This window comes from Brienomyrus brachyistius, chromosome 22 (genome assembly GCF_023856365.1).
Source record: "Brienomyrus brachyistius isolate T26 chromosome 22, BBRACH_0.4, whole genome shotgun sequence".
Taxonomy (NCBI): Eukaryota; Metazoa; Chordata; class Actinopteri; order Osteoglossiformes; family Mormyridae; genus Brienomyrus; species Brienomyrus brachyistius.
This window is the reverse complement of record NC_064554.1, coordinates 6,555,356-6,656,826: the sequence shown is the minus strand read 5'-3', so window position 1 is coordinate 6,656,826 and position 101,471 is coordinate 6,555,356. Positions and strand designations below refer to the sequence as shown.

General features: G+C 44.2%; 3 protein-coding genes and 1 long non-coding RNA gene across 8 annotated transcripts; 2 read left to right on the top strand and 2 right to left on the bottom strand.

Moving 5' to 3' along the window:
* The first annotated feature begins 2,173 nt into the window (after nt 1-2,173).
* LOC125718398 (uncharacterized) lies at nt 2,174-90,784 on the top strand. The gene is made up of 2 exons (XR_007384824.1): nt 2,174-2,240; nt 90,000-90,784. It is a non-coding gene; the product is annotated as an uncharacterized LOC125718398 (long non-coding RNA).
* Nucleotides 45,145-62,266, bottom strand: parn (poly(A)-specific ribonuclease (deadenylation nuclease)). Of its 2 annotated transcripts, none has more exons than XM_048992236.1 (26): nt 62,171-62,266; nt 61,895-61,972; nt 61,707-61,786; nt 61,485-61,552; nt 61,324-61,405; nt 61,181-61,241; nt 60,642-60,801; nt 60,431-60,493; nt 60,289-60,327; nt 60,067-60,109; nt 59,710-59,790; nt 59,244-59,300; nt 58,248-58,325; nt 58,045-58,088; nt 57,897-57,939; nt 57,078-57,153; nt 56,852-56,962; nt 56,693-56,762; nt 56,018-56,073; nt 55,834-55,920; nt 55,304-55,378; nt 48,990-49,158; nt 47,914-48,044; nt 47,566-47,680; nt 46,991-47,163; nt 45,145-45,407 (listed from the first exon to the last, which is right to left on the bottom strand). In XM_048992236.1, exons 1-26 carry the CDS (start codon nt 62,187-62,189, stop codon nt 45,349-45,351), a joined length of 2,118 nt encoding a protein of 705 aa, XP_048848193.1. In that variant the 5' UTR covers nt 62,190-62,266; the 3' UTR covers nt 45,145-45,348. The 2 variants fall into 2 exon arrangements, with proteins under 2 accessions (XP_048848193.1, XP_048848194.1); XM_048992237.1 differs by having other exon boundaries at nt 47,599-47,680.
* On the bottom strand, nt 63,867-69,578 carry pla2g10 (phospholipase A2 group X). The gene is made up of 4 exons (XM_048992238.1): nt 69,283-69,578; nt 66,774-66,942; nt 64,962-65,068; nt 63,867-64,466 (listed from the first exon to the last, which is right to left on the bottom strand). Exons 1-4 carry the CDS (start codon nt 69,317-69,319, stop codon nt 64,318-64,320), a joined length of 462 nt encoding a protein of 153 aa, XP_048848195.1. The 5' UTR covers nt 69,320-69,578; the 3' UTR covers nt 63,867-64,317.
* zc3h7a (zinc finger CCCH-type containing 7A) lies at nt 70,267-85,703 on the top strand. 4 transcript variants are annotated; one of them, XM_048992232.1, is made up of 25 exons: nt 70,267-70,523; nt 71,436-71,525; nt 71,710-71,749; nt 71,837-72,034; nt 74,482-74,640; nt 74,920-75,000; nt 75,132-75,185; nt 75,652-75,691; nt 75,779-76,056; nt 76,470-76,689; nt 77,034-77,329; nt 78,471-78,687; nt 79,573-79,604; nt 79,736-79,889; nt 79,979-80,137; nt 80,233-80,438; nt 80,599-80,699; nt 81,024-81,232; nt 82,029-82,093; nt 82,442-82,575; nt 83,042-83,147; nt 83,267-83,375; nt 83,470-83,603; nt 84,257-84,420; nt 84,524-85,703. In XM_048992232.1, exons 2-25 carry the CDS (start codon nt 71,458-71,460, stop codon nt 84,711-84,713), a joined length of 3,414 nt encoding a protein of 1,137 aa, XP_048848189.1. In that variant the 5' UTR covers nt 70,267-70,523; nt 71,436-71,457; the 3' UTR covers nt 84,714-85,703. The 4 variants fall into 4 exon arrangements, with proteins under 4 accessions (XP_048848189.1, XP_048848192.1, XP_048848190.1 ...); XM_048992233.1 differs by lacking the exon at nt 70,267-70,523 and adding an exon at nt 70,543-70,702; XM_048992234.1 differs by lacking the exon at nt 70,267-70,523 and adding an exon at nt 70,836-70,859.
* Nucleotides 90,785-101,471: the final 10,687 nt, after the last annotated feature.

Genomic DNA, 101,471 nt, shown 5'->3' with positions numbered 1-101,471 from the left:
CAACCTTAGTGTCTAACTTCCACACTGGAATTTGATTTCCAGCCAAGGTCAGTAAAAAGCACAAGTAATGCCGGTTTTGCCCAGACTAGAAAAACGACATTAGAAATGCAGTTAAACCTCTACATTTTCTGCTGAATGAAACATTGTTATGGACAAAAATAATTCATTTATACTTACTCTACAATGCTTCAATGACTAAGCCATGTAATTATACAGAGTTATATAATCTAAAGGATATAGGTGTGGATGCTTGAATGTCGGTGTTCTTCAAATACATAACTAATATTGCAGATTTCAAATAATGTTGCACAATGACATAGATGCTACAGCAAGTTTTTTTCAAATTATTTTTGTCATGATATTAATAAAACTTTTACCTAATTTGATTTTCAGTAAATATTATACTTCATCTATTTCACTGTTATTCATATTATGATGTTTTGGTTCATGTGCCCTGCCTGGGTTGTTCCCTGCCTCGTGCCCATAGCTGCTGGGATAGGCTCCGGACCCCCCGCGACTCAGAAGGATAAGCAGTTTGGAAGATGGATGGATGGATGGAAAATCCTTCCACCTTACATGCAAGGACCTGGAACCTATTTCAGAAGCTATGGGTCCAAATCAGTAGATAACCCATTGGGTGCCAACCCATCGCAGGGCACAAGCACCATTCACACCTACAGGCAACCTGGCAACTCCAGTTCACCTCAGGCTGTTTTCAGACACTGGGGTTGAAGCCAGAGAACCCATGACGGCACGTGGAGAACATGCAACCTCCACACACATAGGGCCTGGGCGGAGTCTCGAACCCGGGTCTCTAAGGGTGTGAGGCAACTATGTATTATATGAATATATAATATCCATAAATTCAAAAGTGGCCAAGATTGGAAAACTATAGAGTGCCTTCAGATTCAGAAAAGGAAGTTCATAATTTTGCTTTCATAGTTTTATCTCTAAATATCTGGTATCATTTTCATAGAGGGGCACAGGTAACTTAGTAACTCAGTTACTCATGTACAAATCATGAACAAATGAAATAATGAACTGTTGTGGTTAATGATGAACGAACATGGGATCAGTAGTTAACTAACACTTAGTTTCTGCTTAATTAATACATACATTGTGCCCCCTCAAGTAAAGTATTATCAAATATCTTGTTCATGCTCATTTATTTTAAATTGTTTTAGTATTCTTGACTGTTGTTATATTGATGTTATACAATTTTTATTTATTTTTCTCCAACAATATATTATTACAACTCTTACGGGTAAGTTCACCTGCTTTATACATGTCCATACCATGGCTCTGGCAAATTCTTAAATCTGACTGGTCAGAAAGGTTGATAAATTTTCTATGACTATTCACAGAGTGGCAGCCTAGCTAATTACAATAGAACATTAATGTGCTATTATAATTTTTAATTCTATGTAACGGCACTTAATATTCCACACATAGAACACAATTTTAAATTGAACAAAAGTATCAAAACAAAGGAATTGCTAAAAAAAAAGGAACCAACACTAAATGGAGGATTTTTTAATTCTAATTCGCATTAACAATCATGGAACAAAACACCTTTGAAGAATGGGCTAAGGCCAATTTAGACAGTGCTGTAAGACATTCGACAAGAGAAAGAGGCCAGGTAGCAGTAAATATTATTATAATACGTTGGCTAGCTAGCTAGACAGTTATCGCTAATACTTTTCGCTGTACGCTTAGCCAGTATCGACAAACTGAGATGGTTAGCATTAGCCTACACACCTGTCTTCATGTTCCCTTTAAAAATGTCTGTTGAAAAGTTGCATTTACATGTTTGTACATTTTATTACCTTGTAAATGGTGTGCAGGGTTTGCAAACTACCACAATACTTTTGATATAGTAAATTTAGGTTTATAATGGAATCATGTAAATTTCCCATAAGATTGCTTGTGTGAGTAGTAGAGTGTACAATGATCTGAATTACCTAAACAAAAAAGATGTTTGTCTTTATGACGGTCTACCTGCCTAGAAATGCATTTCTCTTCTCTCATTTGATTCTATCACAAACTGCTGTTTGCAACCAATACTTTTAACAAACTACATTACTGAATTTCATAAATGCAATATCAATACAGCACACTGGGGGTTTGCTGGCCCTGATGCTAGGGACCTGTCCAAGCAATCGGAAGGTTGAACAAGGCCCTTAACCTGCAATTGCTTCATCCTGGGTATGATGTTAATCTACATCCAGCTCTGTAAGGAGGTCCTCCAACTTACAGGGAAATTTGGGGGTTGGTGACAGGATTGGCTCTTCAGCCACTGGGAAAAACCTCACACTGGTCCATTTGGACTAGTGTGATGCTGAGGTATCACCCGCTGCATGGCTGCACTTGGCTTCTCATCCCTGAGGTGGTTTGTTGTGTGGTGGGTGCAGCAATGTGCTGTAATCAGTGTACAATCCTTATCTCTCTTACTTGTATCACATTTCAGAAACTCACTCAGTAACTGTTATTAATACCTTTCGGAATTCGCTCTGTTGATGGATGTTGGTCCGATATGTGGATTTATGAAAAGCATTTTTATGACAAGATCAGCTGACAGGAAGATGCGGGGAATGGGGGGTGTACTCCTTTCAAATATGCCTACACTGAAATTGAATCTATGAAGCTTGCTCAGATAACTTTAGGTCCACTGTGTGTATTATCAAAAAAAATCATGATACGATAACCTGAATGAAAGATCCTGAGAGGATGCATTTTATAGCACAGTACCTGCCAGGAAATACACCCCCTTTAAATTCTGGCTCTGCTGGTGCTATGTAAACAGTGTTTATCTTCTATATCTCCTTCTTACAGTGAGCATTACCTCAGAGCATGCTGACTATCAACTAATCAATTCACAGTCCCAGATAATACATTTTCCTTCCATGTTGTGCGACGAACTTCTCAGCCTTGTCAGGGTCCCCTGGAGTCTGTCTAGGCTGGGAGCAGGAAGGGATCTGATGCCAATCCGTCAAATGGTGTCCATATTATGTAAGCAGTTCCAGTTAGCCTAACTTCATGTCTTTGGATTGCCACAGGGAAAGTTTCACACATGCTTTCAAACTTACAGATATTAGGCTGCACATTAAGACCAAAAATATATTATGCGAGAGATCTTCTCAGGAGTCGCGGGTGTGGACGGGCCGGAAGGAGGCAGGGAATGACGAAGCAGGCAGGCGGAGTACGGGGAAAACTGGGGATTTATTAAGGGAGACGGCTACGGGGAGAACAATACGATACTAACATCAATGACGGACAACAAGCAGGGCAAGACATGGACTGATATAGAACAAAAGACAGGGCAAAACAACAGGATACAGCTGGGCAAGATCGGGGAAGCACACGTGGATAATCAGGGGGCGTGGCACACACGAGGATCGGACGAGCCGGGCGTGACAGATCTAACTTAGCCCTGCTGTAAAAGATTTTAAAGTAACAGTAGAAGTCTAAACCTTAAATTATGCATTGAAAATACCACAGTAGCAGTTCCAAGCAAATGTTTCCACGGGAGTATTACTGTACGTGGTCAATAACTGCAAATTAAGCAATTAGAATCAATGTAATTAGATCAATGTAATTAACTACTCTACTGCTACTGCAACAGTTAAGTTAATGAATTTTAGGGTCCTACTGCAATGCACCACAGAAACAGCAATAAGTTCAAATGAAATTATGTAACAATTACTTCCCATTACAAGATGTAAACTGTTTGATAAACTTCTCACCAGAAATCTTTGCTGTAGTACTTTTGAGGAAGGCTTAACCTGAACTGCTCCAGTAAAATATACAGTTGCAAAGATAAAGGTAAAATATTCAGTCCCTTTCTCTCAAGTGTAGGTTCTATGTAACTCTGAATGAATGTGAAAATGGTGGCAGAGAATAGATCTTCAGATGGTCACCTGGTTCATCTTCTGCTGTTGGAAATGCTTCTTTCTATTACATGGACAGGGATCCATATCCTGAAGGCAATTCGTGTCTAATTTGTACACCCTCTCATTTCACATAGACTGATGAACCTGTGTCTATCCCCCTATTTCGCACTGATCTGTGTTTTGCACTTGAAGTATTACAAAAGCCTCCCCTTGTCACTTCCATGGTCCTGGGGGAACATTACTACATTACTGAACAGGTACCGCATTATTGAATATTACTGCATTACTCAACATTACTACACTGTATATCTGTACATGGATAGTTGGCTTGATGTGACCTCTTCAAGGAGCCTCTACTCACTGGACCTCCTTTGACATTGTTGTCGACCCCATATCTGCACGTGTCAGAGGATTCAGGCCAGGAACCTTACATTCTGCAAGTAAATAAGAGCTAATTAATTAACCAAACTGCTCCTTATAACGACCTCAATTAACAATATTTTGCTCCACGCATTCACTTGGAGTTCACCTTCAAAAGCAGATTTAGCACTGTAGCAGTCTTCTTGGACCAACTTTTACAACTGAAAACTCTATAACCCTGTCAGTCTTTTTGGAGAATATGCATCGACACGACCTGTCAGCCATCACCGTCTGCAGTGCCTAAGAGCCAAATCCTCACAGGCTCCAGCCTGGGGTATCTGCTCATCTGGCTTTACAGCTCCAGGCGGCTCCAGCCCAAGGGGCCAATCTTGGTGTGGCCACCCCAGGGAAGCCTTTGAATCTCCAAACGGCCGGTTAACGGTTGTCCGCAGCAGAGGAGGGCCACCCCGGGGCTGGGGAACAGGAGCCGTCCTTTCCAGTTCACTGCCACCAGGAGCGCTGGCCACAGCAGAAAATGAGCACTTGTTTTTGTGGCAGTGATCTGTAATTACCCAGGAATAATTTACGACCAGCTTTACAGTCCCTCGATTTCTAATTCAAAACTGACAAATTACTGACTTGCAGTATGAACTTTTTTTATTTGTCAGTCCCCAGGCTCTCACTTCTCCACCCTGATCCTGCTGCCTCTCGATGCGTCATACAGTGCTTCTGTTATTTCCTTCTCCTGCCGGGATCATCCAGGTATCTTATACTAATTTTGAAGATGATCACATGGGTTGAATAAAGGTTTTCAGAATGTCTTTTTTCCTACTGCATGCTGCCGCCTGATCACTGGAAAAATACCGTGCCATTTATAAACCTACACAAAGTAAAACCTTGAACAACAACATGACATCTTTGTGCCTCCAGTGGGCAATACTAATTTTGAAGATGATCACATGGGTTGAATAAAGGTTTTCAGAATCCCAGGGAAATGGTGCATCTGTACTTGCCTGCCACAGAAAGTTAGAGATGTAAAATCTTCAACCCCCTTTTTTTGTTCATTGTTGGGCTTTGGGCCTCTTAGATCCGTAAAGCAAAAGTCTGGAGGTGTGATGCTGGCAGTGTAGGCTGAGGTTTGGCACGGGAGTCTCCAAAGTTGGTGCACATGACTTACAACAAAGCAGAGGTATTTTGGTTTTATTGCCTTGTATGCAAAGATGACCACCTCAGCATCTGCGCTTATGAGGGTTTGCTGTCAAGAAGGCAGACAGCAGCTGAAGAAGTGGGAAGATTTTAGTCTGCCCAAAACAACAATGCTGGTTTTCTACTCCTAAGACGAATCTTACCTTTATTATGAATTCAATACTATACATATAAATTGTGGATTATATATGTCATATTAAATGTTGTGTGTATGCTTAATAACATTGAATTTAATTCTATTTTATGACATATTATAAAATTTATTTAAACAGAATCTTAAAATGCAAACCATATTAACTGCTGTGTTCCGATGACATCGATATCAAGGAATACTGAAATCACAAACAACAGTTTGAGACTGCAAAATATTTCCAACATGTGGTTCTTTTGCACTCAGTACCTCTTTCCAAAACTGCTTTTTTTTTTTTTTTACTAAAGCAATACCTTTTCTTCCCACAGCAATTCCTGCTATCGCTTCCCCGACTGATAATAAACTCCCAACTGTTATATGGCCCGTGGAACATAATATGAGAAATGAAAGACACAGGAAAGATAAAGTTCAAAGTTCAGGAAGTCATTTGTAGAGAGGAATTCAGAAGTTTATAGAGTACGCCGTTCATAAGTTCCTGGCACAGAGAGTTAACAGAGGAATCATTTCCTTCTCCTGAGCAAAATTGTATAGGCTTTAAAAAATGCAAGAATTCCAGAATGTTCTGCCTCATGCAATATATCACTAATAGTCTTCCTTTTCAGAAAAAGTTGAAGGTATGTCTTTTTTCCTACTGCATGCTGCCGCCTGATCACTGGAAAAATACCGTGCCATTTATAAACCTACACAAAGTAAAACCTTGAACAACAACATGACATCTTTGTGCCTCCAGTGGGTTTTAATGAAGTTTGTGCTCAACCACTTCTCCTTTGGACATCATGTACGCTTTCAGAAATAGACTATGCCTTCGCCACAGTGCTCCTCTGAAAAGCATCGCATTTTCTTCTTCCTCTTGACCTGAGTGAGACTCTTGGAGAACTCTGTAAACACCACGCTCTTTGTTTATACGCGGAGGAATTATAACACACAGTTCAAATAAGCTAAATACATCGTTCAGCGACTAGTGAGGCAATAGCTTGATGTGAGGCAGGGGATCAAGTTCAGAGCTTCATACACAGTGTAGCTGAATTCGAATGAAACCTTAATGTATTTGTGTGTATAAATACGTTTTCCTGTCTACACAACTCATTGCCCATTTGCTCAGCTGGATATTTTGTTAACAACTTTTTATTGTATTTTGAGATCTCTGTCTCAGTATGTTGTATCACATTGTCAGTGCTTACATGTCTTTCATGTCCATAATTATATTCTATATGTTGCTGTTTCTTGTACTATGAAGAATGAAATCATAATTTAATCTCAGCTTGTGACTCATGGATCATACAGTAGAAGATGACAGTAAAGATATTTTGACGTATAAATAAATTTAAGGCTAGTTCACGTAAGTGACATCAGACGTGTCTTGTGGAGGAGTACAAACTTCAACGCTCATAAGGTTATTTATTTAATAGACTTGCAAGGTGTCACACCGTAGGCGTGAATATGCATGTAGATTTGTAAAGCCGAGCATACAGCTGAAAGCTGCATCACAATTACTGCATTCAGAGCAGCATAACACCACACAGAGGGACGTCGGCGTCCTGCGAGTCTCTTTTCACGTGGCGCTGCTCGCATGGCGAGGACCGTCCCTGTTCACGAAAGGCCAAGTTCACGTTTTGAGAAGGATTACATCCGGCAAGAACAGGCAGCTGATCTTATCCACAGAAGACGAAGACCCTGATGGCCACTCCCGATGGCTATTTAACCATTACTTTTGTTTAGTTCGCTGTGTGTAACTTCATTCGATGCATGGTCTCGATGACAGCAGCCCAGCTCTCCCAGAGTACCCACTGTAGGGCAAAAAAGACAGGCCTCCATCCCACTGAGCGTAACAAGCTGGGTGACTTGTAATCAAACTGTAAATTGTTGACAACACTTAGGGATTGGATATTTTAAAAAATGATCTTAGATCTAAAAACCCACTATGTACTGAATTGTTTTCTGCACTAAAAACGTTTCATTTATCAAGTGTATTTATGCCATACTGCTAGGATTTGTAAAGTTAAGGTAAGAGAAGGCTATTAGCTCTTGGCTGAATTAGCTATTATTAGTTTTTTACGTTGTACAAGACAATAATTGTTTTTATATTTGGGTGAAAGACGTAATCATTTTCAGTTATGGAACATCAAAATTTTGAACTGAAATCCAACACGACAATAATTTTAACTTTTCGTCCGTGTCTCAGAAATCTCTTTCGTAATGAGGGTGTAACTGATACAGATCTAGTCCCAGGAAGCACAGAAAGTAGGAAATAAAGCCGATGTGATGCCAAGACATATATTCATAGTCTAAAAACAACTACATTTAGGAATTTAATAAGAAACTTTGCTGTGGAAAAGTATATAAAATATGCAACCAAAAAAGTGCTGTTCCTGAGAGGTAATCATGTGATGTAATCATGTGATGTAATCATGTGATGTAACTGGCTGATGTAACAGTCATGTGTTTACGTCTGCCCAATGAATGGTGGACAAACAAACACATTTGAAAGCACTTACATCATCAAGCCTCCACAGGTCTCTGTGACACATATCTTTCTAATGAACCGGGATTAAGAAAATAGGATTATTGTAAATAACAATTCTAACAATTATGACAGTCTGTGTAATTTCGTAAGGTTTTCAGCCTTTTCAGATGGCTAATGCACACCATAAGAGCCAAGAATCCACATTGACAATGAATATATTTCTTTTTCGGATTGCTACTCTCTTTGTGTATACATTTTAGATTAACATTAGGGCCATATATTTTTGGTTTAATTGAATATAAAAGACAGTTTTGTTGCATATTTTTAATTATCAAACCATTGAATTAGACAGAAAATCGGAGCATAATTAATGTTCTCCTTAATAGTAAATCTCCTCATTACATATACAAAAATATAAATATACACAGGTATAAATAAAGTTCCTTGCTACGTGTCACTGCTGTCTCATTAAATATAATATTGGCCTTCTTACACATTTAATAGGTTAAATTACACTATGGTCCTGCAAATGTAACTAAGTATTAGTGTCTTCTGAAGTATTTACAGACTACTGCCAAGTGTTCTGGCCAACAGGAGCGTTCATCCCATAAAAACACACTCGATCAACTCTCAGCTGTGACCTTAATGAAATGTCATTACTTAGCAGCTAAAATATAATTGCACATTGTTTTGCCAAAGTGGCAGAACGTCTGGGGAAAACTCAAAATTGAGGAAACGAGAGTGAGAAATCCATTAACAAAGTTCTTGTGACATTTAAATGATGGATGGTCATCCTCATAATCCCATCCATCCATTTTCCAAACCGCTTATCCTACTGGGCCGTCATAATATTACACAATAAAAATCTGATTTTATAACAACCAGCACAGCAAAGCATCTGTAAATGTTGCCCATAATGTGATAACATGCCAAAGTTTTTACTGGTTTCTGTCAAACTTTGAGTAAATCCCAGTACTATGTAAGTGCTCCAGAGCTGTATGTTAATTTAATTAAGCTTTAAACATCTAGGGATATAAAGATCGTTTCCCCCACCTGAACTCCTCCAAGTTTAAGGTTTCGGCTCAGGAATGAACAGCAGTGTTTAATATCTGTACACATCTGAGATTCCTTCCCAAATGTTCCAGACTTTCTGGAACACTAGACTACGGAACACTAATTCTGAGAAACATTCGTATGCTCCTCACACATGTAGCTGTAGCTAATCCGAATCCAGACTCAGATCTCGCAAGACTTTATTGTGGCTGGTGCGAAAACATTAAATGCAGGACAATACAATAATAATGCAACAACAATGAGACACAATAAATTACAGTCAATAATTTATGGGCAACAACAATAGCAGCCAATTACAATGTAAAACAGTGGATTACAAACATCAGCACAGACAAAGAACTATGTGGTGATAGCAATTTACGGGACAAATAAAAGTGCCAATTAGACCAACGTGCAAATGGAATCAGTTTTGTTAGCTGGTTAGAGGCGCAGGGGAGGATGCATGTAAGTCCATTTGTTGAGCAGCTAGATGGCTACAGGAAGCTGCAGAGATAGCGATTGCTGTGGTGGGTATGGTTAGCTGTGATCTTGCCCACTCTATTGGTTTGCCCTGGAGATGAATGAGATGTTCATTGATGGTGAGGGGCGCTTTAACGCCCGGTCTTACCCAGCTGAAGCCTCCACTAAAGAAGGGCCTCAACCACTTTTACAACATTCACTGTCAATAGCATTGTGATCCAGGATGTTAAAAGCACACAGCCCCTCTATTCAGCAGCAGATTTGTCGATGCTGGAAGTGAATCCCACTATGACTGTGTCCTCTGCAAGCTTAAGGATTTTGATGGATTTATCTGCGGAGGCATGCCCTGATTTTGACAATGGATGGGCTCGCGTTTCACTTCTTTAACCAATCACAGTCTTCATTATATGACATCACCACATTTTCTGTTAAGTGGCAAGGTGTGAAGTACCCGTTTTATTGTGTATTCCTTTTGTTAAGGGACACTGCAATTAAAATTGCAGTTTTAATGTTTTCCATATGTTTTCATGTTTAAAAAGACCCCAAATGAATACTGTAAGCAGACTACTTGATTACTATAAGCGAATTGTTTAAACAGGAATGATTCTGTCCCAAGTTTTTTGATCCATATTAGTGGTTATCCCTATAACCATGATCATTATAAGTGGTTTCTACTGTATGTAACTGCTCCCCCATAATTTTTCATTTGATATGATACATTTGCTAAATCATAAACAATTATTCTGCACTTTTTTGATTGGGGACAGTGAAGAACCAGAACCACTGATCAAGGTCGCAATCCAACCAGCTCTTCCAAACCAGTAACATGTTTTCCGACCAATATAACAGGTCTCACTCTTCAGGCAGCCTAATATCTCAGCGGAAGGTTGCTCGTTCGAATCCCATGACTGGCAGTGTGATGTCACTTCTGGGCGTTTGACCCTCAATTGCTCCTGGGATTGGCTGATCTGCTAAATGACATCATATTTTGTTGTTGATGATGAAATTAATATTTTTTTGTTGGTGTCTTATCTTCTGAGTATATACAAAGAATTAGACATATGTATTTAGCAGTTTTTAAAGAGAGCAGTGAGCATGAAGGCTGGCGAGCAGAGCGCCTTGGGAAGACCGCGGTCCCAGGGTGACTAAGTCGCGCAGAGAGCTGCACCGCGCGAGGGTCTGCTCTCTGCAGCGGCCCTTACAAGGTCCTGTGTGACAGCAGCGACGCCTCATGTTTACACTGGCGGGATGAGAGGGACTGTCCCCAGCGTGCCGGCCAGGGCCACCAAAGCGGGAAGAAGAGGCACCATGCAGCTTTCCAGCCCCTTGTTTGCCATCAGTCTTAGAAGGTCGCAGCTGGGAAAAATCGCATCGCCTTGCGTTCTGGGCTTAGGGCGAGCACTAACTAAAAAGTGCCCTATAATGTAAGGGGAAAAAGCTCCACAACACAGATCAGTCCTGTGCGGTCTTCATCGTCACCATATTTCCACCAACTGCAGTTTTGTTTAGCATGCTTCATGTAACTGTTGACTGAGCGCCAATTTAATTTCTCGCAATCCTTTCAAAAGAAGTAACGGTAAGTGGTTCCTTTTCGCAATTTACAATTTCAGTCCATAAGTAAAAGCATGATTGCTTATTATAATATAGAATTCAGTGATTTATTTTATGTAATTTAAAAAAAATTGTTTCAATTAGCAAAACTAATTTCACAAAACTGCATCATCAAAGTTATATAGGACTGGTTAAGCAGACAGAAACAGGGACATTATAATTACGACGATTAAAGAGGGTTGCAAAATAAGATTATGAATAAACTTAAAAAAATCTGAGCAGTGTCTGGGAGGCCCTGGCAAGGGGGGCCACTTCCTGCCTCCAGGAAACTCACAAGCCCCCCCTCTTAGAAGCCGAGGGCACAGTCAGTTTTCCTGTATATGTGTCTTCTCCGCGCACCACAATAAAAAAGCACCGTGACAATCAGATGGCAGGGAAGGAACTCGTCAGAGAAACAGGGCGAGCTTTTCCTGTTAGGGTTTGGGCCGCTCAGTAATGACTCGCTCTTATGTAAATGTTTAGATTTTCGAAATGTTTAGATGTTTTAGTAACACCACCCGCACCCCTGCACTGTCATCCTTTGGTTCTTACTTTGTTCTTTTTTTAGTACCTAATTATGGCAGCTTGATTCAGTTTCGGAGGACAAAATGTGGGGATTGCACTCCTCTGGAAGAAATGCAAATGAGCCGTTCCTTCCTGTGTGCCCCCCACCTCCCCCCCCCATTCCGCCAGGGCCGGTCCAGAGAGTGCTCATCCATCTCGGTTTCGTCTAAGGTCTACCGTAGAAGGAGAAGGTATTCTCAGCATGATGCAATCGAGCTCGACGTTCATCTGCAGAAAAGGCCAATTCCTGCGCACAGAGTCAGAGCGAAACATACACGTAAATGAAGGTCTGCACGCGAGCTCGACCTCGGGTCAGCGAAGAGCATGTAGGCATAATACAAATCGCATGCTGACGGACGTTTGCGGACATGCCAGGCATATGGAATCTGAATCATTCTGCCATCAGGGGAAGAGTTCTGACTGCCATCTGTTGCCGGTGCTAAATCCAGCAATAGTGGGGGAGCATCCATTGGTCTTCCATAGCCTTTATCCAGTACAGAGTCTTCTGGAGTCAAGCCCAGGAAGCTGGTGACTCAAGGAAGGAGATTCCCAGTGTGGAATGCCAGGTTATCACAGGCTCTTGCTACCATCAGCATATATGTGAACATACACTTTAAGTAGTAGTAGATATGGAAACCTACACAGCATGATCATCGAGTCCCTCTTTCCCAGGCTGATGGGATTCACACGCAGACACAGACTCACAAAGTCAGCAGCCTGCTGATTTTCCAGCAGACTGTCGACTAGCTGCAAAGACGCCCCGGTTCCTCAAGAACGGAGGAAGCCAACATGGTGGACCGGCCTCGAGAGAGAGAGAGAGAGAAGACGAGACTGAAGTGTGAATGAAATGGAGACCATATTGTACACTTGGTTTGCGAGGATCATGACATCGCAAACCCAAGAGACTGTCGTGGAGGGGACAGGGACTGTGGATGTTTGCCGGGAAATGGAAATGAAGGGAATCGCTTCAATTAAAGAGGGACAAAAACAAAGTCTGTGCTGAGTGTCAGGACCACCTAGGGATATGCACACTGACAACAAGGTGATTAAAGGCACCTGTCAGTGCGACAAGGGCACGGGGAGAGAGAGCGGGAGACAGCCCCTGAGCTCTGCTCTCCCCCGCCAGGAAGTGACACTCCCACAAGGAAAAATTCGACGGCTGGGCTGACGGCAGACACAGATCAAGGATGCTTAAAGCGCGCAGGTGTGCAAATGTACAGTAAGGAAAACAGGTCATTAAATTCAAAACAGGAAGCCTCACATCTCGGCGTCACCTCCTTGGTCTTGGCGGCCCTCCGTTGGGCTTATAATTGCGGGTGATGAAATTAAACTGACCTGAGCAGTTTGTCAAAAAATGAACCTGGAGCTGCGCATGCAATACGGTTTCTTAACCAATACAGTATATAGCAGTGGTGGAGTGATTTCAGGTGAAACATTTCCCACATTAAAATGTACTGCAATAGCATGAAAACATGGGTTAAACTAGGAGCAAGGCCTGACAATTATAAGGGAGGCTCCGGTCTTAATATGAAGACTGAGTCCTTGCTCCGATTCTTCTGCTATTTGAAAGGCGACCTGATTGGCTTAAACGTGCCGCACAGCTGTCACAGATGTGCCGCCTCGTGTCTCGTATGCCGGATTTTTGCCATTAATTATTCTACACCCAGCAACAGCTGCTGGCTAATTTCCCGTGACTCACGTCAATCTATTTCAGCCCAGCCGGATTACTGACCGGGTGTGATGTGGCAGAGTTTGTTGCAATGGACAAAAAGCTGATCATCACGGCTGATTTTGATGCCTTTGCACTAACAAATGTGCGGTATGCTGTACAGGCTCCGCGGCAGCCGCCCTAAATAAGAATATCTCCTTTGAAGGAGACTTTTTCCCCAAGATGTCACCCTCCTCCGGTAGTTTAGTTCTGAGACTTATTTCCACACTGAACGCCAGTGCTTCCTAAGCCCCTTAAACAGGGCAGGTCCCAAAAAAATCAGCAGTGTGTATTCATGCAGAAATGAAGCTTAGATTAAAAAAAAAAAAAAACAAAATAACAGGACTCTGTACTTTGTGATTTATCCTGGGCTGAAACCAAATCTCACAGCAATTACTGTATACTATACCGCGTGTACCTGAATCTGAGATTGTTCCGGCATCTCACAGGGGAGGGATACGAACCTTCTTCCTGTTATTAGTCTACAGAGAAACAGGAGCTGCTTCTGCTGCCTAGAGCTGAGGCCTGACAGTAAGAAACCTTGCAAGACCATCGAGTGTGAAGCTCAGCAAGTATTTCAGAGCATGGCTTTCAATTAGGAGCCCCAAAGTCGCGTCGGCTCCTTTATCTTTCCCGCTCGGCGGTGTTCGCATTGTAGAATCTCTCTCTGCGGCATTTGCTAATGTTCGAATCAGTGACACGGTGATCTTAACCTGTATCCTTTACCCACGCCGCGTCGTAATTTATTATGCCGGCTGTGAACGAAATTGTCGCGTTTTTAATTTTGAGAATGTAGCGTGAAAATGGAAAATTTCACCACAATTCTCATAAAAGAAAAAGCAGGTTTTTTTTTCTTACTGAAGTACTGTACAGTCTAGCTGCTGAAACTGTACAGTCCTGCTGAGGGCTTCCGAAACCCGAAATGTTTTTGAAGCTTCTGGCCTGCCACTTCTGCGATTTTTCTCTACCGTGACACTCTGCGTTACTTTCACACCGGTGTCGTTTTTAGATGATGCCGTGAAGTGTGCCTTTTAAGCGCAGGACAGTGGGGGAATAGAGCGCGTATGAGACCAACTCGCTTTCGGTTCAAACGAAGCGATTAGCTGTGAGCGATAATTAGCGTAGGTGGTGAATCACTTAGCGCTGTGGTAACTTTCCACCTTTACGAAAACCCTGATCTTTCTTCCCTTCTAAAGAACCGTTCTTCGCTGCCACCCATCAAGATTTCCGTGGATGTTTTGAATTGGATGTTGTTTTTTGTTGTTGCTGCTGCAGATAAGTCTGACGCATTTAAGCATGACAGCTAGCAGGGCAGAGGAAGGCAGAAGAAAATGGATCATGTCTCTGAATACGGAATACTGGGTTACTATTCCCTCTGGCCTATGGTGTCCGGGGCGTCTAATGAGAGCGAGGAACGAAAAGGCAGACATTCTTCCGTCTGATCAGTGCATGCACACGCCTCGTCCTTGATGCTGCCCGCTCCTCGTGCCAGGAACGAGCCTCGCTTTCGTGTTGCGGTGAGATAAAACACACAAAAGGCACAATCGAGCATGCCCGACGCCATTCATTAATGGGACAATGACAGGAAGACCGGGGGCCGCCTCGTGTAATTGCCAAACAGCCATACGCGCCACAGAATTCCAGAGGTTTTTCCGCTTGTTGCTGTTGACACTGTTAATCTCCCATCTTCGGACCCGTGAAAAGCACGGCTTTGCACGTCGTTACCTGGGTGCGGATCTGGAGGCATTAGTTACGAGGACAAGTCTGTCTTCATTGAACCTTGTAGTCCCCCCCCCCCCCCCCGTTCTCCTCCCCGTGCTGTGAGAATAGCTCTGGAAAGGCAGGGCAACAGTAATACATGAAAATGAGGAGTAACTATGGGGGGGGGGGTGCAGATTGGCAACAGAATATCACCAGGATTTTTTTTTTTAAAGACAGATTTATGACAAAATCTTTCAAGTGAAATGAAGCCGTTTCAATGAGGCCCGACTTGCCCAAGGCGTGTTGCTCCTTCTGGCAGCTTCTTCCCCATCTCTCTGCAGCCTCCCATTTAATTAGGGCTAAAAAACAAGAGGAACAGGAGCCTGACACCTTAAAATAAACTAATGCCGGCATTTCGCCTGTTATCTTACTATGTATTTCTTTTCGTTATACAGAATAGCACAATCAAGACCAGGAGAAAGAGGTAAAAAGTCAAAATGGATTGAAGCGCATCAGTTGACTGCGACTGCATGCTTGAAATTATACCAACAGCATCTGTTGTGCAAGTAATAAAAGATACAAATCAGAGAGACAATGGTGGTAACCGGGACAACCAATTAAGAAGCAATGCTGTTGATTTTACAAAGGAAATCGTGCCTAATATCTTTCATATCTTGGTTTACATGCATGTAAATGCATGGACTGTATTTGATCGTTTGAGTGTGGGCCTGTACGTGTTCTATATGGGCAAACACAGGACATGCAGCAAAATATTTCTGAATCCCAATTTTTGTGTCCAAGGGTGTAAGTTTGCAGACGCCTCGAACCCGTTTCCAGAATTAATATCATTTCAGTTCAATCCATACAGGCATGTTTTCATTCTATAATGCATAGCAAGCTTATATATTACTTCTGCTAAGCCGGGGAAAACACTGTAAATATTGCATTCATGATAAGCAGGAGAGAGCCGGGGACTTTACATTCACGTACCCTTTGAGCATGAGGGCGGCTGAGATGCTGCTCGGACTTGAAATGAGAAAAGATCGCTCTCCCCGCATCAGCATCTTCAAGAAGCAAGATCCCTCCCTTATAGTCAAATTTAAAATAAACAAACTCCTGGGGGGTTTTTTGAGGGCACCTCGGCTCCATACCCACCCTATAAAGTAGATTCCGTATTCAGATGCATGGTGAAGCAACACAACCAACGTGCCCCATAGCTGGTGCACAGTTCCTGAGCTCTGGTGATTAATAACCACATGCTGTACACATGCCACTAAGCACCCGCTGGTTAGTAACCAGAAATATATGGTTCACTGAGCACCTGTGATTTGATAAACAGCCATTTACATCCCACTGAACAGGTGCTGGTTAGTACGCATTAATACTCAGGTCACTAATCACCTAGTGATTAATAACCAATTACAGAATCCACCCACTTCACCCACTGGTTAATAAGCAGTAATACTCAAGTCACTGACTACCTAGTGGTTAGTAACCAGTAACAGAGAGCACCCTGTTCACTTACTGGTTAGCTGAGCAGTCATACTCAGGTCACTGAACACCTGTGGGTTGATAACCAGTTACAGAGAGCACCCTGTTTAACTACTAATTAATAACCCATGTCAGAGAGCCTCTGTTCACCTACTGGTTAATCTGCAGTAATAGTCAGGTCACTGAACATCAGTTCACTGCATACAGTGCACTTTTAAGCAACATCCTTTTCATCAAAAAAGTTCATTCTCCTTTTAAGGAGGATAAGCAGCTAAAAAGGAAGTTTGAAGCGTCCTGCCGCTTTCAGGTTGCTCCTTTGAGGGCTGCTTTGCTTTTTGAAGGACTTCCCTCTTTGAGGTGCTGATGAACAGACGGGGAACCGGGTCAAGGTTCTGCTCACCACATCGGCACTGACTCATTCCCATTGGTAATGAGCTTTCCTTTCTTTTGAAAGCCTTTGAAACGACCTTAGGCGATCTTACGAACGAGAAAAGCCCTCTGGCTGCTACTCCTTTCAGTGGATTCGGAGAGGGAGGCTCTGAGAGTTTCACGCATCTTCATGCATCTTTTATCCCAGGCTAAATAATGAAACGGCTCCAAGTTACACACTATATTTTTCATAAGGAGGTAAAACAACATATTTCGTTGCTTTTTTTCTACACATATATATATATATTAAGGCATTTGGAGAAGTACACTGTGGCCCAGTACTGGAAAAGAGATATGGATGGATGGATGGATGGATGGATGGATGGATGGATGGATGGATGGATGGATGGATGGATGGAAATGAAGAAGAGCAAGATACACATCAGACAAAGACAAATGATTACTTAGATACTCAATGAATACTGAAAAATAACACATATAAAGGCTTTGTGTAGTTGTTCGGTGTTGCTTTAAACACTGTTAAGCGACAAAGTCTGCTTTTCCCGTCGCTGCCGCAAGGCCTCTGGCCATTTTCACATCTCCCCGAGGTGCTTGTTTATTTGACCCTGCAGGCCGAAGCACAGACACAGGACACAAGGCCCTCCCCATGGAAGAAAAGCAGAAATGGTGCTGGCAGGTTAAGGTGTTCTTAGATAGCCTGCGGCCTTTCCTTCTTTATTAGCTGTACACGCCAAGTTGATGAGTAATGAGTCAATGAAAGTAATTAAATACCTTGTGCAAGAAACAGAGGAAGGAGTTCCTTTGTCTGACTAAGGAAAAGTCACACCGCAGTGTGAATGAAAGTGAGGGAAAAATAGGTTCAAGGAAAACTATACCCTCCATACATCATCGTGCAAGAAAGTCAGAACTGAAAGACAGGGGTATTGCTGTTGTACACACGCAACAGTCAGAGCTGCAAGGTACTGTAGGGCTGCAGAGTTAATCGATTCATCGCCATATTAGCAGTAATGAAGAATGACGGACCTGACGTCGAATGAGTCATAGGCAACACAGAATAAGAGAACGGTATTATTATACACCTGAAGGTGGCTAGAGATATGGTCAACTGTCTTTGCCAATGCAAGACTGCTCTGTATTAGTAGCAGGGCAGTAGCAAGGTTATTTTCATAACCTTGCATTATTTATCAATGCGTGTCTTACATTCTGCAGCAGACGAGACTAACCACAATCCATAAAATCCTTCATGTCACATCAATACGACACACAGTCTGGCTAATATTTGAGAAGTCCCTTGGAATGTATCGTATTATATGTAATGGTGTATTTTATCGTGAGTTATGATGTGCGCAGCAACGTCCTCGTGTGTAAGGCTGCGCCTCTGTGTTTCAGTGCACGCCAGCTGCAGGTGCTGCATAGCTATGCAGCGGCGTGCAGATAACAGCAAACCTCATACTCTATGAAACGCAGGTGCCCGCGCTTGGCAGTCCTCAGCAGAACTGTGCCAACGTGAGCATAATTAGGGCACAAGATACTGTCTCGATATCACAGCCCCACAATTACAACTTAGCTTCATTTGCAACCTTGGTACGTTAGAGGTAGTTGTTCATTGTCCCCAAATAGAATCGAAGAAACACCTTAAATTAGCTGCGAGAAAGAAAAAAAAAATGTTAAAAACAGCAGAACTGCTGATAACCTTGCAGACTCGGAAATTATTATATTCAGAACTTACGGAAGAATGAAAACGGTGCAATTAATTGTGTTGGCAGTAGGCTCAATTAAACGATTTAATTGAGTATACACAATGTTTGGGGGCAAGTAAATATATATTAGCAGTCATAAGTGACATTATTTTTCTTTGAAAAAAAAACATTTTCCTGTTCCAGACTCCTAATCCACTCTGGCGAGCCGAAAAGCCCATGGCTTTGATTACTCACTGTATACCCTGCAATGTTGGGGTCTATGGAGATAGACAATGGATACAAAAATCAATACCAGCACTGATAGCATCTCCTGGGCTGCTTGGATTGTGAGAAAACAAAACACACCGGAGCTGTAAAGCGCTGATAAACATGCAATTACCGAGCGCGCTCGCAACACAAGCACATCGGAGGAGGCCGGAATTTATCACGCTAGAATATGAACTCTTACGAAGCTAAACTTCCCATGCACACGTATGTGGTAGTTATCAGCGAACAGGGCCTGGACCGTAGATGCCGCTGCGTTGCATGTTTTGCCGTACAGACGCATTTCGACTGAGGGACGGTGGGAATACCTCATTTATTTTCCTGTCATCCAAATTCAGATATTCATCATCACTGTGCGTTAATAGCATACTGGCATCTCAAAAGAAATCAAATCAGTACTTATGATATACAGTGTTATGTTGCATTCATTTATTTTGCCTTGCCACTAATTAAATCATCGTAATTTAGCGTTTGGTACTGATTAAGTAGAAACTTTTCGAAACAGGGAGAGTTTTGGGGAATTTGAAAGGTATGGGGCGGGCTCTTTTGGGTGCACTAACCTTGCATCACATCCAGTTTGAGTTTTAGCCCTAACAACTGCCCTAGATGTGAATTTGTGATCCTTGCTGCAAACTCTCAGATGGTGCAGTTAATGTAGCCAGTAGAATCGCAGGCTGAAGGCCATGACATCTCCGGAGAGTCGAGAGAGTGCAGGGTCAAAACTCAGACACCCGCTATACTTTTCTAGTGGATGTAATGGTGAGAAGAATTCAGTGACGTAAGCCTTGTTTGCTACATGCAGTGCACATTACAGAGCTCTATCTGTCTGATTACAAATAATATAGCTCCCTAACCCTCCTCCATCCTCTGCAGTTTTATAATAGACAATCTAATTAATCTAACTGATTAATCCCATTTAATCCATTAAGCCTGTAATTAATTTAATCTGGTGTTCTGGGGGGTAGCAACTGAATGGAATGGTGCTCGAGAAGCGGTTTGGGCATCCCTGATGTACAGGAAAGTATGTAACTATTTACGGGCATCGTTTTTTGGGGGGGTGCCTTGGTGGCTCAGCAGGTGGTGCTGTTGTCTCACTCCCCCAGGCGTGTGGGTTGAGCTCCCGCAGTAACTACTTGGGACTGCTGAATGTTGAGGAAGCCGTGGATTTAGCTGGTCAGATGCAAGGTCATCGATATATCAGTATCACCTGAACTCAGGGTGAATGTAAAACAAATTGTACTTATAAACCGGTTCAATTTAAAGGGCTTCTGTATGTGAGACAGCCTTGTGATGTGTACATTTAATCAGTTAATGCACAAATTCACTCAACTGACGGTGCTGCTGACTGGATAAGTGGCCTGACTGAACAATGCAGCTTAGTTTGGTCCTCTTTGGCATGACACTCTGTTTGGAGCTGGTCAATCACTGCACTTAGTCCTTGACCTTTTTCTCCATCGGTGCCCTTTTGACCTTGGTGAGTGTTTCTCGGTCTCTGTCCTCCTGACCCTCATTTGATGCCAATTCCCAATTCCTGGCTTGGCCGTCCGGCTTTGCGACTCCAGAAATTGGTCCGGTTCTGCACAGCCCATCCGTATCTAAATGGTCCCAACGTTCATCCATAACCTCAACCAACGGGGAAGATCTCGCTCACGGAGCACCCACAGCCCTACCTGGGGTGCCTGTGATCACCATGTCCTTTAGGATGCAAAATACATCAACAAAAATACAATAAAATGTCACGTTCCAGGTGAATTTTCTTACTTTGAGTTATTATAATTGATAAACAAGCATTATTAGGAAATTGACCTGGGATTTTTTTAAGTAACATTATTACAGTATTTTGCTGCAGAATCTGTTCACGTCTCTCATAACGTTAATTCATATTTGTTAGCAAAATGATCACATTATATAATTATTATCTTTATTAGTATTATTACTACATATATAAAATGATACAATGAATAAGGCCGCATCCAAACGTTGCAAGGAAACTTTGCTCTGAACTAAACTTAAAGTGTAAATGGTTGCCAATTAGGTTGAGAATCGCTCCGCCGCTTTTTCGTTCAACTATAGTTTGATAACTTTGCAAACTTTTCTTTTCGCGTGAGCAACTTTTTCCCCTCCGCTGCGCTGCCATATTGTTGACTGCTCTTGTCATATTTAACGTCCGCGTGGTAAAATGATAGCTGACGGCAGGCATGTTGAGATAATGAGCATACAGTTTGCACGGCCGAGGATGTTTTTTTGCACGATCGCTGCCGCTCCAGCCCCATCTGCGACTCACTGCATGTTTGTTTGGTCAGGGTAATTGCCACTACTTTCAATACAACCCCCCCCCCCGTGCGCGAAACTGCTAAATCATTAACCGTTCGGTCCCAGGATATGGCTTCTTGACACGAACCAGGTGACATTACCATGCATGTGTGCCTAGAATGATTGAGGAGAGACAATGGGTCGGTATGGCCCTAATGGAATTATTGTGCGAGATCGAGGTCAAGCAAGTCAAACCCTAAACACTTGTATGATTATTGTACCATACAGTAGAGTAATAATGTCAATTTATTTTCTACAGGTTGTCAGCCCAGAGTCGACTCATTAACGTCATTGTTTGGATGGAAAATGTAAACTGCCTGCCAAAGCTGAGTTATACCTGGCAACAGCCAGGTGATGCCACTTTAATTAACCAATTAAATGTCAGTTAAGTGAATTCTGTGGCCGTCGCAGGACAAATTTGGACACCAGTTCAACAGAACAAAGGGAAGTAAAGTGAGTTGATGATGATGAACCATCACATTTCGACAAATATCTCACTGAAAAGTTTGCAGAAACAAATGGCCATCCCATATTTATTAGCAGAAAGTAAAGTACCAAAGTTTGCCTCATTACCGAAAATGAATCTTGAACGAAAACTAAATCACATTACGTCGTAAAAATATTTACGCAAGATATTTGGGAGTTTGTGAAAGACTTTAAAATCTGCATGGCAACAAAAATACAGTCGCACTATTGGCATCAGCTTAGGATTTCGCTACTTCATTGGATCGAAATAGATTTTAAACGGATTTACGTGAGTTCTGATGGTTCTCATGTTCCTTGAGCTTGACCTTGTCAGAGATCCTGCAGCCATAATGCAGCATAACAGGAGAATATATAGGATAGCGTAGCGACAGAGCATATAGCATCGCACCTCGGTCTCCTTCATTATCCTGTACATGTATCCCACAGACACATCACTGTACCGATCGGAGTCCGTATCACGGAATGTCCGATCTCGGGTTTCTAAAACGCCCTGCACACTCTAGGCCTCCGCATCAGCTTACAGCACCTTATGAAGCGAGCTAGGTACATGCCCTGCGCGTCTACAGCAGTTCCTGTTTATTAAATAAACAGGGCCGCATCGGCATGGCCTAAGAGCACCCCCCCTGCCCCGTTGGAATTCTCCGCACGACCTCGCAGGCGGTGCCGGCGCCGAGTCTGGGGAGGTGCTGCTAGCGTCCGCGCCTCACGGACGGGGCATGCGGAACAGCCTCCTGCCGCGGTGATTAGCCCTAATGAGGACAGGGAGCGGCTCTCTCCTGGTGAGATGCGGGATGCAGGCTTGACCCGGCGGACCGGAGGGGGTGGGGGGGCACATTAGGCAAAGCTGAACACCTCGCAGGCAGGCCCAAGCAGGGGCCTGGCGGGTCTTAATTAGAGAGCGGGACTGACATCCTGTGACTCTGCATGGGAAACCCAGAGCCACGTTGCGTCATGCCAGGACGGACAGAACAGAAAAGGGACACACACACACACACACACACACAGCTGCACACACACACACCTACTTAAAATTATTGAAAGTGTCTATTTATGATGAATTCTCTGTGTTGCTGTGTCCAGCCCCAGGTTAAATACCTTAGGGTGGGGTCTCCCAGAAGAGGAATATGTTTTAATTGCAATATTGGGATTTGGGGTTAAGCCATGGGGATCCGTGCTAATGGGCTAAATGGAATTGTCCGGAATTATCGCAGGTATGAGAAACGGACAGCGAGACGAAGCATTCTGGTTTGCGTGTCATGCAGACGTCTTTCTGCATGTTATTGGTTAACGTCTGTGATGTTTTAATGACTAGAAACAAACCGGAGTCAGTGTATACCGCTAAGATTATCCGACACTAGCTGTCCTTTCTTGTTAAGCACGTTATTTTGATACAGTATGTATGCGTGTGTGTATTTATAATTACATTCATTATAAATACACACACGCATGTGTGTTTTCTTCTGTCTTCACTGGGTGATTTGATTGGTTTTGATATGTGTGTGCATATGTATGAGTGAGCGAGTGTGGGGGAGGGGGGGGCTGTAGGGAGGATTAATGGACACACATAACGGAGTATTAAGATGGGCTTATAATTATGGTACCAGCCTCATTTCCCGTATTCCTCCCGAAGATGTGCCCACATGTAGGGGGAATAGCGGGAATTACTCAGAGACTGCAGTTCTACGAATTTTACGCAAAGACATTAGAAAGTACCTATGAATACCGAATTCACATCGTCTAAATGAAAGCAATTCAGCCACCTTTTTGGAAATATGAGGGAAAATCACTCGTCTTCTGTTACTAAATTTGAATTAAACCTCTAATGTAATTTCTTCATTAACAATTATTTCTAAACCTATTTTTAAACTTATGGGCGTAAGTGCTGTCTGATATTTCAGAGTTTATATACGATTGCTAAGTGCTGTAAATAGATAAAGTACTATATTTCCATGGCGACCGTTAAATGAAGAGACTCCACATTCAGCCCCAGACCCCGGCTTAAGTGGAGATAAAGGCCTTTATTGGGTTCTGTTGGCTGTGTCATTATGCCAATGTAGCTAAAAATGTCGACTATTTTATATCACAGCTTTCTCCTACTTTTCTCTTACTTCTTATGCCAAATGATGAGTAATTACCCTGAAGTCCATTGTGGGTATGAATATTTACTAAATATAAACCTTATTATTAATATTCCAATGAATAAACACACATCCACTGTTACTGTATAAAATTAGGTTTTGTGTGACTATAACCTTCAGTCTGTCCGGTTCACTTGTTGTCTGACTGTTATGCATAATGTATTAAATCTGGTCTCGCTCGGGCGAATTTCTCTGGTACCTCATTTTCCTGTCAACGGCGAAAGATTTATTTTTATATTCCGTAAGGTCATAGACTGCCATCTGTAGACAGCTTGCTGGAATAGCAGCACAATAAATTTCAGCGCTTATGTCAGTACACGTAGAGCCAGCTGAATGAATTTGGGCATAGGTGAAGGGATTTGATGCGTGTTTATAGAAAATGTTCTGTTTTTCTTTTTCGTTGTTTTTATAATAATACCCTTTGTTAGCTTGAACCCTGGTTTGCTGATTGCTACTTACCTCTGGGCCACTTCATGCCCTCCTACAATTTGTTTATCTAAATACACTACGATTTTCTTCACCTGGTTACGGTGACGCTGGTTTTGCTGAAATTTCAATATGCCTAAAAGTAAACTGAAATCTGTCAGCGGAGGATCTATGGCGCCCTCTGGTGGTTTTGTGAAGCATTATCAGTAATCAGAATTGGCTTTATTTTGCGCGAGCATGCGCAATTTGTTCTGGTGTGTCAGGTTATACGTATTTCACGCATTAAAACACATATTGCACAGTAAGTTATAATAAGGAGCGAGGCTTGGCTGGCTCCTCTTCCTTTATAAAGGCACATCAGCTATGATCTGTAATTTGGAGATAATGTTTTGAAATGATTTCTTTGCATCGTATCCACACAGCTGACACAGTAGACTTCACTGTATTCCTCCTCTCCCACAAAGTCACTGCAGGATGGCAGATGTTTTGTAATGTTACAGTACTACACAGTTCAGTGTGAATATGGCAGCTAACTGATCTCCTGCCACAATTCTGGTTAAATGCTTTCCTTAGTGTAAAAGCATTCGAAGGTCCCCTTCTCTATGAGATCAGCCATTGATTCGCCACCTCCTAGCCCATGTCACATACATACCATACATAGTCATTATGGATCTGTGATTAAAAAAAACTCCATTCAAGTCTTGTATTTGTTCGATAATGACAAGTTCTGTAGGTTCGTTCCAAGGAACCTTGTAGCCTTCCCGCAACCTACAACTGTGTAGCGTCAGTCAGGTCAGATTCTATAAACATCACTCAGGGCACCCCACCCCCCCCCCCCCCCCCCCGAAGAAGCTTGCCTGGCAGGGTTGGATAAAACTTATGGGCTGGTATCATAATATAAACAGCGAACATAAACACAAGATTGTTTATTCAAAGCCAGGACCACTGCATTAGACCTTGATGCAACAACGTGATAATATGGGACTAGTTCGCTTATTTACTATCACACAGTGTAAATATGTCAGTAATGTACAGGAAATTTTTTACCTGTCCCTGTGAATATTTCCAAAGCCTGTCTTGTGGCTGGCTGGTTTCCTCCAGAAGAGATTACATATTCTACTTTAAAGTTATTAATTATTCATTTTCCTTGATTTTTAGTCACGTGAATGAAGGAATCATTGATCTTAGTGAAATAAAAAAGCTATGCTTTGTGAAATGTCTATATCATCACCATCAATAATAATAATAATAATCATAGGGTCACTGTGTGAAAATGTCTAATCTATCCTAAATAAAAAATATGGAAAATTAGCATGAAGAATACGGTTCTATTTAGACCAATATAGGCCCCTAGTTAAGAACGCCTGACTTACGCACACCTCGTACTCGCGAACACACTGCCGGAAAGCCTATTACATTAAAAATTCAGTTTAAATGCAGTGGTTTGTAATAACGAACGCGACCACTAATTTGTGACACTCGTGAAAACATTGCACGACTTCAGCGGTTCATCGGCTTAAATTACAGTACAGTGCACTTTCTTATTACTCTATAATTACTGTTATTATGTACTGTGTTATTGTTTTTCCCTATTACCTACAAATTTGACTTAAAGACAGACTTAGGGAACGGAACGCGTTCGTAAGCAGGGGACTGTCTGTACTTTACGTCTATATGTCGCGCAGGGCAGCCGAGTGGTTCAGCAAATAGCGCAGTTGTCTCGAGGGGTTTGTAGGTTTGGGATTACAACTATCAACCTTTGGTTCTCTGTGTGCTTATATCCATGGTGTTTTACGTTCTCTTAGTGTTTATGTGGGTTTCCTCCCATAGTCCAAAAACATGTAATTATGTGAAGTGTTGACTTAAAATGACTGGTATTGTGTGTCTGCCCTGCAATAAACAGACATCGCGTTATCTCATTATCACAGTCCTGCACCTAAGTGTTTATGCAAGATGGGCGGAGTTAGTTGGGCCTGCTAGACTATTTCACTAGTTTTTGCAGTTCAGTTTCATCCAGCTAATTATGTATCAAGGTCCTGATAAGGAATAGGCAACCCTTGGCTTCAGCACAGCTTCAGTCTTTCTTGGAATGTTATTATTGTTTTTAACTATGGTTAGAAACATATTTTTAAGACCCTTTTTTTTTAAAAAAAAAAGCCTCGAGTTCTTCAAGGGATAATGGAAGTCTACTTTGCACGCAGCATTCCAGAATTTTCCATAAGGGTCCTATGTTTGGGTATGATCATTGGGTGAGTCATGGAAGACACCATTCTTGAATTCATTTAGCAGTTTGTATGAGGGCATTATTATCATGGAAAATGGGCATGTTATGAGGGAACAGTGTTTACACCACAGGGTGTAAATGATCCAGGAAATTGTCTTCATATTCCTTAGCTGCTATATGACCATGCAGAGCAATCACTGGACCTAATGACTCAATCCAATTCAATTTACTTTCATATAGCGCATTTCACAATAGAGTGGCCCCAAGGTGCTTAGTGTGTTGTAATACATTCCTACATCGTTTATACAGAATAAAACAAAAACAGGGAAAAGGGTGTCACGCCCGGCTCGTCCGCTCCTCCTGTGTGCCACGCCCCCTGCTTACCCACGTGTGTTTCCCGAATTGTACCCAGCTGTTTCCGTTTGCTGTCATTCAGTCTGGGGTATTTAAGTCCTGGTCTCCCCAGTTTGCTTTGTCTGTCATTGATGTTAGTGGCGTTACATGTCTCCTGCTCCCCGTTACCTCATTAAACCCTCGTTTTCCCGTTATCCCGCTTGCCTGCCTGCTCCTTCCACGCCCTACCGCACGATCGCCGCTTACCTCCGCGACCGGTCGTGACAGAATGACAGACCGGAAAAGGAGGAAGCAGAGGAGAGGGAAGCCCCTGCCTGAGCCCATCCGACTGGGCACATGCTCCCTCGCCGACTCCTGGTCTCTCGCTGAGGACGAGAGAGAGGGGCTCGTCCAGGGCTCCGTCCCTGACCCGCTCCATAGGGGAGTCCACTTCCTGGTGAGAGTCGGGGCTTCCAGCAGCGACGAGGAGGACATTCCTTTCTCGTATCCCGAGCTGGAGCCGTTCGCTCCGGATGAACTACCGCCCCTGTACCGGTATAATCACCGGCCCGAACACCTGGCTAATTGGGGAGGTATTAGGGCCGTAAGGGACTCGATACCCCGGGTCCCGAAGAGGACCGCGCCCGTCTCCCCCTCCCAGGACGTGCCAGTTCTGCCTGCGCTAACAGCGCAGCGCCAGCCTCTGCAACCTGCGCAGCCGGAGCAGCCATCGCCGCTGTCCTTTAGATCTGCGCAGCTTCCTCCACCTGCGGCTTGCGCTCCCGTGCAGCCGCCATTGCCGGCGGACCCCGCTCCCGTGCAGCCCCCATTGCCGGCGGACCCCGCTCCCGTGCAGCCGCCCCCATTGCCGGCGGACCCCGCTCCCGTGCAGCCGCCCCCATTGCCGGCGGACCCCGCTCCCGTGCAGCCGCCCCCATTGCCGGCGGACCCCGCTCCCGTGCAGCCGCCCCCATTGCCGGCGGACCCCGCTCCCGTGCAGCCGCCCCCATTGCCGCCACCTGCAGCTCCCGGGCCGGCGCCCCCACTGCAGCCACCTGCAGCTCCCGGGCCGGCGCCCCCACTGCAGCCACCTGCAGCTCCCGGGCCGGCGCCCCCACTGCCGCCACCTGCAGCTCCCGGGCCGGCGCCCCCACTGCAGCCACCTGCAGCTCCCGGGCCGGCGCCCCCACTGCAGCCACCTGCAGCTCCCGGGCCGGCGCCCCCACTGCAGCCACCTGCAGCTCCCGGGCCGGCGCCCCCACTGCAGCCACCTCCTGTTCCTGACCGCGCTCCAGTTCCTGCAGAGGCGCCCCCTCTGCAGCCGCCTGCTGCAGCTCCCGGGCAGGCGCCCCCACTGCAGCCAGCTCCTGTTCCTGACCGCGCTCCTGTTCCTGTCCAGGCGCCCCCACTGCAGCAACCTGCAGCTCCCGGGCCGGCGCCCCCACAGCCTGACCATGTTCCTGTCCAGGCGCCCCACCTGCAGCTCCCGGGCAGGCGCCCCCACTGCAGCCAGCTCCTGTTCCTGACCGCGCTCCTGTTCCTGTCCAGGCGCCCCCACTGCAGCCACCTGCAGCTCCTGACCGCGCTCCTGTCCCTTCTCCCCCTGTGACAGTTTCTCCCTCGCCCCGGCGAACTCGACCCCGACCTGGGGTCATGTCTGTGTCACGTAAAGGGAGGGGACACAGACGCAGGGCTGGGGTCCCGCCCGCCCTGCCCCCTGGCTCGCCCTGCCTCGCCTGCGCTGGGGCTCGGTTGGCGCCTGCGGGTCCTGGCCCTCCGGGTCGGCTGTCGCCTGCGGGTCCCTCTCCGGTGCCTCGTCGCCCTGCCTCGCTCCCCTCTCCGGGTCCTGGTCGGTCGCCTGGGGGTTCCCCGACGGCGGCTCCTCGGTCGCCTGCGGGGCCCCTACCTCCGGCCCTCCCCCGGACATCGCCGCCTGCTGCGGCTCCCCCCTCCTCCGGGCCTTCGCCGTGGGCCCCTCCTGCTCCCTCGTCCCCTTCCCTGGTGCTCCCTCCTGCTCCCTCCCTGGCCCCTCCGCGGGTCCCTCGCCCTGTCTCCTCTGCCCCTCCGTGGTCCCCTCCGGCTCCGGCCTCCCGGCCGCCTGCGGCCCCTCCGGCTGCCTCCCGTCGCCCGCTGGGGCTCCCACGGGCTCCCCTTTGTTCCCCCGCCTTCTCTCCCTTCTTTCCTGTCTCTGTCCCGCCTGTCTTTGTTCCTTCTCCTGCCTTTGTCCCGCCGTCCTCTGTTCCTGGTCCTTTTGTTCCGCCCCGCTCTGTTCCTGGTTTCCCGTCGTTCCCTCCCGTCACTCCCGCTCCTTTTGTTCCGCCTGTTCCCTCTGTTTCTCCCTTTCTGATCTGTCTCTCCGCTTTCCCGGCCCTTTGTCAGCTCCTGTCCTATGTTCTGTCTCTTGCCTTGTTTTGTGCTTCGGTCCTGTTCCCCGTCGTGCGTTGATTCTGTTCTTGTTTTTCAGGTTTTGGTTCCCTGGTCTCGTCCCGTCCTTCGCCTCCTCCTGGGCGCGCCCGGTGTAGCGCGCCTTTGGGGGGGGGTTCTGTCACGCCCGGCTCGTCTGCTCCTCCTGTGTGCCACGCCCCCTGCTTACCCACATGTGTTTCCCGAATTGTACCCAGCTGTTTCCGTTTGCTGTCATTCAGTCTGGGGTATTTAAGTCCTGGTCTCCCCAGTTTGCTTTGTCTGTCATTGATGTTAGTGGCGTTACATGTCTCCTGCTCCCCGTTACCTCATTAAACCCTCGTTTTCCCGTTATCCCACTTGCCTGCCTGCTCCTTCCACGCCCTACCGCACGATCGCCGCTTACCTCCACGACCGGTCGTGACAAAGGGCAGAGAAAGAAAGAAAGCCAGATGACAACGGAGGAATGGAACCAAAAGACACCTCTGGGGGTCTGAGGTTAAATGGCTGCCCAATCCCCCCCGCCCAGGCATGCTAACATTAAGGAAGAAGAAGTGGGTTTGCTGAAAGCAAGGTGTACTCTGTGATGAAGGACAATCAATGAGTCAGTTCTCGGTCTGTGTAGGGTGGCAGATTGACCAACGATGTTACAGTTCGTCAGTCACATCCACAATGTCATCCCTCCATGGGACTGAACCAGGACTGCAGCTCAGATGCTGCCCACCCAGGGCTTCACCCGGACACGTGGGAAGGAGGCAGAGAACATGGATGGTCAGAACATGCATAGACACATTAATGGACAAGTATAGTAGATAAAATTGGCATGTACAGCAGCAACAGCAGCCATGGTTACAGCGTGTTATGCATTAGGTTGCAGGTAAGCAGGACCAGGTCTACAGTCAAGATTTAAAGACTAATTCAGCAACGCAAACATGAGCTGGCAAACTGTTGCACAGTACAGGGTTCTCCCATGAGATGACTGTACATACCATCAGAAATTGGGATCTGAGGACATCATAAGGCAGCTTATGCATCTGGCCTTGGATGCAAATGTTTTACAAATGGTGACCCTCAGTGAAGCTCATGACATACGGATTTTGTTGAGTCCAGGCCCCAGAGGTGCAGCTTCAGTTCTGTGGGTGTTTCGGAGCTCCTCTCTTCTTTAGCAGCTGACCTGTTGTGGCTGCCTGTCCCTCTTGCTGAGCTTTGACTTGTGACCACTGTCCTACTTTGTCAGTTCAGTTTGTTTACGTTTGATTTTTTTTGAGGCTGTTCCCCTCAACACATTAAATAACTTTGCAGTTTTGGCAATCGATGCACCTGTAAGTCATTCTCTGACTATCTCATCTCTTTTGACCTCTATTAGTTGCCACATGATGTTGTGAAAACTCACATTTCAAAGTACAGATTATCCAGGTTCTTTTACAACTGACACATACTGGCATTTAAACTCAGTAAATCTCACTTCTGTAGCTACATAAGTAACTGCGATTGTGTCGCAGTGTCTGTAAGTTAGTCCATATATCTGCATTTTTGTTCCTGTTCATACAAGTTACTAAAACACTTATGGTTTAACGTTTTCATTTTTGGTTAATTTATTCATCGAGAATTCTCAAAACAGGATGTTAAAATATCATAACCCCCTTTAGAGTTCACAAGGTGTCAGAGCAAAGCTTAGGAAACTGTCAGTAGGAGCAGAATCATATTTATTAATTACTTATAATATTTTTGCTATTGTAATAATACACTCAAATCCTAATTCTCAAAGACACAGGTTGGAATACAGGTCAGGTGAAGGACCATCCAATGAGATGATGCTTGGTTGATGGCTTTGTGTAGTTTTATGGGTAATTGGGGACCTGCATTCTGGTGCTTTTGTACCCTGCTTGATCTCACAGCACGGTCATTGTTACCTATGTAGTACATCTAGCACCATAAATCCACATACAATAACTCATGATTGAGTAAAGTTTAAAAGTGCTGCTTTTCCATAGGGTTCGGGCTCCACCAACCCCCTCACCCATCTGCATCTCATTTCCTCCTCAGTTTCTGGGTTCAGCTGAGGTAACGCTTTAAGAAACAAACCGCTGTGATTTCCTTGTGGAGTTTCTCCTCTGGACGGCGCTTTTCTAACACATTTGAGGATCACTGAACCGCTCCCAATGCCACAGATAGTGGGATCACATTTACGGTGCTTTGCTAAGCCTTGTGGGCCGTTCCGGAGAACAATGGTCTGAGGTTACTGCGTCAGCATAATGAGGCTCAATACATTAGCACATGTAGCAAAGATAATATGCAACAAACAACCTCGGAAAAATGTTATATGTATAAAGTCACACATTGCGCTAGGATTAGACTGTTTTGAGGTTACTAAAGATTATAATCTTTACTGGAGTGACTGGAGTGTATTGAGAAGATTAGAAGCCTTATCCACAGCCCCAGTCTGGGGGGTCACTTAATTTTTGCACTCATTAAATTATTAATCTACTGTAGACTTGCCATCAGCCAGCTCACGTTGCCTTTACCCTCCTCTCTCGTCTTATTTCAGCCCATTCAGACATATTTCTTGAAGTCTGCATTTTTCAAAGTGATGTTAGACATATGAATACCAAATGAGAGATAAGAAAATGTAAGTAAAATGTAGTAAAAAAAAAAAAAGGCACAGCCATTAATTCAGGGAGCTCAGATCATAGTACTGATTGTGTAGTCAAGCAATCAGCAAGCATAACCACTTGCATTTACTCTGCCGAAATCGAGCAGCAAATTCATGGTGTAAAAGGAACACCTGTCAATGTACAGCAATATTGCATTTCTGCCCGGTGCTCAATACTCCGTTGGTGTATTTCTGAACTCTGGTTATATTTATTGTCTGTCTTAGGCTCAGTTGAGAAATTTCTGAAATAGTCTTCCTCTTAAGCATCCCAAATTTAGATGTTAAGATGAATCGTTTAGCAGGTGCTTCAAAACGTTCTACATTTAGTTCTTAGAAAAGGACTGTAAAGGGTTTTCAGTGAGCCAGTGGGAGACTTAAAGGCGCAGAAACACCGGCTGTTGCTGCAAAGCAGGTAAACCATGGCTTTATGTCACTGTTCCGGCTAACAAGCCTTGCCGGACCACTCAGCTGACCACAGTGAGGCTGACTGTCATTGTTACGAACCCCAAGATGGATTGGCTTTATAACCATGTGGGCCACGCTTACATTTTAAGGGGCTGCATCTTCACGCATCCCAGAATGGGATGACATCCACTTGTCAAGAGAACTTCTCCCCGAAGAGCAGAGGGCTCCTTCTCATTGAGAAGTCATCCGCGTGCTCTGCAAGGCGCGCTGGAGCATCTCGCCGGCATACCGCATCAGTCAGAGCTTTCAGGAGAAGCTTAAAATTCAATCGCCAACCACTTCGGTCCTGAAGGGGGGGAGGGGGACACTCTGGATTTTGAAATCAGAAGATGTGTTTGATTAGAGTAGAATGCATATTAAAATATTTTAAATCCAGCTAATAAAGTAAGACACAAGAGACACATAGGAAATAAATAAAGGTATTTATTGTAATTCCACATTAATTGTCATTCTCGATTCAGTTCCCAAATTTTAATAATCAATTATTTGACTATCTATCTGACATAAGCCCTGATATAAGCTTTTTTTTTTTTTCTTCAAATGATGTCACCTATGCAGGATGATTAAACCTGTGTAATTGCCCTTAGATCAAACGCAGTCTGTTTCTAAATAAATACGGCCCTGTGTGAAAGTATGAAGAATAAGAATAAGAGAATAATCTCTTTTGACCCGCGTTAGTTGTGAAAACTCGGATTGTCCAGGATCCTTTACAGCAAAAGAAAGACTGAGCCCACTGGCTAAAAGCAGGTGCAAACTGTGGTCAAGGTCTGTGTCTGAATAACAGCCACGTGTTTATCACTTAACAAAACGTGTTTATGACAAACTCAAAAACCATCGGCTAGCAGCATGTGAACCTGCATTTCAGAAGTTTTGGAACATACGTTAGCTGCCATGACTGCATCCAAACATTGGTGGGGTACAGATCAACCGCTCACACCTTCTTTGTTCTTCTTACTGACTGGACTGTTCTAGCTGGCCCATATGTTTTTCTTACAAGAACAGCCCTCTTTGGGTCTTTCCTCAGCATTTCTCTTTAGCTGAGGTCTAGATTTTATCGTGGAAATTGCAAAGCATGACATTTTTAGCTCTCACTTCACAGTAGACCTTTCCTGATTATTTAGTATTACTGTCAAGCTGAATTCATCCATCAGTCGGTGATTGTTGGCCACTTGTAATCGCGCTTGGGAATAGTTGCTCATGACTTTAGCATGGAAGAGGGGATTGAATGATCCACAGACCTATGTTGTCTGTAGCTTGAGCTCTTTGTAGGGCCTACCTTGGCCAACAGGTCTATGAGGAGAAACCAGACATCCAACAATGCATCAAGGGCCCCTGATGGTGCTAAAAGGGACTAGTGAACCTTGGCAAGAATATAGCTAGGATGACCTAGACCTGGGGCCAGACCTTGGGGTGGCCGGACCACCAACATAACGCAGCTGGGCTCTGCCACTGGGTAGCATGTTATGAACAGAAAGGGCCCTAATGGATTAGCCCTTGAATGTTACCTCTCTGGTGGGTAAGGAATCGAAGCCAGTATGGGAGATAGTCACTGGCTAGATATAACTGGCCTTACCTCCATGCACAGTATGGCCTCTGGAACTGGGGTAGAGTCTCTGCTATTTGGGGGAGGGTGGGCTCCGTGGTGTAAAAGCTCAGGAGACTGTGGGGCACTCGTCAGTCCCAAGGTCAAGAGAGTTACCTCTACGCATGTGCAAGACACAGAGAGGGAGACTCTGACTGTTGTTTGTGTATATTGTTGTTTACAGACTGCACCCCGACTGACCACTAGGTCCTGATCTGACAGACAGACCGCTTGTATGTAGAAATGGATGTACTGCATGTCGGAATTAGTATATACAGTACAGTGTACTAACTTCTAACAAAAAACAGACTCCCAAGTTTCAAAAAAGGTCACTAGCCTGCTCTGTTGTCATTTATATTGCTACTTACCTTTCTCCTTAAACCCCCCCAACCCATATTTTTGCCTGGAACTGCATATAACAGAAGCCAGCGGGTATGCCAGACACTCAGACTTTTTTTATGTTTTTTTACATGATTCTATAATTTCTCTTATATCATTTTTATTTTGTCTGTGGCAGCTTTTATACGCACCCAAAGTCGGATAGCACGGCCAGGCGATCCACCTCCCAAAATTTATGCCATTTACTCATTATATATATTTTAAAATTTCACTCATAAGAGCAAGTGATCATAAGTCACATAGGTAGTAAGTCTGTATATTAATGTTAAAATCTTTGACACAAAATCAGAGCTATTTGTTGTGGCCAAGGGTGCCTCTTGTATCCTCTCCTGATTTCCATGCCATACTTGCAAGGGCATCCAGCCGGGGTGGCAAGAAGTGACATGCCTCCGATCTGTAGATGCTTGTCCTGCTCCTGACCTCATCCGACCAGCACTCACCCAAGTGATTTGATGCCAAGCGTGATGTGGCGGTGATGAGCATCCGTCCCTCTAAGTCCACGGCTATGGTACGCTCCCCGACAAAAACAGATTAATAATAATGATACTACTAATAATAATTTATACTTTTATTGATTATTGCTTTTGGGTGAGAGGAGAGAGTCTGCCCTTGATGATGGAGTTTCAGTACCTCAGGATTTTCTTCACGAGTGACGGTAAGAGAGAACATCAGATGAGACAGGTCACCACAACCTTTATCAGGATGAGCAGTAGGAAGATGATAAAGGAACCATGATGATCATCATCATTTTAACCAATATTAATCAAATCTTCTTCAATTAATCTAACAGATCAATTGAAGCAGTAATATTCTTTCTCCATCTACCACACCTCCTATGAGTCCTGTTTCTAATCAGCTACAGTCATATTGTTGAGGTATGATGTAAATATGAGCTGAAGCAAGGTAGGACTGCAAAGCATTGTCTATGGTCTTGTAGGTCATTGGGACATTTCTTCTTGCTTTGTGGGCTCATTTTGAAGGATGCCACATGTCTAGACAAAGGAACCATGGTCTGAAACGTTCATTTGTGTCCTGTTTTGTCTTATCCTACTAAAACCCTATCCAAAGTATCCCGTACATCCAAAGTGATGAGCAGTCTGAGCACTCCTCTAAAGTCTTGTTAAATTGTGATGGAGTATATTACATAGATATGGGCGGATGATAAAAAATGTCGAGGTTTATAAGGCTACCAAAAGTGTCCCAGTGTTGGCAATTTTGATTGCTTAATTCGGTACCCAATCATCTATGTACGTGTTTACAGTTCTCTTGGTAGCTAAGTAAATTTATGATATTTCTGAATATGAAAAGGCACATTTCTACCAAAAACATTTTTTGAGTCTGAATTATTTGAGTAGCATGACATTTAATCATGTAAATAGGAGTAAACTATGAGCATCTTTAAGAAATTGAGAATATCCTAAAATATACTCGTTTGCTCTCTAAGTACAAATACTGGTGGATGTGATATAATATGGAGCAGATAATGTAATTGAAAATATAGGGACTGTGTATGTCTGTTCAGCACCTACAATGTGCCGTCTCCGTCAGTCCGTTTAGTACTTCACCTTGTTTATTTTTAGAGGTGGCTCAGTGGTTAGCATAGTAACCTTACAGGGTTGGGATTTTCTTCTAGAATCATGCAGTTAGATTAAGTGTAGTCTCCAAATTGCTAATAATGTATTTGCTGCAACATACTGGCAGATGATCGAAGTTCGGCTCGTCCCTATATAGTGGTTATGGAGGATGGATGGATGAATTGTATATGTAGCCATATAATAACTGCAAATAAAATGCATGCGAGTTAATATTTCGATCTTTGATGAGCATATTTAGGGATTGGCTTCTGGGGAAAGATACACAATTTATATTTAATTGCATCATATCCACGTAATTTTGCAGGACATATCATAATAGAGCAATATAAAATTATTGACTCAGCCATAAAGGGCAATCAAGGCTGTAAATTAATCAAAGACTTAGAGCAAAACACGGCAGGAAACTGTCTGAAGAAAGTCGTACTATTTCTACATTACAGTCCTAATTGATTAAACTGGCTAAGCATCAAGTGCTATTGAAATCAGGCAAAAATCTATCTGTGGTTTCAGTAGTTGAAGGTGGTACAGGCCGTAATGAGTTGTTTAGAATATTTTGCTATAACTGTATTCATAAGAATACATGCTAAAATGTCTGTTTCTAAGAGGGAAGTGGTTGGTTGTAGTTACATAAGAAGGAGGAAAAATTAAGATCAGCGGAGAAGGTATCTGGTGATAGTATGACAAACCTTTCTCTCTAACTTCACAAGACATGTGATCCCCAGTTGCCCATTCATTTCTGTTCATGTCTAGTACAGGCATTTTAGTAAATCACTGAAGAGTAAGAACAGAGTTATGTAAATTCAACCTCAGTTAATTTAGATGTGAAGATATCTCATAATTAGATACTGTTCCAGCAGAGGGCAGCAACTTTGTGTGGATCAAGTCACCATCCAACAAGAACTCAAACGTTTAAAATTAACCAACTTGCCACAATTTACATATTTTAAGAAAACTGGCTGCACATATATCTAGTAATGAATTTAGAGCACGTCTTTGAAAGTGGAATGTAAATAACAGTCCACGGTGTTAATGACCAGTGATGGAGAAAACCATCCATACCTCCATTTCCTGATGCAAATTTCAGTCAGGAGTGCAGGCCAAAGACAGATCCTCTACTGTGCCAAAACATGGGCTGAGAATATCCTCAAGAAGGATTATTTTCTTGTGCTATGGATTTAAAAATCAGCATATTGTTATGGAGGGGCATCGCAAAGGAGGGACGAGCCGTGCAGCGACTGTCAACAAAAGAGCTGTATTAACAAACAGAACACAAATGGAGATGCAGGCGGGTAAAACAGGAACTAACTAAAACTAATCACAAGGGAAACTAACACTAAAACTGGGGAGACATGTGGGGACCAAGCAAGGAGTAAAACACTGGGAACTAACATGCAATAACAACTACAAGGTAACAACTGAACTCTGCAACACAGGACAAGCAGCCACAATGACAGACTAAGGAACTGAACGAGGGCAGGCAATTAGATACACACAGATAACAATGGCAAGGGGCAGGTGTGGACTATTGCAAACTAGGGGCAACAAAGAACAGGTGAGATCAATTAACAGATAGAGGATTAACACCAAGGGAAACTAGAAAACAAGGTAAATAAGCATTACTAATAACGGGGAACAACAATGAACCCATCCATCCATCCATTTTCCAAACCGCTTATCCTTCTGGGTCACGGGGGGTTCCGGAGCCTATCCCGGAAGCTACGGGGACGAGGCGGGGAACAACCGAGGATGGGGGCCAGCCCATCGCAGACAACAATGAACCAATGCACAAATATAAAGATCAAGAATATAAAGAAACAAACAGTCAAAAATACAAACATAGTTGAGGCCGGTCTCTGGCCAGCCTCGAACCCACAACAAAAGGAAAGACTGGGTGAAAACCACCTACTTCGCCCATTAAGCCAGGAAGTGGCAAAGGGAACAGGGCAACACTGGAAGCTAACAACTGGGGAAATAACGGGAGATGGGATGACCAGCGACACCCGCTGGCCAAACAGGGAAATGACTCATGGACCAGGGCAGGACAGGAACACATATGTTTTTAAAGGTAGTAATGTAATGTGCATTTACGCAGGTCATGGGATTCAACAGCAAACCAAGATACATTTGACTAAGAAAATAAAGCTTCTTTGACAGGATACATTTATCTGTTCAGCCATATAGATGCTGGGTAGATGGGAGTTAACTGACTTCAGCAGCGCCCTTTGTCGGACAGCTATGGGAAGCGTGCATTTAAACGGTTATGACGTCCTTTGAATTTCTACGAATGTCCCTTCCCAGTTTCTATATTTGGAGGTGAATTTCTAGGAAAATAAAACTGGTCAGAACTCCATATACAGTGCCACAGGAATACGAGTCCCCCCTCCCCTTTTTTAAAAGCAGCAACAAAGCTGGTGTCACCAGCGCTGCCTGTCAGAACATCTACGCAGATCGCCAGACCTCCACTTCAGCTGGAGCTTGCAAGTCGTCTTCTGGCCGCATACCTTCAAAGAAGGAGACAGAACGAATCCCCGTTTACAGAAAGCGCATTTGCTTGCAGTGGATTTACATTGCGAGTTCATTTTATGACGATCTTTTGTTTTCTTATTGGGAGCTACCCAGTTATGCCTCCCCCTCCTTTCTTATCCCGTGGCGTGATCATGAAGAAATGTTTGAGGAGCTGGCAGCGTGTTCACGCAATGCAATGAGTCAGGACCGAGAGACTGGGAAGACCTCGGCACCGGGAGCTCGCATTATCAAAGAAACAATGACAGAAAAAATAAAACAAAACGAAAACCACCAAGCGATCAAATTCCCACCGCCTGCTGAATACCCTCAGGCTATGTGGGTAAGTTTCACATTATTCCGCATGCTATGCTGGTATATATACATAAATATATTAAAAGTGCATCGGATGTGGATTTTAAATGCGTGCTCGCTCGCTGGCACGTCACGTCTTACACATGGTCGCGAAGGCCAGCAGGTGTGATATGAATTTCGAATTTCTAATATAAATCAATAATATCCGCTGCAGAAATGATATCGCCGAGACGTCTTACATCATGCCATTTAATGCAGGAGTTATGTATTCTTATTAATAGTTGCACCACCGTGTCGCCGCCCCGATAGTAAGGTGCTTTATCTATTTTACCCTCGCCACCCCCCTACGAGACTGGACGCAGACAGATACTGTCTGAGAGTAAGACTACCTGAAGTCTGGGACTGAAGACGGGGTCTGAGATTCAATCAGGTTAAACGGACCACCCATGACTTCTAAATAGGTATCTCTCAGACGCAGTCTGGCATTATGAAATAGTAACAAACATTCATAAATAAATATTTTTGTGAATAGGCGTAGGCATGATTCCTGTATGTTGCTGAAAACGATAAATAAGTAGCGGTTTGTATTTAATTAGTACATCCGATGCATCAATTTTAACACGAGGATGAAAGTAAATTAACTTTTAAAATAAATGTTTGCATGTCCCATAGTTCCCTGTTGTTAACAGAAAAATATACAATTATTTGCATACAAAAAAATAATGATTTTTTTTCCTTTTCATTCTGATTAATTTTGTATTGTAATTAACGGAGTGGCTAGTTTAAACGATCTGGCGTTGGTTGAGCCTCCAGTAGCGGATGTTTATAGAAAACATTTTGATTACATGGATTGAGTGACTTTCCAGTGGTGTCGACAGGCATCCAAAGCAGAGGGATGCCCTTTATTTTGCCGAAAGCGGTCATGTGGGTTAATATACACGGATGGAACAAGCCTGGGCTTCTGCTTGTGATCTCGGTTGCGGGATTTTGAGGGCGAGATGTGTTTTATTAAAATCCAACTGGCCCGCAAAGTCCCGCTTCTGGCACCCATTCAGGCAGCTTGAAGCGATTGTCCTCAACTTTCCCCCCCTCTTTTTTGTACTGCTTGTATGGTATTTTGTGTTATACATTATATCACACCGGAAGGTGACGTCTACTTTGATGAGACGCATTCGGAGTTGAATCACGCTGTAAGGAATTTATTCTAAATTCCCCGCTCCAAACTAATCATTCATAAAGTAGTGGAAGTATGAAATAAAACTTAAGTAAATTATAAACTTTAGGCCAGTGGTTTCCAGGCCTCTTGCTGAGGACGCCCCCCCATCATGCTGCGTTTTGTTCCAGTTGTCAATTTAATTAGACTCGATTGGCTGATGTAAATGTCATATATATCAACAGTTACAAAGCTACAGCCTATTTGAGAAATTTTACAAGCGTCTTTGTGTTAATCAAATTCAAATAGGTGTTAAAACGGAAGGCATTTATGATGATTAATTCATGCCCTCCAACAAGAAAGTGTTAATTAATGTTAAGATAAATACTAATAATTTAGTTATTTAACGTATACATTATTTCGCCACATCCAAGTTTATATTAACATACATTGCTTTTTAAAAATAAATGAGGCATTTCAATGCTAAATGACAAGCAGTATTAAGAAAATTATGGGATCAAAACGGAACTGCAGGGGGAAAATATTGGGCCAATTTCTTTCACAGAAATAACAAGCCAAATGAACAGTAAAGTGATCATTAGGCCTACGTTTAAAGTGGAAAAACCTGGCTCTTTGTCTTTGTTAAGTACTCCCGTGAACCTCTTTAATGCCGCAGGGAGAATAAGGGGCTTTTGGGGGCAGTTGTGTTTGCTTATCACCATCATAATGCCCCTAAAAATCCTTATTGCTCTTGCACTTATCAACTAAGCCTGAGATTGCTGGCTACCTTAGTAGCCAATCAGAGCACCTCACGTCCGCTTCTGTTAACATGGGATACATTCACGGGCTTCCGATAACGGGCCGAACCAACCTCCAGTTAACTGCTGAAAAATAACCGGGATACATGGCGGATTTGATATCTTGTGCACAGATTACAAAGAAATGGCTTGCCGCTTCTTGCTTGAGGGTGACATGCCCGGTATCTGTGCAGAATGATGCAGCCTGATGTCACTCCTGTATCTGAAATAGTTGTACGATGTATACGGATGAATGACAAGCTGTAAATAGCCACGTTGGAGCAGGGTTTTCTCAATAAATCATTTTCTAATTAAGATACCGCGGAGATGAGTGTATTTGTGTGCATTTGTTGGAGACCCTTGATCTGTAAATATGAGACAGTATTATGTTATATGATTATATGGGACAGAGTGGCTTGTGATTAGCTGATAGGTGTAATATTCTACAAGATAGGCAGCAGGCAGCGATTATTAGCTTCTGTTGCAGATTGTTGAAAAGGAAGAGAGATACTCAAAATAAATAAATAAATAAAATGTTTGCCAGCTGGAGCGTGATTATTAAAAATAAATGAAGGCTAAATCTATTGAATAAAGAGCTTAAATTGTTGATGGTAAAATGTATGAATGAAACGGTGGGAATAGAAATTACTACCAGGCTAAATAGGCTTACTTTAAGCCCATTAATTGCAGGCCAGTTCTGAAATGTCTCGACGTACCAAAGGTGTTTTTTTTTCCTGCTAATGTTGACCGAACTTGGGGAAAGTCAGCTAAAATTGAGGTACTTTTACCAACTGTGTCCAACACACCCATATTAACATATCTGCTTATATTATAGGGTGCAGACTGATTCCCAGGTTGTCCTGTTTACAGATTTCTATATTATTCAAACAAAGATGTTCTTAAATGAAAAAATGTATAATCACATTCCCCCTATTTTAACAATCGGACACACACACACACACACACACACACACACACACACACACACACACACACAGCTTCAGCAACTGTGAAGTTTTGCTACCCAGTTTAATTTGGACTTGGCATGTTCATTTTGACGGTACTTCTTCGTTTTGAGAAAACATGTACCAGAATTTAAATTGTTTTAATTCCAAAAATACTTGCAGTTGGATTACTTTAAACACGTATATCATTAAATTCTCTCAATAAATTAATAAATATATCAATAAATATATATTTTCATATATGGAACAGTACGGTTAAAATAGATATTAAAATTGGAAACAAAATAGTATGGTTTCATGAGGTCCAATTACTGGATCTTTAAAGCATCGTAAATTTTAACTCTTATGACAGAAAAAAAAGTTAAATTCCTGGATCTACAATTCCTGTATTCAAGAAGCAGATGAATTCATAAATAAAAAAAATAAATAAATCACCTGCATAGATAGAACATCCCACATCTTAATTACTACACTTCATTTTAGTTTAAATTGCAACCAGCCCCCAGTTTATGAATAGGATCCATTCCCTTAAAGACAGACTAAGTTTAATTTCTGTTGGAACAATATTACAGTAAATAATGCCATAACTACGTACTGTACCTTATGCCGATGAATCTTTGAAACTACACAAGGTTTTCATGAGCGTATGCAATTATTAGTATTTAACTCAAAATTTTAAACAGTGTTCTATATGGCAGTTCATTCATAAGTACAAGTTGTCAATAAGTGGGGCGTTCTTAACCTGAGGACTGCCTGCAGATTTAATTGATTTTTGGACTATAGCTGGTGGGTTTAACCTCAGGAAGGGTCATAAGGGCTGAATGGACTTCTGGGGGCTGTGTGGCGTTTGTAACGAGGCCGACTTTGGTAACATATGAATTTATAGTATAAGAGTGGTGAGACGTGCACAGCGCGACTAGTAGTGCTCAGCAGGCACGGCGTAAACACACGACCCGCGGCAAGGTCATCCATAGCCGGCAAGGATCAGCTGGGGAACTCATTATTGTCATTCAATACGCTCAACAGAGCTGCGAGAAGCTTCTGACGCTGTGCATCACGCCAGGAAAAAGCGAGTTTCCACCGGCCGCGCTGTCGCAAGTTCAGGGACGCGGCCGCGGAGATGCTTGTGCACCGCCGCGCACCCCGAAGGCATGTCAGACCGCAGGCTTTAGGAAACACCCAAGCGAGGACTCCCTGACCTGCAGTAAAGGCATTCAGAGAAGCCACGATGAAAACAAGTTTGCGTCAGACAGAGCGAGTGATTCCATTATGCCTGCCTGTGCACCCAAAAATACAAAAGGGAGATGTATTCAGGTCTATGAAGGACAATAACGGCAGCACAGACTCCTCCCCCCCCCCCCACCACCACTAGCCACGAAACGAGATAGCAACAGAAAAGCTGACTTCTTCACCCGGGCGACACCTGCACCACTGTGGTGTCACATGGGCCAGAATGCTGCCTTTTCATTCGCTGCGAGATGACCACACGAAGGACACGCCCATTTTCATAAGGGAAAAAAAATCATCCCACCGCACATGTCCTTTTGGCCTACTTGGGTGACAGATCCCCCCTCCCATCAAACAGAAGAAGTGATAGCACTCAACGCCTATAGACTGGGCAGTTTGGAATAGGGGTGGGGGATTCAGCCTAGGGAAAAAAGCCAACTGACTTGGAAAGTTTGCTTCCCAAAACCGTGAGCGACACGCCAGCAGCAGAGGGTGAGGAATGCACACTTTCTGCTTACCCTGCAGATTGTGCTAACAATGTTCTATGAAATTGTTTGGATTGTCACAACCACCACTTAGATTCCAGGCCTGACCGAGATATCCCAGGGTCTCACATTCCAGTCGGAGCTCTTATTTCCTCGGATCTGATGGCTTCGAGGAGCCATTCCGAAAGGCAGGGCCGGCTTTCCTTCCGCCCCCTTCACCGGAGCTGTGCTCTGCTGCCTCCAGGACACACGAAAACAGCATTTCAAACCCCACCTCAGCCAAAACCTCTCGAGTGTTTGGCTCATGTTTCTAGCTTGCAGGAATCTTACAGAAAAATGTTCTGAGGCCAGAAAATGATTTGTTGTGTCTGAACCAATCAGATTGTAGAGGGAGGTGGGGCGAAGCAACTAGAGAAGGCAGGACCAAAACATCTGACTGGTTGGTGCTACATCCTCCAGGTGCTTAGACCCACCTCCTCTACAGTCCGATTTGTGTCTGAACCAATCATTTTCTGGCCTCAGGGTGTTTTACTTGCAGAAAAATGTTCTATGAGAAATTCTCGTGCCAGGGGTCCCCAGGAGGGCAAAGCCCTCAGGATTGGGCTTCAAGCTGGATCACATCAGCTTCATTAACTGCTGCCCACCTTCAGGTTAACAGTGCAGGAATAAGGCCTTATGAAATGGTTAGAAATCATTGCTAAGATAATTCTACTTGGATGTGCAATCAAATGAAATCATTTTGGAGGAATAAACACTTCAGTTCCCCTTGTGTCATTTTACCATTTAAACTTTAGCTGGGAAACCGACCACTATGGCAGCAAACGGCAGGGTGTGTTGACACACTGGCAACGAGACACATTGACATCTGAGATCCACCTCTGGAGCAAAACAGGACGGGATCCTACAGCCTCCCTCCATAAGGACACAACCTGCGAAGTGACCCCCTCTGATACAAGACGCATCACGTGAACTTCAACACACAGATGACAGTTGTGTTCTAAGAATCATTCTTTAATTTTTTTTTTAAACCCCCCCCCACCCCCAACCTAACATGGGGAGCCTTCAGTTTCCATGATACAAAAAGAAAATACCCACATTTTATCCAGTTAAGGAAAAAAGACATTAATACATGGGGTGGCAAATCTAATACAAGGACTGTGTTAATCAAAAAAAAAAAAACACAAACTACAAAAAAGGACAGAAATAAATGGCAGCTATATTTAGGGAATAAAAAAGGTCACTTTCCCTAGAGGAGATTACAATTGGCTAAAAACTGGGAGAAGTGGGGCTGAATCCATACACACATTTAAAAAGGAAATTCTAGCCAAATTTAAAATCTTACAGAAGCTGAATTCCACTTTACCCATGTTTACAATATTCACACTGCATCTTTTTAAACCCACACTTTTTTTTTCTCATTTTTTCGGGAAGTGCTTAAGCCAACGCCGGCATTGAGTTGGACTGCTAAGTGTGCAAGGTTAAAAAGTACAGTCCTGAGACACAGACACACACAGTGGATGTGAACAGTGCAGACTGAGTGATAACCCAGACACATGCATGCACACGCACGCACGCACACGGGAGTGTTAAACACTAGGTGATGAGGTCTACTCAGAACTGCAGGCCAGGGAAGGTCACATTCAAATATTAAATCACCGACAAGTCACACACACACAAAAATAATTCAAAACACATGATCCCCTTTGAAAGGAAGAGTGACGGACGAGTAGAAGTGGCGTTAGGGTGACACCCTTATGGCTTTTAAAGCTGGCTTTTTTTATGCATTTATTTATTTATTTATTTATTTTTATTGTGGGCGCTGCTGCCGAGAGCCTTCACCCCCCCCCCCCCCCCGGGCGCCCGGCAAGGGAGTGTCTACCAGACCTGTGGGACGTCAAACAGGGCTGAGGACGATGTTGTGGTCATCTCGGGAGCTATAGAGACACAAATGAGGGGGAAAAGCTTCACCACACGGCCCTACTGGGGCAAAGCACTGCATACGCTCAGGCGGAGCCAAAACCAGTAGCAGCAGAACTTCATGTGATACAGCAGTCAGCCCCAAGACATGACGAAATAATCATACACAGGGTCTGCAAATCTTTACTGTAAAGGATGTGAAGACCCTCCAAGTATCAAATAAAACTGATCGGGGGGGGGGTGTGACCGTAAACTCCCCCCACTGATGGCCAACTTAGGCAGCCAGATAGTAAGCTGGATGCAAAGCAGACAGTCACTTCCATAATGCTACTGTACAGCACAGTGCAAGGTATCCAAGAGACTGAAGAATCCCCATTGTCTAAAACGTTCTTAACCCTGCCTGGCAAACAGTCATGTAGTATGAGGAGAGAACTAGGACACTGAGAAGTTCGGCACATGAAAATGTCCCAATTTGTGTCGGTGGTCTGAGTGCAGCACTGCTGCACTCAGATGGGAAGAGAGACTAGACGCCATCGTTGCGGGTATTCCTGTTAGTGCGTCTCTAACACAGCATTCACACTGACAGGAGGGGGCCTGCCTGCCACCCTATTCATTTAGAGCCCTTCATTTCCAAGGTAGAGGCCTAGAGAGCACCGGCCACCGGGAATTTGGTTCCAGTTACGACAAGCATGCCAGGAAAAGCCATTTTAATACCAATGAGCACGTGAGCATTAAGTGTAGATCCCCATGACAGTAAAACGCTCACTTAAATCGTGGTGGCAGCCCCTCCAACGTTCACAGGTCAGGTTACTTTTCCACAGAGCAGGGGGTGTAAGGAGAACGGTTATATTTAGAGTGTCAGCAGAACTGTCTGTGCTGGAGATGGGAAGCTCTGGGGGGGGGGGGGTGGATTTCAAGTTTTTACCATGGAGCGGACAGGTCTAGTTGTCAGACTTTGGTTTTGTATCGTCTGGGGTGGGGCTGAAATCCTTGATAACTTTAGTGCAGAAGTTAGTCGCCAAGGAGACGGTATTACTCATAGCACAAGACAAATCCGTCCTTTTTCGCCTTATTTCATCATTAGCCACAAACATGTGTTTAAGAGCTCATCCCTGAGCTACAATCCCCCGTTTAAGTCTTTACACTTCTTACCAAGCTGCACACACCCTTCGGAGGGGTTATACACAGGAAGATCGCAAGGAAACCAGGCTTTGAAGATCAGCCCAATTCATCTCAACACCAGGGACCGCATCGTCTGAAGAACTTTAAAGGGGTTATGGGAGAGTCATGGAAACGGGGCTGTCACTATAAAACGGACGCACACATGGAACAGTTAGGTTAATCTTCCTCTGTGTGCATTCAGAACTCGGCAAAAACTGCTGACTAGTCTCAAACTTTAAACAGGATGGAACTCTAACAGAATCTCTTCCAGTAAACAGCCACCCAGAATTGGTGAACAAGCACCTTTATCATATCTGGGGCCCGGGAAATGAAATGAAGAAACGCCAAGTTCTCACATTGCAGTCAGATGTTGAGGGCTGGTTGCACAAGGCTAGGGCTGAGAGGCGGGCCGTACTGCGGCAGTGCATCGGCAGCTCACCTTGAACCTTCCTCTTGTGCTTGCGGCTCTTTCCTTGCGCGGCAGGGGCAGCAGGAGTCTCAGGCTGGGGCCGGGCACTGCCAGGGGCTTCGCCGTCATCCTCGGGCTCTTCCATGCCATCTGAAACCTGCTCTTCCAGGATGGGGCTCATGTTTCTCCTCTCCGCCGGAGTCCTGCAAGGAATCACAGCACAGGAGATGGGACCAGCAACACAGGCACTTCAGCTTTGGAGCACGACGACCTCTGGCCACATCAAAAAGCCACTGGTTTCAGAACCAGCACACTTTGGTTGTAAAAGTTAGCACAGTGAGAATTCAAACCAGTCATTCGTGGTGAGGGGTCTCAAAGAAATCCCAAGACTGAATTTCTGTTAAATACCCTGCAGACCTCTAAGCTTTATCCCCATCTAGGAAATAAATGTTAACCTTGCGCAGCAGCGCAAGTACCGACGAAAGCACAATTTAAGGAAACGTCAGGGTAAGCTTTGCATTGCACCAAAGAAAAGGGAAAAATGATCAGTTTAACACTAGAATTGAGAGCCACGGTAGGAAGTCTGCCAGAGGTACATTAGTTACCACGCTGCCCGGGGGGGGAGGGAGTCAACATACTGCGATGAGAGCCAGCTGTCTTCAGGCTCGCCTCCATACTCCTGGACACTCATACCCTCCGCACTCCTGTTCCCAGCAGAGGCTACCGGATGACATGCAACTGAATCAGGATTTGAAACAATTTGTTCCCGAATTCCCCGCAGGTTATAACCCACCTCCCACACTAAGCTTCGAGTCAGGGGATCATGATTCTCAAACAAACCAGTATTGTGTATAATTTACCCAGCCAGTCAAGTCTGATCCACACAAGATTGTCATCGTTACAAATGCTGTGGAAATCCTTTATTTAAATGACATCGGATAAGTTTCACACACCGTCGATCCTGAGCTTTTTGCTCTGGCCTTTGTTACTGTACGATTGATTCCAAGTGCCAATGTCACTCTCAGCGTCTTCAGATCCCTGTTCCTCTTGGATGGGGCTGATGCCCCTTTTGCCAGGGAAGGTTCTGGAACACAAAGATCAAAAATCTTTATAGACGAGAGCTCAAGGGAAAGCATAAGCAGCATAAAATGCTCTAAAACAGATTAGGCGATTACTGTAATAGGACAAACTGAAAATGAGATTGCGTGAGTACAAGGCAGCACTGGTTGGTTGAGACCTCTAACGTTGGGGGTTAAAAGTCCGTCTCTGCTCAGAGTGTGGAGTTTCCATGTTCCTCCAGGTACTCTAGCCTACCCCCGTAGTCCAAAAATGCAACATGGCTTTGCTAAATTTCCCACAGTGCATGATTAAGTGTCCCGTAACAGGCCGCCATGCAAAGAGTACCCCACACTGCATGGGATAGTCTCGAGGCTCCCCCACAACACTGAAAAGAATTACTGGTTGGAAGATGGTGATATCTATCCATCCATCTAATGGTTTAGAGAACCTGCCAAGAGAACCACAAAAAAAGAACCCAGATGTGGGTTGTTGGGGAACACATTATCCGAAGAATCCAATTCTCAAATGTACTACAGAGTTTAGGGGTGCTAGACTTATTATGGTTAGACCTGTTCATTGATTTGCTAGATTACAACCAGTCGTTCCTTCAGCCAATGTTCCACAAATAACCAAAAACTACAATCTAGCTAAAGCTTTAAGAAGCTTAAAGCCATTACTGTTTAAAACATAAAATTCTAAAACATCATCCTTCACTATATACTCATGCACCAGAAGATCAAAGACAGAATGCAGACAAATATGCCGAAGGTGTAAGACAGCGGTTCCCAACCCAGTCCTCTGGGATCCACAGACAGTCCAAGTTTTTGCTCCCTCCCAGTTCCTGGTAGAGGGAGCAAAAATGTGGACCGTCTGGGGATCCTCAAGGACCAGCTTGGGGAACATTGGACGGGGGGACCCATAAGAGAGTCTCTAGAACATAACACGCATGTACCTTAGAGGGCGCCCTTACTTGTTGTTGCTGTATCCATAGCTGGAAACCGCAGGGGACGTGCTGTAGGGAGACTTGGTCCATCCACCTTCAGTCCATCTCCTACAGGTCTGCTTGTCCTGCCTGTTCTCCATGTACTCGGCATAGGTCTGGATACGGTAGCTTTCAGCATAGCGGCTGGTGTTTACCGCTGCAAAGTGGCAGAGGGAAGATACAGCTGTTTGATGCCCAACCTGGTCCAACAGTGTAGACTGACAACATAGATGTTCCAGAAGTTGAAATGCCTTAAAAAGCAGCTACATTTTGCTGTACAACTCACGTTTCACTATTAATCCGACATACTGGCGATTCATTTTTTTTTTTCAGGGTTGTCAGGGTGGGGCCATAATTGCAAGCAGACAGAGAATGGCCGCTTCCAAAAACTGTTTTATGGACATCTTTCCAGCTCATACACAGCTCTGCAGCACATCTGAAAACCTGGCTGACACATGCTTAACACCCCTCCCATCCTAAACTCAATTAGCCACAGTAGTCTTGAGATGCAGCCAAGGTTTGGCTAGATGTAGCAAACAGGCATCAACTAAGGGGGGGGAAACATCAGGAACCACAAAAGGAACCTGCAAAGGCCAACCTGAGACAGAGGCTATACCTCTGCTGACAAGGCAACTCAAGCAATCCTGGACCACCTAGCAGATCACTGAACATACCAATTAAGCAGACCATGAAAAAGGGGGCTACTGCCCCCCCCCCCCCAAAATCAAAATTGTTCACTGTCACTGGCCACAGTATCACTGCCACAAGCTTAAGCTGCCTCTGGAGCCATTCACAACATATTCTGGAAACAGGGGTTCAGGCATACACGATCCTACAACATCTGCTTTCCATTAGGACCAGAACTGGACCACAGCCTGCCATTGGGCCAGCAAGTCTTCCGTGTGACTCAGCTGTTCGGGAGGCCACAGGGATTCCCCTGGCTCGCATTCCCCCAGTGGCAGGGGGGGCAGACCCATAGCACCAAGGTCATGATACCAGGCCTAGACGCACAGATGTGCTTTTGCTAGCCGCCGGAAGGCAGCCAGCACCAGCGGCATTCTGCTCAAAAGGACCCAGTCAGGAAAATCAGGCCGGATGAGTGTGAATGGAGGCGAACACCGACTTTGTGGGGGTGGGGGAGGGGGGGGGTGAGTCACTCAAAGCAGACTAAAGGCATGCAGTTAAAATTTACAACAAAAAAAAAAGGCATTTCTACACACAGACTCAAGACTGAATGCAAGCCCAGAAGTGGATTATCAAGAGCCTGCAGGGTAAGGTAAATGGGACACTTCTACTAGCATTTTGTAGTAGTATAGCTGCACAAAAGTTAGCATCACCCTATAAATAAATCTGCACTAGACTTCCATTCATTTTCTGTTGCTGCTTGGTCCAAGACTCCCATAACCCAGCATTATACTTTATAGATTTCAATTCTATACAAGTCTGTATGCTCACAGCCAGCAGCCAGATGCACATATTTATTGCTGAAATGAGTCAGTGGTACTAAAGGTCTTTTACACAGTAGTGAGCCAATCACCTCTCAGTTACAGCAAAAAAAGGTTGACAAGCATTCACGACTTTGGTTCTGCTTGTCATCCCACGCAAGCTGCACTCAAAACTACACCAAGTCAGCACCTCTTTGGTCACAACCAGAACCTGCCTGCTCTTCTCAAAGTAACTACATCAAAAGCCTTAATGGGAGACAAATGCAGTTAAGCATGGAGGCAGGGAATGAGCACATACTGTCACCAAGACGACAGGACGCCCAACAAGAGTCGAGTTCTTAAAGGTGAGCATGATGCCTATTGTTTATGGGGTGAACGATGCACTGTAGGAACAGTGTCACACCTTGACTTTGCACTACCCAAAATGACGACCCTAGAAAGCTGGGACACAGGCTACTTGCAGTCTCGAGGGCCAAGGACAGGGGCTTGATCAATAAGCCGCCTCCACCAAAAAGTAGGATCTACACTTCAAACATTTTTCCCCAAAGATGTCGCATTCCTCATTCCGTCGATGGACATTATGTTCATGAATCCCAAGCGAAACAGATGGACTAAAAGTATCAGATTCCAACTCGTTCCTCACGGCACACGAGCAGGACCTTTTAAAAGCTTGTTGAGGCAAAACCCAAATCCAACTTGTATCGTCTACTTTTAGAGAACTAAATTAGGAGAACCCAACTAGAATAATGTGCAGCCAACCAAAACCTGCTCATGCGTTTTATAATAAGGAACCTGGCTCACAGACTGAAAACCATTTCTTTTGAAAGATTCTGAACTTTCAAGCGACCTTACACAGGCACTTCGAGCTATTCCTTAAACTGGAAACTCGACAGCCAACTGGATTATGGTGGCAGGCATGTCTTATGGCAAAATGATTATTAGTGTTGGTGACCATGGTGCAATAAGGTCACAACTACACTGTCATCTACAACCACAGGGTCTCTGATGCTGGCTTTGTCAACTGTGTACAATACGCAGTCAAGGAATAGAGTGTCCCGTGAACATTTCAATTCTCACCACTTTAGTTACCCGCCATCCCACCCCTCTGCCCATTTACCAGGAGAAAGTCGAAACACGTCACTAATTATTGGGGAACAGAGTTACCATGTCTTGTACATCCTACGCTACAAAAAAGGGCATCTCATCAACAGCCAACACACTGAAAAAGGCATCCCATTTGTTTTTGAAGGATATTCGGTAAGGATGCATATCGGATTGGTATCGTCACCGATCCCCACATAATTTGACAGATCAGGTATTGGCTGTGTGTGACCGATCCACATCCGATACTTTCGTTTTTGGCAGTCCCTAAAAAGATAGATTTAACACGAAATGGGAGCTATGTGAACAATCGCACTACAGCTCTCATTTTATATGCGTTTTTTTTTTTTGTGGCATTCAAGATGAACACTAATGCTGCCACTCCGTGTTTTTGCTACTCACTCGGAGGGTGTGAGCGGAATAACTTCCGCCCGCTGTGACATGCACATACCCTCCGCAATATGAGGAGCACAAGAACATCAGCTAAGGTGATGATCTTGAAGCAATTAATGCTTTTAACAGCAACTAGTAGCACAGCGATTTGCAATCTTTGTAAAAAAAAAAAAAAGGTTGAGAGGTGGGAGTAGCATTTAGTGGAAAATCCCAATAAACAAAAGCACATGCGACTGAGAGACAAAAAGAAAAAAAAAAAAAAGCAATGAATAATTTGGGAGTCGCTGGCTTGTACTATTTTGTGTGCACACTGCAGCTTTATACAGGGGTGGCTACTATCGCTATGAAGTGTAAGTGACGGTGTTGCCAGTGGGAGAATGCTTTAAATGCTCCACAAGTTTTCACCATGTGTCTATATCCCTGGAAGACATTCCAATTGAACTGTAAAATGCCTTAAAATGTACAAACGATGTGGAATAGTACGTTACGCACGTTTCTAGTACCCTAATTAAGGACTTTTTAGCATGCATCCCCAACCCACCGCCCCCCCCCCCCCATCTGCATTTACTAGTTTAATATATATATATATATATATATATATATATATTTTTTTTTTTTTAAGTATACGTGTATTGCATTAAAAAAAAAAGGCAAAAAGCCCATTAAATCGGCATCGATATCAGTTGTGTATTGGAACCGGAGCTGAAAATGTCTAATCAGCCAATCCCTAGGATTCAGTTTAGACAAACAACCAAGGTAGCCAAATGAAATGTGAAAAAACAGAAAGGCGTAAAAGTAGCGAGTCCCCCCCCCCCACCAGATGTGAGAATAATGCTACATAGCCATCAGATCCAATCTTCTCTTTCAAACGTTACCAGGCCTTAAGGCCATCACAACGACTCATTGGCAGTAGTGTGGGAAATCGGGCAGGGAGAGGGGGATAAGGAGCACAACTGTATGTCAACAGTACAACCAAAGAGACACACACTGCTGCAGCGTCTGACCACGTGTCCTGTACAGATATTTGCAACATTTCTCTATTTTGCATTAAACTGGTCAGCTTGTTTAGGTTGAAGCCAATGTAATCATTAAGTTCCAGTTATCAATGAATGACACCCATCAACTCCAACAGATCTTGCGAAGCAGCAGACACCTGAAGACCAGAAACACTAATTGCTTGCGTGTGTTTATGATTTACACTTATTTTTGCTTGGCTGAGGGGGAGCAGCCATTTTGGGGGCCTAAAGATCAGACGCTGTCACTTTAAGCCATTAAATGCTAGTTATCATAAGAGCCTTCTGTAGAGCCTGATATTAGCAATCACAAAATTTATACCAGACAACTACTCACTCGATGCCAGACTTCAGTTTACCGAATTTCCCCTCTCATGCAGCAAATAAAAATTTAGAAAAATATAGTCAAACACAAGAAGGTACTTTCTTTGCAGGATTTAGTCATTTCTATTGGTTTTCTATGACAATTAGCAAACAATGAATTCCACTCTATACTCCGAGGAGAGGCCCAGGTTTGTACCGAGTCACCCAAAGACACAACTGACAAGAATGAAGAGCTGCTACAATTCATGAGAAAAGTTCCTACAGAAAAGTGGTCATAACTAAATGCTGGCAGAGGAGTCCCACCCAAAGCGTTGCATGTCCACAGGCCAATAAAGCAAATGACGATGAACCCAACACCACCAGAAACAGGACTGCTGAAGACTTCCAAAGCTCCTCAGTACAATTGTGTCTGTGAATTTAGGGCACGCCCCAGATCCATGCCACGATTCGGGTCAACTTGGGCAGCAGCAGAGACACTCCACTGAAGGCATTCTTTAGGGGGTCGGGCACAATTTACTCTTATCCAGTTTAGGACAGTATGCGGCATTGGATACAAGTAATGCAACTGAATGCTTATACAGCAGACCTGTATATACATACATTAATGCATCTAGTGAACAAAATCAGGAGTTTATCCATTCTAAACCTGGCAGAAACCAAGCGCAGCTGGCAAGGATCACAAAGGACAATGAGAATTCCATGACTGTTTAATTAGATTAGAGTCATCATTGCAAAGCCAAAGAAAGCCACAGTGAACAGGCCCAGAAACAGACCCAAACACAGAACAGTCATTTGTATAGCTAGTGGTGATGGCATTGCCATGAGAACCACATTATAATAATTATAGGGACATCACGCTACACAGCATACATATATTACGACAAGGCAGGTGGAGAATCAACCAGCCCTGTCCCTTCTACACTTTCAGACAGCCAAGTCTTGGAATTTCACAACAGAAACTAATATAAAATATGGCATCTAACACTGCAAAACAAGGTGTGGCTGCAACTCCTAGTCAGACAGAGCCAAGAACCCTCCCACAAGAGATGTGAAAACAGAAAAGCCAACCCCCTAAAGGGAGTTGAAAATTAGCTGTGAGCTTGACACCACCTACAGGAGGAAGCCTGTCACTACCACAAGTCTACCCCAGTGACCACACAGAGGGCCAAACCTAAATAAGTGCTCATTATGTGCATTCCAGAGTCTTGTATAAACCTTCTCGGGGATATTCTGAGCAGTGTTGGAAAGTGGGGGGCGGGGGGTGAAGCCGCTTCCGCATGACCTACTCCAAGTAACTCCTGCCAGCACCCAGGTAAACTCAACGAGCCAGGAACTATTAAGTTCTGTTGACCTCACTGTTGAGCAATGGGGGGGGTTGTTGGTACAGGCAGAGTACCACACCACAGAACTGGAACCATGCCCCACCAAGCTTCCGTATCAAGTGTCCAGAAGCAGAACCAGTCTCCTTTTATAAGCATGCGGAGGTCTGCAGATGTTTATAGTGCTGGCATCCCAGAATACTCAGCATTCCCCAGTATACCCAGAACCAGTGCTGCAGGGCACCTTCTACAGGCCACAACCAGTCTTTGCACCCGAGATATTGAGCAGCTACAGCTGTACAGAATGGTCCTTCCTGAGTTTATAGGGTTTGAGGAATTTTAATGGACTATTCCAAGAAAGCAGAACTGCCCTCACTGAGGCTACCTCGTACTTAGACATGGTTGGGTTGTTGAAATGTACCAGAACGATAACGGGGACAAAAGGTTGGATCACACCTAGGGCAACGGTAGATTATTTTTTATTTTTTTATTTTTTTTAACACAGCTCCCTTTGTCACAGAAATAACATTTGCACACTGGATAATTTAATAAGCAGCCGGAAAATTCTACCGAAGACAATTCTGTCAAGGTTAATAAACACTAAGGGTCAAATGCAAAATGGATGTTTAATGCAAGGAAGGACTCAATGAATTTCCAAGCCGAAAAAGATTGAGCATGTAAATAAAGGAAGCAGAGTAAGAACTTACCGATCTGTACCTGGTCAGTCTGACTTAGACACACAAATGCAGAGGTATCATCTATCCAGGAAACCTGGATATTACCTAGAAACAGGCAAGACACAAAGAAACCAATAAATTGTGGGAGACTGCATACAGCAGACTACCCATCCTGGAGATGCCATCATAGAGAACAGGCCCAATTCCAGAAGGCTATTTCACAAGCAATTACTGAAGAAAACACAACTTACACAAACAGCGGTAGACTACCGTGATCCTGGAGTGCCGGTATCCAGCAGGTTTTCTATCCTACCTGATGAGTTACTATCTGCCTGAGATCAGATGTGGTTCAGAGAAAACCTGCTCGATACTGGCACTCCAGGACGAGGACTGCTTACACAAACTAAACTTTGGGCTCAAGAATAAGGCAAGTGTCCCCAATCTTTGTCAGACAGAGAGAGACACAGACAGACCTCCGTCTACACTTGAAGTGGTCAATCTATATCCATCATCAAGGCCTGGGAGGGGGCACAGAAAACCACATTCAAATACACACCCACCAAAAGCACTGAAGAGTTGATACAGATCACTAGTCTTCCATTCCTTGGGGAAGGTGACGTAGAGGACATGGTCCCGTTTGGGCTGCACTGCAGGAGAAGAGGCACCTGAGCTGCTGCCCGCAGAAACCTCGGCCCAGTTTACAGTCACAGTGTATTTGGGTCTGGCGGACGAGGCTGTACTCACAGTCTGGCCCACTGATGTTGAGATATGGGATGTCAATAATCCTCATGAGATAGAGCCTGCAAAGAGCACAAGTATGGGATTTTGCATCAAATTCCACCTTGAGAAACTGCAAAACGTCCAATTAGCCATACATGTACAGAACACCCGTCACTCGATTTTTTTTTCCCCCTTTGTTGACAAGGTAAGAAAACGTTTTGATCATACTGGTGACACCAGCAGCCATTATGAGCCGCCGGTCATCTCCAAGCAGGGATCAAAGGTCGTTTAAGCCGGCACCCTAATTTTTGGGCAGCCCCGCAACTTGAACACGTCATTTCACAAATGTAAACAGTTCCAGCGAATTGTTTCCAAGTCAACATTGCCGAAACTCTCAGAAGATCTCAGCTCACGGCTGGTTGAAACCGGATGTGTAGGCGGGTCAAAGAGCAAAGCCTGTTAAAAATCAACCGATTATTTCTGCGCCAAAAATGTTACAATTATTGTAAGGCTAGGATCCCATACATTGTACTTGACTGAAAATACTATCAAAACTGAGGACATTAGCAAAACACTACTGGCTACACCTCATTAAAATTTGCCATGTTAAAGAAAACAATAAAACTTCACTGTGCCCATTTATGAAGTTACAAACAGCAAGGGTGCATCTATACAGCAACAATATGCTGATTTACTTACTTGTTAAAAAATGGTTCAATGAGCTTGGACCTGGCAGAAATATGAGGTCTGGGAGGTGTGAGAAAGGTTCCTGGGGGGGGGGGAGGGGGGGTGGAATGGTCAAGAGACAGGTTTTCAAAGCACTACGAAAATGCCACATACGGGAAGACAGCTAAATACCCAAAAAGTTGGCCATGGAGATGAAGCAGAGGCCAGTGATGTAGGCGTCGTATCCAGCTTCGTGGAGCTGCTCGCTGGCTGTGTCGTAGCGCGGGAAGCCCTCTGCACTCTCTGCGATTGGCATGGAGACAGGTAAGGACGATGCTATGACATCTGTACTGCAGGAGACCGTGACACACACCAGCCCATACCCTCATGTTAAACTCCAACAGCAAGCTGAACATACCGACTTTAAGGGGCTTGAAAGGACTCTCTTTCAGCTGCTTCTCCAGCTCTGCTAGAGACGTGTTCGTGATGAGTTCCTTGTGAGGAAACACCGCAACAGAATTATGGGAAATATGGGAAAGCACACCCCCGATTAACCGCAACAAAACCAACACTCAATACTCAGAACCCCTCACCCCCAGTATTCATCTACGATTCAGTGACTAGGCACCATTATCCTTCTACATCAGCACACATCCCTAAGCTAATGTCCCCATCTAGTGGCATGTAAGCTTGCCACCTCAACGACCAGAGACTAACAACTGCACTTGAAATCAGCACACTAAAGGTTATTTTAGCCCCTAGTAAAAAACATGCAACTTCATTTAAAGGCAATTCCAATTCAATTCTAATATACAGAAACCACTAGGGAACCCAGGTATGTTTGAGAGACCAGTTTATTATAAAATAAATCAAAACCCTATGAAATGTGGAAATACAGATTAAAAATGAGGTCGGTGAAAATCAGGCCATCACAAAACCCAGGCAGTTTATAAAGGTGGGCAATGAAATCTCGGTCAAGTGTGTCAAGTTTCTAAACACTAAATATCTGCTTGGGAGATTTAACATTTAATTCCATGGTTAAAAACACAGGTCGAGTGCCGTCTCGGGCGTTTGGTGATGACCGGCAAGGGATATCCAATTCAAATGAGTAAAAGCCATCAGGCATCGAAAGGAAAGCTCTGGAGCCTTCAGCGCAAAGGCGAGGTTGGACCAAGATGTCCAGGTAATGTTTCAGCAGCGCCAAAAGAATCCCTTATCCAAACAGAGAGAGCTTTACCTTAAATGGCTGTGTGGACGCCATGAGCTTCGTGTCCAGCAGCCTAGGAAAGTATCACAATAAAATTTGGCATTGTGAATGCAGACATAAATAGACAGGAAGGAGAACAAGCAGGCGGCTGCATGGGGGGGGGGGGGCTCATACTTACCTGGGAAAGACGCACATGGTGACCTCCTTGAAGTCAATCAACTCCTGAAAACACCACAAGTCTCAATTCCGGCTTGCCGTACAAATAGCGCAGTGATCCACTGCGGCAAGGCATCACCATTCCATTCCAAAGGAAAACTGCCCCCCCCTCCTTTACCACCCCGCCCCCCCACATTGCTAGACGCTGAGAGGGCAGCTTCTCACCTCAGGCAGGGGGCAGTAAAACTGGTGAATGGTGTGCATGACATCCAACAACATGTTGTGCCCGATGACCAGTTTGCCCTGCAAGGGATACACATCACCATCACTAATGTGACAAGTTCTGTGCAGCATGGAACCAGGACCAATCACATTGGCCAAGACACTCCCAAGTGACCAATGTATTCCAAGGGACACAATATATTCGGCAGAAAAACGGCCATTGCTCTGTGGAGACTCAAAGTAGGGGTGCGAAATATGACGATATATTGCGATTGATTAAAATGTCTCCATAATCTTCCTTTACAAGGATCTTTATTGTGATACTTTGTGCGCGAGTTGCAGTTCTATGGCTCATACATGCATCTAAAAATGTATTCTGTCAGTCAAATCCATTTCAACACACCAATTAACCTACAACAGTAGGGAGCCTTTGACTTCCTCCTCTCCTTTTCGCGCCCTCAACCCAACATGCAACTCATTCCCTATTTGGAAATGTAACGAGATGGAGGAGCTGGTCCCCAAGACACATTTAGCATCGGTAATATGGAATTTGTTTGGATATTCCCAAACTGGCACAGCACGAAGTGCTTCGCAAAGCTTGCAAAGGGAAGGTTTGCAAGTCAGACGGCAACACAAGAAACCTTTAACCACCAAAAGAAAAATATCCGAAAGAGTTTAATCCCCCTATTTTAAAAAAAAAAAAAAAAAAAAAAAAAAGTTTGGTTTTACTGTTCAGTAATTTGACATCATGATATGACCATGATTCTGCCTGCAGGGGGGGGGTAACCCAGGGATATGTTTTTGCCATATTGCCTACACAACTTAAGGGCAGAAGACAGACAAATTTAACAAACAAAAAAGCAGCAAGAAGATCAGTTGGTTGGTTACCCAAGTTCCATCCCACAAGATATGAGTGTTAAAGCAAGTCACCCTTTGCCTGAAAAACTGATATCCATAGTGTATTAGTATAGCTGTAAAAAGCAAAAAAAGTCAACTTACAGCTTTTGAAATGGCATGAATGACTCTGGAAAAGCCAACAGCATCATTGAGCTCTGCCTGCAAAGAGAAAACCCATTAGACCCTCCAAGAGCAGCAGAATTGAACACGATCGCTGCTCATCACAGCAAACAGCTCATATTGTTTCCGCAAGAGATAAAAACCACATTTCTAATTTAGTCTTCCTGCCATGAGAATCACAGCTGGCAGGTTGATGCACAGCTGTTTTTCCAGTTCCCAATGCTACACTGATATTCAATGAAAACACATGCCCAACCAAAAAAAAAAAAAAAAAAAAAAAAAAAAAAAAAAAAAAAAAAAAAAAGGAACTTGTAGGACTTGGTAAACAGGATCTCCTTTTGGGCATTAGGCCCTTAACAGGCAAGCCTTCACATACAAAACAGAAGTGGGGATAAAGGCTGCGTTTTTCTACAAGGTGAACACACGGCAAAACAAGGACATTTTGCACCTGCTCCTTCTCCTGCTTCTCCTGCTCTCGCCTCCTCCTTTCTTCATCATCCACCTTGCTGATCAGGATGTAGCGCTCTTTCTGAAACAGCCATGACAAAAAGGTTTCGCAGCTCAGTGAAAATAAGCCAGAAGACGACCATCTCCTTCCCTGCCGAGGGGGGGGAGACGAAAGCCACTGCAAGTGAAACCAGCAGGATGACAGGAATAAGATCCAATAGTTCAATGTCACAGAAAAGAGTAAAGACAAACACTACGAAGATCACAAACAGAAGGGAAATGGACCACAGTTCTGGCTCCACACCATTTCACTCAAACTCAACATCATGTTTTGACGAAATGAGCCCTACTATCATACCTTCTCATTTTCCAAAGTTTCCACATGAAGACCTTTAGGGTACCTGATGAGGCACAAAAGTTATATGCAGCGAATCACACATACCTATATAATGGAAAATACACCCCATTACATTCTGATCTGAAGATCCCTTCTCTACACAATACAAACTTTCAATATGAAAGTTTATTAAGCAGTTAGAAAAAGGGGCAAAGCAGAGAAGTCTTTTCAAGACAGACTTACTTCCAGTTCAATGTCTGGTAGATCAGCTTCCTCTGAAAGCTACAGGATATAAAGCATTATTCATAAATGCTGAGACGCTTCAGGCAAATTAGTTAAAATAGAAAAGGTGGGGGGGGAAGGGGGGGGGGGGGGGGGGACTCACCCTGTGCAAGGCTCCAGATGGACGCTTTTATCAGTGCCCTTTAGAAGACCCTCCACTTTCTCACTGCAATGTTTATCGCAAAACAATCAAAATGAATAAACACAAATTGTGTCACCCACCTATGACATGTTTGACATCAACAGTTGTTAATTAGCTTCAGGAACTTAGCCCACAGACACTGAATACAGGTAAGTAAACCTTGGTTGCTTACACCACTTTGTTGACAAAATCCTTCTGTTCATCTGGCACATTGATAGGCCCTTTACAGGAACTGGGAGAAATGAAGGACTGGGATCCGTTGGCCTGAGAGCGCCGCTCCTCAAACTGCTCCCGCAGCTGACTCTCTTCCTCCTGATTCAGGTATGGAATTCCTGTAAATAAAAAAATCTCATTTAAACCCAAAACAGGAAAAATGGCAACTGTGGCTAATCTCTAGCTCGTTAGGTAGAAAAATGAATGGCAGAATAATCATGTCCTTGCAGGATCCTTGAGTACGGTCCTTACCCCCAACTGCTCTAGGGGTGCTGATGCTCGCCGACCCTGCTCAGTTATCTAAGGTTCCAGGGGCGCCGCTAAGGGGGGGAAAGTTGGGACAATTCTAAGGGCCCACGCCCTTTAGGGGCCCCCAGAGATCTGAATGGGTGTGGTAGGGGGGCCCAACCTCATATTTTGTCATAGGGCCCAAAATTGCTAGCGGCGCCCCTGTAAGGTTCTCTCACTGGTGCAAATGTAAAAGGCAATAAAGCTTACCATTGCAAAACACTTTGTTGAAGTCGAATCCTTGATTGGCTAAAAAATCTATACTGGAACTCTGAAATGACAAAGAAAACTATTCAACATAAAAATTTGAAAGCTGGCACGCCACATGACACAGGCAGGTCAGGTGTAATTACCTGACAGACAAATTTGATGTCAGGGGAATTTCTGCTGAAAGGTTTTGGAAATATATAAAAGTTGAACGACTTCGTGCGATACCTAAGGACACAGGACAGATCAAAGACTCAGGACATATTTAACAGAAATCAGAATCTCAAACAATTTAAGGAACACTCACTTAGACTCTGATTGGTCATATTTAAACGTGCAGAGGCCAAACTGAAAAAGCAGGAAGTCCATGGAATGCTTCGTGAGGAGAAAAGGAAACCGTTAGGTGCAAACAAGCAGCTTAACACATACAGTAATAAAGATGTGTGGAAATTGGGAAACAACTCTAAGCAATCTCAAGTCATGATACCAAATGTATGTAAACCGGGCGTGATTTTTTTTTTTATTTTACCTTTTTCAGCTTCTGATAGCGTTCTTCTGGGGTATCCAAACCGTTCGTTAAAGAACTAACGGATGGTCCATCGCTTATACCTTAAAGGATGAGCATTTCAGTGAACTTGAAACGATGCACCAAAACATTGCAAACGATGCCATTCGACAATGGCTTGGCGTGACGGTAGCAACGAGCAGAAAATTTACCAGAAAATTCGCCGTCAATGGCGAGAAAATCAGCTTCTTCTATTGCGCTGTAAATGGTGTTTAAATTCTCTTTAAAATCTGTAATGAAATGTCAAATTACGACAGAAAAGACATTTTGGCAGCGCAGTGCAAGCACTGTCGTGCGTGACATTCCTGCATTCATGGAGCACACTAAAAGAAGACTTCAAATTACTCGAGCGAAACATGTCCCGCACGCATAAAAATACACGCAACAGCTCGTCGGGCAGAAAAAGTTCATGAAAAAAAATCGCTTACTCTTCCTCGTCACCTCCATCCCTGCAGACCTGCAAACAAAATACCGGCAGCTTCAGCAGCTCGGTTCGTCAGAAGCGCTTTAACCTTTTTGGAGGATCACTTCCGGAGCACGCTGACCGACCACGTGGTCTACTCTGAAAGCGAAAGCGGTCACGTGACAGCTTGGGTTGCCGGGGAAGCCGAACGCTGGCCAGGAAATCATGTACAGTGCAATGATAATACAGTGTGACTGATTTCCTGAGTACCTGCATTCAATCAGTATTTAATTAATTTCATAATATTTATGCTCCATTTCCTTAGAAAGGCCCCCACTTGAATTGTTTAAGTAAGTAAAGTAAGTTATTTTGTGAAATATATGTTATCATTCAGCAGTTGAATTTTCAAAATGTTACCTGCTGTTTCATACGGCAGTCATACTTTAAGATGGGTCCATGGATATAACATTCCTTCTGCAATATTTTGGGGGTAATGGTAAGGTATAATTATATGATCGTATGATTAAAAAATAATAAAGTAGGCAGTGTGATGAGTTCAGGTCTACTTTTGTTTTCAGTTCTTTATAAACGAAACGGCTCCATCACTCCATTCCACTGAGCTAATATTTGTTTTCTTAGACTCATAGCAGAATGCTATTAGGTGACCCTGCTTGATTTCACAACAAGATGTTGCTTTATATCACAAGGATGTAAACCTTACAAAAACACAAACAATGTGCTGCTTTGATAAGGACAGCAATTGCAGGCCTGATGTTGCAGAGTCTTTGTAAGTGTACGTCAGAAGGGACTGAAATTTGATAGCTGCGCATGTGATAATGATCTCTGCCTGGCCTTTTTGTCTGTTTTTAATCTCTCCAATCACAGGTCTACGCTTTGTTCTGGTAATGTATGCAGGGCCTGTGTTCGAATGCAGATTTTGTTTCTGTGTGACAGGAACGAACTTCATGTAAATTACTGAATCTGCTCAGTCCAACCCAGTTTGCCTAGTCATATTGTACCTGTACTGGTTTATCTGTTTGGGAATACAAAACTCGTAGTGTATGCCTACAGGGTTGAGTGAGGGTAACAGTATGTGCCAGTCAGAAGTTTCACTCCAAACCGCCTACAAATGACAGTGATAGTGTCATATCCAATGACCTGGCTACCTCATAAAACTAGCGTAGAGTAGACAGTAAGGTCAGCCAGTCCTTGGGGCAATTGGGCCTCGCTGTCCCCCAACAAATTCATTTTGTGATAATTTGTTTAATACTTTTTCAGTTAGCGCATAATTCAATATACAGGTATGCCTTGCTTAATGTCCACGTTACGTCCTGGGAAACTGCATGTTATGTGATTTGGACGTTGTGTGATCTGGGCTAAGGAATGCCCAGATTAAATTCACAGGACTTTGTTTACATGTCACACGTGCGTGACGCGCTCGCATTGTGCGTGACGAGCACAGAAACACGTGTGTTATGCTCTTGCCTGCTCTGCACCTGGTTGCATGTGCTACGTCCCGTTGTTAAATCGCAATTTTTTTCTGTCATATCCTTATAGGCTATGGACATTAACGCGAATGGACATTGTCCGGATGGATGTGGTACAATCATTTAAAAAGTGCGTAGTTTTCTGTTTTACCTGCCTCTGTATGTCAGTTTCTGTTCTCATAAGCCACCGCCCAGGGTGAACGGGCCGGAATGTGCTCACTTATGGCTCTCAGTTTAAAGAAGGGACTATTCTGGGTCAGAAGAATAAAAATTTGGCCATTTTTTTCTTTTATTTTAAAGAACGAGTCCTAACGTGTGACAAGTGGATCTCTGCACTTCAGGGAGTGCAGACATTTTTCTCTCAGGTGCCCTCTCACATAATTTAATGAAAGCAACCTTATGTAAATATCCTCATTACCTTGATCTTGAGTACAACTATTAACAGTAATTGATAAGTATCATTTATAATGTTCAACAAAGCTTAATCTGCCTTATATTAAATGATGTCATGACAATTCTATACTCAAGGAGATGTACAAACTTCATTTGTTTGGGTGAATATTTCAGAATTTCTGTTGTTTAATTTGAAGTACAAATTTGCTTTCATCTTCCATGACTTTCGTCTGTGAACATGATATCCAGGCTACCATGAAGCTGACATGTTCCAAGATGGATTGTTATTGCGTTAGTAATAATTACACGTTGGGTGGTAACACCCGCATAGAAAATCAGGCCACAACGCATATTTGCGTATATATGGTGCTTTCTTCAAACAGTTGGCAGCTTCTCTGTCACATCGGCAAAGGATTTTCTCACATCTGTCATTCAGATAATCTATAAGGAGAGAGGAAAACTGGGTGAAAATCTGTCCTGCCCCGCTGTGATGGTCTTACCACAAGCTAAGTTCAGTATCTGGTTTAAATTTACTTGTGGTGTAATGGTTGCTCTACACATTCAGTAATGCATTCAGTTACTGCGGTCAGTAGTGAAAGTAAATTCTGAAACTGGCTTACAAGCTGCTCTTTCTGGCTACAACTTTACATAACCTCCCCATCTGCTATTACAGGATCCCAGCATTGACAACAAAACTACGCTAACTCTGTATCGGCTTATTTAACTTTTGACATTAGTTTACTCGCACTGCAGCAGTCTGCTACCCCTATTCATCTTCCATCTGTTCCCCTTGTTTAGTATCAATCTCCACTTACTCACAGCTCAAAAAACTGACTAATAAAATGTTCAGTTTCTGTGGCATTTCGTAATAGCAGTAAGTATTAAGTGAAATCGTTTTTTTGAAAGATGTTTTGAAGATCCTTGCAGAACACATACCACAGTCTGCAACATTGTCGTCACACGTCCATTTATAAGCGTCAGTCTTGGTCTGACAGCCAGCGAATTCAGCTTGTTCGTAACAGCAGTCATGTTTGTGACAACACCTGAATGAGGAACAGACACACCCTTTAGTATATTTGCTCACCAGAAACAATGCTAAGCTGGTGACGATGCATAACCAGAAAAAAATGCTAAGCTGAGTACGATCCATAATTTTGAGATTTTGAAAACAAAACGTGGGTCTTCCTCATTAATTGGGCTCACTACCAACTTTTATTTGGAGCAGGAATTGGAATGTGGTGGTTCAGCATCACTGAACAGGAGAGAAACACATTTGGGGATAGAGTCATAAAATCCATTTAATTACAGTCCACTGTGCCACAGAAATGACAGACACAGCATAGTAGTAGTTTTGTCTCAGAGAAAAATCATGCCAGACTAGAGCCTAACCTCAACTACACAAGGGGGTGAGTGGCAACAGATGAGGCAGCCACCGTAGGCCTCAGCGGAGTTTAAATATAGATAGAGTCTGGCGGAACCCAGATTCATGTCCAAATCACACTTTACGGGAGCGCAGCCTTTTTTTCGTAATGTCGCAACCTTTTTTCGTAATCTCGAAAAATTATGTAAAAGATTCAAAGCGAGAAGCTTAAAAAAGGTCAAAATTGTGCTAAAAATGATGCTTATTGTCGGGTTTAATGTTACTTTTCATTTGTAGCTTCATCTCTCGGCTGGATGAGATATTCCTTGACACCTTGATTTCTGCCCCTTGAATTATTTCGCTTTCTGTACTGCTGCCAAAACTTCACTTACTAGCTAGACTTTGCGAGAGGTAAGTACATGTGTAAAAGACAATCTGTGAATAACACGACATTTTAATGCATTTTCATGGGGACATTATGAATAATCAAGAATATTGTTATAGTCATGCATTTTTAAGTTTCATCAAAAGCGCAGATTTGGGTATGAACAGTAGGGTCATGTACCTACCAATATTGTGGGAGTACCCTGTGTTTTTGGGGGGGGCGGGGGGGGCGAGGTTGGTCCCTACCAAACCCACCCCCTTGAGTTACATTTACAGTTGCCCCTGCTAATTAGTGAAACTGACATTTGTGGTTTCAGTTATATGCCAGCTGGCCACGCACAATTAAATGGAAATATTTTTGGAGTTTGCTGAAACATTGCAAAATCGTATAATGTATAAATAGTATAGTGTTATATAATATGTGTTAATGTAAGTGTACACTATGATATGTACAATACTGACAAATAAAAATAACAGTTTGATCGCATTTTTTGGTTTATTTTCTTTTACATTAAAGTGGTAATACCATATGCCGACAAATGAACACACTGCATCTTCAAAACTGTGATCATAAAGGCATATGCTACCTGATCAACTAACGCACAGATGTATCATGATATCACTAATGTATCATTATGAATGTTTAAACACTGACTCTAATTCAGTCTGCTGGGACTTTCACGGTCCCCTAATTAGACGGACCTGTCTATTTTGGGCTAAAAACAGGAATTCCAGCGTGGGGCCACGGATGTGGGAACGGTGGGTGTGCCTGAATCTCGTTAAGTGGAACGTCAAAACTTCAGGAACCCGCATGTAAAATTAAACACTCCGCTCTACAAACCCTTGCTGTTGCACCCAGATTTTAGGTATATTTATATAGCTGTAAATTTGTGGCCATGAAACGTAGGTTTCTATCCCACAAAAGCACATAATTAGAAATAATATCAATCATCATCAAGTGTCTATAACTTATTGCTTGTCGTCGGCCCCCAGTGCCGCCTCACCAGTCCGCCCGGTCCCGGGGCCAGCCTTGGCCCCCTAGGCCACAATAGCAACCATACATCATATAGGCCAGGGCGGACCTCCCAGTGCTGCACTTGATGACCCCAGCCAGCTCCAGCAAGCCTCTCTTACTCCGCTGGTACCTGTCCGGAGACAGGAAGGCCATGTGCACTGTAACAAAGATGCCCGATCAGAAGACGTCAATAAGCATCACAAATGACCGTTTATTATAATGCTTTTTATAATGTTATAATAACACTATAATGCTATTATGATGTCATTGTCATGTTATTATAATGTTACCCCTGGGATTGCTGTTCTGCCTTCCCTCTGCTAAATGCTACAGGTCCATAAAAATTAACTCATCTCTCCACTTGAACAGTTTCTTTCCAAATACCATTTAGGTTATTAATCATAAATTTAACTATGCAAAATCGAGTACCTTGCAATCACACACTAATAACGGTTTCTTAGCTATGCAGAACCTAGCTCCTCAAAGCAATATTGTACATATTGTACTGTATTGTATAGTATTGTACAATACAATACTTTGTACTGTATTCATAGTATTGTATACTCCATTGTACATTGTACAGTATGATGTGTGGAATAGCTCTTAGTACATCATATGAGGTTAATATTTTTTGTACTGTCGTAATATTTGTTCATTGTATTCTCTGTAAACAATTCAGTTACTGTTCCAGTCTTCTGTTCATCTTAAAATGTCCCTTTCTTATGACATTTGGAGGGAGGACACTGAACTACAGTGGTTAAACTCAAAGAAAGTCAAGAGTGCTCTTAATGCATAATGCTTATGTTGTACGCAACAGTGAGAGTATTAGCTGGTTAGGAGGGACTGGTCAGATGCTGTACCACAATACGCTGGAATGACCAACGTCAATCGCTGTTCAGTAGGTCTCACACCTTCTCCATCTACAGGAGCCCCACGGTGACGCCCCACTCAAAGTCTCTGAAAATTACTGCGCTGCGAGGCGTTCCGGAATGATACATTTCTTCAGTGAAACCTCAGGTTCTTTTAGTTGAATGATGAAGCAGGTTCCTTAATCTTAAGCAGTTTAATAAGACAGAATGAAGATGTTACAGAAAGATGTTTCACACATGGCCGGTTCAGTGTCTGTCTGTGTCTGTCTGCCCCCACTGAGGGAAACAGCCCTTTATCTATGGCCTTCCTACAGACTCCTGGAGCCAGAGGGTCAGACGGCCTTGGTGAAAGTAAGTTGTAAGAGAGACAAAGAACATGATGAGCGAATATCAAGGACGGAAAGAAATATACAAATACAGTGTGTTACAGTGTGGTATGCCAGCTGCTCATCTGCAAACAGGAGAGCCCACCAGAGGGTTATTAACTCTGCCCCAAAAAACCACCGGCTGCTCTCCGCCTTCCCTGGGAGCCATCGCCGGCTCCCGCTGCCTCTCCGGAGCCTAAAACATTATCAGAGACTCTGCGCATCCCGCACACCACGTGTTCGACCTGCTGCCCTCTGGCAGGCGCTATACGTCCGTCGAAACACGCACCTCCACACTCAAAGACAGCTTCGTGCCTTTGGCCAAGAGATCACTAAACAACAAAAATAAATCTGTATACAATATCAGTGATCAAAAAACAGTGTAATAATACAAATATTTACTACCTGTCTCATGGCTGACGTGCATATATACATACAAGTATTTATTTGTATGTTTTTTTTCTATTTTTATTATTTCTTTCTCTTTTCTCTATTCTATTATATTCTATTAAAAACTCACCGCCAGAAAGTAATCACCTGGTTGGTTGAAAGAAAACCTTGGTTTGGATTTGTACTTTCTGGACCTGAACTTGTCTGTAATGGATTACTTTCCTACGTAACTTCTCCAAACACTGATTATTTGTGCCCCGTCAAGAAAAGTGTTACCGGCATTTCTACTAAGGATAATATTTCAGGGGAGCTGTGGTTTATTACAGCCGCAAAACAACGTTCCTAAAACAGACCAATCTGTGTTTGCTTTGAAAAACACAGCTCTCATTAAGGATTGAGAATTTTTTGTGAGTTTGTTTGGATAGTGCAGTAATCTAAGCGAATGTCCATCCAAGTTTAAAAATTCTTTTTGATTTAATTAATTAATGCAGTCGTTGCGTAGTCACATTTTGCAGAAGGTTAAATCTACCATGAAGCGTTTAATACACATAAAACTCTGTTAGTCTAATATTGCAGGCTTGTCCTGCGAAAGTCGCACAAATATACATCATTACCGTTGATTGGCGGATGTTTCCAAAACAGAACAAAATTTTCCGCACTTATTATATAGTTTACGCACAAAACAGCGATGAACTTATTGCAAACAAACGTAGCCCTATGAGGCAGGTATGTGAAGAGTGGACCAGAAAACACTCTTCTATAAGCTATAATCATTTAATATTAAATGGTAAAAATGTAATAGAAAAAAAGTACAAGTTTCCGTTTGTATTTGAAAAGTATACGTTTTGAAAATAATATTTTGCGAGCTACTTACCAGACAATAACAGGAGTATGAAGTGCAGAGCGAGCATGCTTATTCTCCTCTGTGAAATTCACTCATGAATGATCCGATCCTACTTCCTACTCTGAAGAACAGAGGGACTTTGTTATTTATATGCTACGTCTTCAGAGCATCATATCCTAACGCACTCAGGGTCCCTACATCTATTCCCCTACTTTAAATAGAGGGGGAAAGGGTTTGCAGTACATCCATCAGAATACTGTACGGAAAGCCAGGGTGATGGTTATAATCCGGCCAATGTGATCAGCAGCCTTATGTAATGCTCTTAAAAGCAGATTATATGTCTATAAAAATAGACTCATGTTTTTAATTGTTCGGGGCAGAATATGCCATTAGAAACGGGCTTCCATACAAATGCCATTTCAATGCGTCTGTGTTTTTGTTGTTTTTTTCTTTTAAGGAAAATGCTCTTTATAAGTACACTTTATCACTACCTGGCAATACAGTAGCCATGGTAATCGTATTGATGGGCAATGTATTCCAGGTGACGTCATTTTTAGCCATTCTTTTCAAATTGTTATTACTCGTGGGGTAACAAGTTTTAGGAAGACTTTGCGGGGGAAGGCTTTAATTTTTTTAAAGCAAGATACATCCTGTAAATGAACTACAATATTTAATGGCAATTACGCAAATGTATTTAATATTTAACATTTTATATGATCAACCAACAAAAATCGATATAAACCCTATCATTGGATAAGATGAGCAACAGGTAAAGAAAAGGTGAATGCAAAAACAAACTTTTATGAACATTTCATCCTAATCTACTTTTAAAAGTTTATTAAAATATGGAAATTAGGCTACTTCGGTGCAACAACGGCAATAGGATATCTAGTTATCTGATCACACGATTGACTTCAGCATAGTGCAAGCTATCGTGAATGTTTTAGATCATGGTAAGCATTATTAGATATCCTCCAGGGTGATAAATGCCTTCAGTGAGGTGGCATGGTGGACATTTTCCGTCTGCAAGCATCAGTTCAGCGAATGAGTCGTGCAGCTTAGCAAAGAACCCAGCAGACAGGGGTAGGTAGACTCAGTAGAGGGCACTGTCTTTTTTATCCAGCTGAAAAGCAGCATATTGTTGTGTCGGATTGAAATGCGGAAGAAGTGGGACGTCCTTAGCCTGCATATAGTGAGAGACGGCGCGGAGTAAATCATCCGAGCCGCGGCGCCTGGGAAATACTCGAAGCCGGCATCTTGCGGGCTTGTCGGTGAGTCTGCGGCCGTGTCGCCCTGCATCGTATAGAGACTTTGCTGCCGGACTCAGTCTTCCCGTCTGTACTGTGTTTCTCTAGGCCGTTCTCGTCGGCTTTCCATCACGATCCTGGGAAAGGGAGCACAGTGTTGTCCCCATTTTTTCTCTCCCCCGCAAACATTTTTATAAATAAAGGTGATCAAACCGCGTTGAAGTTACATTAGCCCGCCATCGGGGCACAGCGATGCGGGGGAGGCGCTCCGAAAACTACGGGCGCCCAGCGGTGGGAAACGTGGCTCTCCGGTTTGGCTTTTGAACTTAAGCGAATCCGCGTGTAATCGTCGAATTTCAGGTTGTTTAAATGGAGTTTTACAAATGTGCACTTGATCGTAAAGTTACAACCGGAGCCATATTGCTTCGCGAAGTTATTTTTTAATGATTCTTTTAATAAATCCCCGCCTAATGTAGTTTATGTTTGACTCGTATGCGATCGCGGAAGTAAAACGCAGTATTTAACCATTTAACCATCACGACCTGCATTTTTAGGTATATAAAACCTCATAAGAAAGACAAAGAAAGTGGTTGGATGGGCCTTTCGCTGCCAAGTTTGTTATTGCGTTCTTCGCTACATTCCTGCATTCATTCTTGTCTAATTTGTATATTCGGAAATGTGTAGCTGACTGTACTTTTTATCGGAATAATAATTGTAATACCACGTCAGCATCGAGTACCGAAGAAATGTGGTGTGTTGCTCTGGATGCTGAACATCGCTTGACTAGAAGGTGGCCGGCTGCAGTAGAAATGGCGCTCAAGAGAGTCGGAATGAGGGGAACCGATAACCGTGTAATAAAGAGGAGCATCCGATGACAACTTAGGCTTTACAAAATGATCCTTGAAGTTACTAAACCCGCTTGTTTCTCCTTTCTAGCTTTGGTTCAGCCCATGGAAAGATGTCTAGTGTGCCTAAGGACCGAACAAGCCGCTGGCAGGACATCCAGAAGGGCCTGGAGTTCATTGAGTGAGCTGATAGGGGGGGTGGACTAGGATGTGCTCAGTCTCGTTTCATGCTAGTACCAGTAAATTGAAACCTAAAATACCCGGGTCACTTGTCTATTGCCTGGAAATAACTCATTTGCCCAATTTATAGATTTCAGTACACAAGCCGTGGTTTAATATGTTTTGTCCCATATTTTGTTTGATAGATCTACCCTGCCCTTTCCTGGAACTGATGAGCGGTATAATGTGAGTGTATAGATATAGCTTCTTTTTAAGAGCTATATTAAGTGCTGGCATGCCGACCGTGTTGATTATTGCTGTTTGACTTTCCAGGAATTCATCCAGAACCTGGTAACTAATCTCTTTGAGGAAGGAAACGATGTTTATAGCGAGGGTGAATGGATGAAGTCTGTAGAGCACTACACGGAAGCTTTGAGCGTGGCAGACTACGCAGCCTCGGAGGAGATCATAATTCATAACGAAACTCTGGAGAAGCTGTATGCCAATCGAGCTGCTGCCTACCTCAGTACTGTAAGTCTGATTTGGGCACATTTCCATTCTGATGCAATGGCATTGACAACTGGTTTATCTGGCTTTTACAATATGCAGCTGTTTCAGTCATTTATCCATTTATGGGTGTGCATCTGAGAGTATGTATGTATATGTGTGTGTATATGTATGTGTGTGTATATGTGTATGTATGTGTATCTTTTTTTTTTTTTTGAAAACTGCAGCCTGGTTCTTCCCTGTTTCTCATTAATGAAGGGCTGCTTCCTTCCTTTAAGGGACCTCAGTCCTGCTTCTAGGAGCCTGATACAAACTGTACTATCAGCGCACCTCACACCTGCACTTAATGATTCCCGTTCCCTTTGAAGGTCACTTGATGTGATCCCCCAATTCATGAGTCACTGCCGGATAAGTTGACAGCCATCTCTGGCTTTAGAATGTCGCTTCGGCCTTTTACCTGGCTGGTTTCAGGTCGTTCCCAGTGTCTCCTGCATCACCTTCTTCTTGTGCACTGCTGTCTTAACTTTGAACCTGGAAGTAGCCTGCTTCTCAGTGTAGCCTTCTGGCAGCAGAACCACATTTAAATCAGGTTTTAAAAATGCAAATTTGTTTAAAAATATAGTGGTCTTAATTTTTTTCCCCAATGGCTGTATATTGCTCCAACCTGAAATCTGAATAGTAGAATATTCGGTCAGAGTTCATAATGCTTTGTTGGAAAGAAAGCAGTCAGTAACCATCAGATACATCTGTCTCATGAGTGTTCCTGAATCCGTTGTGAATGATAGTACATATTAAGAGTATTTATATATAATATATACACACATACACAGGCGATCAAAATTAGAGAACAAGACATATTTTTGTAATGTACAAAGTCACAGCTTATCCGAATTCAAAGTTATTCTAATATGAATAGAAGAGGCATATTTTAATCATGTCATCAGTAAAAGCTGTGCCACATCACAAAATAAGTGATTTCCACAAGAAATTTGAAGAAGGCATGCGATGAAAATTAGAAAATTTGTAGGCTTCTTCTATGAAACTTAATTCTGTAACCTTTTTTTGATGGTTACAACTTTTAGAAATGAATAGGAAGCATGGAGGCCCGTGCTTTCTGTGATTGGCGTATCAACACTGACAGGACCTAACCAGTTTCTCATGTTGCTCTGATTTGATTTTGTTCCACTTCCAGTTTATTCCATAATTTGGTAACTAGTGGGTTTGTTGGCCATAATTTTGTCTCCAAATACCTTCCAGAGATTCCTGATAGGATTCAGATCTAGACTGTCTACTGGCCATTTCTTCACCTGGATGTTCTCAGCTTTGAGAAATTGCTTCAGCTGTTTTGCAGTGTAGTGAGGGGGCATTGTCTTGTAAAAATGGCTGGGTGACGCTCCAGGGAAGGAACCGCAGGACGTTCTGATACTCATTAGCCTTCTGCTTGCCATGTAGCTGTATGAGAGGCCTGACCCTGGGACAGAGAACATACCCCACACCATGACACTTACCCTTTTATGACTTCTTTACTTTTGGTGGAGTCTCTCCTCGATTTTAATACCACAGATAATGTTTCCCCATTTGAACTAACTAAAATAAACTTGCTTTCATCACTGAAATTTTACTTTGGACCAGTCCTTCTCGGTCGGCAGCGTGCTCCTTGACAAAGGGCTTGTCTAGCCTTTTCATTCTTCTTGCTGACGAGTGGCTTGGTCACCGCGGAGGGGGGGGGTTCAGTCCATATTGTCCCAGATAATGAGACCCTACCAAGACAAGTTCTTATCACACCAGGAGCTAATTTGATGAGCAGTTCCAGCTGTTGAACTGATCCCCCCCCCCCCCACAAATCTATTACATAGTTTTATTATACTGCTTAAATATTTGAGAAATTAAGCTCTTGGAATGATTAACTTCTATTCTAGTGGCTGAGGGTCATCCTGGCAGCCATCACCTGAACAGCATGATGTCACAGGCTTTCAGACACCTTGGAGAGGCCCACCGTCTTGCAAAATGTCTGTCAATATTGCGAAATATTTGGGATGTTTAAGATCAGATCCAAAAACTGTCAGGTGTAACAAATTGTTCTCTAGAATTTTAGATTGCATGCTGCCTTCTTTCTTGCCTAACCCATCTGTTTTGTGATGTGGCACAGCTTTCATTGATGAAATATGATTAAGATACATATTTGTTCGTCGTTATAACTTTGAATTCGAATAAGCGGTGCTTTCTATACTAGCCGTGCTTGCTGCGGTTTTCATACCCTGATCTGTATTTGTTCATTTTCTGCTCCTTAATGGTGTGTCCATGTGTCGTGATGACATAGTAAATCACTCATCGTGTGGTTTTTGTGGAGTGATTTTTGTTGGCCGTCGAGTCGTCTTCCTATAGATATTGACTCTGATTCTTCGTGCACGTTGACGCCAGTGCGGGGATGATGGGAACGCCCTTTGTTGGCCCGTGTGTGTGTGTTTCAGGGAGTGTATGACCAGGCTCTGAGCGACTGCGAGGAGGCACTGAAGCTGAACACCGACAACCACAGGGCTCTGTACCGGAAAGCCAGGTGCCTGAAGGAGATGGGGAGGCACGGCGAAGCATACGAAGTCATATCCAAGTGCTTTCTGGCAATGCCACAGGTAAGACCACGCTCCTGTACGCTGTGCACTTTAACTGCATACCCTAATAGGCAGTAATAATCGAGTATGGATGGGGAGGCATGGCGAGCTCCACAAGGCTTTAGCCAATTACTTCCTCCAGGGACTTGTGCTTCTTGTGCAGATAGACAGTAATAATCGAATACAGTTTGAGAGGCATGCTACACACTTAATTCGATAGACATTAGTAGCAGAGTACAGAACTGAGTGTTTTTCCGCTGCCCTGTAATACAGATGTCTTTATTTTATTTTTTTTGTTAGGATCCCAGTGTTATAAAGCTGACTGAGGATTTAGCAAAATTGCTGGGGCTGAAAGTCCGCAAACCCTACACGAGGCGCAAGGTGAGGCCCCCGTGCTGGGTAGTTCAGCGACACTTAATGAAACTTGATTTTGTTTGGTCATCGCTAATCATTATGGTGCCAACATGGAGGTATAATAGACCTCTTGCTGTTCGTTTTATTTTTTTTTTTAGCCGGCCTCAAGCATGCTGCCGGACTCCAGCTATTCAGCGGCACCCAGTGAAAAGGTGAGGGCGAACACAGGCTTTCATAGTTGATCAAAACAAAAGTAAAAGTAAACGGCAATTAAGTGAGCAATTAAATTCTGGCCAAGCTCCGTAGATTGATGAGAAGTTGCTTTTTGCAGATTTGGTCCCCAGTCACCGTGCTCCTTTCTTCTGACTTATAAATTTATTGAACGTAAATAAGAAAAATGTTGAATGGATGGAATCACTTTTATGAGCTTTGTGACCTGGTTAGGATTCGTTTGTTTCTGTGGTGGTGATGGTGCGATAATTCATATGGGGAGGGCACTAGCAGTGTATGATTTACTGTCTGCCCTGTGCCGGACGGACATCCTGTCCAGGGTCTCCCCCAGCCCTGTGCGCCAGGCTTTTCCAACATCCCTGCCCTGCCCATAATTAGTGGTTGGTTAGCCTCATTTCAAAAAGCTTATGTAACATTAACGTTTCTCATTTGCTGGCACTACTTTAGAGTTTTAAAGAAGCGGACTCTGTGGAGGACATCGAGCTCGGTGAGCATCTCTGCCATTGGCCTGCTTCTGCTCCAAAATGATGCGTCGCTGAGACGATATGATTGCCTTATTGTTTTTCCTTGCCAGTTTCGCAAGTCCCTCAGCAGATGGGTGCCCCCCTGCTAGCCCCAAGCATGCTGCCACAGCCCCCCCTTAATAAAAAAGGGAGCAGCGAGACAGCCTCAGTCTCTGCCTTTGAGGCCCACATGCAGGTGGCGAATGGGGGCGTGGCCAGGAGTGGAGCCGGGGGTGGAGCCAGGGGTGCCATGTCCTACCCTCTGGCCCAGTCCCCCTACAACGCCCACATCATTGGCAACGAGCTAGACAAGCTGCTTGACATCACAGCCCCTGGCCAAGCTCCAGGGGTAAGTGAGAATCCCGTGGGTCGTCTTCCTCCATTAATTTTACTATACTTCTTGCTCACCTGATTATACGGGGTTCAGGGCATTCAGCTGGGCCGCCCCTCGCCTTTGGAACTCTCTCCCTAATACATACGTAATATTCCCCTGATTGGTTTAATGACGGATAGCTACTATGTGTCTTTGTGTCGTCTTATGTGTTGTTTGATTTCACTCTCTTTTCAAGGAGTCCTTGAGTGTCTTGAAAGGTGCCTATAATTAAAATGTATTTTTTATTAATCTGCAGGTCAGGCTGAATCCAATCATTTTCGGGTCTGATTTAAAAAAAAAAAAAAAAAAAAAAAAAGACAGAAGTAGCTGATCTTCCATGATTATCAGTTGTAGACTAATTCTCTTTTGCTTCCTTCCTTCCCATTTAGGACGTGGTGACCAGAGGATCTCCCATGAACGCCGCGCCCAGCCCTCTGCTCACATCCTCGCACCCCAGCCTCCCGTACACCAGCTCCTCCTTACCCTCAGTTAATTACACTAATCTCTACACCACCAGTGGGTCCTCTGGGAACTCGGAGTTCGATCTGGCCTCCTTCCCCTCGGCCTTGGACTCCCTGGACAATCTTTCCATGCCCGACGTCCGTACAGGTTTGCGCTGTTTCAGCTCATGCTTCTAAGACGACGCTGGGTGTGTGTTTTTTAAAGCCAATTCAGAGCCAGGTGACCTGACATCTTTAGGAATCTCCTGTGCAGCTTAATATTACTATAATAATCGAAACGATAATTTTATCTGCAAGAGAGAACCGTAAAGTCCCTCAGATCTTCAACTTTATTCTGTTAATTGCATCATTTAAAAATATAATTTAACGTTTGGCCTTTGAAAGATGCCAAATGTGTTTCTGTGTTGCACTGTGACGTGATACCAGTACGGTACCTCAGGTGCGTCTTAAAACTGCCCGTTTAATTCCCCCTCTCTTTTTCTTTTGTGCTAGTGACTCCGACACCTCTGGAAATGGGAGGAGCCCTGCTGCCCCCTGGTATCCTGGCACAGCCCCCTGTCAGCCACAAGGGGGGGAACGAGGCAGCTTCTCTCTCGATCTCTCCCTTCAAGTCCCTCAATGCTGCGGCGCTGCCCGTTATGCTGCCCCTGCTGGCGAATGGGGGAGGGACACGAGGCGCCATGGGCTTCTCTATGCCTCAGTCTCACCTGGACTCCTTCGACACCCAGATCATTGGCGACGAGCTGGACAAGCTGCTTGAGGTTGCAGCCCCTGGTCAGGCCGCAGCGGTGAGAGCCGACCCGCAGGCCGGGCTGCCAGTGCCGCTTCTCCTGCTCCTAACTGCATGCCGTGCAGGTTTATCTGTTCCTCAGCTGCCCACCTGCATTTTCCAAATGGAGAACAAATAGTCCCGGGTTCGAGTCTCCGTCTGGGTCACGTGTGTGGAGTTTGCATGTTCTCATGTCGTCGTGGGGTTTCCTCCAGGTACTCTGGTTTCCCCCCACAGTCCAAAAAAACATGCTGAGGCTAATTGGAGTTGCTAAATTGCCCGTAGGTGTGCATGTGTGTGTGAATGGTGTGTGAGTGTGACCTGTGATGGCCTGGCATCCCATACTGCCTCATGCCTATTGCTTCCGGGATAGGCTCCGGACCCCCCGCATCCCAGTAGGATAAGCGGTTTGGAAAATGGATGAATGGATGGATGGAGAATAGTCAACAAAACCTTGGTAAATGGTCTTGGAACACATGGTTTTAGTACATTTGTTAGACATACGGATGGAAACGTTAGTAGTACCGACATATTTGTCTAATATTACTGATAACCAGCTAACCTTTGAGCTCCACAAAAATGCAGTGAAGCTGATGTTGGAGACGTCGTTTCTTAGGTTTTTATGAATGTGTGTAGCAGCCACATCATATATGGCAGGCAGTGAGATTCCTAATATTAATCTTGGTGGATATCGCCAGAATAACACATCGGACCATTACCGATAAATTAATTTTTAATGAACAGTGGTCGATACTGATATATGGCTGGGTGATTTAATCAGATTTAAATTTCAAGTGTTTTTTTTTTCTTTTGCTTCAAATGATTATGAAAATGATTATCATGAGATGCAGCACAATAGTCATTTAATTTCGCAGTGATGCTCCTGTTTTGTTATAAATCCAGTGCACCCCTTTCCAGGGCCTTTTTAGTTTGTTTCTCAGTTTAATTATATTTAGAGTTCAAGGAAATCCACTGTTAAGACCTTTTTTTTTTAACTTCAATAAATGCACATTTCCAAAGTCAATGAGTAGTCATGTTAAATTATCGTCATAATAGCAACCAATAATTGATTTTTTTTTTTTTTTTTTTTTTTTTTTTTGCGCCATGATTGAGCAGCCGTAGTTGTGGACTGATTTTTCTTTTGCTTCCTTCCCATTTAGGACGTGGTGACCAGAGGATCTCCTCCGATCGCCGCCCCCGACCCTCTGCTCACATCCTCGCACCCCAGCCTCCCGTACACCAGCTCCTCCTTACCCTCTAATTACACTAATCTCTACACCACCAGTAGTTCCCCTGCGAACTCGGAGTTTGATCTGGTCTCCTTCCCCTCGGCCTTGGATACCCTGGACAGTCTTTCCATCTCCGAATCAGAAATGGGTTTGTGCTGTTTCGGTTCCCTCATCTAGAATGATGCAGTCTGCCGGCTTTAAAACACACACGACAAGTCCTAATATTGTAATAATCTAAATGCTCAGTCAGTCAGCAAGTAGAAATGAAGTCGCTCGTATCCTCAACATTGTTACGGTATTTTTTTAAATTATTATGTTTGGCTTCTTAAAGAAGGTCTAGTGTTGTGTGCGGTACCAGTCAAAAGTTCAGGAAAAATCTTCTGAAGGACAGCTGGTGACTTTTTGCGCAATCTCTGCTAATCTCACCCGGTATGGGTGCCGGCATAATTCAGAAGCCTGTCATCCCATCAGGATCACAGTTGGCTGGGGCGTTCTTCATACTGTGGGAATGTAGTGATGCATGATGGATCTTAAAATTATGCAAGAACTATCTGGCATAGAAGGAAAGTGAGGAACATCTCGAAGTGAGACCGGACCTCCATTTCCAAGCCTCGTATGGGATGAATTGGACAAAAATGCAAAGCAGAGCCGGCAAACTGGTCTCCATATTTCTGGGAATTGCTCAGAACTTAAGCGATTTCTTGCTAAAAACTATAAATACCTTTTTTTGTAAAGCTGTCCAGAAGGCAGATGTTTAGTATTTTTTCCATTTTCATTGATTTAATACTCGGTTTGTACTGGGTAGTATTCCTTCTTTTTTGAGTATTTGCAGAAGCCCAAAAGTCAATGTTTTCACAGGTCTGGTCTATGCTTATGGCTAATTTTGCTTCTGAGCTGAAACCACTTATGAATACGTAGCAGACATGCACTGTTTGACCGGAATATCTGCCTTGAACGTTCACTTTTGATGTATATGACTGACAGTCTCGTCCCCCCCCCCCCCCCCCCCCCCCCCCCCCCCCATTTTCAACAGGAGCTCTGGATTTTGGCCAGGGATTTTCACTGGTACGTTTTTGGGTTTTTTTATTATTTTTTATTTTTTTCCTTTCTCTCCTCTGTCTTTCCCTAAATTTGCAAGCAGAAACAGGTTTGCCAATATATGGCTGTGTAATTCCCACACTGAAATGCTTTTGCAGATCTATAGCAATGAGACATCCCTAAATCCTCAGCTTAGGATGACCTTTAACGTGGTGGACGGACAACCTTCTATCCAAGTTCCACTTCCCAGAAATCCCCTGTCGGAGACCCACGAGTTTCGGCAGGCCTGCTCATGCTGCTACGTGAAGTTGGGTAAGCGCACCGCAGGAAAACATCAATCGACTCATTTGAACCTTTTGAGTTATCCTGAAGATTGTTTGCCCAACTCGTCCTCCCTCCAGGTCCAGGAATTCTGGATTATTCTCTGTTGAAGGAGGCCCACAAATGCAAGAAAGACATACTTTTAGGCAGACTGAAGAACTCTGAAGACCAAAGATGGAAGCGAATTCGGCCGAGGCCAACTAAGAACCAGTACGTCGGGCCGTATTACGTCTGCAAAGGTGAGTAGCGCGTGTGCTCTGGTGTTCAGGCTCAGATAAGACAGTCCTGTAGGGTACGTGTGCAGTACATGGTATGTGTCCGTATGTCCTGTCAGACGTTGCTGGGGGCGAGGAGTGCAAGTATCCCGGTCACTGCACCTTTGCCTACTGCCAGGAAGAGATCGACGTCTGGACTATGGAACGGAAGGGATTCATCACCAGAGACCTGCTGGTCGATCCACAGGACACCAGCAAGAGCATCAATTTCACAGTTTCTAAAATACTTCAGGAACACCAGGGGATGTTTATCTTCCTCTGTGAGGTGAGTCTCTCTTGCGTTTTTGGTTTGCGGGATAAAATTTCCAGGACCATTCGGATCCAGCTCGTCCTCCGCGTGTGAGACGCCGTTCCGCTTTTGCGCCAACTTTGGTTTCCAGTCTTCGTCGGGTTAAGGTTCCGCTGTGGGGGGCTTTTCTCATTAGGACTGCTTTGACAACAAGCCGAGGATCATCAGCAGAACCAGCAAGGACAACCGTGCTCTGTGCTCGCACCCCACGAAGAAGCACGTCTTTAAAGACCGAAGGTACGTGCTGAAACGTCGGTCCTTGGTGGAGCTTGGAGGAGGCGGCAATGAGTCAAGCAAGAAGGTGAATAGCACCTTTAAGCTCCAATCACCAGAGGAGTGCTGGTAACTTAGAACGCTGGTGATGGGGGGTAATTTTAAATTGAGGTTATTTTGAAATGGGGGGGGGTGTTTTATTTGTCATTTGCAGGTATATTTGTATTGCACTGGTTTTTTCTTCTTGCTCTGAGATGTACACATGCGTACTGTTTATACACGCAGTCGAGAGGTACTTTGGGTCCGAATGGCTTGCTTCTCCCCTGACCGCCGTTTGCTGCTCCGCAGGTGTCTGGTCCACGTGGCGGGTGAGGGTCCGCAGGTGCCCGCGCGGCAGGACAGTCGCGTCAGTTACTCCAAGATCCGGCCCCACAGCCCCCTCTCCCAGATGGACCTGTGCCGGCACGTGGCGCGCTACGGCTGCGTGCGAGAGGACAGCTGCTTCTTCGCACACAGCCTCGTGGAGCTGAAAGTATGGATCATGCAGGGCCAAAGAGGTGAGCACCAGGGCATGGGGGCGGGCAGGCCTGCCGGAAGCTGGGCCACGGTCTCAGTCCCTTAGGATGCAGGGGTTACTGTCTGCTGTCTGCGTTCTGATGCCTGAATCCTTTTTGGATGAGCACAGGTTGCCTGTCCATTTTCTCAACTTGATGCAGGGGTCATGCCGAACAGAATGTTCTAGACCAGGGGTGTTAAACTCCAGTCCTGGGGGGCCAGAGCCCCACATATTTTTGGGATTCCCCTCATTTAATGCACCTGATTCAACTCCTTGCACCTCCTTATGCTAATTACCATACAGCTCCTGAGCTGAATCATTTATGGTGGAACAGGGAAAGAGCTAAATTACACAGGGCTCCAGCCCCCCAGGACTGGAGTCTGACACCCCTGGTCTAGACTTTCATTAAGAGACCTGCCATTAAAGCCGGATAGATTGAACCAAGGAATGTTTAGGCTCATTTAGAACAGTGGGAACAGGATTGCATTTAGAATAGTGTTTCTCAAACCAGTCCTCGGGGACCCCCAGACGTCTCCCTTTTTGCTCCCTCCCATTGAATCAGGAGAGAGCAGAAACGCAGACCAACATTGTGATGAATTAAGTGTTGTTTATATAGACTGGCATTTTTAGTTGTAAGATCCACATGTGCATGTTCTAACGATGTTAGCCAGTAAAAGGTTCCATTACTTTTTGTCAAACGTCTCCAGAATGATTAGTGTTCTTTCTGAAATCTATTTTGTGATCGAGTGATGGCCTTTGGTGACTGATTTTCACTTTAACCTTCATTTGTCCCAAAGGAATGTCCTCTGAGGACATCGTTCAAGAGTCCAGTAAGTGCTGGAACATGGAATCCAGTGTCCAGGTAAACGTTCATGTTTGGATAGTACTAGTCTTATATATTAGAAGCTGATGACCACTTCCTCTGATATTCATAGTGTTTCTACATTAAAATATAGGAGATTATTTAAGATGCTTTATTTTAAATGTTATGGGGGGCTAATAATTACTCTTTTTACAAGATCATAAAATTGTGCCATTAAAGATGATAGAGTACGAGTTAGTATGAAATTGATTTGATTATAAATCAGTCTTCATAATTAACGACTAGTTTGCTCCATGGTGTATTACTCTCTTAGGAGAGCAGATTGTTTTTGCGACCTCTTCACGGTCACAGTGTAACCTTCCCATTGTGGCTGTGCACCTCCCCCAGCAATCTTCCAGTGCTCCCAAGTTTGGACCCTCCCACCTGAAGATATCTTTTGTGTGCAGCCAGTGCTGGAGAAACGGTCAAGTTATTGAGGCTGACAAGAACAGGAAATACTGTGCGGCTAAAGCACGGCATCCGTGAGTAGCTGCCCCCCCCCTTGTTGGAATCATACTTGCTAACATTAATCATTGGCAGTTAGTCATTTTTAATTGCTTTATTAAAAATACTTTCCGGATCTGACACGCATTGACGTGTATAGCTAACGCCGCAATCGATATTTTACATTCTGTTTTGCGTAAATGAGTAGGCACTCAAAAAAATCTATGGCCCAAAGTGTTTCTACATCCTTGTCAGTGGTTTTTGAGGGACTTGTGCATGTGCACATGGACTGGGTTGGCCCATGACATAAGCAAACTAAGCATCTTATCCCAATGGCCACCAGGGGGCACCCTCATCTGATCAGGCTTTCAAAAATAGGAAGGAAGATGACAAATGCCAACCAGGTTAATCGACTTTTTGCTTGGGAGCCCCCCCCGGAAGGGTTGGGCTAGCCCTTGGCACGGATGAAGATGAAGCGTTAACTGGGCTTTCGTTTTCCCACAGGTGGGCTAAAGACAAGCGGGTGGTATTGGTGAGCTCTGTCGAGCGTAAGAAGTGGATACAAATCCGCCCTCTTCCAGTCAAGAAGCCCATTCCCTCTCAGTTTGAGGTAGGACAGCTTCTGATCCATCTGGAAACGCTTTTCGTTTTGTGAAGAAACGGTCCTGCCAGACGTGGCTCTGCTCCCCTAGCAGCTCGACCTTTAACTCGCCCCTCTGGCACCCGCAGATCTGCCTGCACATATCTTCAGGGAAGAAGTGTCAGTACATAGGGGTCTGCACGTTCGCGCACAGTCCGGAGGAGAGGGACCTGTGGACCTTCATGAAGGACAACAACAGTGAGTGTCCAGTCAGCGGCGTTCTGCGCGTCGCCTAGCAACAGCACCCATCACGCCCTGCCAATGCCACTTTCCCATTCCCCCCCCCATGAAGTTGCAGACTTTGAGCGACTCTATGAACTCTGGCTGCAAGCTCAGAAGCCCGGTGGGGGCGAGGAAGCTTCCGGCCAGGGAGCTCGGGAAAACGGGAGGCACATCCACATGCCCACGGACTACGCTGAGGAAGTGGTGGGTGGCGCCTGGGGGGGTTTGAGGGGGGGGGCAGGGAGTTTTCTGTGATTCTGTGCGGCGTTTGAATGCGATGGTGGGAAGCTGAGTGTTTAACAGCCCTTTTTGGTTCAGCTGTGACATCAGCACTGGATACTCCTCCTTGCAGTGTAAGCACTGGTCATGCCTAGCAGATGTCTCAGCACGTAAATGTTAAATATTTTAATATTAATATTTTAAGTTGTAGAAACAGCTGCCTTGTCTTTAGCTTGTCCAACGCACTCCGCTCACTTTCCATGCATAGTGATCTTTCTCTTTTTGGAAGCTTACCCACAATGCATTGTCGTCTGACATTCACCTTCTTCTGCATCTACTAGGTCGTATGTCTGGTTAATTGCAGTTTTGTAGCTATTAATTTTTTGTTGTACTGAGATTAAAATTGCCTTTGCTGTGGGATTGATTGCATTAATACAAAGTAATTCAATAATAACTGTCCCTATCATTGACAGTAAATTTTTGTATATGTTAACTAATTCAGTATCTGAGTTTCACATTTCAAATTAAGTCTGTCGTCTACTTCTGTTTCCTGCTTGTGCTGCCCCCGGTCATGGCTGAGGGCACCAGCAGTTGCCCCGCTCTGCCATATCGTCACCACCCTGAATGTGTCTCCACAGGCCCGCAACCACTGCTGGCTGTGTGGCAAGAACTGCAACAGCGACCGGCAGTGGCAGCAGCACATAACCTCCGAGAAGCACAAGGAGAAGGTGTTTAACTCGGAGGACGACCAGAACTGCTGGCAGTACCGATTCCCCACTGGCACCTTCAGGGTGTGTGAGAGGTACGGTCCCACCATCCCAGCTTCACAAATGTCTGTGAGTCTGTCTCTGTGAGTCTGTCTCTGTGAGTCTGAGTCTGTGACGTGTCACCTTGCCTCCCTCTAGGTATCTAAGGGCTGCTTGCCCTGACAAGGAAAAGTGTGAGTTTGCCCATGGAAAAGAGGAGCTTGAAGAGTGGAAGGACAGGAGGGATTTCCTGCTGAGGAAACTCGCCAAAGCCAAGATGGATCATCTAATTGCTCCTGACGATAACGACTTTGGGAAGTATAGTTTTATGCTTAAAGAAATTAATTAATATTTAACCAAGAGCAATAATGTGAGCCATTGAGATTGAAAGGCCCACACAGCTTGTCATTCAGAGGCACCCAATTGTCCAGATGGCTGGAATCTGGGTTGTTGATTTTATTGCATAAAAATGTGATTGCCGCCTCACGAGGGGAAAAGGTCAGGGAAGCACCAGCAGGGCTGAAGGCAGAGGAGGCAGAGAGGTCCGGCGCTGCGGAGGAAGGCCGCACGAGAAGGCAACGCAAACAGGCTGGCAATTCTTACACTGAGACGCATCAGTGTGTGCGATCGATGTTTTGTTTTTTTCTTTATTAATTTCTGGAACTATTGGAATTTAGAAAATTACATTTCATTTGTTTTTTTTTTTGTTTCGTTTTATGCGTTCTATTAGCCCTGTCGACTACCAGACAAATGACTAAACAGAAAAAGCTCTGTTCTAATTTAATCAATTGTATTCTGAAAGCGTTGGTATAATTATATAAAATTTTAAACATAACTAGTTTTACTCATTAGTCAATGAAATGAATAAGTATGGGAAAATATATATTTAAAATATTTTGTGAGGAATGCAAGCTTTGTTTTATTTCGGTGTTTTTCCATCTGGAGTGTTAAGTGTGTTTTATCTTTTTTGCACGAGGGCTACTTGCATCAGTTATTTCCGTAGCGTCTTATTTTATTTTCGCAGGTAGACTCATTTCAGAGGTATGTCTATTGGATATCCGTATCTAAAATAGGGGGAAAACGCTGAGTGTTAAAGTTGTCTTGCGAGTCTTTGAGCTCCTGGGCGAAGTTTTTCAGTGGCTGTATTGAGGAATCTGAGGTCTGAGTTGTGCCTCAATGTGGCTCAAAACGTGGCTCTGTAACTGTAGGTGAACCAGACCTTCTCGAAGATGGAGTTCTGTGCCTGTGGAATCCACTGATAACATGTGGAAAGTTTGGGGGGGAGATGGGAAATAATTCTTGAGTATTTCTTATTTGAAATAAAAAATAAACGAAACAATTTTGTTTTTCTGTTTGGGGGGGGGGAGATGGTAAACTTTCATTAATGAGAATTTTAAAGTAAATATATCAGGTGCAATATGCATTCAAACGTTATGAGTTTAACAAAGTCTATATTTTTCAGTAACTGTGCAATGAAGCTGAATGACTGAGTGTATCACACCCTACTCCAGGTTTAAGACCACCTGTTTATGAATTTGTGTAAACTTTACCCATTCAATTTTTATTATTTTTTTGACAATTCATGCCGAACACCTTGTGTTCTCTAGGATAGCAAGTTTTGTTTGGGGGGGGGGATGCTTTTTTTTTTTTTTTTTTTTAAGGATACAATAGGAACCAGACGAAGCACGGCTCAAAAACCCCTTATGATGAGAAATCCTGGATTCACGGTTTCCCTTGCCCGGACGCGGGTCACCGGGGCCCCCCCCTGGAGCCAGGCCTGGGGGTGGGGCTCGATGGCGAGCGCCTGGCGGCCAGGCCTACACCCATGGGGCCTGTTCGGGCGCAGCCCGAACAAGGCACGTGGGTCCCCCCTCCAATGGGCTCACCACCCATGGGAGGGGCCAAAGGGGTCGGGTGCGAAGTGATCTGGGCGGCGGCCAAAGGCGGGGACCTTGGCGGTCCGATCCTCGGCTGCAGAAGCTAGCTCTAGGGACATGGAATGTCACCTCTCTGATGGGGAAAGAGCCTGAGCTGGTGCGTGAGGTTGTGAAGTTCCCGCTAGATATAGTCGGACTCACCTCGACGCACGGCTTGGGCTCTGGAACCAGTCTCCTTGAGGGGGGTTGGACCCTTTTCCACTCTGGAGTTGCCCGCGGGGAGAGGCGCCGAGCGGGCGTGGGCATACTTATTGCCCCCAGGCTGGGCGCCTGTACATTGGGGTTTACCGCAGTGGACGAGAGGGTAGCCTCCCTCCGCCTTCGGGTGGGGGGACGGGTCCTGACTGTTGTTTGCGCTTATGCGCCAAACAGCAGTTCGGAATACCCACCCTTTTTGAAGTCCTTGGAAGGGGTGTTGGAGAGCGCTCCTCCTGGGGACTCCCTTGTTCTGCTGGGGGACTTCAATGCTCACGTGGGCAGCGACAGTGAGACCTGGAGGGGCGTGATTGGGAGGAACGGCCCCCCCGATCTGAACCCGAGCGGTGTTTTGTTATTGGACTTCTGTGCTCGTCACGGACTGTCCATAATGAACACCATGTTCAAGCATAAGGGTGTCCATATGTGCACTTGGCACCAGGACACCCTAGGCCGCAGTTCGATGATCGACTTTGTAGTCGTGTCGTCGGACTTGCGGCCGCATGTTTTGGACACTCGGGTGAAGAGAGGGGCGGAGCTGTCAACCGATCACTACCTGGTGGTGGGTTGGCTCTGCTGGTGGGGGAGGAAGCCGGCCAGGCCTGGCAGGCCCAAGCGTATAGTGAGGGTCTGCTGGGAACGTCTGGCGGAATCCCCTGTCAGGGAGAGTTTCAACTCCTACCTCCAGCAGAACTTCTCCCATATCCCGGGGGAGGCGGGGGACATTGAGTCCGAATGGGCCATGTTCCGTGCCTCCATTGTGGAGGCGGCTGACCGGAGCTGCGGCCGCAAGGTGGTCGGTGCCTGTCGCGGCGGTAATCCCCGAACCCGCTGGTGGACACCGGTGGTAAGGGATGCCGTCAAGCTGAAGAAGGAGTCTTATCGGGCCTTTCTGGCCTGTGGGACTCCAGACGCAGCTGACGGCTACCGGCAGGGCAAGCGGGATGTGGCTTTGGCGGTCGCTGAGGCAAAAACTCGGGTGTGGGAGGAGTTTGGTGAGGCCATGGAGAACGACTTCCGGACGGCTTCGAGGAGATTCTGGTCCACCATCCGGCGGCTCCGGGCGGGAAAGCGGTGCAGCATCAACACTATTTATGGTGGGGATGGTGCGCTGCTGACCTCAGCTCGGGACGTTTTGGGTCGGTGGAGGGAGTACTTCGAAGACCTCCTCAATCCCACCGACACGCCTTCCAATATGGAAGCAGAGTGTGGGGACTTGGGGGTGGACTCGCCTATCTCGGGGGTGGAGGTCGCTGAAGTGGTCAAAAAGCTCCTCGGTGGCCGGGCCCCGGGGGTGGACGAGATTCGCCCAGAGTTCCTCAAGGCTCTGGATGCTGCGGGGCTGTCCTGGTTGACACGCATCTGCAGCATCGCGTGGACATCGGGGGCAGTACCTCTGGACTGGCAGACCGGGGCGGTGGTCCCCCTCTTTAAGAAGGGGGACCGGAGGGTGTGCTCCAACTACAGGGGGATCACACTCCTCAGCCTCCCTGGTAAGGTCTATTCGGGGGTCCTGGAAAGGAGGGTCCGCCGGATTGTCGAACCTCGGATTCAGGAGGAGCAGTGTGGTTTTCGCCCTGGCCGTGGAACAGTGGACCAGCTCTATACTCTCAGCAGGGTTCTGGAGGGTTCATGGGAGTTTGCCCGACCAGTCTACATGTGTTTTGTGGACTTGGAAAAGGCATTCGACCGTGTCCCTCGTGGGGTCCTGTGGGGAGTGCTCCGGGAGTATGGGGTACCGGGCTCCCTTTTAAGGGCGGTTCGGTCCCTGTATGACCGGTGCCAGAGTTTGGTCCGCATGGGCGGCAATAAGTCGGACTCGTTCCCGGTGAGGGTTGGACTCCGTCAGGGCTGCCCTTTGTCACCGATTCTGTTCATAGTTTTTATGGACAGAATTTCTAGGCGCAGCCAGGGCGTTGAGGGCGTCCGGTTCGGTGACCTCAGGATTAGGTCTCTGCTTTTTGCAGATGATGTGGTTCTGTTGGCCTCATCGAGCCGTGACCTTCAGCTCTCGCTGGAGCAGTTCGCAGCCGAGTGCGAAGCGGCTGGGATGAGAATCAGCACCTCCAAATCCGAGACCATGGTTCTCAGCCGGAAAAGGGTAGAGTGCTCTCTCCGGGTTGGGGATGGGGTCCTCCCCCAAGTGGAGGAGTTTAAGTATCTCGGGATCTTGTTCACGAGTGGGGGAACGATGGAGCGGGAGATCGACAGGCGGATCGGTGCGGCGTCGGCAGTCATGCGGGCACTGCATCGGTCTGTCATGGTGAAGAGAGAGCTGAGCCAAAAGGCGAAGCTCTCGATTTACCAGTCGATCTACGTTCCTACCCTCACCTATGGTCATGAGCTTTGGGTAGTGACCGAAAGAACGAGATCGCGGGTACAAGCGGCCGAAATGAGTTTCCTCCGCAGGGTGGCTGGGCTCTCCCTTAGAGATAGGGTGAGGAGCTCAGTCATTCGGGAGGGACTCAGAGTAGAGCCGCTGCTCCTCCGCATCGAGAGGAGCCAGATGAGGTGGCTCGGGCATCTGATCAGGATGCCTCCGGGACGCCTCCCTGGGGAGGTATTCCGGGCATGTCCCACTGGGAGGAGGCCCCGGGGAAGACCCAGGACACGCTGGAGAGACTATGTCTCTCGGCTGGCCTGGGAACGCCTCGGGGTCCCCCCAGAGGAGCTAGACGAAGTGGCCGGGGAGAGGGAAGTCTGGGTGTCCCTGCTGAGGCTGCTGCCCCCGCGACCCGACCCCGGATCAAGCGGGAGATGATGGATGGATGGAGGATACAATACACCAGGTTACTGAAAATATGGTAGTGGAGGCGCTGATGAGTGCTGCCCATGTCAGGTTCTCTGTGCTGTGGACACCCAGGTACCTGGCCGCTCTCCCCCCAGCAACACCACTGGCTGACATAAGCGTAAATTTTCTGCCAGTTTGTCCAGGCTTGGGCTTTATACTTCACAGATAGCAGTTTTGATTTTGATGGATGTTTGATCAGTAAACATTTTATCAACCCTTTTATCCACATGTGGCAGGTTGTCACGTTTTAATCTCGTCTAAAACTCTTCACTGCCATCTGCAAGATCATCTTCATGATCAAGCAGGGTGCAATGCAGCATATTCAACCCCCAACTAATTCTGCATGCAGACATTCGCAGAAGACGAGGAGAAAGTGGAATTTCTAGAGACTTTTAGCCGTAGTTGGTTCCTGTCCAGATTCTATAGTGAACGTGTAAAGTAATACCATTGTTTTATTTGTAGAGCTCATAATGTTTTTGCTTTTAACCTTGCAATTTCTAAAATGTAGATGTGTTTCAAATATTTATATATATTATTGAGCAGACTGGTGGTTCTGAGGCTATAGGTCTGTGCTAGTAATTGGAAGGTTGCTGGTTCGAATCCTGTGAATGCCAGGAATGATCCTACTATTTAAGGCCCTTGAGCAAGGCCCTTACCCAGGATGAAGCAATTGCAGGTTATGATGTTAATCTACATCCAGCTCTGTAAGGAGGTCCTGCAACTTACAGGGAATAACTTGGGGGTTTGTGGCAGGATTGGCACTCCAGCCACCGGAAAAAACCTCACACTGGTCCATTTGGACTAGTGTGATGCTGAGGTATCACCCGCTGCATGGCTGCACTTGGCTTCTCATCCCTGAGATGGTTTGTTGTGGTGGGTGCAGCAACATGCTGTCATCGCATGCTTCCTACCTCATTCAAATATACTCCTTATTTTACTATTTACAGTTCGGGAAACTTATTGGCCAGTAGATGGTGCAGATGCAAATTTCTTTTTTACTACTTCGTGACAAAATCACGTTTTTCAATCGCATTCCACAAGTATATATGTGTCTAATTTCAATTATTGTATTAAAATTACAGGCCATAGAAAAACGCTATACATACCCAAAACGGATTATCAACCTGTATAGTCATCCATAGGCACTGACTTGGGGGATCATCCCTCTTAATATCGTATATAATAGCTGGTTCACAAAAAACATGTGATTATTATCTCATTACATAATTTGAAGTGTTTTTTTCTTAGTCTTTATTTGGAGAACCCCTACCCTCTGTTAAAACAGTTTATTCTCAACTCCCACTCCAGTTGGCAGCTGATAAACTCCCCAAAAATCCTGAATGCTGTAATTGCATAAAAAGGTGCTTCAACAAGGTATTACTTTAAGGGTGTGCACACTTATGCAACCAGCATATTGTATTGTTTTACTATATTTTCCCCCTAAGAATTGAATTGTACAGGTTATAGGTCACATTAAAGGTGGGTAAAGTTTTAAAATGATTCTTCATGGGTTCATTTTTTTAAATACCAAAAACCTCACATTTTAACAGGGGTGTGTACACTTTATACCCACTGTATTTGAACTGTAAAAATTTGTAGAACAAAGCATTATGACTATATTTCTAAAGACCACAAAAAAGCAAAAGAATCAGATTTACTAACATTTTGTAACAAACATTTCTTGCGTAAAATAACACTTTCCACTGTCCAAAGAATTCTGTATTGAGTACATAGCACATCAACAATTAAATCAAAATCAAGTAACATTAGAAATAAACAGTCAACACTGTTCGGACCCACATACCTGACTTAAATCTACATGAAATGTACATGATTTACAGTAACCTGAAGGTTCCACTGCTCTGTGCTTATCTGTGGATGTCCAAACCATTGCTCATTGGTAACTGACATAGGATCCACATTACCATAAGCCACTTTTATCCATCTTCTGAAACCACTTATCCTGTGCAGGATCGCGGGGGTCCAAATGTTTTCAGTAAGTGACAGGTCTGAACTGCGGGCAGGCCAGTCGAGCTCTTGGATTCAGTACTACGAAGCCATGCTGTTGTTACGTGCTGAATGCGGTTTGCCATTGTCTTGCTGAAATTTACAAGGCCTTCTCTGAAAAAGACACTGGATGCTGGATGGTAGCATATGTTGCTCCAAAACCTGTATATGTTCAGCATTAATGGTGCCCTCCCAGGTGTGCAAGCTACCCAAGCCATGGGCACTAATGCACCCCCACACCATCACGGAGGCTGGGTTTTTAACTGCTGATAACAAGCTGGATGGTCCCTCTCATCTTTAGCCCAGAGGACGTGGCATCCATGATTTCCAAAAAGAATCTGAGATCTTGATTCATCAGACCACAGGACAGCTTTACATTATTCTTCAGTCCATCTTAAATGAGCTCAGGCCCAGAGACCTCAGCGGAGTTTCTGGATCATGTTTAGATGTGGTTTCTACTTTGCATGATAGTGTTTCATCCTGCATTTGTGGATCCAGTGACAAACCTTATTCACAGACGATGGTTTGCAGAAGTGTTCCTGAGCCCATGCAGTGATTTCCACTATAGAATCGGGTCTGTTTGTAATGCAGTGCCACCTGTGAAGAAGATGATCACAGATATTCAGTATCGGTTTTCGGCCTTGTCCATTGTGTACAGAGATTTCTCCGGATTCTCAGGATCTTAATGATATTATGTACAGTAGCTCCTGAAATTCCCAAATTCTTTACAATGTTACATTGAGGAACATTATTCTTAAATCGTTGCACTGTTTGCCCACGCAGTCTTTCACAGAGCGGTGAACCTCTCCCCATCTTCCCCACACAGAGACTCTGCCTCTCCGGGAGGCTCTTTTTATACCCAATCATCTCACTGACCTGTGGCCAATCAACCTACTTAGTTGTGAGATATTCAACCAGGTGTTTTGTTTTGGCGTCACACAACCTTTCCAGTCATTTGTTTTCCCTGTTCCAACTTTTTTGAAATGTGTTGCTGGCGTCAAATTCAAATTTAGCATATATTTCTCATAAAACAATACAATACGGTTTTTCAGTTTCAACATTTAATATGATGTCTTTGTTCTATTTTCAACTAAATGTGGGTTTATATGATTTACATTCTACACAACGTCCCAGCTTTTTTGGAAACGGGATTGTATCTCTGCCTTGTGTCCTGCGTTTCCCGAGTTGTGATCCAGAGACTAGTTTCTCGCTAGATTCTCTCCTTGTTTGTTTCATTGTATTTTTGTGTTCGTTAATCCATTAATTGACTTGCCTACTTAATTTTTGAAGTGAACTATTTTGGCTTGATCACCAGTGTGAACAGCATATCAGCAGGGTGCCATTTGGAACCGTCTCCTGAAGCAGTAGGCGGACTGAGCTCACTTCAGTATGAGAAGCCTCTGACTGCGGCTGCTATCCGCTTTGTCCTCACAATCAAGCTGCTTCTTCACCTGCATTAATGCTAAAAGACTGAGCACAACAGGAAGGTTTATTCAAGCGTATATCTGTAGACATGTTACACGGGTATTTTGAGGACACTTCAGTTATGAATTTAAGTTAAAAAACTTTCCATCATTGCTGACAATCTGTACTTTTTAATAATGGTTTGCTAAGCAAGTCATGTAAGTACACTCTCCTGGAGACTAATGCTATCTGCCAGTGTCTGAGAGGTTTAAACTTAAAAACACTTTGAAAATCACGGGGAATGTCCATAGATTCAATATTATGGTCAGTTGTCATCGGATCTGATGGTAAACGGAGATATTAAACAACGATGTCATTCTTCAGGGGAATAACCAGAATGACTAAAAGTCCAACCCAAACATTTTCAGAGCCTTAAACTAACTTTGATTAACCTGATTTTCATTTATCACCTTCCGTCCATTCTGATCAGATGGGGGGGCCCCTGGTGGCTGCAGGATCCTAAGCAGCCCCTTAGTTACTAATGGTTTGGGCCAGCCCTGGGTTGAAGTGACAACATTTCACTGCTATATTCATCAACTAAAATTAGCTTATATTTAAAGTAATGAGATTTCCCAATGCCTTTTAACTAATTTAGAAGCATAGTTGTAACAGATGAGCAAGCTAATTGCATATGTAATACACATAGACAAAAGTCAGAGATGACTAAAAAAAATAAATGACTATGCCTAAAGTCTTGCAGAAAAAAACACAATGTGGAATGTTCCAATCTAAGAAGGGATGATGATCTTTCCAAAAGATTGAAGGTGCAAGGGTGGGGTCATAGCAAAAAAAACTGGGTAATCATTTATATATTATATATTCAGCTGGTACTTTGTCCAAAATGACATACAATATAAATAAGGAAATATTGTTTGCATCCCAAAGAAGTTAATTGCCTTATTCAAGTGATAGGGTCACTCTGCAGGCCACCAGATACAAACCCACCTCCTTATGGACACAGGTCCATAATTCGCTGAGCTACACACCACCAAACGATACAAAAAGTATTTAGAATACTACAATGTAAATACAGGACCATAAGACACCAATATGAAAATTTTCTCCTATATACTTAAATGCTTTACCATGTTCAGCCAATGTCCGTTAAAGGGGAATGTACCGAAAGCAGGTTTCCAAGTAAAAACAAAAGGTGAGGGTACCACCTGGCTTTGGGAGGTCGTATTACACCATTGGAAGATGCCCGAGGTGTGTTTGGTATTTGGCTCACCCATGTCCAGTATCACACAGTTCATTTACTTGCCATTCGTTTGCATATTGGTGCATTGCTAATCTGTTTATGTGAAGAGAATGCTTTTGTTAACTATGTTTTGTGACAAGTATGAGTTTCTCTTATTTTTACATCTGAATGCAGGATGAATATTGCCGTTCAGCTTTTAAGTTAAAGTGTATTGTGTTTCTGCTATGTGCATGTCCAGGACATGACACTCCATCTTCTGTCATGCGTTCCTGTCCTCTGTCTGCCCTGTCCAATGGGCAGTCTGTAGCTGTGTCCTATCAGGCCAAATTAAGTCCCGGTCTCTATCCTTAGCTAATCCAACTTCGTAGCTGAATTGCAGTTTAGATCACATGTTGCAACTTTAATAACAAGGTTTCCCAAATATTAACACTATATACATGTCACTGCGCCCTTTCAAAGACATGAAACAAATATTTTCTGGCAGACACTGCATGCGGCCTATAATTATTCATAACCTGCATTATGACTGTGTTTGGAAAGGCGCTGCCCGCTGATATGGATTCGAAGAGCTTCCTGGTGATAAATCAAACGCGGTTCGTCCGCTTTACAGTTCCACCGATGTCACCCGCAGTTGAATCCCAGCGCCTAAAGGTCGTGACGCACGTGTCTGCAGGTGGTTTTTCGCATTGCGGAGAGCTGCATGCGTTCTGCCGACTCCGCTGGAGGAGCATCTGGGGGAACTCTGCTGCCAAAGTCCCCAGACTCCTTAATCACGAGCAGGAGGACAGCCCGGCTTCCTGGCACCTTCCTCGGTCTGGACAGACTCTCTCCTTCTCCATCTCTCGCCACCGGCGGGCTGAGCCACGCCGTAGCCCAAGAACATCCAGCACATTTCACAGCAGATGCTGCTTTTCATCCCAGCTGACGTCATTTAACCTTCATGCACTGAATTTCCTCCATCATAATTTTTTTAATTGTGTCGAACCAAGTCCGTCGTTATTATATCACTGTTATAAGTTCAGTTCTCTTAATTAAGTTTGCGCATCTTGTTTGAATTTGATTATCTTTCAAAGTATAAGAAAACAAAGACGATCAGCGGCCAATGAAAACGCCGATGAGTAATGTACTGTAAATAAACTGCTGCGCAGAATGATACCCGGTAGTAAATATGGAAAAACGCGCTCAGCATAACAGCTTTAAATAAGCCTCTTAAGATAACGTGGAAGGCAACTCATTACCTTCCTTTCACAACGTGAGTGCATTTAGTGCAGAAAAAGCAGAGTCTGCAAAACACTTCTACTTCACTTCTGTATTTGCCAGAAGAAAACAAAAACGAGTGAGTGATTCTCTCAGCAGAATAAGCAACTTGTATGTCCTTCTGTTTCCGGGGTCCAGATCGAGAAGCATGCCTCACTTGGCTCTCTTATACATAAACATCTGAAGTCATTCCCCTTGGTGCGAGTGCTGTGCTTTCTGAGAGTCTGGCAAAGCACACAAATCAGATTTTGACGTAATGTACTGCAATCTGCTTTAAAGGCCCCGGAAAAAACTGCACTGTCTATGCAGGGCAGTGCACACGGCTGTCTAACACTCGTATCCGCAGTGAGCATTCTGCTAGGACACACGTCTCACGAAAACATCCCAGTCCGCAGGGCATGTTGGTAAAACTCCCAACTCAGCAACATTTTGAAAAAAAAACGTTTGCATTTATGAATGTACGCTAGTGGCCAAAATTGGGGAAACACTTCCAATTTTTAGAAATTGAACTTTATTCAGCTGTCGCTCCAGTCAGTTATTTAATCATCCAGTGTATGATATCTGTAAACATTCTTTGATTGTTTATAAACATTACCGGCAATATTCATGTAGTAATTTTATTCATGCAGTAAAAGTGTAACGCTAAAAATGCTAGGTGTCTCCACAATTTTGGTCACTAGTGTAATTCTCTTGTCTATGTGCATGAGCTAAAAAAAACAGTTCTTCTAAAACTTATGGACGACCAGTACTATGTGTGGTAAGCAGTGGAGTCCTAGTGCAGCACACATACAATCAAACCTCAGAGCTCAGCTAAGAGCAAAGGTTACTCCTCTAGTGTAGTACTGCTGAGTAAATCAGTTTTTCATGCAGATTTCATCCAGAGGCAGGGTGTGGAACAGGCAGAAGAGACCTGGCGAGGCAAGGGCTGTCCATGTCGCACTGTTTCACTGCATCTGCACTGGCCTGGGGAATCTCTCCACTCCTCCACTCCTCCTCTCCTGTGTTTACACTTTAGCAGCCAGTTCACATATGGGCAGAAGCTTTAGATGCTACATATGATTCATGTGACAAAGTTGTTAGTATTTATAGTACAGACTCTCCCCTGGTTATGATGGGGTGACCTTCTGACACATCGTAATGTGAAAATATCGTAAGGCGAAAATGCATTGTGATACAGTACCACTTAACCTAACAAACATCATAGCCTAGCCTATCCTACCTTAAACATACTTAGAACACTTACATTAGCCTACAGTTGGTCAAAATCATTAACACACTTTATTTTTATAATAAAGTATTGAAAATCTCATGTAATTTATTGAATAATATACTGTAAATGAAAAACATTTACCAATCGTAAACATCATAACGTGGATTATCGTAACCCACGGAGAGTCTGTATTTATATAGTGTTTTAAAAGAATAATAGTCGTATTTCCTTGCAATCGTGTACTATCCATATCTACTTATTAAATACAGGGTCATGAGTAACCTAGAGCAGGGTTCCCCAATTCCGGTACTGCAGGGCCAGAATCCAAAATGGGAAATCTGCAGACTGTGTTGGATTCTAACCCTCCAGGTCTGGAACTGGGGACCCCTGTCCTAGAGCATATCCCATGAAGTACAGGGTTAGAGGCAGGGGGTCGCCTGCATAAGATGCACGTCTTATCACACACACGCTCTATAGGCAATGTAGAGACGCAAATTCCCTGCATCAATTTTTGGACGATGGGAGGAAACTGGAGTTCTGGAGTTGTGGGACCATGTGGAGAACCGACAAACACCAGACACATAAATCCCACGATATCCACCGCTGCACACCTAATGTTATGATAGTGCTAAATAATACAAGGAAACACTCTCACCGTCTGTGCATTATTTAAAAGACATTTTTAGTACTCTCGGTGAAACTGAGCTAAATTTATCGTGCTGAGTAAGGCGGAGTATACGCAGCACAAACCTCTAGAGCAAGGGTGCTTGGACTGGATGTGCTGAAAGAGCCTAGCTGTGTGCAACCAGACTGATATGTGTGACAGCAGTGAGAGGAAATGAACATGGGCAGCTTGTGAAACAGTGCGTGCAGCATAAGGGGAATGAAAGAGGAACGGACTGTTGCAGTTCTGACCAGGATTACATCTTATTGAATACATGGAGCCAGTTATCACAACCAGAATGAGGTTTATGGGTCATGTAAGGAATTTGTTTTGACATGGTGTTTGTAGGGACTTATAACATCAGAGTATAGATAGGAATACTGTGATAACCAACATCAGCATACAGATAGGAATACTGTGATAACCAACATCAGCATACAGATAGGAATACTGTGATAACCAACATCAGCATACAGATAGGAATACTGTCATAACAAACATCAGCGTACAGATAGGAATACTGTGATAACAAACATCAGCGTACAGATATTTTGGAATCAGATAAAGACAGATAGTCAGACGAGATGGAGATCTGACTCATGGTCCTCTGCTTGGGGTATAATGGGGACACAGTCAGTGACAACTGTGAAGAAATGTGCAATCATTGTCTGTAGAAGGTTGAACTCTTTCAACTGCTGCAGGAAGTATATCCTCTTCTAGACGTTTTTGGTTATGGAGTCGGCATTCTTCTCCCATTTAAGATCCTAGGATATTATGGTTCTGTATTAAGCTGTATTAACTGTTCAGCCATGGATGGTTAGGAGGCCAGAGAGAGGCTTTTCCTATAGTCATCTCTGCAGTCTACAGATCATTTACTGTTATGACTGCATCATGGCGCCAGTCCATTTACTTCCACATTCTGATCTGTCACCATCATTTGGCTGATCAACATTTAGTATCAAATGCAAATGTGTGGAGTTTAACAGTTGGGTGATACAATATATGAGAAACTAGAGCATAGGAGAGAGGATGTGGCCCACAGGGGCTTCAGCACTAAGGGACAGAGGGTCTGAAGTGTCCCCCCCCCCAACAAATGCTGCCTCCTGGCTATCAGGAAAACAGTGATCCGCTGAAAAATCCAGTCCAGTACTGTGAGATCTATATTGAACACATTCACAAACAGCACTGCAGTAAATTTTGTTGTTGCATGGTGTGTGTGTGGAAGGGGGGATGGGGGGGTGGGCTCGGCAGTAAAGCTTGCCTAGGTCTCCCCATGGACTCCCCCAGCATTGACAATCAGCATCCATACGCAAGTTCCTGGGTGATGTCGGTGCTGTAGGCAAGAGCAGTTTGTTCTAAGATCTACCTGAAAAACACGATGAAGACTAGCTTCCCACTAGATATGTGCACAAAGTAAGATACAAAAAAGAGCATCCAGTGTTGCCAAGGGAACTGAACCAAAAACCAGGCAATAAAGACAGAGAGTATGTCAGTGGTAACAGGACTTATTAAGGGGGCTCCCGTGAAAGATGGATCTTGAGGCATTTCTCAAAGATTAACACAGATAGTCTGGTAAATAAGGTCAGAAATTATGTAGCGTAGAGTAGAATGGTGTAGTGAGCTGTAAGTATACTCCATGAAAGAACTGTATTTAGTGCTGTAAGTAGCCTGGCATCGTCGTCAATGACAGGCTAAACTGGCACGACACCATGAAAGGAGACAACTTGGCACTAAATTATGCACCTTCCACGTTTAAACCTCTCCTCTACTCCTTTTCTCCTTTGTTCCTTATGTATTATTTCTTTGTGGAAGCACTACTGTGATGGGACTTATGCCTCAATTGAAATGTTGCTTTAAGGACGCAGTTTGCCAGTTATGTCAGCCAATGGTTTCATTACTCGCGACGTACTGTTTCACGCAAACATCACCCTCCCCTCTGCACTTAATTTCTTTAGTCTGGTTTCCACACTTTGTTCATATTAATATGTTGTAAAGTCATACAGTTTTAAAAGAGAAATCACACTCACTTATCTGTACATAATTCACACCCTCTTGACCATCTCAATTAAAATTTGTGCAGCATTGAAGTTTTCTGGCTCCATTAACCAGCTTTATATATTTTTATAAACCTTCAATTCATAGCCTTCTTGCATTCTTGGGAAATTTTGTTCAGTTTGTTGACTGCAAATTATATACATAAAAAAGTTCAAATGTCTTTACCGAAAGCGTCGTAACCCACTGTTACTCTTTATTGTTCTAAATTTGTTTGCAACTGAGAAAGTATATGTGATGTTCAGCGGGCAATGCAAAATGAAATTAAAGCACTTCCAGTGAAGTAATTACTTCCCAAACATGAGCTTAGTTACCAGATAAAGGTCTTAAGCAGATCAAATGATATTCAGAGGAAATGGGTCTTCCATGGGCGTGTGAATGAATCTTGGTGGATGTCGCTGTAAATGACAACAGTCTTCAAGGAAGAAAAGCAACAGACAGAATGAGATCCCCACATCAGGGCTGGAAGTAGAGGAAACGGGCCATTAAACGCATTGATGATGATGCAGCTGATTTAATATGCTGGGTTTTACCTGACTGCTCTTTTGTGCAGAGCGGCAAAGCTTTTGTTGTGCACTTCTTGGAAGTTTCTGCGGGGACCCGAACCTGCCAATTCAAATGTGCCTGGGAGATCTCCAGAGGGAACCTTTGAAAAGCCCTTCAAAGCTTAAGGAGGTGCTACGTGACAGTCTGCCCCAGCTGGGGGAAGGAGGAAAGGGATGTGACGCGTTTGTTAAAATATGGTGATTTTCCATAGTTTCAGCTCACAAATGCACGGAGAAGTCACTTCTTAGCCTTTAGACTAGTAAGGAAAATGCGATGGAAACTCCATCCATCCATCTATCCATTTTCTGTATCTGCTTGTCTTATGCAGGGTTATGGGGGCCCAGAACCTATCACACAAGCTATGGGCACATGGTACAGAACAACCCGGAATGGGGCGCCAACCCATCACAGGGCACAGTTCATCCATCCATCCATCCATTTTCCAAACCGCTTATCCTACTGAGTCACAGGGGGTCCGGAGCCTATCCCGGAAGCAATGGGCACGAGGCAGGGAACAACCCAGGATGGGGGGCCAGCCCATCGCAGACTCACACACTCACACAACATTTATACCTACGAACGATTCGGTAAATTAAGTTCACTTCAGCTTGTTTATGCTCTGTGGGGGACGCCACACAGGGAAAACATGCAAATGACACACATGGAGTCACGGTAGGGACTCAAACCCCCATCCCAGAGGTGTGAGGCAATAGTGCTTAGTACTAGGCCAACAATAGGGGCGGGGCCAACGATGAAAAGACCCTATGAGCAGCAAGTATTGGCCCATACCTCTGACAGCTTACCAATGAATATCATATGAATGAGCGCTAAAGGGGAAATTGGCTGGTGAGCACATACTGACTGGCAGAGAACTCATTTCTAACAGGGACCAGGACTGCAGTCATGCTGAACAGTTCAGAAGTCCTACAGATCAGTGTTTCACAATCCAGTCCTCAGGGACCCACAGCCAGTCCACGTTTTTGCTCCCTCCGAGCTCCCTGCCAGACAGTCCACGTTTTTGCCCCTAAAAACATGGACCGCCTGTGGGTCCCAAAGGACCGGATTGGGGAACACTGCTACAGACTGACGGGTGTGATGAACGACAGTTGCCCACTGCTGTGACCTGAGAGAGCGAGTAAACAACACGAGAAGCAGCATGTCAAGGGAAGTGGCCCAGTCTGGCTGGCAGAAGGAGCAGAACCTGCGGTATTCAGAGACCCTGAACTGCTGAGCAGGCATCACGTTCTCCTGCCCCTGTGCACTTGCTCTCAGTCAGCAAACAAATGCACTAAACAGGAAGACCTGGTTCCAGATTCTACACCAATGATTTGTGTCTAAAAAATAGGCCTATCACTTACAGCAAATGAAACATAAAATTGTTCGTTGTCAATACTACACATCATGACTCAGAAAATATCTAATGTGATACATATTTTTTGTAAACAAATGAATAAAGTAATGGTTTTAGTTATAAAACCGATAAATTTGCAATATTTATAATTATTTTGTGTTCTCCCAACACTTTCTGTGGGCAGATTAAATGCAATAAGATACTTGATTATTAAGAACACTGTATAGAGTTACTTCTAAAAGACTAAACCATAATGAAAGAATTGCATAGCTACAAAAAATTTATTCATAATCAATACAGATACACAAGAAAACATTACATCACAGGGATCACAATAGATCACGGCATCCTTTAAACCACAAAGCATTATGCGCTTCAGAGTACGCACTTGGCACATTTAAAAGGGCTCAACACATTTCCAGACATGCAGAGGAA

Bases quoted from the DNA above. Each gene is read 5' to 3' on its own strand.
- pla2g10 (XM_048992238.1), bottom strand. From the start codon at position 69,319: ATGCTCGCTCTGCACTTCATACTCCTGTTATTGTCTG. The intron at 65,069-66,773 runs GTGAGGCGGCAC...TTCCTCATTCAG, and splicing joins CCCCGGGACCGGGCGGACTG to GTGTTGTCACAAACATGACT. The intron at 64,467-64,961 runs GTATGTGTTCTG...CTCTCCTTATAG, and splicing joins CGACAATGTTGCAGACTGTG to ATTATCTGAATGACAGATGT.
- parn (XM_048992236.1), bottom strand. The intron at 59,791-60,066 runs GTATGATAGTAG...TGGCTGTTTCAG, and splicing joins AAACTTTGGAAAATGAGAAG to AAAGAGCGCTACATCCTGAT. The intron at 47,681-47,913 runs GTGTGTGAAACT...GTCATCCGGTAG, and splicing joins CAAAAAGCTCAGGATCGACG to CCTCTGCTGGGAACAGGAGT.
- zc3h7a (XM_048992232.1), top strand. From the start codon at position 71,458: ATGTCTAGTGTGCCTAAGGACCGAACAAGCCGCTGGCAGGACATCCAG. The intron at 77,330-78,470 runs GTGAGAGCCGAC...CTTCCCATTTAG, and splicing joins CCCCTGGTCAGGCCGCAGCG to GACGTGGTGACCAGAGGATC. The intron at 79,890-79,978 runs GTAAGCGCACCG...TCCTCCCTCCAG, and splicing joins ATGCTGCTACGTGAAGTTGG to GTCCAGGAATTCTGGATTAT.